Genomic DNA, 119,121 nt, shown 5'->3' on the forward strand with positions numbered 1-119,121 from the left:
GTGGCCCAGTGGAAAGAGCCCGGGCTTTGGAGTCAGAGGTCATGGGTTCGAATTCTGGCTCTGCCACATTAATTCATTCATTCAATCGTATTTATTGAGCGCTGACTGTGTGCAGAGCACTGGACTAAGCGCTTGGGAAGTACAAGTTGGCAACATCTAGAGACGGTCCCTACCCAACAGCGGGCTCACAGTCTAGAAGGGGGAGACAGAGAACAAAACATATTAACAGGATAGAATAAATATGTACAAGTAAAATAAATCAATGAATATTCATTCATTCATTCAATCGTATTTATTGAGCACTGACTGTGTGCAGAGCACTGGACTAAGCGCTTGGGAAGTCCAAGTTGGCAACATCTAGAGACGGTCCCTACCCAACAGCGGGCTCACAGTCTAGAAGGGGGAGACAGAGAACAAAACATATTAACGGGATAAAATAAATAGAATAAATATGTACAAGTAAAATAAATCAATGAATATTCATTCATTCATTCAATCGTATTTATTGAGCGCTGACTGTGTGCAGAGCACTGGACTAAGCACTTGGGAAGTACAAGTTGGCAACATATAGAGACAGTCAGTACCCAACAGTGGGCTCACAGTCTAGAAGGGGGAGACAGAGAACAAAACATACTAACAAAATAAAATAAAATGTCTGCTATGTGACCTTGGGCAAGTCACTTAACTTCTCTGAGCCTCAGTTCCCTCATCTGTAAAATGGGGATTGACTGAGAGCCCCATGTGGGACAACCTGATCATGTTATATCCCCCCCAGCACTTAGAACAGCGCTTTGCACATAGTAAGCGCTTGACAAATGCCATCATTATTATTATAGGTTGCCAACTTGTGCTTCCCAAGCGCTTAGTACAGTGCTCTGCACACAGCAAGCGCTCCATAAATACGATTGAATGAATGAATGAAATGAATATCTACCCCAGCGTTTACAGCAGTGCCTGGCACAGAAGTAAGCGCCTAACAAATACCATCAGACAAAAAGAAACCTGAATACACACACATCTCTCCTTTATTTCAGGACACATTATTCTTGTAGATTATCTAGATTCAGACTGGAGGTTTCTCCTTCCTCTCTCTTATAGGCCCGCAAGTTTTGAGCCAATTCACCGCTCATTAGCACTTCCACTTAAAGGAGGCCCTAATCTGGTCGAGGTTTGGGCCTTTTGTCCCTTTTTAACAGCTAGTAGAAACCTGATTTGATCACAGACAACGTCGGAGACTTAAAAGTTTTACTGTGCAGAAGAAGGAAATGGTAAACCACTTCTGTATTTTTACCGGGAAAACTTTATGGAAAGGACTTTATGAAGTCACAATGAACTGGAAACTCCCTTCAAAGCCCTACTGAGAGCTCACCTCCTCCAGGAGGCCTTCCCAGACTGAGCCCCCTCCTTCCTCTCCCCTTCCTCCTCCTCCCCATCCCCCCGGCCTTACCTCCTTCCCCTCCCCACAGCACCTGTATATATGTATATATGTTTGTACGGATTTATTACTCTATTTATTTTATTTGTACATATTTATTCTATTTATTTTATTTTGTTAATATGTTTTGTTTTGTTCAATCGTGTTTTGTTTTGTTCTCTGTCTCCCCCTTCTAGACTGTGAGCCCGCTGTTGGGGAGGGACCATCTCTATACGTTGCCAACTTGTACATCCCAAGCGTTTAGTCCAGTGCTCTGCACACAATAAGCGCTCAATAAATATGATTGAATGAATGAATGAAAAACCACTCCAAGGCCACAGTCTTACAGCCTCAGAGGAAAAACTCAGCCCAGGGAGCCAGCTGAACCTGGGTTCTAATCCCTGCTCCATCACTTTCATTCATTCATTTATTCAATCGTATTTATTGAGCGCTTACTGTGTGCAGAGCACTGGACTAAGCGCTTGCAAAGCGTTTTGCAAAGGACTTGCCTTAGCCCTCAGAGCAGACATTCAGGAGCTTCCGGAGGCAGGGCTAATAATAATAATGGCATTTATTAAGCACTTACTATGTGCAAAGCACTGTTCTAAGCGCTGGGGAGGTTACCAGGTGATCAGGTTGTCCCACGGGGGGCTCACAGTCTTCATCCCCATTTTACAGATGAGGGAACTGAGGCACAGAGAAGTTGTGACTTGCCCCAAGTCACACAGCTGACAATTGGCAGAGCCAACAATCCCCTTACTCCCCCAGCCCACTGGCTCCAAGGGGACACTCGTGGGTCGCATGGGGGAGACGACATTTTGAGGATTTGGGGGAGTCTCAGAGGGCGGAATGAAGATTTTATTAAATCCTATTTTGCAGGGAAGAGGTGAGACCAGGAGGGAGGAGAGACAAATGGGGGAGGGAGAGGGAAACCTTCCTCAAGGCAGGATGTCAGGGAAAGAGTGGATAATAATAATAATAATAATAATAATAATAATAATAATGGTATTTATTAAGCGCTTACTATGTGCAGAGCACTGTTCTAAGGGCTGGGGAGGTTACAAGGTGATCAGGTGGTCCCACAGGGGGCTCACAGTCTTCATCCCTATTTTATAGATGAGGTAAGTGAGGCACAGAGAAGAATAATAATAAGGATGATGGTATTTGTTACGCGCTTACTATGTGCAAAGCACTGTTCTAAGCGCTGGGAAGATACAAGGTGATCAGGTTGTCCCACTTGGGGCTCACAGTCTTCATCCTCATTTTACAGATGAGGGAACTGAGGCCCAGAGAATAATAATAATGGCATTTATTAAGCGCTTACTATGTGCCAAGCACTGTTCTAAGCGCTGGGGAGGTTACAAGGTGATCAGGTGGTCCCACAGGGGGCTCACAGTCTTCATCCCTATTTTACAGATGAGGTAACTGAGGCACAGAGAAGAAGAATAATAATGATGATGGTATTTGTTACGCGCTTACTATGTGCAAAGCACTGTTCTAAGCGCTGGGAAGATACAAGGTGATCAGGTTGTTCCACTTGGGGCTCACAGTCTTAATCCTCATTTTACAGATGAGGGAACTGAGGCCCAGAGAATAATAATAATGGCATTTATTAAGCGCTTACTATGTGCCAAGCACTGTTCTAAGCGCTGGGGAGATACAAGGTGATCAGGTTGTCCCACTTGGGGCTCACAGTCTTAATCCTCATTTTACAGATGAGGGAACTGAGGCCCAGAGAATAATAATAATGGCATTTATTAAGCGCTTACTATGTGCAAAGCACTGTTCTAAGCGCTGGGAAGATACAAGGTGATCAGGTGGTCCCATGTGGGACTCACAGTCTTAATCCCCATCTTCCAGATGAGGGAACTGAGGCCCAGAGAAGTGAAGTGACTTGCCCAAAGTCACCCAGCTGACAGTTGGCGGAGCCGGGATTTGAACCCACGACCTCTGACTCCAAAGCCCGGGCTCTTTCCACTGAGCCACGCTGCTTCTCCAGAGATAACCGGAGATAGGGTCCACCTAATATCCTAATTTTCCACTGTAGGTCTGTGAGGTCTGACCAAGAAACTTCACCTTTCTAAGGAGATGTAGCCATCCCGAGGATTCCCGCTGATCCAAGAGGGTGAAAGGGCAACCCTGACCACACACCTGGAAAAATATCATCTCCCTATTCAGGATACCAGCACCAGTGAACAGGGCAGAGGGAATTTGTACTTCCCAAGCGCTTAGTACAGTGCCGTGCACACAGTAAGCGCTCAATAAATACGATTGAATGAATGAATGAATGAGGCAGGAAGAGGAGCTCCGTTTGTGTGCACGGAAACTGTACCACAGGGCGACATGGGATTTCATTTAATCGTATTTATCGAGCGCTTAGTACGTGCAGAGCACCGTACTAAGCGCTGAATTTAGGGTCACTCAGAAGCAGCGTGGCTTATTGGAACGAGCCGGGCTTTGGAGTCAGAGGTCGTGGGTTCAAATCCCGGCTCCACCAACTGTCAGCTGGGTGACTTTGGGCAAGTCACTTCACGTCTCTGGGCCTCAGTTACCTCATCTGGAAAATGAGGATTAAAACTGTGAGCCCCCGGGTGGGACAACCTGATTACCTTGTAACCTCTCCAGCGCTTAGAACAGTGCTTTGCACATAGTAAGCGCTTAACAAATATCATTATAATAATAATAATGATATTTGTTAAGCGCTTACTATGTGCCAGGCTCTATACTAAGTGCTGGGGAGGACACCAGCAAATCGGTCCTGGGTTCTAATCCCGGCTCCTCCTCTTGTCTGCTACGTGGCCTTGGGCACATCCCTTCACTTCTCTGTGCCTCACTTAAATAATCTGTAAAATGGGGCTTAAGACTCTGAGCCCCTTGTGACACAGGAACTGCTGATTTGCTTGAATTCACCCCGGCGCTTAATACAGTGCCTTGCATACAGTAAGCACTTAATAACACAATAATAATTATTATTCTCTGGGCCTCAGTTACCTCATCTGTAAAATGGATGTAAAATGTAAAAGACCCATTTTCCCTCCTCAGACTCCAAGCCTCACAAAGTACAGGGATTGGGTCCAACCCGATAATCTTGTATTCATTCATTCATTCAATCGTATTTATTGAGCACTTACTGTGTGCAGAGCACTGTACTAAGCGCTTGGGAAGTACAAGTTGGCAAAATATAGAAACAGTTCCTACCCAACAACGGGCTCACAGTCTAGAAGGGGGAGACAGACAACAAAACAAAACATGCGGACAGGTGTCAAGGCATCAGAATAAATAGAAATAAAGTGCATACAGTAAGCACTTAATACCATAATAATAATTATTATTCTCTGGGCCTCAGTTGCCTCATCTGTAAAATGGATGTAAAATGTAAAAGACCCGTTCTCCCTCCTCAGACTCCGAGCCTCACAAAGTACAGGGATTGGGTCCAACCCGATAATCTTGTATTCATTCATTCATTCATTCATATTTATTGAGCGCTTACTGTGTGCAGAGCACTGTACTAAGCGCTTGGGAAGTACAAGTTGGCAACATAGACGGTTCCTACCCAACAACGGGCTCACAATCTAGAAGGGGGAGACAGACAAAAAAACAAAACATGCGGACAGGTGTCAAGGCATCAGAATAAATAGAAATAAAGTTCGATGCACACCATTAACAAAATAAATAGAATAGTAAATATGTACAAGTAAAATAAATAATCTGTACAAACGTATATACAGGTGCTGTGGGGAGGGGAAGGAGGTAGGGTTAGGGGGATGGGGAGGAGGAGAGGAAAAAGGGGGCTCAGTTTGGCACTACAGTGCCAATTTGTACTTCCCAAGCGCTTAGTACAGTGCTCTGCACATAGTAAGCGCTCAATAAATACGATTGATGATGATGATGAAGATGCTTCCGTGAGGTAATTGCTTAATAGGACGTAGGTGCCACCTCTCCTCAGCCCATTTTGATCCAGTGGAGCAGCGTGGCCTAGTGGAAAGAGCCCGGGCTTGGGAGTCAAGAGGTCATGGGTTCTAATTCCGCTCTACCATTTGTCTGCTGTGTGACCTTGGGTAAGGCACTTCACTTCTCTGGGCCTCAGTTCCCTCATCTGTACAATGGGGATGAAGACTGTGAGCCCCACGTGGGACAACCTGTTGACCTTGTATCTACGCCAGCGCTTAGAACAGGGCTTGGCATCTAGGAAGCGCTTAAGAAATAATAATAATGGCATTTATTAAGCGCTATGTGCAAAGCACTGTTCTAAGCGCTGGGGAGGTTACAAGGTGATAATAAGAATGATGGCATTTATTAAGCGCTTACTATGTGCAAAGCACTGTTCTAAGCGCTGGGGAGGTTACAAGGTGATAATAATAATGATGGCATTTATTAAGCGCTTACTATGTGCGAAGCACTGTTCTAAGCGCTGGGGAGGTTGTCCCCTGGGGGGCCCACAGTCTTCATCCCCATTTTATAGATGAGATAACGGAGGCCCAGAGAAGTGAAGTGACTTGCCCAAAGTCACACAGCTGACAATTGGCGGAGCCGGGATTTGAACCCACGACCTCTGACTCCAAAGCCCGGGCTCTTTCCACTGGGCCACGCTGCTTCTTTTTTTTTTTTAATGGCATTTATTAAGCGCTTACTATGTGCAAAGCACTGTTCTAAGCGCTGGGGAGGTTACAAAGTGATCAGGTTGTCCCACGGGGGGGCTCACAGTCTTCATCCCCATTTTCCAGATGAGGTAACTGAGGCACGGAGAAGTGAAGTGACTTGCCCAAAGTCACACAGCTGACATTTGGCGGAGACAGGATTTGAACCCACGACCTCTGACTCCAAAGCCCGGGCTCTTTCCACTGGGCCACAATGCTTCTCCGTAATTACTTAATACCATACCACAGTGCTTAATTAAAATACCATAATTACCGTTTTACTTTCCATGCGCTTAGTACGGTGCTCTGCCTACAGTAAGCGCTCAATACATAAGACTGAATGATTGTCATCCCCCCATCTTACCTCCTTCCCTTCCCCACAGCACCTGTATATATGTATATATGGTTGTACATATTTATTACTCTATTTATTTATTTGTTTTACTTGTACATTTCTATCCTATTTATTTTATTTTGTTGGTATGTTTGGTTTTGTTCTCTGTCTCCCCCTTTTAGACTGTGAGCCCACTGTTGGGTAGGGACTGTCTCTATGTGTTGCCAATTTGTACTTCCCAAGTGCTTAGCACAGTGCTCTGCACATAGTAAGCGCTCAATAAATACGATTGATGATGATGATGACCCCCACCGTGGCCCGGTTGAGTTCACTAGTGGACTTCCAGTTTCCCCCCTCGAGCCACCTCCCCTTCCTTCCGTCATTTTGGTTTCTTCCATCCCATTCCCTCCTCCCCGGACCGGTCTCTTTGGTCTCATCCGCCCGTCATCCCCCCCCCCCGTAAGCGCTTATTTGGTTTCTTCCTTCAACCCCCCACCTCCGAGCGGGCTGGTTGGTTTCTCCCTCTGAGTCTCCCCGCCCCCCCCCCCCCGCGAGGGTTGGATGGTTTCTCCCTCGGATTCTCCCCGCCCTGATTGGTTGGTTTCTCCCCGTCCCCCCCCCCCGCGTGGGTGGATGGTTTCTCCCTCTGATTCTCCCCCGCCCCCCCGCGTGGGTTGGTTGGTTTCTCCCTCTGATTCTCTCCGCCCAGGTTGGTTTCTCCCTCCGATTCTCTCCATCCCCCCCACGCGTGGGTTGGTTTCTCCCTCTGATTCTCCCCGCCCCCCTGCGCAGATTGGATGGTTTTTCCCTCTGATTCTCCCCACCCCCTTCCCCCGCGAGGATAGGATGGTTTCTCCCTGATTCTCCCCGCCCCCCCGCGTGGGTTGGTTGGTTTCTCCCTCCGATTCTCCCGTCCCCCCCCATGTGGGTTGGATGGTTTCTCCCTCTGATTCTCTCCGCCCCCCGCGTGGGTTGGTTGGTTTCTCCCTATGATTCGCTCTGCCCGGATTGGTTTCTCCCTCCGATTCTCCCTGTCCCCTCCCCTTTGTGCGCTGGTTGGTTTCTCCCTTTGATTCTCCCCGCCTCCGAGCGTGGGTTGGTTTCTCCCTCTGATTCTCCCCACCCTGATTGGTTGGTTTCTCCCCGATTCTCCCCCCCCCCCGCATGGGTTGGTTTCTCCCTATGATTCTTTCTGCCCGGGTTGGTTTCTCCCTCCGATTCTCCCTGTCCCCCCCCCCCCGTGTGGGCTGGTTGGTTTCTCCCTTTGATTTTCCCCGTCTCCGCGCGTGGGTTGGTTTCTCCCTCTGATTCTCCTCGCCCCGATTGGTCGGTTTCTCCCTATGATTCTCTCTGCCCGGGTTGATTTCTCTCTCTGATTCTCACTGGCCCCCCCCTTCGTGCGTTGGTTTCTCCCTTTGATTCTCCCCGCCTCCGCGCGTGGGTTGGTTTCTCCCTCTGATTCTTCCCACCCTGATTGGTTGGTTTCTCCCCGATTCTCCCCTCCGCGTGGGTTGGTTGGTTTCTCCCTATGATTCTCAATGCCCGGATTGGTTTCTCCCTGTCTCCCCCTGCGTGGGCTGGTTGGTTTCTCCCTTTGATTCTCCCCGCCTCCGCGCGTGGGTTGGTTTCTCCCTCTGATTCTCCCCACCTTGATTGGTTGGTTTCTCCCCGATTCTCCCCCACCCGCGTGGGTTGGTTGGTTTCTCCCTATGATTCTCTCTGCCCGGGTTGGTTTCTCCCTCTCTCCCCCTGCGTGGGCTGGTTGGTTTCTCCCTGCCTCCGCGCGTGGGTTGGTTTCGCCCTCTGATTCTCCCCGCCCCGATTGGTTGGTTTCTCCCCGCTTCACCCCCCCCCCCCGCGCGCGGATTGGTTGGTCTCTCGCTGTAATCCCCGCCGCCCGGCCCGGAATCCCCTCAGACGTAATGAACGGAGCCCTGGGGCCCGAAGCCGCCGTTGTCGTCCCAATCCTGGCGGTCGGCGATGCAGTAGCGCAGGGCAAAGGGGAGGAGACCCCCGGGGCAGGCGGAAGGCGAAGTGGTCGCCCTGCGGAGGGGGGGGTGGGGCGGGGACCTCGCGCTCCTCGTTGGCCCTGTCCAGGGCGCATGCGCAGTCGGGGACACCCAGGGCGCCCACCTCGGTGCAATCCAGGAGCACGTGCTAATTCTTCGCCCCCCCCCTTCCCGTTGGTTTCTTCCTCCCCGCGCGAGTTCGTTGATTTCTACTTCAGATTCTTCCTCCCCCACCCCCCGTGCGGGTTGGTTGGTTTCTTCCTCTGAATCTCCCCGGCCCGCCGCGCGGATTGGATGGTTTCTCCCACTGACTCCCCCCGCGGGTTGGATGGTTTCTCCCACTGATTCCCGCCGCGAGTTGGATGGTTTCTTCCTCTGAGTTTCCCCGGCCCTCCCCGCGCGAGTTACTCTATTTTATTATCACATTTGTACATATTTATTCTATTTATTTTACTTTGTTAATACGTTTTGTTCTCTGTCTCCCCGTTCTAGACTGTGAGCCCACTGTTGGGTAGGGACTGTCTCTATATGTTGCCAATTTGTACTTCCCAAGCGCTTAGTACAGCGCTCTGCACAGAGCAAGCGCTCAATAAATATGATTGATGATGATGTTGGGTAGGGACCATCTCTGTATGTTGCCAGCTTGTACTTCCCAAGCGCTTAGTACGGTGCTCTGCACACAGTAAGCGCTCAATAAATACGACTGAATGAATGAATGAGTTGAATGGATTTTCCTTCTAATTCTCCCCGGGCGGGTTGAATGGATTTTCCCTGGTTTCCCCCGCACGGGTTGGATGGTTTCTCCCTGTGATCCCCCCCCCCCGCAGGCGGGTTGGGTGGTTTCTCCCTCTGAGCCTCCCGCCACCCCGCGCGGTTGAATGGATTTTTCCTCTAATTCTCCCTTCCTCAACCCGCGCGGGTTGAGTGGATTTTTGCTGATTCTCCCCGCCACCCCCCCCGCACGGGCTGGATGGTTTCTCCCTCTGATTCCCCCCGCGGGTTGGGTGGTTTCTCCCTCTGAGTCTCCCGCCACCCCGCGCGGTTGAATGGATTTTTCCTCTAATTCTCCCTTCCTCAACCCGCGCGGGTTGAATCAATCAATCAGTCAATCAATCGTATTTATGGAGCGCTTACTATGTGCAGAGCACTGTACTAAGCGCTTGGGAAGTACAAATTGGCAACACATAGACAGTCCCTACCCAACAGTGGGCTCACAGTCTAAAAGGGGGAGACAGAGAACAGAACCAAACATACCAACAAAATAAAATAAATAGGATAGAAATGTACAAGTAAAATAAATAGAGTAATAAATATGTACAACCATATATACATATATATAGGTGCTGTGGGGAAGGGAAGGAGGTAAGATGGGGGGATGGAGAGGAAGGAAGGGGCTCAGTTGAATGGATTTTTGCTGATTCTCCCCGCCACCCCCACCGCACGGGCTGGATGGTTTCTCCCTCTGATTCCCCCCGCGGGTTGAGTGGTTTCTCCCTCTGATTCTCCCCCCCCCCCCCCCCCCCCGCGCGGTTGAATGGATTTTTCCTCTAATTCTCCCTTCCCCAACCCGCCTGGGTTGAATGGATTTTTGCTGATTCTCCCCGCCGCCCCCCCGCGCGGGCTGGATGGTTTCTCCCTCTGATTCCCCCCACGCGTTGGGTGGTTTCTCCCTCTGATTCTCCCCGCCACCCCGCGCGGGTTGAATGGATTTTCGCTGATTCTCCCCGCCCCCCCCTGCACGGGTTGGATGGTTTCTCCCACATATTTATTACTCTACTTATTTATTTATTTGACTTGTACATATCTATTCTATTTATTTTATTTTGTTAGTATGTTTGGTTTTGTTCTCTGTCTCCCCCTTTTAGACTGTGAGCCCACTGTTGGGTAGGGACCGTCTCTAGATGTTGCCAACTGCATTCATTCATTCAATCGTATTTATTGAGCGCTTACTGTGTGCAGAGCACTGGACTAAGCGCTTGGGAAGTACAAGTCGGCAACATATAGATACGGTCCCTACCCAACAATGGGCTCACAGTCTAGAAGGGGAGATGGACAACAAAACAAAACATGTAGACAGGTGTACCTTCACATACCATTTCTTTTTTGAAATTGCGAGTCATTTCACTGAAGCTCTCGCAAGGACTTTAGGATGGAAGTTTGTCCTAGCTTTTCGGTAAGAACTTGGACTTCCCAAGCGCTTAGTACAGTGCTCTGCACACAGTAAGCGCTCAATAAATATGATTGATTGAGTGATTCTCCCCACCCCCCCTCCACACGGGTTGGATGGTTTCTCCCTCTGATTCTCTCCCCCCCCTGCTGGTTGAATGGATTTTTCCTTCTAATTCTCCCCGCTCCAACCCGCGCGGGTTGAATGGTTTTCCCCTGATTCCCCCCTCACGGGTTGGATGGTTTCTCCCTGTGATTCCTTCCCCCCCCCCCCCCCCCCCGCGGGTTGGGTGGTTTCTCCCTCTGATTCTCCCGCCACCCCGCGCGGGTTGAATGGATTTTTCCTCTAATTCTCCCCTCCCCCCCCCCCCCCCCCGCACGGGTTAGATGGTTTCTCCCTCTGATTCTCCCCGTCCCCCCCCGCGGGTTGGATGGTTTCTCCCTCTGATGCTCCCCGCCCCCACGCGCGCCTCCTGCCCGGGAGGGGGCGGGGGGAAATCAATCAATCAATCAATCAATCAATCAATCGTATTTATTGAGCGATTACTGTGTGCGCAGCACTGTACTAAGCGCTTGGGAAGTACAAGCTGGCAACATAGAGAGACAGTCCCTACCCAACAGTGGGAAGAGAGGAAGGATTTGTTTTCATAATAACAATAATAATAATGGCATTTATTAAGCGCTTACTATGTGCAAAACACTGTTCTAAGCGCTGGGGAGGTTATAGGGTGATCAGGTTGTCCCACGGGGGGGCTCACAGTCTTCAGCCCCGTTTTACAGATGAGGGAACTGAGGCCCAGAAAAGTGAAGTAATAATAATGATAATGGCATCCCCGTTTTACAGATGAGGGAACTGAGGCCCAGAAAAGTGAAGTAATAATAACACTAATAATAATAATGGCATCCCGGTTTTACAGGTGAGGGAACTGAGGCCCAGAAAAGTGAAGTAATAATAATAATAATAAACGACATTTATTAAGCACTACAATAATAATAATGGTACTTGTTAAGCGCTTACTATGTGCCAAGCACTGTTCTAAGCGCTGGGGGAGGGATACAAGGTGATCAGGTTGCCCCATGTGGGGCTCCCAGTCTTCATCTCCATTTTACAGAAGAGGTAACTGAGGCCCAGAGAAGTGAAGTGACTTGCCCAAAGTCACACAGCCGACAAGTGGCAGAGCCGGGATTCGAACCCATGACCTCGGACTCCCAAGCCCGGGCTCTTGCCACTGAGCCACAATGTTTTTTTCATTTGCCTGTTCCGTTTTGTTGTCTGTCTCCCCGTTCTAGACTGTGAGCCCGTTGTTGGGTAGAGCCCGTCTCTATCTGTTGCCAATTTGTACTGCCCAAGCGCTTAGTCCACTGCTCTGCACACAGTAAGCGCTCAATAAATACGATTGAATGAATGAATAACTGAATGAGAAGCATTGTTTGTCTCCCCCTTCTAGACTGTGAGTCCGTTGTTGGGTAGGGACTGTCTCCCTATGTTGCCAACTTGTATTTTCCAAGTGCTTAGTACAGTGCTCTGCACACAGTAAGCGCTTAATAAATATGATTGAATGAATGAATGAGAAGCAGCGTGGCTCAGTGGAAAAGAGCCCGGGCTTTGGAGTCAGAGGTTGTGGGTTCAAATCCCAGCTCCGCCAATTGCCAGCTGTGTGACTTTGGGCAAGTCACTTCACTTCTCTGGGCCTCAGTTCCCTCATCTGGAAAATGGAGATGAAGACTGTGAGCCCTCCGTGGGACAACCTGATCACCTTGTATCCCCCCAGCGCTTAGAACAGTGCTTTACACATAGCGCTTAATAAATGCCATTTAAAAAAAAATGAATGGAAGCGGTAGAGCCGGGATTAGAACCCACGACCTCTGACTCCCAAGCCTTTCCACTAAGCTACGCTGCTTCTCTAAGTGAAGTGACTTGCCCAAGGTCACACAGGTAGATGTGTGGCAGAGCCGGGATTAGACCTCTGACTCCCAAGCCCGGGGTCCTTCCCGGGAAGGGCTTGCGGGAGCAGAAGGAATTCGTCTGCCCGCCTCCCATCCAGCTGCCCGGGCATTAAACCAAGGAGGCGCCCCATCGGGCACAAAGGATGTCGGGGGACAAAGTTGAACTCTCGGGAATGGGGGACAAGAGGGGCAGGGCTGGGAAAACTGGTAAGCTTCCAAGGACCGGGATGCGCCTAGAGCCTGGGCCTGGAAATTAGAAGGGCATAGGTTCTAATTCCGACTCTCCACTTGTCTGCCGTGTGACCTTGGATCATCATCATCATCATCAATCGTATTTATTGAGCGCTTACTGTGTGCAGAGCACTGTACTAAGCGCTTGGGAAGTCCAAGTTGGCAACATATAGAGACGGTCCCTACCCAACAATCAATCAATCGTATTTATTGAGCGCTTACTATGTGCAGAGCACTGTACTAAGCGCTTGGGAAGTACAAATTGGCAACATAGAGAGACAGTCCCTACCCAACAGTGGGCTCACGGTCTAAAAGGGGGAGACAGAGAACAAAACCAAGCATACTAACAAAATAAAATAAATAGAATAGATATGTACAAGTAAAATAAATAGAGTAACAAATATGTACAAACATATATATATATGTATACATATACATATATACATATGGATGAGTCACTTCACTTCTGTGGGCTTCAGTGACCTCATCGGTAAAATGGAGATTGAGACTGTGAGCCCCACGTGGGACTGTGTCCATCCTGATTTGCTTGTATCCACCACCAGTGCTTAGTATGGTGCCTGGCACATAGTAAGCGCTTAACAAATACAATTATTATTATTATTATTATTATTATGCACCCAGTTTGGGCGAGTCCCCTCCACCTGACTTCCAGGGATTCCAGCCTCCACCTCCTCCCTCTACCCCTCCAGGACTATGTTGCCAACTTGTACTTCCCAAGCGCTTAGTACAGTGCTCTGCACACAGTAAGCGCTCAATAAATACGATTGATTGATTGATTGACCTTCCCCAGTCTCCTCCCAACCCGTCATTCCCCCACATGCTGTCATTCGTGGAGAAGCAGCGTGGCTCAGTGGAAAGAGGCCGGGCTTTGGAGTCAGAGGCCGTGGGTTCAAATCCTGGCTCCGCCACTTGTCAGCTGTGTGACGTTGGGCAAGTCACTTCACTTCTCTGGGCCTCAGTGCCCTCATCTGGAAAATGGGGATGAAGACTGTGAGCCCCTCGTGGGACAACCTGATTACCTTGTATCTACCCCAGCGCTTCGAACAGTGCTTTGCACATAGTAAGCGCTTAACAAATACCAACAACAACAACAAAAAAAGCAGCGTGGCTCAGTGGAAAGAGGCCGGGCTTTGGAGTCAGAGGTCATGGGTTCAAATCCCAGCTCTGGCAACTGTCAGCTGTGTGACTGGGCAAGTCACTTCACTTCTCTGGGCCTCAGTTATCTGTAAAATGGGGATGAAAACCGTGAGCCCCCCGTGGGACAACCTGATCACCTTGTTACCTGCCCAGCGCTTAGAACAGTGCTTTGCACATAGTAAGCGCTTAACAAATACCATTATTATTAGTCATTCATTCAATCGTATTTATTGAGCGCTTACTGTGTGCAGAGCACTGTACTAAGCGCTTGGGAAGGACAAGTTGGCAACATAGAGAGACGGTCCCTACCCATCAGCGGGGTCACAGTTCCAACAAGATGGAACCTCGGCACCATCCTTATTTCTCGGAGATAGGGCACGGGCCTGGGAGTGAGAAGGACCTGGGTTCTAATTCCCGCTCTGCCACTTGCCTGCTGTGTGACCTTGGGCAAGTCACTTTACAAGTCCCAGTTACTTCAATTGTAAAATAGGGATTAAGACTGTAAGCCTCCTGTGGGACAGGGACCGTGTCCAAACTACTAATCAGGTTGGTAATCAATTGCTTACTAGGGGCCAGGTATTGCGCTAAGTGCTAGGGTAGATCCAGATCAGTCAGTCAGTCGTATTTATTGATTTAGTACAGTGCTAAGCGCTTAGTACAGTGCTGTGCACACAGTAAGGGCTCAATAAATACGATTGAATGAATGAATGAATTTTGACTCCTGTCTACATGTTTTGTTTTGTTGTCTGTCTCCCCCTTCTAGACGTTGTTGGGTAGGGACCGTCTCTATCTGTTGCCAACTTGTACTTCCCAAGCGCTTAGTACAGTGCTCTGCACACAGTAAGCGCTCAATAAATACGATTGAATGAATGTACTGAGCGCTTATGAACTAATCAGGTTGGACACAGCCCGCGGTGAAGCAGCGTGGCTCAGTGGAAAGAGCACGGGCTTGGGAGTCAGAGGTCATGGGTTCTAATCCCAGCTCCCCCACATCTGCTGTGTGACCTTGGGCAAGTCACTTAACTTCTCTGAGCCTCAGTTCCCTCATCTGGAAAATGGGGATTAAGACTGTGAGCCCCACGTGGGACAACATGATCACCCTGTATCCTCCCCAGCGCTTAGAACAGGGCTTCGCACATAGTGCTTAACAAATGCCATCATCATCATCACATGGGGCTCACAGTCTCAATCCCCATTTTACAGATGAGGGAACTGAGGCACAGAGAAGTAGCGTGGCTCAGTGGAAAGAGCCCGGGCTTTGGAGTCAGAGGTCGTGGGTTCAAATCCCGGCTCCGCCACTTGTCAGCTGTGTGACTTTGGGCAAGTCACTTCACTTCTCTGGGCCTCAGTTCCCTCATCTGTAAAATGGGGATGAAGACTGTGAGCCCCACGTGGGACAACCTGATTACCTTGTATCTCCCCCAGCGCTTAGAACAGTGCTTTGCACATAGTAAGCGCTTAACAAATACCAACATTATTATTATTATTATTATTAAGTGAAGTCACTTGCCTAAGGTTACACAGCAGACAGGCGGCGGAGCCGGGATTAGAACCCAGGTCCTTCCGACTCTCAGGCCCGGGCTCTTTCCACTAGGCCACACTGCTTCTAACCTAATTAAAGTGTAGCTACCCCAGTGCTTAATACAGTGCCTGGCGCATAGTAAGCGCATAACGAATACCATTAAACAATGGATTTTCCGGGTCCCCTGGCCGACGCTCCCTGGATCGGCCTCCTAGATCACTTCCGGGGCATCCCCTGGCAGGACCTTTCTGGGGAAACCGTTTGGAAATTACGGGATAAAAGGGGTTGGAAGGATTCAAACGTGGTGGCTTAGCTGCCCACCCAGCAGAAGGCAGGCGGGCTGGTGCAGGAGGAAAGCTGTGGGCCCAGGAGGCCGGCTGCAGGCCGCCTTGGCACCTCCCCAGCCCCTCTGTCTGTCTGTCCCTCTCCAGCACATCCATCCCCCTCCAGCTGGCTCCAAATTGAGTCCAATCCCTCCTCCCTCTCCTTCCTGTCTCCTCCCTCTCCCTGCTCCTCCTTTTCCTCCTCCGCCCCTCAGCCCTGGACGCATCCCTCTGCCCCATCATCACCAGGCGCCGGGCCCTCCTCCCTTCCCTCCTCTCCCCCTCCTCCTCCTCCCTTCTCCCTGTCCCTCCTCCCTCCTCCTCCTCCTGCTGCTGCTCCTGCACCAGGAAGCTGCCTAGATCCAGCCCTGGGAGCGGCCTGACCCGTGAGAGCCGTCAGAGGGGGTGGAGGGGGGGAAGGCAGAGGGAGGAGGAGGAGGAAGAAGAAGAGGACTTGGGGAGGAGGGTTTCTGGGGTGCGGCCTCCTCCCCCCAGGGTTGCCCGATGGGGGCGAGCAGCTATTAGACAGCTGGCAAGGGGGGGTGGGCCCGGGCTCCCTCCTTCCAATATCTGTTCCTTCCCACCCCCTCTCCTCCAGGGTGCAGCTCCGGATTGAGGATGAAAGGCCCCGGGGCGGGGCTGGCATCTGCCAGGGCTGTGTCCTAGGAGAGCCCCCGAATAGGTGAGTGCCACCCTCCGCCCCCCACCCTCTCGATGCTGCCGCCCCACTCCTCCAGGTAACGCCCCCTGCTCCTCCGAGAGCCTGGGGGGCGGGGGCAGGGTCCCACCCCTGCCAAAGCCCCTCCACCGCCCCCCATGCCTGCAGCTCCATCCTCCTCCCACCACCCTCCTCCTCCTCCTCCGCTCAGCCTTCTGGACCCAGGCGGGGGCGGACAGGCATCCTCGTTGGACACGGTGCCCACACCGTTGGCTCCACGGAAAAAGCCAGTTGACCCGTTTGGCCTGGTTCGGGCCTAATCAATCGATCGTATTTAGGGAGCGCTTACTGTGTGCAGAGCACTGTACTAAGCGCTTGGGAAGGACAAGTTGGCAACACATACAGTCCCTACCCAAGAGTGGGCTCACAGTCTAAAAGACTAATGCCAAGTGCCCGGAATTCTCCTCTCCCCTGCCCAGTCCACCCACCCGCAAGCCCTGCCGGCCGGCTCACCCACCGCCCGTCCGGGCCCACCCCGCGTCCCTCCTAACGTCCCTCCACGTCCTCCCCCCCTCCGCTGTCCCGCAGCCCCCCGGATGGCGACCCCGGCACCGGCCTCGGTCTCAGACACCCGGGCCCTGGTGGCGGACTTTGTGGGCTACAAGCTGCGGCAGAAGGGCTTCGCCTGCGGGGCCGGGCCCGGGGAGGGCCCCCCGGCCCAGCCCCTGCACCGGGCCATGCGGGCCGCCGGGGACGAGTTCGAGTCGCGCTTCCGGCGGGCCTTCTCGGACTTGGCGTCCCAGCTCCACGTGACGCCCGGCTCGGCCCAGCAGCGCTTCACCCAGGTGTCGGACGAGCTCTTCCAGGGGGGGCCCAACTGGGGCCGGCTGGTGGCCTTCTTCGTGTTCGGGGCCGCGCTCTGCGCCGAGAGCGTCAACAAGGAGATGGAGCCCCTGGTGGGGCAGGTGCAGGACTGGATGGTGGCCTATCTGGACACCCAGCTGGCCGACTGGATCCGCAGCAGTGGGGGCTGGGTAAGGGCCGCCCTCGCCACCCTGGGGGCGTGGGGAGGGCCCCACCGGGCTCTGGGCGTAGAGGTGGGGGCCATCACCTCCTCGCAATATTAGCATTTAGGGTCATTAATAATAATGACGGCATTTATTAAGCGCTTACTGTGTGCAAAGCACCGTTCTGAGCGCTGGGGAGGTTACAAGGTGATCAGGTTGTCCCACAGGGGGCTCACGGTCTTCATCCCCATTTCCCAGTTGAGGTAACTGAGGCACAGAGAAGTTAAGCGACTTGCCCAAAGTCACCCAGCTGACAATTGGCGGAGCCGGGGTTTGGACCCGTGACCTCTGACTCCAAAACCCGGGCTCTTTCCACTGGGCCACGCTGCTTCTCAAGCCCCAGGCTTCCCTCCACTCACCTGTGAGCCGGTCTCATTCATTCAGTTGTATTTAGGGAGCACTTGCAGCGTGCAGAGCACTGTACTAAGCGCCGGGGAAGGGTAGACTATAACAATAAACAGACACGTTCCCTGCCCACAATGAGCTTACGGTCTAGAGGGGGTGTTCTATGTTCCAGAGACTGTACCTAGCGCTGGGATGGATACAAGCAAACTGGTTTGGACACAGTCCCACGTGGGGTCTCCTCACCCAGCCCAGCTCTCCTGGGTCTGCTGTAAAGCCCCAGTTTGTATCTGCATCAGTGCTTGGCGCTTAACAAATGCCACAATTGTCCCTGTTGTTATCTTTATTATTATTATTATGATTTCCATTTCCATGCCAGCTCCTGAGGAAGACCTGTTGTCGCCTGGAGTACTGCTCCCGTGCCCGGCCCAATTTCCCCCTCCATAAAAGTCTTGGCCCCGCAGTCAAAATCAATCCATCGTATTTATTGGGCGCTTACTGAGGGCACAGCACCGTACTAAGCACTTGGGAGAGTGGAATATAACAGAGTTGGCAGACACATTCCCCGCCCGTAACGAGCTTACAGTCTAGAGGAGCAAAATGAAGCGTTGGGGTCTCTGGAGGGGGGTGGAGATGAGCTGTGGGGCCGAGCCAGGGGGGCGGTCAGTCATTTATTGAACGCTTTCTGGGTGCAGAGCACTGTACCTTAGTACACTTGGGAGAGGGCAATATAACAGACACATTCCCTGCCCACAGCGAGCTTACTGTCTAGAGGGGGAGACAGACAAGCTGGGGAGAGGACAGAACTGGATCTCCTCCTCTTCCTCCTCCTCCTCCTCCTCCCCCCCATCCTTCCTCCCTTCTCTTCCACAGGCGGAGTTCACGGCCCTGTATGGGGACGGGGCCCTGGAGGACGCCCGGCGCCTACGGGAGGGGAACTGGGCCTCCGTGCGGACCGTGCTGACGGGGGCCGTGGCGCTGGGAGCCCTGGTGACCGTCGGGGCCTTCTTCGCGAGCAAGTGAGCGCCCGGCCCGGACGAGGAGTCCGGAGCGGCCTCTGGGCAAGGAGAGCAGGGAGCGGGTGGGGAGAGCCCCCGGGAGATAGGCCAGTGACGGGGGGGATAGGGGTGGACTTGGGAGAGGAAGAGCGCGGGTGGGGTGACAGGGGGGTGGGATAGGGAAAGTGAGGAATGGGAGACGCGAGGGAGCCCGGGGGAGAGAGGAGGTAGAGCCGGAGAGACGGGAGGGACGCACCGGTAGGTCGGGGCAGGGGGGGTGGTGGTATGGGAGGGGGTCGAAGCAGAAGATTCAGTCAGAGCCCTGCACAGGCCGAAAAAAATTTCCCCGTCCGTCCCGGCACAGCCCCGGGCCTCCGCTCGCTGGGTCAGACCCAAGTCCGGGGGTCTGGGCCCATTTCCAGGAGGGGCTGTGCCGCGGGGACACGGGTCCTCGAGGTCATCTCTCCACGGCTTTCCCAGCCGGTCCCGGCTCTAAACGGACATGGGGAGGCCAGGCCCGGGGACCCGAGGGGCAGCCCAGCCCTGCCCATTTGACCCGATTGGTCCTCGAGCCTGGGCCTACGGTCTGGTCCTCCTCCGGCCGTGACTCCGGTTTCGGGGGGGGGGACGCGGCTGGATGTGACGCTCTGAGGCGGGGGCGCGGGTGGACGGAAACGGGCGGGCCGGAGTCACAGCCAGCAGAACCAAGGCTGGGAAGACCAGGGTGTGAGGCCGGGGAAAGAAACGTCTGTCGGGACGGGGAGCAGGCGGTGTACACGGCTCTGGTTCGGGATGGGTGTCGGAGTGTGTGTAGGTAAGGGGGCTGTCCAGCTGGGAACAGCAGGAGTGAGTGTGTCCGGCGGGGGGGGCCGGGCTCTAGCCGAGCCCTCCTCCCTGCATTCTTGCCCGCCGTCCTTGCTGCTGCCCCGTGGGGGCTTTGACCGGACGGCGTGGCTGGGGGTCCTCGGGACCCCCAGCTGCCCTCTCCCCGACTTCCTACTGGAGGCCGGCAGGACCCACCCCCACAAGCCCTCCTACCCGGGAACTCCCCCACCGATGCCGAAACACTACCCGAGGGCAGAAGCGGGCCCTCTAGGAGCAGGGGTCGAGGACACTAGCGCGGACCGGGATTCCCAGACCCGGATTACGGGCCCTGGGGCTCTGTGGGATTGAATCAGCATCCCTCCCGGGGGGATGAGGGGCGAGGGAGGAGGAGGCGGGCTCTAGAACCCAGCCCATACTATGCAGTGGGCGAGGCCGCTGCTAGATTAAGGGCCCTGCGGATGGGTTCTAGAGTGTGCGGCGAGATCGGAAAACGTGGAGGCGAGCCGGGCGGGTAGGTGGGTATCGCTCGACTGTATCCCAGAGGGTGGAGCAGGACCCTTCCCCCCCTAAAAAAAAAAAAAATCCAGAAAATACCTAGAACGGATCCAGGACCCAATTCTCTCTTTGGGAGAAGTAACTTTTCCCTTCGGCTACTTCCCCCAAGCTAGACTTTGCTGCTGCACTTCCCAAGGTGCTAAAATTGCTGCTCAAACGCCGACTCCAAACCACCCTGTACGTACTCCAGAGCCCGGCCTGCGATCTAGAGCGCTGACCGCTCAGCCACAAAAAAAAAAAAAACAACAACAACGAAAGACACAGTCGTCTCTTCTGGGCAGAGACCGTACTTGGTTCCAGAATGTGGCATTTGTTGGGACCAACCTTGGCCTCAGGTGTTTTAATCCAAACTTTTGCTTTTGAGGCCTGCCGGAGGGGAGGGGAGCCTCCTTGCTAAACCACGGGGGCAGGCCGGTCGACCACCCCCCACCCCGCCAGAGCCCTCCGTTGGTTCGCTATCCTGTCAGAGAGGGGCCTGCTGATGGAGAAACCGAGATCAACTAGAGTCTCGTGCTCCTCTCCTCCCCAATCCAGACCTCTGTCCTCCACCTTCCCTCCCACACCCCACATCGACAGCGGCCCAGAGCTCCTCCACCCTCCCCGGCTCCCAGGGACCAGAGATAACGGGGAAAAAAAAACCGACCCGCTGCCAAACTTCTCCCACACCGGGAGGCGGGCTCCAGAGGTTGCCTTTCACAGGAGCCTAGGCTTAGCACCCGGTGGGACTCCCCCCTCCACCCCCGGGGCAGGTTTGTACCCATTTCCCCTTCCCGAATGCAGAGGCAGGGGAAGCCCTCCGGGGCGGTGGGCTCCTGCCAGGGAAAATCTGGCAGTTCAAAGACCAAGAAACCCCAGGGCCTTCCGGCCTGTTCCCTTCAACTCTACCGACTCCCGGGAGACGCAGGCCGGATGTGGCTCCCTGGTTTTTAATCCGTTTCGTAAAAAGGGGAAAAAGACCTACAACCTCCAGGTGCCATTTATTTTTATTTTTATTCTTTTGGGTCAAAAGATGAAACAGCCAGAGAGGCCGGGGCGTCTGTTTCCCGCTTCCCGCTACCTAGAGCTCACGGGGCTTTGCTTGGGCCGCGGGTGAAGCGGGGCGACGGTGACCGAGGGGCGGCTCGGCTCAAGGAGCTCCCGCTCTCTCCCCTCCGCCCCGCTTCCAACCCTCGCCCCCCCCACCAGGACACACTCATTGTTTTTCTTCTTTTTCCAAGTAAAAAGCGGCGCGAGAATGGACTTGGCTAGTTTAAAAGAAAAAGTTATATAAATATAAATATATTCCTGTATTTTTATTTAATAATTTATAAATACCGGGTTCATTTGACTTTTATTTTTGTGTAATATGTACTGGCTGTATTAAAAATGTAAAAGAATAAAACCTACCAGTTTAATGAGACCAACTGAGCAGGGTCTGTGGACTCGAAAACCAGGGCAGAGGGATGTGTGGCGACGGAAACAGATGGTCTGTGAGCCTCCGTCCTGAGATTTCAGGAGCGAGGAACCTGGGCAAGGGAGCGGATTATAATAATAAATGTGGTATTCGTTAAGCGCTTACTATGTGCCAAGCACTGTTCTAAGTGCTGGGTAGATATAAGGTGGGACACAGCCCCATGTCCCATATAAGGCTCCCAGTCATGATCCCTATTTTACAGTTGAGGTAACTGAGGTACAGAGAAGTGAAGCGACTTACCTAAGGTCACACAGCAGACACATGGCAGAGCCAGGATTAGAACCCGGGACCTGTGGACTCTCAGACCCATGGTCTTTCCACTAGGCCACGCTGCTTCTGTGGATTCTGGAATGTGTAGCATCACTTACGCACTCTCACTTGCATTCCAGCTCCACACCTGCCGCGACGAGTTCGACGACAGGTAGGAATGCAACATCACAAAGCGCTGATATAAATGTTGCCAACTTGTACTTCCCAAGCGCTTAGTACAGTGCTCTGCACACAGTAAGCGCTCAATAAATACGATTGATGACAAAGCAGGTGGGTGGCCCGAGCCCACGTTTTTTATTTTTGTTGGCACTGGTCTGACCGAGTAATGGTCAGGTATTTATTTTATTTATTTTATTTTGTTAATATGTTTTGTTATGTGTCTCCCCCTTCTAGACTGTGAGCCCTCTGTTGGGTCGGGACCGTCTCTCTATGTTGCCGACTTGTACTTCCCAAGCGCTTAGTCCAGTGCTGTGCACACAGTAAGCGCTCAGTAAATACGATTGAATGAATGAGTGAATAACGGCAGGGCTCATGTTTTAACTTGACTCTTTCATCGGAGCCAGAGTGGTAACCCTTCTGTACTCCATCCGGAGATTTTAGCCAACTGAAGCTCGGCTTCCTAGCAGGTGGTGGGAAGGTCGGGGGGCGGATTCAATCAATTAATGTGTTTATTGAGCGCTTACCTTGCGCAGAGCCAGAGCTCTGTGCTAAGCGCTTGGGAGATGACAACAGGCACATTCTCCACCTGCAACCAATTTACAGTCTAGAGGGGCCTGGATCCTAAGCAAGCGCTGTACTAAGCTAAGCAAGCCGTTAGTACAGTGCTCTGCACACAGCGCTCAATAAATACGATTGAATGAATGAATGGATCGTGGCTTTCTGTCGGCCACATATACACCGTATCAATGCAGCTTGTTGCTTAGCAGAAATTCCCATCTAAATCCAGCAGTCGCCCTGGAGAAGCCGCAGGGGTGGCACCACTACTTCCAGGTCAGTCCGTCGTATTTATTGAGCGCTTATGGTGTGCAGAGCATTGTACTGAGCGCTTGGGAGAGTGCAGTGTAACAGACGCACTCCCTGCCCACAACGACCTTACAGTCTGGGGGACGAGTTTGCCTTCTAGATGGGCCTCCATCTCAGCTTCGTGTCAGACACCCATCCACAATATCATCATCATCAATCGTATTTATTGAGCGCTTACTATGTGCAGAGCACTGTACTAAGCGCTTGGGAAGTACAAATTGGCAACCTATAGAGACAGTCCCTACCCAACAGTGGGCTCACAGTCTAAAAGGGGGAGACAGAAAACAAAACCAAACATACTAACAAAATAAAATAAATAGGGTAGATATGTACAAGTAAAATAAATAAATAGAGTAATAAATATGTACAACCATATATACATATATACAGGTGCTGTGGGGAAGGGAAGGAGGTAAGATGGGGGGGATGGAGAGCGCAGCTGGTTGCTGAGCGGAAATTCCTGTGTATGAGCTGGGAGTTTATTGCCCATCTAAATCCAGCAGGCCAAGGGCTGGGGAGAGAGTCAGTCAGTGGTATTTATTGAGCGCTTACTGTGTGGAAAGCACTGCACTAAGCGATTGGGACAGTACAGTATAACAAGAAACGTACAAAATAACAAACAAATGTATTTCTAGACTGTGAGCCCGTTGTTGGGTAGGGACCGTCTCTGTACGTTACCGATTTGTACTTCCCAAGCGTTTAGTACAGTGCTGTACACACAGTAAGCGCTCAATAAATACAGTTCAATGAATAAATGAATGAAATATAACAATCAGACAAGGTTGTCCGTAAACTATCTTTGAGCCTTATCAGTCGCTGGGAAAAACTCCACAACCCCCTACCGTAAACTTTCAGTTTTTCATCTCTCAATCATCAGAGGTCGAGTTGGACAAGTACCGCTGTTGCTTAGAATGCATTCCGCTGCTATTGCTTCTTGAACACCAGAAATGTCCTTTCCCCCTTCCTAAAAATCGCTGCAACAACTTTCCATGTCCCTAGCAATCCGTCATTTGGGATAGAGAGTGAGCTTTGAAAGAGGGAAGCAGTCGGGAAAAAGATAGGATCAAAATGGATGCAGTTGAAAAGCTATGGGTTGACAAATCTAGAAAGGGGAGTTGAATCTTGGGGTTGGTGTGAACCCAGGAGGAGTTGCGAGTGAAGTGATAACTCACTCAATTAAACATCTTCACACATTTTAGAGGCCCATAAAAAGTTCCTGTGGCGAGGAGCTTTGAACTTAGTTCCAGCTTTTCTCTTCCTCTGCCACTACAGCAATGGCTCCCATAGAGGACACGGATCCTGCCAGCCCTAGCGAAGAGGTAAGCGATTTAAGAGTCGGGGGTGATTGATGAAGAACCAAAGTAAAAGAAGGGGACTCTTTGGAGTCATGGTGCTAGGATCCGTCTGAGATGTCCTATTCTGGGACCCGAGGGTGACAATACCAAGGCATGGGGGTGGAGCTAGGATATGGGCCTGAAGCTCGATGCCAATGGCCATTCCGTGGAGGACTACCAAGCTTAGCGGAAAGAGCCCGGGCTTGGGAGTCAGAGGTCATGGGTTCTAATCGTGCTCCACCACTTCATTCATTCATTCAATCGTATTTATTGAGCGCTTAGTGTGTGCAGAGCACTGTACTGGGAAGTACAAATTGGCAACATACAGAGATGGTCCCTACCCAACAATGGGCTCACAGCCTAGGAGGGGGAGGCAGGCAACAAAACAAGTAGACACTTCTCAGCTGTGTGACTTTGGGCAAATTGCTTCACTTCTCTGGGCCTCGGTTACCTCATCTGTAAAACGGGCATCAAGACTGTGAGCCCCACGTGGGCCTTGTATCTACCCCAGCGCTTAGAACAGGGCTTGGTACCTAGTAAGCGCTTAATAATAATAATGATAATAACAATGTTAAGCGCTTGCTATGTGCCAAGCACTGTTCTGATTGGAGGGGGGGGGGGGATAGACGGTGATCAGGTTGCCCCAAGTGGGGCTCCCAGTCTTCAACCCCATTTTACAGATGAGGGAACTAAGGCTCAGAGAATGAAGTGACTTGCCCAAAGTCACACAGCTGACAAGTGGCAGAGCCAGGGTTATAACCCGCCAAGCTAACTCTCTTCCACCCTTCAAGGCCCTACTGAGAGCTCACCTCCTCCAGGAGGCCTTCTCACACTGAGCCCCCTCCTCCATCCCTCCCACCTTACCTCCTTCCCCTCCCCACAGCACCTGTATAAATGTACATGTTTATATGTATTTATTGCTCTATTTATTTTATTTGTACATATTTATTCTATTTATTTTATTTTGTTAATATGTTTTGTTTTGTTCTGTCTCCCCCTTCCAGACAGTGAGCCCACTGTCTCTATATGTTGCCAACTTGTACTTCCCAAGCACTTAGTACAGTGCTCTGCACACAGTAATTATGATTGAATGAATGAATGAACCCATGACCTCTGGCTCCCAAGCCCGTGCTCTTTCCACTGAGCCACGCTGAATACCATAATAATAATAATAATAATAATAATGGCATTTATTAAGCGCTTACTATGTGCAAAGCACTGGGGAGGTTACAAGGTGATCAGGTTGTCCCTCGTGGGGCTCACAGTCTTAATCCCCATTTTACAGATGAGGTAACTGAGGCCCAGAGAAGTGAAGTGACTTGCCCAAAGTCACACAGCTGACAATTGGCGGAGCCGGGATTTGAACCTATGACCCCTGACTCCAAAGCCCGTGCTCTTTCCACTGAGCCACGCTGCTTCTCTGTTTCTCTACTTCTCTTTATTACTACTAAATGGGGCAACCCCTTCTCGAATTATCCTTCCTTTCAATTCCCCCTTCCTCCTAGTAGCCCCCCAAAGGAGGGTCACCCTCCAGAAGGCTAAAGTAGGCCATGAGGGCCGGCAAGATGGCGGCGCCTTCGGCCTTCGATCACGTGAGCCGGAGCCCGGGGGCGTCCGTTTGGCCAGGCCGGTCACGTGGGGCGAAGCCTGTCCGGCCGGAGCCAATCGGCAGCCGAGATTCGACGAGGGGCGGGGGCGCGCGCGGCCTCCAGCCAATCACAGCGGGCCTGGGGCCCGCCCTCTGGGGAGGAGGGGATGACACCCCCCCGGCGGGTTGCCTAATGGCGCGTGAGGCGACGCCGATTCATTCATTCAGTCGTATTTACTGAGCGCTTACCGTGTGCAGAGCACTGTACTAAACGCTTGGGAAGTACAAGTTGGCAACATCTAGAGACGGTCCCTACCCAACAATCAATCAATCGTATTTATTGAGCGCTTACCGTGTGCAGAGCACTGTACTAAGCGCTTGGGAAGTACAAGTTGGCAACATACAGAGACAGTCCCTACCCAACAGCGGGCTCACAGTCTAGAAGGGGGAGACAGACAACAAAACAGAACATTAACAAAATAAATAGAATAAATACGTACAAGTAAAATAGAGTAATAAATATGTACAAACATATATACAGCTGCTGTGGGGAGGGGGAATGGAAGGAGGGGGCTCAGTCTGGGAAGGCCTCCTGGAGGAGGTGAGCTCTCAGTAGGGCTTTGAAGGGAGGAATATATTGTGCATCTTTACATATTCTATTTATTTTACTTCGCTAATATGTTTTGTTTTGTTGTCTCCCCCTTCTAGACTGTGAGCCCGCTGTTGGGTAGGGACTGTCTCTAGAGGTTGCCAACTTGTACAGGAGAAGCAGCGTGGCTCAGTGGAAAGAGCCCGGGCTTTGGAGTCAGAGGGCAGGGGTTCAACTGCCAGCTGTGTGACTTTGGGCAAGTCACTTGACTTCTCTGGGCCTCAGTTCCCTCATCTGTAAAATGGGGATTAAGACTGTGAGCCCCACGTGGGACAACCTGATGACCTTGTATCTACCCCAGTGCTTAGAACAGTGCTTTGCACATAGTAAGTGCTTAATAATAATAATAATAATAATAATAATAATAATAATTCTCTGGGCCTCAGTTCCCTCATCTGTAAAATGGGGATGAAGACTGGGAGCTCCACGTGGGACAACCTGATCACCTTGTATCCCCCCAGCGCTTCGAACAGTGCTTTGCACATAGTGAGTGCTTAATAATAATAATAATAATTCTCTGGGCCTCAGTTCCAGATAATAATAATTATCATTATTATTATTATTCTCTGGGCCTCAGTTTCCTCATCTGTAAAATGGGGCTGAAGACTGTGAGCCCCACGTGGGACAACTTGATCACCTTGTATCCCCCCCCAGGGCTTAGAACAGTGCTTTGCACACAGAAAGCGCTTAATAATAATAATAATAATTCTCTGGGCCTCAGTTCCAGATAATAATAATATTTATTATTATTATTATTCTCTGGGCCTCAGTTCCCTCAGCTGTAAAATGGGGCTGAAGACTGTGAGCCCCGTGTGGGACAACCTGATCACCTTGTATCCCCCAGTGCTTAGAACAGTGCTTTGTGCATAGTAAGTGCTTAATAATAATAATAATAATTATTATTATTCTCTGTGCCTCAGTTCCCTCATCTGTAAAATGGGGCTGAAGTAATAATAATAATAACAATTATTATTCTCTGGGCCTCAGTTCCCTCACCTGTAAAATGGGGATGAAGACTGTGAGCCCCACATGGGACAACCTGATCACCTTGTATCCCCCCCAGCACTTAGAACAGTGCTTTGCACATAGTGAGCGCTTAATAATAATAATAATTCTCTGGGCCTCAGTTCCAGATAATAATAATAATAAAAATAAAAATAAATTATTATTATTCTCTGTGCCTCAGTTCCCTCATCTGTAAAATGGTGATGAAGACTGTGAGCCCCACGTGGGACAACCTGATCACCTTGTATCCCCCCAGCGCTTAGAATAGTGCTTTGCGCATGGTGAGCACTTAGTAATAATAATAACAACAATTCTCTGGGCCTCAATTCCAGATAATAATAATAATTATTATTATTATTATTATTCTCTGGGCCTCAATTCCAGATAATAATAATAATAATAATTATTATTATTATTCTCTGGGCCTCAGTTGCCTCAACTGTAAAATGGGGATGAAGACTGTGAGCCCCACGTGGGACAACCTGATCACCTGGTATCCCCCCCAGCGCTTAGAACAGTGCTTTGTGCATAGTGAGTGCTTAATAATGATAATAACTCTTTGGGCCTCAGTTCCAGATAATAATAATAGTAATTATTATTATTATTCCCTGGGCCTCAGTTCCCTCATCTGTAAAATGGGGATGAAGACTGTGAGCCCCATGTGGGACAACCTGATCAACTTGTATCCCCCCCAGCGCTTAGAACAGTGCTTTGCACATAGTGAGTGCTTAATAATGATAATAATAATAATTCTCTGGGCCTCAGTTCCAGATAATAATAATTATAATCATTATAATATATAATATAATATATAATATAATTATATATAATGTATGATATACAATTAGATATAATATATAATATTATATATAATATATTATATATAATAATATATAATAATTATAATTATAAATAATAATAATAATAATTATTATTATTATTCTCTGGGCCTCAGTTCCCTCATCTGTAAAATGGGGATGAAGACTGTGAGCCCCACGTGGGACAACCTGATCACCTGGTATCCCCCCCAGCGCTTAGAACAGTGCTTTGCGCATAGTGAGCGCTTAATAATAATAATAATACTTTGGGCCTCAGTTCCAGATAATAATAATAATAACAACAACAATAATAATAATAATGATCTGTGCCTCAGTTCCCTCATCTGTAAAATGGGGCTGAAGACTGTGTGACCCACGTGGGACCACCTGATCACCTTGTATCCCCCCACCAGCGCTTAGAACGGTGATGGGAACCAACTGGTTCCCACACACCGTAAGCGCTCAAGCGACTGAATAGATTCAGGGCGCTGTGGGGAGGGGAAGGCGGGGAGAAGGCCGCGTCCCCCCGCCCCGGATTGGAGCGCCGGTTTGACGGACGGGCGCCCCAGCCCAATGGGGGCGCGGGCGCGGGGTGACGGACGGGCGCCCGGGCCAATGGGCGCCCGGCGGCGCTGCCCAATGGGCGCGGGGCGGGCGGGCGGCAGTCGGAGCGAGCGGCGATGGCGGCGGCGGCGGCGGGAGCGGCGGGAGGAGCGGGCGGAGCGGCGGCGGCGGCGGGCGGTGCGGGCGGCCGAGGGTCCGGGCCGGGCCGCCGCCGGCGCCATCTTGGGCCCGGGCCCGGCGGAGAGGCCGGTGACGGGGCCCCGCCCGGAGGAGGAGGAGCGGGAGCGGGAGCGGCGGCGGGAGGAAGAAGAGCGGGAGGAGGCCGCCGCCGCGCCGCCGCCGACTACGGCAACGGGCTGGAGGCGGAGGAGCTGGAGCCCGACGAGGACGACGACGACGAGGACGACGACGACGACGACGAGGAGGAGCTGCTGCTCGAGGACGCGCCGGCCCCCGCCCCGCCGGCCCCGGACCCGCCCGGCGCCGTGGCGACCGCAGCCCCCGCCGGCCCCGGCCCCGGCCCCCTGCCCGCGGGGGCCCCCGGACCCTCGGGCTCGGGCCCCGCCTCGGGCCCCGCCGCCGCCGCCGCCGCCGCCTCCGCCGCCCCCCTCGGGCCCCGGGCCCCACGACGACGACGAGGAGCCCGGCCTCGGCGACGGGGACCCCGCCGACGGAGCCATCGAGGACCCGGTCAGGCCGGGAACGGGCCGCGGCTGCCCCTTCCCCCTCACCTACTACTAAGGATAACGACAATAATGGCTAATTTGTTAAGCGCTTACTATGTGCCAAGCACTGTTCTGAGCGCTGGGGAGGTAACAAGGTGAAGAGGTTGTCCCATGGGGGGCTCCCAGTCTTCATCCCCATTTTCCAGATGAGGGAACTGAGGCCCAGTGAAGTGACTTGCCCAAAGTCACACAGCGGACAGAGCCGGGATTCGAACCCATGACCTCCGACTCCAAAGCCCGGGCTCTTTCCTTTGAGCCACGCTGCTTCGCTAATGATAACGACAATAATGGCATTTCTTAAGCGCTTACTATGTGCCAAGCATTGTTCTAAGCGCTGGGGGAGGTTACAAGGTGATCAGGTTGGCCCACCGGGGGCTCGCAGTTATCATCCCCGTTTTACAGATGGGGTAGCTGAGGCCCGGAGAAGGCCCAGAGTCACCCAGCCGACAGTTGGCGGAGCCGGGATTCGAACCCATGACCTCCGACTCCAAAGCCCGGGCTCTTTCCATTGAGCCACGCTGCTTCTCTAATGATGACAGCAATAATGGCATTTCTTAAGCGCTTACTATGTGCCAAGCACTGTTCTAAGCGCTGGGAGAGGTTACAAGGTGATCAGGTTGGCCCACCGGGGGCTCGCAGTTTTCATCCCCGTTTTACAGATGGGGTAGCTGAGGCCCGGAGAAGGCCCAGAGTCACCCAGCCGACAGTTGGCGGAGCCGGGATTCGAACCCATGACCTCCGACTCCAAAGCCCGGGCTCTTTCCATTGAGCCACGCTGCTTCTCTAATGATGACAGCAATGATGGCATTTCTTAAGCGCTTACTATGTGCCAAGCATTGTTCTAAGCGCCGGGGGAGGTTACAAGGTGATCAGGTTGGCCCACCGGGGGCTCGCAGTTTTCATCCCCGTTTTACAGATGGGGTAGCTGAGGCCCGGAGAAGGCCCAGAGTCACCCAGCCGACAGTTGGCGGAGCCGGGATTCGAACCCATGACCTCCGACTCCAAAGCCCGGGCTCTTTCCATTGAGCCACGCTGCTTCTCTAATGATGACAGCAATAATGGCATTTCTTAAGCGCTTACTATGTGCCAAGCACTGTTCTAAGCGCTGGGAGAGGTTACAAGGTGATCAGGTTGGCCCACCGGGGGCTCGCAGTTTTCATCCCCGTTTTACAGATGGGGTAGCTGAGGCCCGGAGAAGGCCCAAAGTCACCCAGCCGACAGTTGGCGCAGCCGGGATTTGAACCCGTGACCTCTGACTCCAAAGCCCGGGCTCTTGCCACGGAGCCACGCTGCTTCTCGTTTATTAAGCGCCTACTATGGTTCTACAGGTGGTGGGGCTCACCGTCTAAAGAGGAGGGAACTGAGGCCCAGAGTTCAGCCCTGTTGATGGTATCTCTGAAGCGCCCGGTATGGGCCAAGTGTTAGAGGTCGAGGCCTTCTGAACTCTAGAATAACAATATTGATGGTATTTGTTCACCATTTTGCAGATGAGGAAACTGAGGCCTAGAGAATAATAATAATGATGATGGCATTAAGCGCTTATTATGTGCCAAGCACTGTTTTAAGTGCTGGGAGGGGTACAAGGTCAACAGGTCCCACGTGGGGCTCCCAGTCTTCACCCCCATGTTGCAGATGAGGGATCTGAGGCCCAGAGAAGTGAAGTGACTTAAAGGTGATCAGGTTGTCCCACGTGGGGCTCACAGTCGTAATTCCCCATTTTGCAGATGAGGGAACTGAGGCCCAGAGTAGTGAAGTGACTTGCCCAAAGTCACACAGGTGACAATTGGTGGAGCCCGGATTTACAGATGAGGCAACTGAGGCCCAGAAATTAAGATTAATAATGGTGGTACTTATTAAGCGCTTACTATGTGCAGAGCACTGTTCTAAGCACTGGCGGGGGAGACAAGGTGATCAGGTTGTCCCACGTGGGGCTCACAGTCTTAATTCCCCATTTTGCAGATGAGGGAACCGAGGCAGAGAGAAGTGAAGTGACTTGCCCAAAGTCACACAGCTGACAACTGGCGGAGCCGGGATTTACAGATGAGGGAACTGAGGCCCAGAGAATAATAATAATGATGATGGCATTTATTAAGCGCTTACTGTGTGCAAAGCACTGTTCTAAGCGCTGGGGGGGATACAAGGGCATCAGGTTGTGGGGCTCACAGTCTTCATTCCCATTTTGCACATGAGGGAACTGAGGCCCAGAGAAGTGAAGTGACTTGCCCATAGTCACACAGCTGACAATTGGCGGAGCCGGGATTTACGGATGAGGGAACTGAGGCCCAGAAAATAATAATAATAATAATAATAATGATGGCATTTCTTAAGCGCTTACTATGTGCAAAGCACTGTTTTAAGCACTGGAGGGATACAAGGTGATCAGGTTGTGGGGCTCACAGTCTTCCCCATTTTACAGATGAGGGAACTGAGGCCCAGAGAATAATAATAATGATGGTATTTATTAAGTGCTTACTATGTGCAAAGCACCGTTTTAAGCGCTGGGGGGCGATACAAGGTCATCAGGTTGTCCCACGTGGGGCTCACAGTCTTAATTCCCTATTTTACAGATGAGGGAACTGAGGCCCAGAGAATAATAATGATGACATTTATTAAGCCCTTACCATGTGCAAAGCACTGTTTTAAGCGCGGGGGGTGGATACAAGGTGATCAGGTTGTCCCACGGAGGGCTCACAGTCTTCTATCCCCATTTTACAGATGAGGGAACTGAGGCCCAGAGAATAATAATGATGGCATTTATTAAGTCCTCACCATGTGCAAAGCACTGTTTTAAGCGCGGGGGGCGGGGGGGGGATACAAGGTGATCAGGTGATCTGGTTCTCATAGAGCCATTTCTCTCTCCTTTTCTACTCCAATGGGAGTGTTTTCTCCAGAATGCCATTTATTAAATGCTTACCGAGTGCTAAGCACCCTCTAGAGTGAGAGCTTGTTGTGGGTAGGGAATGTGTCCCACGGGGGGCTCACAGTCTTCTATCCCCATTTTACAGATGAGGGAACTGAGGCCCAGAGAAGCGAAGTGACTTGTCCAAAGTCACCCAGCTGACAAGTGGCGGAGCCGGGATTGGAACTCGTGATCACTGACTGAATCCCATACTCTTTCCACTGAGCCACGCTGCTTCTCAACCTACCATGGGACAGACTCTGTCCTGAGTGCTACGCCTCCAGGCCTCTTAAACTCTAGGATAAGAATCATAATAGTCATGTATTTAACTGCCTACTGTAGTCCAGGTACTGTGCTAAACGCTAGAGCTCCAGGCCTCCTCAATCTTAGGGTAATATTCATAATAATCATGTATTTAACCGCCTACCATGAGCCAGGTACTGTGCTAAGCGCTAAAGCTTCAGCCCTCCTCAATTTTAGGATAATAATCATAATAATCATGTATTTAACCGCCTACTGTGAGCCAGGCACTGTGCTAAGCACTAAAGGTTTAGGCCTCCTGAACTCTAGAATGATATTGATGCTATTTGTTAAAATCGCTTACTATGGGCCAGGCACTACTTAGCACTAGAGCTCCAGGCCTCCCCAACTCTGTAATAATAATGGTGGTAGTATTTAAGTGCCTGCTATGAGCCAAGCATTGTACTAAGTGCCAGAGCTTAGTACACCTGAACTCTAGAATAATATTGATGGTATTTGTTAAGCGCCTACTATGAGCCAGGCACTGTACTAAGCTGAACTCTGTAGTAATAATAATAATAATAATGATGTGTTTAAGCGCCTGCTATGGGCCAGGCACTGTGCTAAGCGCTGGACTTGAGGCCTCCTGAACTCTAGAATAATATTGATGGTATTTAAGCGCTTACTATGAGCCAGGCACTGTACTAAGCTGAATTCTGTAGTAGTAATAATAATAATGATGTGTTTAAGCACCTGCTATGGGCCAGGCACTGTGCTAAGCGCTGGACTTGAGGCCTCCTGAACTCTAGAATAATATTGATGGTATTTAAGCACTTACTATGAGCCAGGCACTGTACTAAACTGAACTCTGTAGGAATAATAATAATGATGTGTTTAAGTGCCTACTATGGGCACTGTACTAAGCGCTATAGCTTAGCTATAGCTCCAGGCCTCCTGATCTCTAGAATAACATTGATGATATCTCCTAAGCGCCTGGTATGGGCCAAGCATTGTACTAAGTGCCAGAGCTTAGTACTTCTGAACTCTAGAATAATATTGATGGTATTTGTTAAGTGCCTACTATGAGCCAGGCACTGTACTAAGCTGAACTCTGTAGTAATAATAATAATAATAATGATGTGATGGCCAAGTGCTAGAGCTTGAGGCCTTCTGAACTCTAGAATAACAATATTGATGGTATTTGTTAAGCACTTGTTATGTGCCAAGCACTGTTCTAAGTGCTGGGAGGGATACAAGGTCAAGAGGTCCCACGTGGGGCTCCCAGTCTTCACCCCCATTTTCCAGATGAGGGAACTGAGGCACAGAGAAGTGAGTTGCTCAAAGTCACACATTTTCCAGATGAGGGAACCGAGGCAGAGAGAAGTGAAGTGCCTTGCCCAAAGTCACACAGCCGACAAGTGGCAGAGCTGGGATTAGAACCCAAGCCCGCAATCTTTCCACTGAGCCACGCTGTTTCCCTACCCTGTAAACCCCTCATGGGCCCTGGAACATTTCAGTCTCGTAATAATAATGATGGTGGTGTTGGTTAAGCGCTTATTTTGTGCCAAGCACTGTTCGAAGAGCTGGGGTAGATATAAGGTAATCAGGTTGTCCCACGTGGGGCTCCCAGTCTTAACCCCCATTTTACAGATGAGGGAACTTGGTACTTTCCCAAGCGCTCAGTACAGCGCTCGGCACCCTGTAAACCCCTCATGGGCCAGGGATGTGTGTCTCGTCTCACGTTCTCTCAAGCCCACAGTGTTCAGCATCTAATAAGCGCTCAATAAGTACCACTGAGGGACTGGCTCCTTCCTGGCTGTCACCGAGGAGGGCACGGCTGTTTCTAAACTCCCACTCCTCCTCCTCTGATCCCCTGCAGGAGCTGGAGGCGATCAAGGCCCGAGTGCGGGAGATGGAAGAGGAGGCCGAGAAGCTGAAGGAGCTGCAGAATGAAGTGGAGAAACAGATGAACATGAGTCCGCCCCCGGGCAACGGTGAGTGAGCAGCTGCCGTGGGGTGGGGGGTGGGCAGGCACCGCATGCCCCTGACACATGGGGAGAGGGGGAGAGAGTCGGGTGACGGAAATTCCCTGGAACTCCTCTTCCCGGGGCCTGTGGGGTGGGCTACCTTGTGGTTAGGGGAAATGGGGGCTTTTCCTGCCTCAGGGCTTTTCCCTGCCCTACTAGAGCCATTTCACGCCTGGGCTTTCCAGGTGGAGGTCTTGCTACCCTCCAGACTGTAAGCTCGTTCCCTAGACTGCAAGCTTGTTGTGGGCAGAGAATGTCTGTTATATTGTACTTAGAACGGGTCTGCATAGAGTAAGCGCTCAGTAAATATGATTGACAGACTGCCAGTCTTGTTTGCTTGGTGACAGATGGGATCCAGGTTCAGGGTACTCCCCCCCACCTCCTTCCTGTTCCCTTGGTTACTGGGGGAGGGTGGGGGGCTGCCATGGAGCGAAGGGTGACGTCCCCCTCTGACTGTTTTGCTCTGACCCTCAGCTGGCCCGGTAATCATGTCGATTGAGGAGAAGATGGAAGCAGATGCGCGATCCATCTATGTGGGCAATGTGAGTACGGTGGTTCCCAGTGTGCCAGGAGGAGCCTGATGGGGCAGGTTCTGGGCAGTGGCGGTGGGCAGGTGGCCGGGAAGTGAGGTACATCGGCTCCCCGGGCCCCTGGAGCAACACTCCCATGATGCGCTTTCTCTCTCTCCGTCTCCTTCTCCGCACAGGTGGACTATGGCGCGACAGCGGAGGAGCTGGAAGCCCATTTTCACGGCTGCGGCTCGGTCAACCGCGTCACCATCCTCTGCGACAAGTTCAGCGGACATCCCAAGGGGTGAGTGCGGGGGACGGGCGGGAGTCTAGCCTCCCACTGGGTCACGCTCCCTCTAGTCGCCAGAATGCATTTCCTTGTTTGTAAATATCTGCGCCATTTGAGCGGTAGCTCCTTGCGGGCAGGGTGTGTTGTCCTTTCCCAAGCACTTGTTATACCGTAGTCTTTATCATTAATTGTATTTATTGAGCGCTTAAAACAGGGTACCGTATTAAGTGCAAGGGAGGGGACAGTTCAACAGAGCTGGTAGACGTGAGCCCACAGTGAGTTTACAGTCCAAGTATCTATTAGACACTTATCCTGCAGCGCAGGGTACTAAGTGTTTGGAGTAGGATAATAGAGTTAGAAGTAGTTGGAGAAACAGCGTGTCCTGGTGGAAGGAGCACAGGCACAGTGGAAAGAGCATGGGCTTTGGAGTCAGAGTTCATGGATTCGATTCCCGGCTCTACCAATTGTCAGCTGTGTGACTTTGGGCAAGTCACTTAACTCTCTGTACCTCAGTTCCCTCATCTGTAAAATGGGGATTAAGATGGTGAGCCCTCTGTGGGACAACTAGATCACCTTGTAACCTCCCCAGCACTTAGAACAGTGCCTTGCACATAGTAAGCGTTCAATAAATGCCATCATTATCATTATTATTATTATTATTATTATTATTATTATTATTATTATTATTATTATGAGTACCTGGGTTCTAATTCTGGCTCCGCCACTTGTCTGCTGCGTGACATACCTGTTACCTCTTAATAAAATGGGGGTGAAGACTGTGAGTCCCACATGCGACATTGCTGTGTCCAAACTGCTTATTTTGTACCTACCCTAGCGCTCACCCTAGTGCTTGGCACATAGTAAGTGCATAAACACCTTTTTAAAAAAAAAAACACGACAATCTCGTGTTTTAGGTCTAATGCTGAGAGGGTGAACTCAGCGTGAGGTTGCTTCTGTCTGTCCTCTCTGGCCAGGTTCGCGTACATTGAATTTTCAGACAAAGAATCGGTGAGGACGTCCATGGCCTTAGACGAGTCTCTCTTCAGAGGACGACAGATCAAGGTGAGCCCCGGGCCTTCGGTGGCTGTCCTCGGGTCACTGATGGCGGACCGACCGTCCTCCTGACCCCCTCCCGCTTCCCGCCCGCAGGTGATACCGAAACGGACCAACCGGCCGGGGATCAGCACTACAGACCGGGGGTTCCCCCGCGCCCGCTTCCGGGCCCGAGCCGCCAACTACAGCAGCTCCCGTGCCCGCTTCTACAGCGGCTTCAACAGCAGGCCCCGGGGTCGCGTCTACAGGTCAGGATAGATGGGGCTGCTCCCCTCCACGCGCCTCGGGACTCAACCTGGCGCGTGGGCTGCCCCCCCCCCCCCCCCCCCCGCCAGTCTGCCCCTCTGCTCCGGAAAGCCCTCCCTCTCCCGCTTTCCCCCCGACTGTGGGAGGTGAGGGTGGGGGCTGGGAAACCGGTGACCGGGGCGGCTCCCACTGGGCCGCCCCTCCTGCCTGTGCCCTCCATGGGCACCCGTCCTGGGCTCCTTGCCCACCCTCCCTTCCGCTAGGACGGAGTGTGACCAGGCGGGCCTGGTTGGTGGGGCCGGGCCCCGCCCCACCCCCAGCAGGTGCCCATTTCCACTGGCGTCCCGACTGGGCGGCCGAAGCCGGCCCGGTCCCCGAGGACCCTGTGTCCTGGGCTTCTTGGGAGGCTCTGGTGACGGGGAAGGTGTGGGAACTTCCCAGACCACTCGGGAGCAGCGAGGCCACCACAGTAGCTAGGCCTGGGAGGTGTCGGAAAGCGAATTCTCCAGAACCGCGAGGGTGGGATTTGGGGTTGCAGTGCTCCAGGTTGGGGGCTTTAGACCCACGTATCCCGAGGGCACCTTTCCTTCTCCCCCACCCCCCATCCCCTTTTCCTTCTTGGACCCTCCACGGACCGCTCCCCCCTCCTCATTTGGGCTGCTGCAGATGGGCCGCTGGTGCCTGCCCCCATTCTCTACCGAGAACCCTCCCCCCGGCTTCCCCGCACCCTGCTTTGCCATCACCCATTTGGGAGTCCTGTAGGTGACTCTTCCCTTTCCCACCACCTCTGCTTTCCCCCTCATGCCTGGACCTCTACTGGGTTTGAAGGTTTCAGGGGTCTGAAACCCCCCCCCCCCCCCTTCCAGATAACGGGTTGGGAAGCCGACGGAAGCCGTGGCAGAGCCGGAGGAGTCGGGGGGCGGGGGCGGCTGGGGACCCCGGGGGTGCTGAGGAGGGGGCCGGTGGCTGGGTTAACACATGACTCTCCTTCTTTCTTCCAGGGGCCGGGCTAGAGCGACGTCATGGTATTCCCCTTACTAAAAAAAAGTGTGTATTAGGAGGAGAGGAAAAAAAAAAAGAAAGAAGGAAAAAAAAAAGAATTTAAAAAAAAGAGGAAAAAAAGAAGATGACCTTGATGGAAAAAAAAAAATATTTAAAAAAAAAAAGAAAAAGAGAGCGATACTGTGGAAGGGGGGAAATTCCCATAACTAACTCTGCTGAGGAGGGACCTGCTACTGGCGGGGAGTGGGGGGTGCCCGGGGAGTGGGGCAGGGGCGGCTCCCTCTCCGGGGCTTCACCAAGGACGCGTCTCGACTGCAAGCCGCTTCCCGCCCCCTCCGCCTTCCTCCCCCTCTTTTCCTCCCCCGTCCCCGACCCAGCGGGGGCTGCTCAGGGTGGGTGAGGGCAGAGGCCAGGGGGAGGAGGGGGCAGTGCCCCGGGGCTCTGGAAGGACACCAAATTGTTCTGCTTGTTACCCTCCCTCCCCATCTCTTCCTTCTCCCCTCCTCCCCCTTCCCCTCCTTCCTCCTCCTCCTCCTCCTCCTGCCTGCCTGCCTCCCACCCCGCCAAGCCCCCCTCTCGTCTGTTCCACCCGCGGCTCCCCGCCCCACGCCCAAAGATTCCTTGGTGATCGATTTTGTTTCCGTTTTGTGTTTCTGTTTCTGTTTCGAGTGTCTTTCTTTGCAGGTTTCTGTAGCCGGAAGGTCCTCGTTCCGCTCCCAGCGGCTCCAGTGTAAACTCCCCCCCCCCCCTCTGGGGGAGTGCACCGCCTTGTTCGGGGGGTTTGGGTTATTATTATTATTATTTTTCCCCCCCCTCTCTTTCTTTTAACATTTCTTTTCCTTTTTCATTTTGGATTCGGAGAGGGTGGGAGAGGTGGGGCAGGGGCAGGGTGGGGGGTTTGGATTTTGTTTATTTTTTTAGGTATTTCCAGGGGGAGGGAGGATTTTTTTTTTTTTAAAACATGTTATGAATAAAATAAAATGTTTTTTGAAAGTAAACTGTGGGAGGCGTCACTTGAGGATCGCGGGGAGAGGCGGAGTGGAAGGCGGGGTGTAAGATAGGGTCAGGCTGGGCATTTGATAGGGTTGCATGTAAGCAAGAATGGAAAACAGTGACTCACTGCACATGTGATGGACGCTGTTCACCTTGTCCTTGAAACACAACTTGTTCCCTAGGATGCCCCCCTCATCTGCAGGGGCTTCCTGGTTGCCATGGAAACGAGCCTGGCTCACTAGACTACTGGGCCAGCCCTGCTCCTCTGTGGCTAAACCGACATGGCCAAGGTTGGTTCTGGAGCTGGGCCAGACCAGCTGGAAAATACAACAATCCTTGGCCCCCCAGGTGACGATATTTTTTGATGGATGATAGTATTTGCTAAGCGCTTAGTATGTACCAGGCTGTGCTGGGGAAGAGACTGTGAGCCCACTGTTGGGTAGGGACCGTCTCTATACGTTGCCAACTTGTACTTCCCAAGTGCTTAGTACAGTGCCCTCTGCACACAGTAAGCGCTCAATAAATACGATTGAATGAATGAAAGAGACAAGGTTATCAGGTTGGACGCAGTCCCTGTCCCACGTGGGGCTCCCGTCTTCATCCGAGGCACAGAGGAGGATGTGAGCACATCGGGTTGGACGCAGTCCCTTGTCCCATGTGGGGCTCACAGTCTCCAGATGAGGTAACGGCCTCAGAGAAGTGAAGCGACTTGCCCAAGGTCGCCCAGCAGACAAGTGGAGGAGCTGGGATTAGAACCCAGGTCTTCGGCCACCCAGGCTCTTGCTCTTTTCCACTGAGCCAGGCTGATGCTTATTTGTCAGTGCTTACTGTGTGTCCAAGCCAAGTGGTGTAAGGGGCTTTCTGGGTTCTGTTGCGGCTCCTCAATCCCTCCCCGCAGCCTCATCGGAGGAGAGGGGGCACGGCTGGGACTCATTCATTCAATTGTATTTATTGAGCGCTTACTGTGTGCAGAGCACTGTACTAAGCGCTTGGGAAGTACAAGTTGGCAACATAGCCAACGGTATGACGGTCCCTACCCAACAGCGGGCTCACAGTCTAGAAGATGGACTCGTCCATCAGGTTGGGACCGCACCCCACCACGAACTCTGTTGGGGAACCCTTCCTCAGGCCCGCTGGAGCGCAGGGGTAGGAGAGAAGTCATTTTGAGAGAAGTGCTCTTGTCATTTTGTCATTTTTAATAATTGCATTAGAAGTCAGTAACTACCCCGGCTGCAGCTGTTGGGCCCCGGACCACAAAAACGGAGGGCCCATTCTGGAAACCCAGGTCTCCCGCCCAGGCGCTGGGCAGCCCCGGGGTGTCACCCTGCGTTCTCTCCACACGCTTCCTGGGGCCTCCCGTGGGTCCGGCCTCTTCCCTCCTCGGAGCGGGGCCTGCTCCCATCTCTCCTGTCGGTGGTCTCGGTGGGCCCGTCCCGGCCTCCTCCGCCGCCCGGCCCGGGCCGGGGTCCCTTCCGTCTGGTCCCGCGGGTGCCCTCCGCGGCGCTCAGAGGGCGGGGGTGGGCGTAGCGAGCAGCGGGACGTGGTCGCAGCGGCTCGGGGCCTGGGGTCTGAGCAGGGAGGGCCGGCGGCACAGCTCCCCGTCCCGCAGGGCCTCGGGCAGGGCCTTGCGCTTGCTCTCGGGCAGCAGCATGATGCTGACGATGCACAGGAGGGCACAGGCCGCCAGGACCACGTGCTGCAGGAAGGCGCCGTGGCCGGCGTGCAGCCGCTGCAGGGGGGCGCTCAGCCCACCCAGCGCCCCCAGCGCCGCCATCAGCCCCAGCCCCCGCCCTCTGCGGGAGAGAAAGGATGCCCTCAGGACCTCCGCTCTCAATCATGTTGGCATCCCTTTAGACCAGAAGCTCCTCGCGGGCAGGCATAACGTGCTAAGCGTGCACCGTGGGCCCTCCCTCTTGGGGACATGGACATTGACAGATGGGTAAACTGAGGCCCGGGCAAGCTGAGCGACCTGCCCCCAGCAGGCACTCAGTACACACGCTGAGAAGCAGTGTGGCTCGGTGGCAACAGGACGGGCTTTGGAGTCACAGGTCATGGGTTCAAATCCTGGCTCCACCGATTGACAGCTGTGTGACTTTGGGCAAGTCACTTCTCTGGGCCTCAGTTCCCTCATCTGTAAAATGGGGATGAAGACTGTGAGCCCCACGTGGGACTGTCCCTCCCCCCAGCCTCGTTGGAGGAGAGGGGGCGTGGCTGGGATGCATCCATCAGGTTGGGACCGCCCCCCCCCACCAACTCTGTCATCATCATCAATCGTATTTATTGAGTGCTTACTGTGTGCAGAGCACTGTACTAAGCGCTGTCATGTGGGGGAACCCTTCCTCAGGCCCGCTGGAGCGCAGGGGTAGGAGAGAAGTCATTTTGAGAGAAGTGCTCATGTGTCCCATGTGTGTATGTGTATGACAATCTGATCACCTTGTAACCTCCCCAGCGCTTAGAACAGTGCTTTGCACATAGTAAGCGCTTAAGAAATGCCATCATTATCATCATTATTATCCCACCGATCGACACTCCCCACCCCACACCTTTAAAATAATAAAAAGAAGGGTATTTGTTCCCCCTCTCCATCTCCCTCATCTCACCTCCTTCCCTTCCCCACAGCACCTGTATATACGTTTGTACATATTTATTACACTATTTTACTTGTACATATCTATTCTATTTATTTTATTTTGTTAGTGTGTTTGATTTTGTTCTCCCCCTGTTAGACTGTGAGCCCACTGTTGGGTAGGGACTGTCTCTCTATGTTGCCAACTTCCCAAGCGCTTAGTCCAGTGCTCTGCACACAGTAAGCGCTCAATAAATACGATTGATTGATTGATTGAGCGCTTACTCTGTAGCAAGCGCTGGGGTAGCCTCCAAGTAATCAGATTGGACACAGTCCCTGTCCCACTCTTAATCCCCACTTTCCAGATGAGGTAACGGGCCCAGAGACGTGAAGTGACTTGCCCGAGGTCACACGGCGGCCAAGTGGCCCGGACTCCGATTCCCAGGCCCGGGTTCCGTCCCCTAGGCCTCGCGGCTTCTTCCTTGCATCCCCCGCCCGCCCTCGGCCCGGCGCTCACCGGACGCTGGTGGGGATGACCTCCGCGGCGAGGAGGATGCTGAGGACGGCGGCCGCGTGGGAGGCGAAGAGGCCCAGGACGGCGAAGGCGGTGACGGCTGCGTCGTTCAGGTCTGCGGGGGCCAAGAGGGGCCGGTTGGCCTGGCTCCATCCCCGCCACGGCCCGGGGACCGACGTTGACCCCGGGCATGGGGAATGCAAGGAAGAGGCTTGGCCCCATCATTTGTACATATTTACTATACTAATGATGTGCATAGAGCTATAATTTATATTGGGATATATATAGTGGGAAGGGTGGTGGTCTGGCATGTCAGTCCGTCCTTCCATCTGTCCGTCCATTTGTCCATCCATCGTTCTGTCTGTCCGTCTGTTTGTCCGTCTGTCTGTCTGTCTCCATCTGGAGAGATGGATGGACAGACAGTCTCGTGGACCTGGGCCGGGGGCATGCAGGGAGCCTGACTCCCCATCTCAAGCCCCATCCCCATACCACCTTGTATCCCCCCAGCGCTTAGAACAGTGCTTTGCACATAGTAAGCGCTTAATAAATGCCATTATTATTATTATTATAATTCTATTTACTCTGATGGTATTGACATCTATCTACTTGTTTTGTTGTCCCCTTGTAGACTGTATGTCCATTGCTGGGTAGGGACCATCTCTATCTGTTGCCGACTTGTACTTCCCAAGCGCTTAGCACAGTGTTGTGCAGTAAGCGCCCAATAAATACAATTGAATGAATGAATTAGGGCTTGGGTGGCTAAGGGGGTGTGGGAGAGGGGCTGCTAAGAACACAGAAAGCGTGTTCTGAGTCAGGGCTGCTAAGAGGTGTGTGTCCGTGTGTCCGTCCGTCCGTCCCTTGGGCTAGGGCAGAGGAAGGCTGTTTTTGTGTGTATGCAAGTGTCCAGGGGGAGGGGGGTGTCCTAGGCCACAGCAATGTGTGTGGTTTTTTTTGTGTGTGTGCGCCTGCATGGGGAGGGGGAGTTTCCCAAACCGGGGCAGTGACGGCTCTCTGTGTGCGTTTCTGTGTACGCGTCCGAGGGGAGGGGGTGTGTCCCAGGCCAGCGATGGCGTGTTGGTGGGTGTATGCGTGTGAGAAGCAGCGTGGCTCAGTGGAAAGAGCCCGGGCTTGGGAGTCAGAGGTCGTGAGTTCTAATCCCTGCTGTGTGACTTTGGGCAACTCTTCCGTGCCTCGGTTCCTTCATCCGTAAAAGGGGGATTAAGACTGTGAGCCCCACCTGGGGCAACCTGATCACCAGTGCTTGGCACAAGCGCTTAAATACCATCCTTATTGCTATTATGTGTATGTGTGCGCACACATATGGGGGGTAAGAGGGGAGGGGGGCGGGGTGTGCAGTTCCCGGGGGATGCTCACAGTCCTGCAGCCCCAGCAGGATGAGGGAGGCGATGCCGGCGAGGGTCATGGTGAGCAGCAGGACGCCGCGGCGGCCGTAGCGGTCAACGGTCACCCCCAGGAAGACGCAGGCCTGGGCCGCCGTGCCGGCCCCGAGCAGGGAACGCAGGTAAAAGTCCGCCTGGGCCCCTCGACCGGCCGTCCCCGCCGGCTGGTAGCAGTGCCGGAGCCCGTGGGCGATGAACCTGGCGGGGGAGAGGAGGAGGAAGAGGCTGGGGGACGGGACGGGAGGGAGCCCAGTCCCCTGAACCCCGGGCGGGGGGACCCCGGCCCCGGCCCCCAGTCCCTCTCCCCATGGGCTCACGTGGTGAAGCCCAAGATAAGCAGGTTCTTCCAGGTGTTGCGGCAGCTGAGCAACGCGGAGAGGGAGATCTGGGCCGCGGCGGGAAGGGGGCACGTATTTTCCAGGTCTAGGGGGAATAATAATAATAATAATAATGTTGGTATTTGTTAAGCGCTTACTATGCGCAAAGCACGGTTCTAAGCGCTGGGGGGGAACACAAGGCGATGAGGTTGTCCCATGTGGGGCTCACAGTCTTAATCCCCATTTTACAGATGAGGGAACTGAGGCACAGAAGAGGGCCTTTTGGGGGGGGCGGGGCTGTTCACCCCTCTGTGGCAGGGCTCCTTTATAAGGGCACTTTATACCGGGTACAAGTATAAACTTGTACACTTCTATATACTGATACAAGTGACTCGGTCAGACAAAGTTCCCGTCCCACGAGGGGCTCACCGTAAGAGGGAGTAGGATTGAATCCCCATTTTACAGTCGAGGTGATTGAGGCATAGAGAAATGAAGCGACTTGCCCAAATTCACCCAGAAGACGACTGACAGAGCTGAGATTAGAACCCAGGCCCTTCTGATTCCCAGGCCCGAGCTCTATCCACTAGGCCACATCGCTTCTCAGCGTCCGTTCTAATCCCGACTCTGCCACGGGTCTGCTCATCATCATCATCATCAATCGTATTTATTGAGCGCTTACTATGTGCAGAGCACTGTACTAAGCGCTTGGGAAGTACAAATTGGCAACACATAGAGACAGTCCCTACCCAACAGTGGGCTCACAGTCTAAAAGTCTGCTGTGCCTGTTACCCCATCTATAAAATGGGGATTAAGATTGTATCTACCCCATTGTATCACTGTAAGATTGTATCTACCCGCTGCTTCTAGAGAAGCAGCGTATGGAAAGAGCCCGGGCTTTGGAGTCAGAGGTCGCGGGTTCAAATCCGGCTCCGCCAATCGTCAGCTGGGTGACTTTGGGCAAGTCACATCATTTCTCTTTGCCTCAGTTCCCTCATCTGTAAGACTGTGAGCCCCACGTGAGACAACCTGATCACCTCGTATCCCCCCAGCGCTTAGAACAGTGATGTGCACATAGTAAGCGCTTAACAAATACCATCATTATTATTATCCCAGTCCTTAGTTTAGTGCCTGGCACATAGCGCTTAACCAATTCCACTAAAAAAGAAAACAAAACCAAAAAAACCCCCCGGTCCGCTGACTCCCAAGCTCTTTCAGGCACACTGCTTCCCACGCTCCTCTGGCCAAGTTCCCAATGTTAGCCCAGTCCTATCGCCCTCCCGCTGCCCACAGACCAGGAGACAGCCGTGCCCCCACCCTCACAGCCGTCCCCGTTCCCCGGCCGGTGGTCACTAGCCCGCGGGCACTTACCCCTCAGGGCCTCCTCAGCCTCGTCCCCCAAAGCCTCCGCCCTGGGCCTGTTTCGCCGGGCCAGCACCCTGAGTACGGCCTGGGCCTCCGCGGGCCGGCGGGCCACCAGCAGCCATCGCGCAGACTCCAGGAAGACATCCGGCCAGCTGTGAGGGGTGGACCGGACTCCGATCCCCAGCTCTGCGGACCCCCGACCTCCCGCCCCTAGGGACCCCGGGGTTCGGAGAAGGGGGACCCAATCCCCACGTGGGGGGCATGAGGGGGCCGCGGCAGGGCGGGCGTGGGGGTGAGGGGCGGCCCTCACCCGTAGAGCAGGAAGAGGGCACAGGGGGCCGTGATGAGCCGCAGCAGCAGTCGCCATTCTTTACAGGCCAGGGCCAGGCCCAAGATCAGGAACTGCCCCCCGACGCCCACCAGCTCCCCTGCCATGGTTGCCCGCAGCCTTTGGGAGGGCTCACACAGTTCCAGGCCTGGGGAGAAAGCCAGGGTGGGCGTGGGAGAGGGGAAGGATGGGTCTGAGGCCAAGAGAAAGTGACTGGGGGGTGGGTGGGGACTGGGAGGGGCAATCATCATCATCATCAATCGTATTTATTGAGCGCTTACTATGTGCAGAGCACTGTACTAAGCGCTTGGGAAGTACAAATTGGCAACATATAGAGACAGTCCCTACCCAACAGTGGGCTCACAGTCTAAAAAGGGGGGCAATGGTGGGGGTTTGGTCAAGCTGCCTGTCAAGCAGGGGAAGAGGTTATGGGGGAGGTATTTATTGCATTTACTGAGCACTTACTGTGTACTAAGCTTGGGAGAGTACAATATAACACAGTTGGTAGACACCTGCCCTGACTAGACTGTGAGCCCGTTGTTGGGTAGGGCCCGTCTCTATATGTTGCCAACTTGTACTTCCCAAGCGCTTAGTCCAGTGCTCTGCACACAGTAAGCGCTCAATAAATATGAGTGAATGAATGAATGGAGCATGGGGGGAGACAGATATGAATATAAATATATATTGTTATATCACATCTGCTGTATGGCTGAAGGGAGGGGTGAAAGGGGACAAATTCATTCATTCAGTCATATTTACTGAGCGCTTACTGTATGCAGAGCACTGGACTAAGCGCTTGGGAAGTACAAGTTCATTCATTCAATCGTATTGAGTGCTTACTGTGTGCAGAGCACTGTACTAAGCGCTTGGGAAGTCCAAGTTGGCAACATATAGAGACGGTCCCTACCCAACAGCGGGCTTACAGTCTAGAAGGGGGAGACAGACAACAAAACAAAACATATTAAAGTAAAATAAGTAGAATAGTAAATATGTACAAGTAAAATAGAGTAATGAATATGTACAAACATATATATAGGTGCTGTGGGGAGGGGAAGGAGGTAGGGTGGGAGGAGGAAGAGAGGAAGGAGGGGGCTCAGTCTGGGAAGGCCTCCTGGAGGAGGTGAGCTCTCAGTAGGACTTTGACAAATCAAGGTGACGCAGAAGGGAGTGGGAGAAGAGGAAAGGAGGGCTTAGCAGGGGAAGGTTTCTGAGAGGAGGTGGGCCTTCATTGAGGCTTTGAAGGGGGGAAGAGTAAGATAAGGGGCTGGACAGCCCACTATGTTGCCAATTTGTACTTCCCAAGCGCTTAGTACAGTGCTCTGCACATAGTAAGCGCTCAATAAATACAATTGATGATGATGATGATGACAGGTGGGATGGCCAGCCGGGGGGTAACAGTACAGGGAGCAGGGGGCGGGAGCGGAGGAGAGGAGTTTGGAAGCCGCCTTCAGGTACTCACGGATGAGGTAGAGACCAAGATTGGCTCCGGCCAACAGGAAGCCCAGGAGGAAGCGCAGGGCAGTGAGGCCGGCGGGGGAGCCGGCCGCTGCCCCCGCAACCCCACAGGGCCCTGCCAACCCCAGTGCCAGCAACACCACTCCGCGCCGCCCTACGCTGAGGAGAGGAGAGAAGACTGTCACCCCCAGCTGCTCCGGGCTTCCCCGGGAGACGGTGAGTGACTCAGTCTCAGTCTGGGGTCTTCTGGGGGAGACGGACTTAACAAATACCACAATTATTATTCTTCTAGATATATTATGGATATGTATATAAGTGCTGTGTGGCTGAGGGAGGGATGAATGAAGGGAGCGAATCAGGGTGACGCAGAAGGGAGGGGGAGAAGAGGAAAGGAGGGCTCAGCAGGGGCTTCTTGGAGGAGATGGGCTTTTGGGACAGAGGGGGAAACTGGGCCTCAGTTACCTCATCTGGAAAATGGGGATGAAGACTGTGAGCCCCCCGTGGGGCAACCTGATCACCTTGTTACCTCCCCAGCGCTTAGAATAGTGCTTTGCACATAGTAAGCACTTAATAAATGCCATCATTATTATTATTATTGGGGTCCCGATGGGGGAGGCCCAGGGGCTGCACAGTTCCCTATCTTCCACCAGGGGGCATGAGTGCCGTCCCCCTGTCAATCACTATTTAATAATAATAATAATGGCATTTATTAAGAGCTTACAAAGTGCAAAACACTGTTTTTATTGAGCGATGATAATAATAATAACGATGGTATTTGTTAAGCGCTTACTATGTGCCATGCACTGTTCTAAGCACCGGGGAGGTTACAAGGTGATCAGGTTGCCCCACGGGCGGCTCCCAGTCTTCAACCCCATTTTACAGATGAGGGAACTGAGGCCCGGAGAAGTGAAGTGACTTGGCTTTGGAGTCAGAGGTCATGGGTTCAAATCCTGATTCCCTTCCAATCAGGTTGACTGTGGGGCTCACAGTCTTAATCCCCGTTTTACAGATGAGGGAACCGAGGCCCAGAGAGGTTTACCCAAGGTCACCCGGCAGACAAGTGGTGGAGCCGGGATTAGAACCCCTCCTCCCCCTCCCCAACCCCCGCCTTACCTCCTTCCCCTCCCCACGGCACCTATATATATGTATATATGTTTGTACATATTTATTACTCTATTTCACTTGTACATATTTATTCTATTTTGTTTTGTTGTCTGTCTCCCCTTTCTAGACTGTGAGCCCGCTGTTGGGTGGGGACCGTCTCTCTATGTTGCCAACTTGTACTTCCCAAGCGCTTAGTCCAGTGCTCTGCACACAGAAAGTGCTCAATAAATACGATTGAATGAATGAATGTATTAGTACCCACGTCCTCCGACTCCCAAGCCCGTGCTCTTTCCACTAAGTAGCCACGCTGCTTCTCATCAGGGCACTGTACTAAGCGCTTGGGAGAGCCCACTGTTGGGTAGGGACCATCTCTCTATGTTGCCAACTTGTACTTCCCAAGCGCTTAGTCCAGTGCTCTGCACACAGTAAGCGCTCAATAAATACGATTGAATGAATGAATGTATTAGTACCCACGTCCTCCAACTCTCAAGCCCGGGCTCTTTGCACTAAGTAGCCCCACTGCTTCTCATCAGAGCACTGTACTAAGCGCTTGGGAGAGCCCACTGTTGGGTAGGGACCGTCTCTATACGTTGCCAACTTGTACTTCCCAAGCGCTTAGTCCAGTGCTCTGCACACAGTAAGTGCTCAATAAATATGATTGATTAGAACCCACGTTCTCCGACTCCCAAGCCTGTGCTCTTCCCACTAAGCCACACTGCTTCTCATCAGGGCACTGTACTAAGCGCTTGGGAGAGCCCACTGTTGGGTAGGGACCGTCTCTCTATGTTGCCAACTTGTACTTCCCAAGCACTTAGTCCAGTGCTCTGCACACAGTAAGCGCTGACTAAATACGATTGAATGAATGAATGTATTAGTACCCACGTCCTCCAACTCCCAAGCCCGGGCTCTTCCCACTAAGTAGCCACGCTGGTTCTCATCAGGGCTCTGTACTAAGCTCTTGGGAGAGCCCACTGTTGGGTAGGGACCGTCTCTCTACGTTGCCAACTTGTACTTCCCAAACGCTTAGTCCAGTGCTCTGCACACAGTAAGCACTCAATAAATATGTATTAGTACCCACGTCCTCCGACTCCCAAGACCGTGCTCTTCCCACTAAGTAGCCACGCTGCTTCTCATCAGGGCACTGTACTAAGCGCTTGGGAGAGCCCACTGTTGGGTAGGGACCGTCTCTATACGTTGCCAACTTGGACTTCCCAAGCGCTTAGTCCAGTGCTCTGCACACAGTAAGTGCTCAATAAATATGATTGAATGAATGAATGTATTAGTACCCACGTCCTCCAACTCCCAAGCCCGGGCTCTTCCCACTAAGTAGCCACGCTGGTTCTCATCAGGGCACTGGACTAAGCGCTTGGGAGAGCCCGCTTGCCCACCCCCTCTCCACAGCCCCCCACCTCCACACCCACAGACACACAACACACACACACAGACACACACCTGTCCGCAGCCTGGCCCAGGCCCAGGTAGCCGCAGGCAAAGCCCAGGAGGAAGAGGGTCTGCTCGAGGGTGACTTCCCAGGCCCGCTCGCACACCAGATCCCACTGAGGGCAGAAGGGGGGGTCGGCCGGGGGTCGGGGTCGGGGGGGGGCCCGGCCCCCGGCCCCCGGCCCCCCGCCCCCCGCCCCCGGGCGGGCCGGGCCCCACCTCGGTGACCATGTTGCCGTCCAGCGCGGGGAGGCCGCCGTGATCCCAGCCGCGGGGGCAGCGGGTCCCGTTGGGCCGGGCCGGGGAGCAGGCCGCCAGGCTGCCGTTGCCGGGGGGGGCCCAGGGGCTCGACGCGTTGCCGGGGGGAGACCCCGGGCGGCAGCGCAGCGGGGGGGCCAGGGTGACGAGCGGGTCGGATGCCAGGCCCAGGGCCACCAGCAGGACCGGCAAGCAGCTCAGCGCCAGCTGAGCCCACTGGCCCGGCCCCAGGGCCCCCGCCTGCCACAGCAGGGCCTCGAAATTGGGGGCCCCGGCGGGGGGCGGCGGGGCCAGGCTGCCCCCCGGGCCCTCCCCCCCGCCCCCCGGCTCCATCCGGCCGCCGGGTGGGGGCCAGGGACAGCCGGCCGGGGAAGGGAAGGGGAGCGGAGGGGACGGGAGAGTGGGGGGCGCAGCCACTCACCTCTCCAAAGCGGGGGGACCTGCCCGTCCGGGGGATGCTGCTCGAGACCCCTACGGCCCGCTCCCCGCCCCGGTGATTCCCCCTCCTCCCTCCTCCCGTCTCTCCTCCCCTTCCTCCCGTCTCTCCTCCCCTTCCCTTCTCCCTCTCCCGTGGGGTTGGGAAGACAGAGAGAGAGAGACAGAAGGAGGGATCCCGGAGCGCCCAGTCCGGAGAACCGGCCCCCTTCTCCTCCCTCCCCTGGCCCCTCGATGAGCCGCTCAGATTTTGAGATTGGATTTGCGATTGCCACCCCACCCCATCCCACTTCCGGCTGGGGGGAAAGGCCAGGAATTGGCGGGGACGGTGGGGGTCCACGTGTCCCCTCCAAAACTCGGAGCCAGGCACGGAGTCCAGAAAACAGCTTTATTGGAGGGCAGGGAGACCCCCTCCCTCCCCTCTCCCTCGACCCCCCCCAATCCTGTCCATCCTCAGCCTCTTCAGGCCCTCCCCTCTCCCTCGACCCCCCTAATCCTGTCCATCCTCAGCCTCTTCAGGCCCTCGCCCTCCCTTTTTGGGGGGCTGGGCGCAGAGGTTCCATGGACCAAGGGACCCCAAACTTCTCCTGGGAGGGGAACAGGGCCCTCATTGACCCCACAGCTCACAGGATGGGGCTGGGCTTGCTGGGACAGGGAAGGGGAGTCACTCCCCTCCCCCCCTAAAATGGGGTTCGCAGGACCCTCCTCTGGACAACTGGAATAATATTAAATATAAATAATTTATACAAAACGGCTTGTACAAAAGGCTGCTGGCGGGGGACGAAGGGGAGAGCCCCTAAGGAGATGATTGACAGGGAATGAGAAGGGCCCCTCTCCCTCCTTGTAGGGCAGAGAGATGAGGAGGGTTGGGCCCCCAGAGGAGCAGGGGAGCGGTGGTGGTCCAGTGGTGGTCCAGAAGGCGGAGGACAGTCCTCAGCCGGCCAGGCCGCCGAGCAGGCAGGTGAAGTGCCCGGCCCGGTCCGCAAGCTCGGCCACGCACTGGGCCAGCTCCCGGGCGGCGGGGCCAGAGGGGTAGCCCAGGGCCGCCCCCTTGACCGCCAGCACGGTGGCCCTCAGCGCCTGGCCCAGAGCCGCCCCCGCGGCCCCGACCCGGGCCCGCAGAGGGGCCGAGGATGCCAACCGGCCCAGCGTGTCTCCCACGAACACCAGGCGGTGAGCGGCCACCACCACCCGCTTGCCGTGCGGCACGAAGAGGCGCGGGGGCTGGTTGGCCTGGGCGCTGGCCAGCAGGGCCGCCACGGCCGCCCGGAGCGCGGCGTAGTGACCCCGGCACTGCCCGGCGTAGAAATGCAGCAGCTGGAGGTCCCCGGCGGGCAGGGCCAGGGGCTCGCTGGGGGAGAATGCTTCCTGCAGTGGGGAGAAGGCAGGGTCAAAGGAGGGGGCTGCAGTCGCCCCCCACCCCACCCGTCCGGCAGCGGGAGCGTTATTCCTGCCCCCAAGAATGCTGACCCCTTCCCCTAAATTTTTTTTTAATCGTATTTGTTAAGCACTTACTGTGGGCCAGGCACTGGATTAAGCGCTGTGGTTGATACAAGGTAATCAGGAAGGAACCCGGCCCACATCACCCCCCAGGGTTGGAATGCCCTCCCTCTGCCCATCCACCAAGCTAGCTCTCTTCCTCCCTTCAAGGCCCTACTGAGAGCTCACCTCCTCCAGGAGGCCTTCCCAGACTGAGCCCCTTCCTTCCTCTCCCCCTCGTCCCCCTCTCCATCCCCCATCTTACCTCCTTCCCTTCCCCACAGCACCTGTATATATGTTTGTACATATTTATTACTCTATTTATTTATTTATTTTACTTGTACATATCTATTCTATTTATTTTATTCTGTTAGTATGTTTGGTTTTGTTCTCTGTCTCCCCCTTTTAGACTGTGAGCCCACTGTTGGGTAGGGACTGTCTCTATATGTTGCCAACTTCTACTTCCCAAGCGCTTAGTACAGTGCTCTGCACACAGTAAGCGCTCAATAAATAAGATTGATTGATCAGTGTCCGATCAGTCTTAATCCCCATTTTACAGATAAGGTAACTGAGGTACAGAGAAATTAAGTGACTTGCCCAAAGTCACACAGCTGACAAGTGTCCGCTCTAGACCATCGACTCATTACGGGTAGGGAAGGTGTCCACTAATTCTGTTGTATTGGTGTTATTGGTGTTGCACTGCACCGGTGTATTGTTGTATTGCACTCTCCCAAACGCTTAGTACAGTGCTCTGCACATAGTAAGCACTCAAAAAATACCATTGATAATGATGGTATTTGTTAAAGCGCTTACTATGTGCGAAGCACTGTTCTAAGCGCCGGGGGCGGGGGTTGGGAGGAGATACAAGGTGATCAGGTTGTCCCACGTGGGGCTCACAGTCTTAATCCCCATTTTACAGATGAGGGAACTGAGGCCCAGAGAAGTGAAGTGACTTGCCCAAAGTCACACAGCTGACAAGTGGCGGAGCCGGGATTAGAACCCACGATCTCTGACTCCCAAGCCCGGGCTCTTTCCACTGAGTCACGCTGCTTCTCTGTGGAGGAGATAAATACTCCTGATTAACGGGCTGATTAACTGATTGATCTGATTAACGGACAGAGGTGGGATTAAAACCTAGGTTCTCCAACTCCCAGACCCACGCTCTTTCAATTAGGCCGCATTGCTTCGGTAATATTTCTTACCTCGCCCCCTAAAAATTATAATCCCTCCCCTCCCCGCGGGGACCCCAGGTCAGCTCTTTCCAGTCCGGCCCAGGGCCCAGGATTTACCTGCTCCTTCTGCAACAGGCTCTCGGGCAGCAGCAGTTCAGATTCTTCGGGGAGGGAGATTTCCGCAGCAAGCTCAGCCCCTTGATCCTTACTGACTCCCTGCTGGAGAGGAACCAGGGCCCCCTGTGAGGGGCTGGGGGATGGGGAGAACGGTTAAGCCCCTCTCCGGATTCCCCCCACCATCTGACTCACAGGCCCAAAAGCTCCCAGGTTCAAGGGAAACTCCCTGGGGGTCAGGGGCAGAGAGGCTGGGGTCCACAGGCTGGGACCGGGAAGTGGAGTTGGGGTCAGTCCCTGGGGAAAAAGGGCAAGGCTGGGGGTCTGGGTTCTTTTGGGTAGAGCCACAGGTCAGGGGTCAAAGGGCAGCTCACCTTGAGGTGGACATAGTCGTATTCCTCGCCCAGCTGGATGCCCTCGTATTCGTTGGATGCCTCTGCGGCGGCTCCCGCCCCACCCTCCCTCCCCTCCCCGTCTCCATCCGCCTTGGGGCCCCCGTAGGTGGGCAGACGGGGCGGTGGCGGGGGGAGAGGCCGGTCCTGGATGCTCCCCTTACGGCCGGAGGCGGGCGAGGGAGCCGGGGAGGGGGCAGCGGGCTCAGAGACGGGCAGAGCGGGCAGCGGGCGTCGGGACAGGCTCTCGGCAGAGGGCAGCCGGGGCCTGGGCGGTGGGGGCGGACTCCGGGCCAGGAGGAGAGTTAGGGTCTCCAGGTCGCTGGGGGCGGGGGGCGGAGGGAGAGCGGGGGCCGGGGGCTCCTCGGGGCCCAGCACGGGCACGTCGTAGATGCCGTCCTCACTGCCCGTGGCCTCGCCCAGCAGCTCCTCGGGGGCCTCGTAGAGGTTGAGCAGGGCCGATGCCCGCTTCAGGTTGGAGGGGAAGGCGTAGACGGGGGGCCCTGGCTCCCGGCCGCCCTCCAGCTCCAGGTCCGGCTCGGGAGGTGGCTTCAGAGCAGGGGGCACGTCGTAGGGGGCGTCTTCACCCGCAGGGGCCTGGGGGGCCACGCAGGCCAGGGGCCGGGAGAAGGGCGCGGGGGCGTCATAGGGGCCGCTGGCGGGCCCTCGCAGCGCCGACGGAGGGATGTCGTACACCTGGGGGAGGTGGGGAGCGGGGTCGTCCGGGCCCATCTCGGGCCCCCAGCCCCTCCCCGACAGGGGAGACCGACCCTCCCCACCCAGGACCCAAAGGGCTTAATAAGTGCCATCATTATTATTATTATTATTATTAGGACAGCGGGTCAAACTGCCTCCTCGTCCCTCACCTCTAGGGCAGAGTCTCCAGCCGGGTCCCTGGGGACCTTGTAGATGGTTTCGGGGGAGGGCGGGGGCCCCAAAGCGGAGCAGGGCCGGGCGGGTGGGGGAACGACGTACACCTGGGGGGACCAAGAGAGACAAAGCGGGTCAGAGAAGCGGAGGCCGGAGAGGCGGGAAGCTCAGGGAGGAGGACTCAGTCAGCCAGTCATATTTATCGGGCGCTTACTGTGTGCACAGCACTGTAATAAGCGCTTGGGAGAGGGCAATATGATAATACGATAATATGATAGACACATTTCCTGGTTACAGCTGTATGACAGGGAGGAGGGGGATGGATTGGGGATGGTTGAGGGTGTGTGAGGGATGGTGTCAGTCAGTCAATTGTATTTATTGAGCGCTTAATGTGTGCAGAGCACTGTACTAAGCACTTGGGAGAGGACAATATGACAATAAACACACACATTCCCTGCCCACAGTGCGCTTAAAGCTGTGCAGAGGGGAGGTGGGGGATGGATCGGGGATGGCTGAGGGTGTGTGGGGGATGGGGGGAAGTGTCAATCAGTCAATTGTATTTATTGAGTGCTTAATGTGTGCAGAGCACTGTACTAAGCACTTGGGAGAGGACAACATGACAATAAACAGACACATTCCTGGCCCACAGTGAGCTTACAGGTGTATGGCGGGGAGGAGGGGGATGGATCAGGGATGGCTGAGGGTGTGTGGGGTATGGGGGGATGGTGTCAGTCAGTCAGTTGTATTTATTGAGTGCTTAATGTGTGCAGAGCACTGTACTAAGCAGTTGGGAGAGGACAGTATGACAATAAACAAACACAGTCCTTGCCCACAGTGAGCTTACAGCTGTATGGCAGGGAGGAGGGGGATGGATCAGGGATGGTTGAGGGTGTGGGAGGGTGGGGGGGCGGTGTCAGTCAATTGTATTTATTGAGTGCTTAATGTGTGCAGAAGCAGTGTGGCTCAGTGGAAAGAGACCGGGCTTTGGAGTCAGAGGTCATGGGTTCAAATCCGGCTCCGCCACTTGTCAGCTGTGTGACGATGATGATGGCATTTATTAAGCGCTTACTATGTGCAAAGCACTGTTATAAGTGCTGGGGAGTTTACAAGGTGATCAGGTTGTCCCACGGGGGGCTCACAGTCTTAATCCCCATTTTACAGGTGAGGTAACTGAGGCCCAGAGAAGTTAAGTGACTTGCCCGAAGTCACACAGCTGACAAGTGGCAGAGCTGGGATTTGAACCCATGACCTCTGACTCCAAAGCCCGTGCTCTTTCCACTGAGCCACGCTCTGGGCAAGTCACGTAACTTCTCTGGGCCTCAGTTACCTCATCTGGAAAATGGGGATGAAGACTGTGAGCCCCCCGTGGGACAACCTGGTCACCTTGTAACCTCCCCAGCGCTTTAGAACAGCGCTTGGCACATAGTAAGCGCTTAATAAATGCCATCATCATTATTATTAGTACTAAGCACTTGGGAGAGGACAATATGACAATAAACAGCCACAGTCCCTGCCCACAGTGAGCTTACAGCTGTATGGGGGGGAGGAGGAAGATGAATCAGGGATGGTCGGGGTGGGGGTTGTTTGTGTATGTGTGTAGGTGCTCACCTCTTGCTCAGTTTCGCCAGCCCCCGGGCACGGGTTCGAGGGCTCGGGGCGGGCGGGAGGCACCTGGTAGAGGCTGGAATCTGGGGTGGGGCTGGAGGGCAGAAGCCGTACCCTGTTGGCAGGCACGATGCCCCGCTGGCCATGTAGAGAGCAGAGGCACCAGCCTGGCAGCCCGCCGGCACCCTCTCCCTGGAGCACCCGCAGGACGTCCCCCCGGCGGAAGGACAGTTCCTCTGGAGACTCGGCAGTGTTGTCATACAGCGCCCGGGCCAGCTGGACCTGGGGAAGAGACGGTGTTTGGCCTCCAGGGTCTCAGTCACAATAGGAGGGGGTCCTCCTCGACCCTTCGGCCCATTGGACACCGTGGGAAACTGAGGCATTGAGTTTTGAAACGGAGATGAGAATTCGAGGAGCCGCGTGGCCTAGAAAGAGCAAGGCCCGGGAGTCGGAGGCCTGCTTCTAACCCCAAATCTGCCACTTGCCACTGGGGCAAGTCACTTGGGATATCCTAAGTACGCTCGGTCATATTTATTGAGCGCTTGCTGTGTACAGAGCACTGTATTACACGCTTGGGAGAGTACGACAGAACAATCAGTTACCTCCTTTGTAAAACGGGGATTAAATCTGTGAGCCCCATGTGGGACAGAGACTTTGCCCAACCCGTATCTTGTACAGTGCTCAGCACGGTGCCTGGCACGTAGTAAGCACTTTAAAATGGGTTGGGGGGGACTTCCACCCCTTTTTTAGACCTCGGGATGGCAGGTCGGGACCCCCCAAGTGACTCTTCCCCCCCTCCACGGGGCCAAGTGTCCCGAAGTGGCCGGGGTGGGGGGAAAGGCTGGACTCCGACACGTGGCGGTTCCCAAATACCCCCTCCCCGGCCGAGGCCTGGCAGCTGCCTCCTCCCTTTGTCCCCACCTCCTTGCCCCTGCCGAGAGGCCTAACGCCCGGCTGACATCATCCCTTGCTCTCCATATTCCTTTTCTCTCTCCTTCTCCCCTTCCCTCCCCCTGCGAGGGTCCCGGGCCCTGCTTCATCACCTCACCCTTTCCCCTCCTCTGTCTCTCGGGTTGCAGGTCGCCCCCTCCCCTTCCCCGGCCGTTGGCCCCCGACCCAAATCGGCTTCAGGCCTTAAAAACCGCTCTGCTTTTGGCTTTCTCTCGGGCCCCCAGGGGCAGCGGGGCGGGAAGAAAAGTAAAAGAAAGAAAGAAAGAAAGAGAGAAAGAGAGATGGAGGGAGGAAAGTGGAAAGAAATGAAGAACAAAAGTGAAGGGCATTCAGACTGGTTTGGAGACTTTGGGTCCCCTGACAAACTCAACAGGCGCTCCCTTCTCCCCCCCCCGGGGGTGGGGGGTCTTACCGACACGGCCATATTCCTGTCCCTAGGGCTGTGTCGCCCCCCTCACTCCTTCTTCTTTTCTTCCTCCTCCTCCTCCTCCTTGGGACTGGGCTGCGGAGTCCGCAGAAGTTTCAGCACCACGTCTAGGAGATGCCCCTCCAGGGGGGAAGTGGAGGCCTGGAGAAGCCCCTCGGGAGTGGGCAGATGGAGTTGAGGAGGGTGGGGGGTCTTCATCCACGGGACCCCCCGGGGCCCTGGCTCTCCGGCCCGAAGGTTTGGTCCCGAGGTCCCATGTGGACGGGCAGAGGAGGCCGTCGGGCGAAGAGGAGAAAGGCGGCCCCGGGCGCGGGGGCTCTGCGGAGGCCAAGTCGTGCGGGACGGCGGGCTCCGCGGTCTTCGCTGCGACCTCGGGCCTCTTCTTCACCTCTCGAAACCGTCCAAGTGGGCTGGAGCCAAAGGGCTCGAGGCGCAACCAGCTGACCGCTGACTCCACAGGTCCGGCAGGCCTCCCCCAGGCCCCGCGATAGCCACACACTAACTCACACTCAACACACACGCTCTCCTTTCGGCTTCACAACACACACATGACTCTCACGGACGCTTAGCACAACGATCCACCGCTCCCCTCCTCACCCGTTCACTTTCTACTTCTCGCAGTCCCCCACCCACCCACCCACAATCACCTCTTTGCACCCCCCCAGTCGCAGCAAGCTTTCTCCTCCACTCTCCGCTCGGCGCCCTGCAGGCCCCAGATTTCTCCCCAACGAAGTCCCCCTGTCCCCCACTGTCCGGGCCCTCCTTTTTCTCTCCGTCTCGCTGGCTTCTTTCCTCCGGCTTCTTTCCCAGTCACCCTTTTCCTCCTCCTCCTCCTCCGTTCTGGGCTCAGTCCCGAAGTCTGGGAGGGAGGAAAAAGGACAGATCTTTCCAAAGGCGGGTGTTGAGTTACAGCTTGGGATCCCCTCCGGCCGCTGCTGTTGCCCGGCCCCTCCCTCTTTTTCCCCTCCTCCCTCCTTTCTCCCTCCTCCTTTCTTTCCCTCCCTCCCTCCCTTGCCCCGGGGCCTTCGGGTCTTCTAGTCTGAGAAAGGACTTCTCTTATTCCTCTCCTCCCCTGACTCTCTCTTCATTTGCTTTCCCACCTCCCCCCCCATCCACGCTCCAAACACACACGTTTTCCCTTCCCCTCGCTGACAACTGCTTTGTCCAGGGGATTGCCCGGTCTGGGGAGCGATTAGGAAAGAATCTAGCATTTATAATCATTTTTTATTATTACTATACTATGCATTAAATGCTTACTATGTGACAAGCACCGTCCAAATGCAGCATGGCCTAATGGATAGAGCACGGGTTTGGGAGTCGGGAGGACCTGGGTTCTAATCCCGGATCCGCCACTTGTCTGCTGTGTGACCTTTGGCAGGTCTGTGCCTCAATTCCCTCATCTGTAAAATGGGGATTGGGTCCAACCCGATTATCTACCCCAACGCTTAGAACAGTGCCTGGTACATAGTGCTTAACAAATATCATAATAATAATTATTATTAAGCTAAGCGCTGGAGTAGATATGCGTTGATCTGATGAGACACAGTCTCTGTCCCACATGGGACTCACAGTGTAAGCAGAAGGGAAAACAGGTATTGAATCCCCATTTTGATGGGGTATTGAATCACCAGAGAAGCAGCATGGCTCAGTGGAAAGAGCACGGGCTTTGGAGTCAGAGGTCATGGGTTCAAACCCTGGCTCTGCCAATTGTCAGCTGTGTGGCTTTGGGCAAGTCACTTCACTTCTCTGTGCCTCAATTCCCTCATCTGTAAAATGGGGATTAAGACTGTGAGCCTCCCGTGGGACAACCTGATCACCTTGTAAACTCCCCAGCACTTAGAACAGTGCTTTGCACATAGTAAGCATTTAATAAATGCCATCACTATTATTATTATTTTACAGTTGAGGAACCTGAGGCATTGAGAAACTAAGTGACTTGCCCAAGGTCACCCAGCAGACCACCAGGTGGGATTAGAACCCAGAGTCAGGATTAGAACCCAGGTCTTGTGACTTCCAGGTTAACGCTCTTTGCACTAGACCAAGCTGCTCCCCTAGTACAGTGCTCTGCCCACAGCAAGCCCTCAACAAACGTCATTGATTGATTTAATTTTCCCTCCCCCGCCCCCATCTCTTTAATTCATTCATTCAATCGTATTTATTGAGCGCTTACTGTGTGCAAAGCGCAGGGGAGATCTGTTTCACTGTCCGACTCGGGCCGGGACCTCGTCTCTCCCCCCAGGGAACTGATCAGAGGAATGGTGAAAACAAGATTCTGGGACCCCTCTTTGCCCTTGGGATACTAGATACTGGTTTGTGGGGGAGAACGAATCCTTCACAAGTCAACTCCGTGATGAATTCGTTTTTGCCAACCCTCTCTGATGTGGTGGGGAAGGGGGCGGAGGGGAAAGCTGTCAGAGACCCAACTGCAGTGAGCTGGGGAGCGCTCAGCCTCCTGCCTCGAAGTAGCAGGCGGGCTGGTTTTGCAGCTTTTTTAATTCCTGGGCTGGTCCCGGCCTGCCCTTTACCTCCCCTTGTCTCTCCTCGCCCAGTGCCCTCCACGGGCCTGGAGCGGGCACCTTCCTTGCCGGTCGGATGGGTGGCATTTGGGGGCTGGGCATTTGGGGGCTGGCCTGCGAGTCTGGGGGAGGTGGAGACTCGGAATCTAACTCCTAGGTGCCAAATTCCTGAAAGTGATAATAACAATAGTAACAATAATAATGATGGTATTTGTTAAGCGCTTACTATGTTCAAAGCATCATCATCATCATCATCAATCGTATTTATTGAGCGCTTACTATGTGCAGAGCACAGTACTGAGCGCTTGGGAAGTACAAATTGGCAACATATAGAGACAGTCCCTACCCAACAGTGGGCTCACAGTCTAAAAGGGGGAGACAGAGAACAAAACCAAACATACTAACAAAATAAAATAAATAGAATAGATATGTACAAGTAAAATAAATAAATAAATAAATAGAGTAACAAATATGTACAAACATATATACATATATACAGGTACTGTAGGGAAGGGAAGGAGGTAAGAAGGGGGGGATGGAGAGGGGGACGAGGGGGAGAGGAAGGAAGGGGCTGAGTGTGGGAAGGCCTTCTGGAGGAGGTGAGCTCTCAATAGGGCCTTGAAGGGAGGAAGAGAGCTAGCTTGGCGGATGGGCAGAGGGAGGGCATTCCAGGCCCGGGGGAGGACGTGGGCCAGGGGTCGATAGCGGGACATCACTGTTCTAAGCGCTGGGGAGGTTACAAGGTGACCAGGTTGTCCCACGGGGGGCTCACAGTTTTAATCCCCATTTTCCAGATGAGGGAATTCAGGCACAGAGAAGTGAAGTGACTTGCCCCAAGTCACACAGCTTACAGTTGGCAGAGCCTGGATTTGAACCCATGACCTCTGACTCCAAAGCCCAGGCTTTTTCCACTGAACCACGCTGCTTCTCCAATGGGAATGATGCAGCCCGAGCCCCAGGCCTCAAGCGCTTAGTACAGTGCTCTGCATTTCATTCATTCAGTCGTATTTATGGAGCACTTACTATATGCAGAGCACTGTGAGCGTTCCATAAATACGATTAGATGAATGAATGAGTCTCTGACAAATTCTGAGAGCTTCCAAGGCAGACTGGCAAAGACCCCAAAATTAGCTTCCTGGCCTGTCTCTGAAGCCTTTCTCCACCAACAACCATCCTCCTTTATTCATTCAATCGTATTTATTGAGCACTTACAGTCTGCAGAGCACTGTACTAAACACTTAGGAAAGTACAACCCTCAGAACACACATCCCCGTTTGCCCCCCAGGACGAGAAGCAGCGTGGCCTAGTGGATGGAGCATGGGCTTGGAAGTCAGAGGGACCTGGGTTCTAATCCAAATTCAACCATTTGTCTGCTTGTGTGACCTTGGGTAAGTCCCCTAATTTCTCTGTGCCTCAGTTACCTCGTCTGTAAAATAGGGGACTGTGTCCAACCGGATTATCTTGCATCTATCCCAGATCTTAGTACAGTGCCTGACGCATAATAAGCACTTAACAAATACCATTAAAAAAATAAAGTTGGCATCTGTTCCAGCAGAGGAATGCCCCCCCCCCCACCCCGCAAACTCTGACAAAAAATGGGGCTCTGATAGCCCAGTTCCATGATCCCTTCCTCGTCCCCCAATCCCCCGCCCCCCCCAAATTTTTCCCCGCCGGTGTGCCTATCTTCCACCAAAGCCAGTAGGTTCCCCCGGCTATTACAACAGCCCATCCACCGTCCTAAGGAGGAGGCCTGGGCGGGTCATGGGGGCCAAGGAGCCCCAGTTGGGAGAGGTCAGGGATTTCCCCACCTCCTTGGGTTTGCCCAAGGCCACTTAACATAGTGCTCTTTGGGGAGGGGAGCTGGGGTGAGATTTTTTTCAAGGGCTGTTAAATAATAATAATAATAATGATGGCAATTATTAAGCGCTTACTATGTGCAAAGCACTGTTCTAAGTGCTGGGGGGATACAAGGTGATCAGGTTGTCCCACGGGGGGCTCACAGTCAACCCCCATTTTCCAGATGAGGTAACTGAGGCCCAGAGAAGTTAAGTGACTTGCCCAAGGTCACACAGCTGACAATTGGCGGAGCCGGGATTTGAACCCACAACCACTGACTCCAAAGCCCGGGCTCTTTCCACTGAGCCACGCTGCTTCTCTAGATCCAATGCTACACCAGTCACAAAGGAAACCGGATCCCTGCTTCTCTTCAACTTTTCCCCTCTGTTTCTTCCTTGGGTTAGCCCTGGGACCACTTCCCCCCCACCCCAGGGGAAACATCAAGAGAGGCTGGAACTGGGGGCTTTGTCTGGGGGAGAGGCCACTGAGGAAAGCCACGGCCTGACCCCACACAACTCCTCGGGGTGGGTCTCTCCAACCGGGGCAGCTGACCGGGGGGAAACTGAGGCCCAGGCTCTGTGAAAGTCAAGGAAACTCTGCCCCCAGGAAAAACAGGATTGGGCAGGAGGACCTGGGCATTTCAGGGGTCGAACCAGATAGAGCCGTGATCTGAGCATATCGCTCCGGCCAACGAAAAGTCCTAGTGGGTTGTGTGTATATGTATGCCCGATCCCCAGCTCACAAAAAGGATTCTCCAGGCCCAAACTCCATCCCTGGTGAATTGGATCAGACAGGCCAATGGCTCCCTGGTGGCTAATTTGGGCTTATGCGTGCCACCCAAGATGCCCAGTCCTGCCCGCAGGAGCACGGCCGGCCCTAGTCGCCCACTTCCACGGGCTTTGCGACGTTTTCCTGCTCTTTGTTTGGCCCAGGGTTGCGGGCCCAGGTCCCTGCAGCTGGAAGGATTCACAGCGTACAAAGTCCAGCCAGGCCAAATGGTGAAATAAGGACAGGGGGTATCACCCCCAGTGGGATTTAACTGGCTGGGCAGCCATAGATGGGGAAGGGGTATTGTATTATTGCTGCATTGTACTTTCCAAGCGCTCAGTACAGTGCTGTGCACACAGTAAGCGCTCCATAAATACGATTGAATGAATAATAATAATAGCATTTAGTAAGTGCTTACTATGTGCAAAGCACTGTTGAGGTTACAAAGTGATCAGGTTGTCCCACGTGGGGCTCACAGTCTTTATCCCCATTTTACAGATGAGGTAACAGAGGCCCAGAGAAGTGAAGTGACTTGCCCAAAGTCACACAGCTGACAATTGACGGAGCCGGGATTTGAACCCATGACCTCTGACTCCAAAGCCCAGGCTCTTTCCAATGAGCCACGCTGCTTCAATGAATGAATGAATGAATGAAGGTGCCAACCTTTACTCGCCTTAACAAATAATAATAATAATTGGTATTTGTTAAGTACTTACTATGTGCCAGGCACTGTACTAAGCACTGGGGAGGATACAAGCAAACCGGGTTGGACACAGTCCCTGTCCCATGTGGGGCTCACAGTCTCAATCCCCATTTTACAGATGAGGGAAATGAGGCCCAGAGAAGTAAAATGATTTGCCCAGAGTCACACAGCAGAGAAGTGGTGGAGGGGCCTGTGAAGGTAGCTGGAGCAGCGGGGTGCTGAGGATCAGAAAAAATGCAGATTTAACAAATATTATTAAAAAAAAGTGAGTTGCCCAAGGTCACACATCAGACACGAGGCAGAAGTGGGATTAGAACCCAGGTCTTTCTGACTCCTAGGCCTATGCTCAATAATAATAATAATAATAATGATAACTGTATTTGTTAAGGACTAACGTTGTGTCAGTTCTGGGGTGGGTACAATTAAATCGGGTTGGACAGAGTCCCTGTCCCACCTGGGGCTCACAGTCTTAATCCCCATTATACAGATGAGGGGACTGAGGCCCAGAGAAGTGAAGTGACTTGCCCAAGGTCACACAGCAAACAAGTGGCGAGGCTGGGATTAGAACCCAGGTCCTTCTGATTCCCAGGCCCGGGCTTTATCCATTAGGCTCCGCTGCTTCCTCATTCCAGTTGTCCCCACCACCTCCATGAAACGTTCCTCCCTCCTGGTGCGGTTCATACAGCCCAACCCGTGGGTGCCTATCAAGCAGTTATGGATGTGGGGCCGGAACAAGGGAAGCTGGCACAGGTGACTGGTCTGTGGGCGCAGGGTGGGTACAGTGCCAAATATAGCACCCAGGGAAGGTGCCCATCTTCCGGGGAAGGCTGCCAGCCTGATTGGCAGGGTTAGAGGGTGAGGCCCCGCCAGCTGGGCCCGGCAGTCAATCAGTCGATCGTATTTATCAAGCGCCTACTGTGTGCAGAGCACTGTACTAAGCACTTGAGAGAGTACACAGTAACAGCCACATATACATTTTTTCTGATCCTCAGTCTAGAGGGGGAGGCTGACATATTCATTCAGTCATTCGATCGTATTTATTGAGCGCTTACTGTGTGCAGAGATTAATATAAATAAATAAAATGACAGATCTGGACCTGAGTGCCGTGGGGCTGGGAGGGGGGATAATAATAATAATAATAATAATGATAATAATGGCATTTATTAAGCGCTTACTATGTGCAAAGCACTGTCCTAAGCACTGTGGAGGTTACAAGGTGATCAGGTTGTCCCACGGGGGCTCACAGTCTTACTCCCCATTTTACAGATGAGGTAACTGTGGCCCAGAGAAGTGAAGTGACTTGCCCAAAGTCACACAGCTGACAAGTGGCGGAGCCGGGATTTGAACCCATGACTGTTGACTCCAAAGCCCGGGCTCTTTCCACTGAGCCACTGAGTAAAGGGAATAAGTCAGGGTGACGCAGAAGGGAGCGGGAGGAGAGGAAAGGTGGGCTTAGTCAGGGAAGGCCTCTTGGAGGAGGGGGGCCTTCAATAAGGCTTTGAAGAAGGGGAGAGTCGTTGTCCAATATGAAGAGGGATCTAGGAGTGGGGGTCTGGTGCTGGATCTCCTGGGAAAATCGGGGAGCTTTGTGAGAGGGGGTGAGCAGGACCCCCTTCCTGGAAGGCTGGCATCGCCCCTGAGAAAGGAGACCCCTCCCCACCGCAAGAATGGGCCCCGAGTTTAGGGGGGATGGGAGCCCTGAATCAACCAAGCAATCAGTGGTATTTGTTGAGCGCTTACTGCATGCAGAGCACTGCACTAAGCGCTTGGGAGAGTACAATGCTTTGCACATAGTAAGTGCTTAATAAATGCTATCATTATTATTATTATTATTATTGTATTTATTGAGCACTTACTGTGTGCAGACATTAATATAAATAAATAAAATGACAGATCTGGACATGAGTGCTGTGGGGCTGGGAAGGGGGATGAGGAATCAATTACAATATAACAGAGTTGGTAGACACAATCCCTGCTCACATCGAACTTATAGTCTTGTGGATAGAGCACGGCACTAGTAATCAGAAGGACCCGGGTTCTAATCCTGCCTCCGTCACTTGCTCTAGGACCTTGGGCGAATCACTTACCTTCTCTGGGCCTCAGTTCCCTCATCTGTAAAATGGGGATTAAAACTGTGAGCCCCTGTAGGACATGGACTGTGTTGTATCTACCCCAGCGCTTAGAGCAATCCTGGCACATTGATTGATTGATTCATTCATTCAATCGTATTTATTGAGCGCTTACTGTGTGCAGAGCACTGTACTAAGCACTTGGGAAGTCCAAGTCGGCAACATGTAGAGACGGTCCCTACCCAATAGTGGGCTCACAGTCTAGAAGGGGGAGACAGAGAACAAAACGTATTAACAAAATAAAATAAATAGAATAAATATGTACAAGTAAAATAAATAAATAGAGTAATAAATCCGTACAAACATATATACATATATACAGGTGCTGTGGGGAGGGGAAGGAGGTAAGGCGGGGGGATGGGGGAGGGGGAGGAGCGGGCTCAGTCTGGGAAGGCCTCCTGGAGGAGGCACATAATGAGCAGGAAACAAATACCATAAAAATAAAAAAGAGAAGACAGTTCCCTGTCTGTCCTGCTGCCAGGCTTTTCCCGGGATGCCCTTTGCTAAGGGAGTCCCTGGAAGAGGAAGGGTTGCCGATGAGTCAGGAATTCCGGGCCACCCCAAGAGGGGGGGCTTGGTGGGGGGGAATCCTCCTTCCCTACGGGACAAGGGGAGCTCCAGTGTTTATTTACTGTAGTGAACAGACAAACACCTCCCATGCAAATCCGGCCCTGGCAATATTGGGCCCAGGATTTTACTAGAAAACAAAGGTTGTCTTGGTGATCCCTCAGGAGAGAAACCCCTTCCTCCTGAGACACTTACACCCTTACCATTTAACCACTTTCTCCACTACACACCCACTGTTCGTTTCTCTTCTGTACATTCCTTGAGGCGGGAATCCTGTCTTCTAAGTCTTATTGTCTTAATAATAATAATAATAATAATTATGGCATTTGTTAAGCGCTTACTACGTGCATAGCACCGTTCTAAGCACTGGGGAGGATACAAGGTGATCAGGTTGTCCCACGTGGGGCCCACAGTCTTCATCCCCATTTTACAGATGAGGGAACTGAGGCACAGAGAAGTGAAGTGACTTGCCCAAAGTCACACAGCTGACAATTGGCGGAGCCGGGATTTGAACCCATGATCTTTGACTCCCGAGCCCGTGCTCTTTCCCTTGAGCCACGGTGCTTCTCTCAGTCTTCCCCTCAAGTGCTCAGTATAGTGCTCTGCACACAGTAGGTGCTCAATAAATACTACTGATAGATTGATCTTAAGGGTCTCATTCATTCATTCCATCGTATTTATTGAGTGCTGTGTGTAAAACACTGTACTAAGCACTTGGGAGAGTACAGTATAACAACAGATACATTCTTGCCCACAAGGAGCTCACAGTCTAGAGGGGGAGACAGACAATGATACAAATAGATTAAAAAATACACAAATAAATTACAGATATATGCACAGATATAGTTTAGTTGAGAAGCAGTGGCAAGAGGATTCTAATCCCAGCTCTGTCACTTACTTGCTGTGTGATCTAGGGCAAGTCACTTCACTTCTCTGGGCCTCAGTTCCCTCCTCTGTAAAATGGGGATTCAATTGGTGGTCTCCCTCCCCTTCAGACTGCGAACCCCATGCGGGACAGGGACTGTGTTGGATCTGATTGCCTTAAATCTGCTGTGCACATAGTAAGTGCTTAACAAATACCCCAATTATTATTATTATTTTTAGCTGATCGACAGCCTCCAATTATTATTATTATTATTATTATTATTATTATTAGCTGATCGACAGCCTCTTGCCTCCCTGCAGAGGCTGCTCCAGTTCCAATCAAACCTCTTGGGTTAAGTAGGGGCTGGGCTGGGCCAATTCTTCATCATAATTTTGGAATCTGACTGTAAGCTCATTGTAGGCAGGAAACTATCAACTTTGTTATATTGTAGTCTTCAAAGCGTTTACTACAGTGCTCTGCACACAGGAAGTGCTCAGTAAAAAACATTGATTGATTGATTGATAGATGGAACCCCTACCCCCTCTCCTGTCTCCATCATCCTTGCCCCTGGATTTGTACCCTTTGAAACACTTGATGTTTTCCTCATCCTCAGCCCCACCTCAATTTTGGACATATCCGTAATCAATCAATCGATCAATCAATCATATTACAGTCTAGAGGACTGTAGAATAAACCATTAATTTATTATAAGGCCTGTCTAACCCTCTAGGCTGTAAACTCCTTGTGGGCAGGGAACATCTCTACCACCTCTGTTATATTGTCCTCTTCCAAGGGCTTTGTACAGGGCTCTGCACATTCATTCAATCGTATTTATTGAGTGCTTACTGTTTGCAGAGCACTGTACTAAGCACTTGGAAAGTACAAGTTGGCAACATATAGAGACAGTCCCTACTCACATAGTGAGTGCTCGATAAATAAGGATTAATTGATCTATTAAGCAGTTACTACATGCTAAGCACAGGGCGACAAACATCTTGTGTCTACCCCAGTGCTTGGCACATAGTAAATGGTTTTAAATGCCTCAATTATTATTATTATGCGATCGGTCACAATCCCTGTCCCACACAGGATTTGCAATCTATCTTAGACCCATTTCGCAGATGGGAAATCTGAGGCCCAGTATGATGATGTGACTTGCCCCAGGTCCCCGGGGGCAGGCCAATGGCAGGCCAAGAGCTGGGGTCTCCTGAGCTGGGTTGTAACCCCTGCTCTGCCATTTGTCTGCTCTGTGACCTCGGGCCTCAGTTAGTTCATCTGTAAATTGGGGATTCAGACTGTGAGCCCCATGGGGCTGTATCCAACCTGATTAGCTTGTATCCATTCACTCATTCGATCAGTCTAGGGACCTGGCTTCTAACCTCAGTTCCACCACATGTCTGCTGTATGACCTTGGGCAAGTCACTTAGTTTCTCCGGGCCTCAAATTACCTCATCTGTAAAATGGGGATTAGGAGCTCCATGTGGGGCAGGGGCTGTATCCAAGCCGATTAACTTGTATCCACCCCAGTGCTTAGAACAACCAATCAATCGTATTTATTGAGCGCTTACTGTGTGCAGAGCATTGTACTAAGCGCTTGGGAAGTACAAGTTGGCAACATATAGAGACGGACCCTACCCAACAGTGGGCTCACAGTCTAGAACAGTGCTTGGCACATAGTAAGAGCTTTACAAATACCATAATTATTATCATTTTTAGAATCCGGACCCCTGGGTTCAGTGCCGGTTCCCCTGGAGCCTGGCCCTTGAGCCAGGCCCCGTCCCCTCGCCCAATACCTCATTTTTCCCATGGAAAAGGAGAATGAGAAGATTTCCTATTGTCTTCTTTAGCCCACTCGTGTCGTTCTGGACCAGCCCTCCCTTATCAGGAGCTCGGATGTAATCTTGGAATTAATTACCAGCTAATCACAGAACCAGGTTAACAACCCTTCCTTGCATTTCAGGAGATTCCCCGGCCTCCTTCCATTCCCTTCCACATGCCTTTTCCATGACTCCACCCCAAGAAGGATACCCAGATGGGAGGTATCCCAGGGGAGGACAACAGCGTTGGATCCCTGGATGAGAAGGCTGAGGGGAGAAGTAGGAACCTGGCCGGGTCTGAGGTGTGTTGGGGGGGTCCCTTACCTCCGTTCAATCAATCAATCAATCAATCAATCAGTCAGTCACATTTATTGAAAACTTACTGTGTGCAGATCACTGTACTAAGCGCTTGGGAGAGTACGATACAGCAATAAACAGTCACATTCCCTGCCCAGAAGGGGCTTACAGTCTAGAATCAATCAGCCAATACATACCGTTAATTGATTGATTGATTGATTGATTTTAAGGTCATGACCTCTCTTCCCCCTACTTCCAGGTGCTCTACCCCCAGTCAACTGGGGCATTGAGAGGCCACGGCAGAGACAGGCTTTCATGCCGACTTGTACTTCCCAAGCGCTTAGTACAGTGCTCTGCACACAGTAAGCGTTCAACAAATTCGATTGAATGAATGAATGAATGAATGGTGGGGGCGGGGGGGGGCGGGGTGCTGCAAATCACCTTTCTGCCCCAAGACCATTTTCTCCTTGACTACCATGGAAGTTTGGCATTCACTGAATAATCCAGGGTGTTCCTTGCCTTCAATTCTTTTCCTAGGTGTGGATGCTTTTTCTTGGAAAATCAGATTGGTATTTAAATGGCGCACTTAGGCAAATCATGGAGAGCTTAAAGCCAGGGACTCCCGGCTCCCAGGTCCAACCCGCCTTGCTTCCTCCAAGCCGCACCTGCATAGTAGCAGAGGCCGCAAGCATGATTCTGGTGAGTGAGAGACAGCCACTCTGCCCCAAGGTGGATTCTCGGAAATGGAGCCCGTAGGGAACAGAGCTGGGTGTTTCCCCCAACCCCTCTCACCCCGCATCCAGGCTCCGGGGCAGCCTGGGAGGTGGGAAGGACGGGAGACAGCAGTGTTGGAGTGTGGGCTTCGGGTGGGGAGGGGATGAGGCTGGGGGTCCCAGAGCAGAGCAGGGGAACCTCATTCCTCCGTCTCCCCAGATCGCCACGTTCCTGCTCGTGGCTGCGGGGGCTCTCCCCCTGAGAACCCGCCCCTGGCACTGCACCCACCCTCACCACTGCTGTTCGGACAAGGGACGGGGTCCCTACGAGGAGGAGTGGCTGACGTGGAACGGCGTGCCACCCGCTCCCCAGGTCGTCCCCAGCGACCCCGACACCCACCACTGCCAGGCCAGCCAAGACGGGCCCATCAGCAGCAGAGCCATCTCCCCCTGGACCTATATGTGAGTCCGGGGACCTCTCTCCCCTCTCTGTCTTCCTCCTTGTGTCCCCCTCCCTTTGTCCTCCCCACTTCCTCCCTCTCTTCCATCCTCCCTTCTGTCCTGGGTATGAGGAGAGCTGGGAGGTGCCTATTTCTTCCCCCTTTTCCCACAGCCAGTCAATTTTGGCAACTCCAAGGCGAATCTGCCCTAGCCCTGGGCGCATATGAAGGGACAGAGTCTGCTCCAGGTCCCCGGGGGAGAGGGCATCCCTGACCAGGACGATCCTGAAGCTCAGGCTCAATCAATCAATCCTATTGAGGCTCCCTCTGGGTAGGGTTTCCAGAGGAGGGGAGAGTAGTTTGGCCTGAATTGTCCCGATCCTGGACTTTCTTAGACGAGGACTGATAGGTTCGCTGATCCAAACTGTGGATTCGAGCCAGAGCCACGTTGGAAGAGCGAGAGCCAGAATTCTTGGCTTCTCTGTCTTTGTGTCTGCCCATGTCTCTGTCCTCTCTCACTGTGACTTCCCATAATTATTCATTCATTCATTCAATCGTATTTATTGAGCGCTTGCTGTGTGCAGAGCACTGGACTAAGCGCTTGGGAAGTACAAGTTGGCAACATATAGAGCCGGTCCCTACCCAACAGCAGGCTCACAGTCTAGAAGGGGGAGACAGACGACAAAACAAAACATACTAACAAAATAAAATAAATAGAATAAATATGTACAAGTAAAATAGAGTAATAAGTATGTACATATATACAGGTGATATACATATATACAGGTGATATACATATATACAGGTGATATACATATATACACATGCATATATGAGTAATTATACTCTCTACCTGCTCTCGCCTTTATTATTTTGTTGCTACTACTACTACAGTGCTTTGCACATAGTAAGCGCTTAATAAATGCCATTATTATTATTATTATTACTACTACTGCTGCTGCTATTACTACTAATTATAATTGTGGTATTTGTTGAGAGTTTACTCTGTGCCAAGAACTGAGCTAAGCACTGGGGTAGATGGAATAATCAAATCAGACCCAGTGCCTGTCCCACAGGGGGCTTCCAGTCTAAGATGGGGAAACTGAGGCAAGACCTAACTGTGTTTGTTAAGCACTTACTAGGTGCCGGGCATTGTACCAAGTGCTGGGGTAGTTACAAGGTAATTGAGTTGGACGAAGCCCCGGTTCATTCATTCATTCATTCATTCAATCGTATTTATGGAGCGCTTACTGTGTGCAGAGACTGTACTAAGCGCTTGGGAAGTACAGGTTGGTGACATATAGAGAGGGTCCCTACTCAACAACGGGCTCACAGTCTTGAAGACACGGGGCTCACAATCTTAATTCCCATTTTACAGATAACTGAGGCACAGAGAAGTGAAGTGACTTACCCAGGGTCACAAAGTAGACAAGTGGCGAAGCCGGGATTAGAACCCAGGTCCTCTAACTCCCAAGCCCATGCTCTTTCTATTAGGCCACGCTGCTAACCCCGATCCATTTTCCCCATCCCTCCTCCCTCCTGCCCCGGGTCCGACCCCGCCTCTGGCCGGACCCTCACCTGTGACCGTCTCGCAGCAGGCTGGACCGGGACGAGAATAGACTCCCACAGGACCTGTACCAGGCACGCTGCCTGTGCCCGCACTGCGTCAACCTGCGCACGGGCAGCGGCATGAACATGTTGGGCAACTCGGAGCTGCTGTGGCACAACCAGACTGTCTTCTACCGGCGCCCCTGCCGCGACGGGCCGGGCCCGACGGGCCGCTACTACCTGGAGCGCAGCTTCTACCCCGTCTCCTTCGCCTGCGTTTGCGTCCGACCCCGGATGTTGGTGGCCGCCGCGTAGCCCGGCCCCGAGCTCCCGATGGACGACCGTCTCCTCTCCCCGGGCCTCAGTTTCCCCACTGCCTTTGTCCCCATCCCTGCTGACTCGGGGTCCCCTTTGTGGCCAGAAGCTCCTGCCTGTCTAGCCACCTCACTCTCTTTCTGGTGGCGGGCAGGAGACAGGAGGGGGGCCTTTGGGGTCCCTCAGTCCAGGGAAGGGCCTGGTGGGGGCCCCCCCCCTCCCACCAAGCTCACCCTCCCCACCCTCCCATTGGGGTTATTTTTACGCCCGAGCAGCTGTGGAGGAAGAGGTCAGGGGTCACGGAGGAGGTCAGGATGGGACTAGGGAAGAACAGACCAGGCGGACCCCCCTATGACAGGTGCAGGATCCCCTGAGGAGGGTGGTCACTGGGCAGCTGCTCCTTCTTCACACAGGAAACAGACCCTAACCCATTTCAAACCTGGCCCTCCCCGCTTCCTCACTGTGCCCCCTCCCCATCTCCCTCCTGCCTCATAGGGGCCCTAGAATAATAATAATAATGATGGTATTTGTTAAGCACTTACTATGTGTAAAGCACTGTTCTATGTGCTGGGAAGGTTACAAGTTGATCACATTGTCCCACCGGGGGCTCACAGTTTGAATCCCCATTTTCCAGATGAGGGAACTGAGGCACAGAGAAGTGAAGTGACTTGCCCAAAGTCACACAGCTGACAGTTGGCGGAGCCGGAATTTGAACCCATGACCTCTGACTCCAAAGCCCGGGCTCTTTCCACTGAGCCAAGCTAGAGGGGCTTAAGGGGTCAGATAGCAACTCTCTTCATCTTCAAAGCCCCCACTCCCACCTCCAGAAAGTCCTTCCCTGATCCAACTCCACCACTCCAGGACATGTCAAAGCAAGACCCACTGTTAGCATTTATATTTCTACACCTACCTTCAGCCCGTATGTACATATCATTTTAAGTTAATTTCCACTTATTTAGCTATTTATCCTCCCCTCCTCTTGCAGCCAATGGTTATAATCCTGTTCTTTCTCCTGGTCCCACTATTTATAAGTACTTTTTTGTTTGCCTCCCCCATCAGACTGTAAGTTCTTCCAGGGCAGGGCTTGTGTGTTTTACCCTCCCAAGCACAGTGCTCTACACATCGTAGGCTCTCAATAAATACTACCGGATCGCTGATTGACAAACGAGAAGTTTTCCAAATCGCAGAAGGGCTCCAAGGGAATCTAGCCCTGCAAATCAAGCAGGGCAACCCTGAAGGGCTGAGATCAGATCAGCTTAATTTGCAGCAGGGTGGCTCTGGGTCACCTCCCAGGACCCTGGGGAGCCTGGGGAGGCTGAGTCCTGGAGAATTGGCCCCCTCTGCCTTGGGCACCCCAGACCCTGGAGAGGACCCAGGCTGTTCAAATTCCTCTCTGCCACCTTTCCAAGGCCTGCCCAGAGGTCTCTTAGCTCCTAGGGTCCCACATTCCTCAAAAAGTTCTTCCTGTTGTCTAAACTCAGTCCTTCCTGCTGGGCGAGCTCTACACCGTTACACTTTACTATTTTCCCTCTCCCTAATCTATTTTAATGTCTGTTTCCCCCTTTGGACTCTAGGTCCCTCGTGGGCAGGGATTATGACTCCCAATTCTGTTGTATTGGTAGACATGTTCCCTGCCCACCAGGAGTTTAGAGTTTAGAAAGGAAGACAGACACCAAGTTAAATTACAGATTCAGTCCCAAGTGCTTTGGGACTGAGGGTGGGGTGAATATCAAGTGCTTCAAAGGGACAGCGCTAAGTGCATATGTGATGAAGGAGGGAGAGGGAATAGGGGAAATAAAGGGCTTAATCAGGGAAGGCCTCCTGGAGGAAATGGGATTTTAATGAGATTTTCAAGGAGGGGAGAGTGGTGATGTGCCATATAATATTCATTCATTCAATCATATTTATTGAGCGGTTACTGTGTGCAGAGCACTGGACTAAGCGCTTGGGAAGTACAAGTTGGCAACATATTCATTCATTCATTCAATCGTATTTATTGAGCACTTACTGTGTGCAGTACTAAGTGCTTGGGAAGTACAAGTTGGCAACATATAGAGACAGTCCCTACCCAACAGCGGGCTCACAGTCTAGAAGGGGGAGACAGACTACAAAACAAAACATATTAACAAAATACAATAAATAGAATAGTAAATATGAGATGGTCCCTACCCAACAACGGGCTCACAGTCTAGAAGGGGGAGACAGACAACGAAACAAAACATGTGGACAGGTGTCAAGTCGTCAGAACAAATAGAATTAAAGCTAAATGCACATCATTAACAAAATAAATAGAATAGTTTCTGCATCTGTAGAAAGGGGATGCAATACCTATTCTCCCTCTTACTTAGACTGTGAGCCCCACATGGGACAGGGACTGTGTCCAATCTGATTAATATAGCTTTAATTCTATTTGTTCTGATGATTTTGACACCTGTCTCCGTGTTTTGTTTTGTTGCCTGTCTCCCGCTTCTAGACTGTGATCCCGTTGTTGGGTAGGGACCGTCTCTATATGTTGTCGACTTGTACTTCCCAAGCGCTTAGTACAGTGCTCTGCACACAATAAGCGCTCAATAAATATGATCGAATGAATGAATGAATGACATCTACTCCAGAACTCAGTACTTTGCTTGGCCCATAGTAAGCGCTTAAGAAATATCAAAATTGTTATTACTATCTCCTCCCAAATCCCCTTTTCCTGGACGTTCTGTGCATGTAAAACACCCTGTCTGAGGTGTGATCCTTTTACCCTAAGCCCTCAGTATTTTCTGGATTATTCTGAGCGTCTCTCTCAGGGACAAGACCTCAGAGGCAGTGCCTGTCACAAGTCTCCTCTTATTGCTGTTCTATTATGATTCTGAGGAGGTGGGAGACAGTGCTGTGGGGTCAGGGTCAGAATAAATATTTTTGTAGTGAAAGTGGTTTAGATGACCCTCGTGCCCCTTTTCCCTGCTTCCAACTCAGCCCCCTTCTCTCTCTGCCCCCAGCCCCTCTCCCCTGGAGCGATTAATCCACTCCCCTCCTTCTCCGCTCCCTCTTGTCTTGTCCTCCCCCTGGTCTTCCAGCTCCTGTCGTTCAATCAATCAATCATATTTATTGAGCGCTTACTCTGTGCAGAGCACTGTACTAAGCGCTTGGGAGAGCACAACAGAATTAGCGGACACATTCCCTGCCCATAATCCCGGCTCCGCCACGTGTCTGCTGTGTGACTTTGGGTGAGTCATTTCACCTCTCTGTGCCTCAGTTCCCTCATCTGTAAAACGGGGATCAAAACCGTGATCCGCATTCATTCGTTCATTCAATCGTATTTATTGAGTGCTTACTGTGTGCAGAGCACTGTACTGAGCGTTTGGAAAGTACAAGTCGGCAACATATAGAGACGGTCCCTACCCAACAACGCGCTCACAGTCTAGAAGGGGGGACAGGGACTGGGTCCAACTCTATTTGCTTGTATCCGCCCCAGCGCTTAGTACAGTGCCTGGCACATAGTAAGCACTTAACAAACGTCATCATTATTTATCATTCTAACGAACAGAGGGGGGAGCCTAGAGGGGAAGATGGACATTGCTAAGTGGAAATAAGGAATTTATAGCGTATAAAGATGTGTACTTAATTTCTCCTCCCCACCCCTGGTTCCCCTGGGCCCCGTTTCGCTTCCTGCCCCCCTCCACTCTCCCCTCCCCATTCCTCCAGCTTGGGGGTCCGCCCACCCCCTCCCCCGGACCTGCGGGGGTAGAGTCTGTCCAGTGCAGGCCGAGGGACAGAGACAGAGGCTCATTGAGCCAGCAGGCCTCGCTCACAGCTGGCTCCTTGTTCAGCCAGGCTGCCCTCCCCAGCCCCCCAACAATCCCTCTTTGTCCTCTTGCTTGCTCTGGGGGGAGCCTGGGACCCCCCCACCTCCCCACCAAGCCTGGAGCAAGGACAGGGAGGGAAGTTGCAGGGGGAACCTGGAGCTGAAAAGAGAGGGAGAAGTTGGAAGACCCCCCTGTCCCCCCACTGACCACCCCCTCATCATTCTTGGGGATCAGACACAAAGACTTTAGGGCTCCGAACTTTCCTGGGGTCCCCCCACACTGTGTCTCTTTGTGGCTGTGGGGTCTCTGTGCTGTCTCTGGGGTGTCTCTGAGTCTCCAGCTCTGAGCCCGGGGAGGGGTCGCCCCCTGCCACGCACACCCCCAGCAGCTCCCGCCCCTCGGAGCCTGGCAAGGCGGGCACAGCCGAGGGCATCTTGGCGGCAGAGTCCTGGGGGCGGACGGTGCCCGGTAGCCCGGACCCAGAGCAGCCGGGGCCGGCCTGAGCCCCTCCTGGACCCCCGCCCAGTCCTCCTGGCCCCAACCTCATCTCTCCCCTTCGCTTTTCCTCCTTTTTTTCCTCCCTTCCCTTTCCCCCGCTTTCTCCCTCTCTGCCAGGCCTAGATTTCCGTTTCCCTTCCCGGAGTCAGGAGACCCCCCTCAGCCGGGTTGCTCCTCTGGACCCCTGGCCCTGTTCCGGCCCGGTTCGGCCCCGCTCAGCAGTGATGTTTGCCTCCCGGGACAAGCCTCCGGTGGAGGGGGAACCCGAGGGGCTGCGGGGCTTCGCCATCGACAAGACCTTCTTCACCTCCCTCAAAGGCCTCTTGCTGGAGGCCGAGCTGGTAACGCCCCCATCCCTCCCACCCCCACTTCTTTCCACTGTCTCCCTCCCCTTTATCCCTTCTCCTCCTCAGTTTTCCTCCTCTCCCTTCCATCCTCCCACCAACTCTTCCCCACTTCCCACCCACTCTCCAGCTCCTCCATCCCTAACCAGGATCCCCTTGGCTCTATCTCTTTCCCTCTCTTCCTCTCCCACCTCCCCACATTGACACTTGCAGTGATGGGGACTCAGGTTAGACTCAGGATGTATTACCCGATGGTATTTTGAGCGCTTACTGTGTGCGTAAGTGCCTGGGAGAGTACATTACAATGGAGTTGGTAGACAATATCGCTATCCCTGAGCAGCTTAGGCAGTGAGAAGTGGAAAGCAATAGGAATTTGCGCTTTATTGACTGAGTATGAGCAAAGCCCACCTATAAAACTTGTGTTGGGGTCTCTTCAAATGCTCTGCAAGTTTGTATATGAAGAGTTATCTTCATCGTATAGTGGAATCAAACAACTTGTATATATCTACTGTTCAATTTATTTTGTTAATGATGTGCATTTAGCTTTAATTCTGTTTGTTCTGTTGACTTGACACCTGTCCACATGTTTTGTTTTGTTGTCTATTTCCCCCTTCTAGACTGTGAGCCTGTTGTTGGGTAGGGACTGTCTCTATATGTTGCCAACTTGTACTTCCCAAGCGCTTAGTACAGTGCTCTGCACACAGTAAGCGCTCAATAAATACGATCGAATGAAAGAGTGAGATTCAGGAGCAGGAGGTGGAGGAGGGAGTCTGTGGAAACTCTTCACTTCTGAAGGCCTCAGCTTGGTCCCACAGGGGAATGCATTTGCTGACTTTGGTGGACCCTGGCCAGTGGGATGTGGAGGGCGGAGATCTGGAGTTTGGGGGTTCATGGCTGGTTCTCCTGCATGGTGGGAGTCTTGGAGAGGGCCAGGGGAAGAGGAGGTACTGTCTGAGACAGCTGAGATGAAGCTTGCTCCCTTAGGAATGGACAGTGAGGGCCCTCCTGGTGGACCAGAGTGGCTTGTAGGGACCCCTGGAGCAGGGTGATTTTGGGGGTCTCCCCGGTGGAACAGAGTGGCTATATGGAACCCCTGGTGTGGCAGAGTGGGGGGAGAAGGCTCACTGACACCCCCTCCCCAGAGTGCTCAGACTGGCCCTGTCCCTAGGCTCTGACCTTCATCATCTTCATCCTGTTCACGGCGTCCATCTCAGCCTACCTGGTGGCTGCCCTGCTGGAGTTCTTCATCACCCTGGCCTTCCTCTTCCTTTATGCCACTCAGTACTACCAGCGCTTCGAACGCCTCAACTGGCCCTGCCTGGTGAGGAATCTTTGCCACCAACCCCTCTCCTCCTGAAGACTCCGGCTCCCCTCAACCCCCTCTCCCCCAAGTTGGAGGCTGGGGATTCTGGCATGGATTGGGGAGAGCTGTTTTTTGTATTCATTTTTTATGGTATTTGTCAATCACTCACTATGAGCCAGGCACTGTATTAAGTGCTGGGAGCTGTTACTGGCACAAGCCCCTTTCCCATCCTCCTCCCCCTCCCGGTTCCCCGTGCCAGTTTTGACCCTCAGGGGTTCCCGTTTTCCCCCTCCCTCCGACCCCCTCTTTTGGACCAGGATTTCCTCCGCTGTGTCACCGCCATCATCATTTTCCTGGTCGTCTCCTTTGCGGCCATCATGGTCCGGGATGGAGCTGCAATTGCTGCCTTCGTAAGCCCCGCTCTCACGGCCCCACCCTTAGCCCCACCTCTAGCTGGTCCTTCCCCCACCCCCAGCTTCTCTGCACCCCCAGACTCTCTGGGCCCTGCCCCCTGGGGAGGGGGTATCCCCCCCTCCAGCCAATGCCAGGACACTGCCCTGCAAGCTCTAGAATGTAAGCTCATTGTGGGCAAAGAATGTGTCTGTTTATTGTTGTATTGTACTCTCCTCAGTGCTTAGTATAGTGCTCGGCACATAGTAAGTGCTTGGTTAATACGATTGACTGTCCGACTGACCCCAGGGGGCTGAGGAAGGCGCCCTGCTCTCTGCTCACCCGATCTCCATCCCAGGCCCTGCCTTAAACCCAGCCCCTCCTCTGCCCTCTGACCCAAGGTCTTCGGCCTTCTCCTCGTCGCCGTCTTTGCTTACGATGCCTTCAAGATCTACCGGGCGGAGATGGTGCCCGATCCCTCCTACCTGCATGGCTCAGGCTGTGCCCGGGGTGAGTACCTTGTGTTCTGCCCCGTTCCTCTCCCTCACAACTCCCAAGCCGCCCGAGTCTGGGGTCTGGGGCCTGGGTGTCAGGGAAGACCCACCCTGAGGCTGGGTTCGTTTGTTTTTCAGGGACCAATGGGGATTGACTCCAACCTGGGCACCCTCCCCGCCACCCTGAATCCTCACCCACTCCTGGTTCCAGGGAGGTACAGGCCGCAGGGTCCGAGGGGGAGCGAGAGGAGGAGGATGGTTCCCCTGTCTCCTCTGGCTCCAGAACTCTGCTCTCCTGGCTCCTGGACCCCACCCCTGCAGCTCAGCACCCTGCTCCCCTGGTTTCTAGCACCCTGCTTCCCTGGCTCCAGCACCCTGCCCTCCCACCCAGTCCCTCCCAGGGCCTGCAGGAGGATGAGATGGACAATTCAGCCAACTCACTGCTTTCCGGACCCTCCCCCCAACCCCGGGAATATTGGCTCCAGGACCCCGTATTCTGAAGGATGAAGGAGATGGCGAGGGGGACAGGGTGGTGTGGGGAGGGGGAAGGGGTATCCAAGGAATCCTGGGGACAGTCACAACCATTAAAAGAATCGACGTCTAACCATGTGTTTTTTCCCTGTGATGATAAGGCTACCTTGTGGTGCAGTAAAGAGAGTCCAGGTGAAAGTGGATCCATGTAAGGTGTAGGAATCTGTGTGCATACATGTGTGTCCGTGTGCATATCTGTGCCTGAGTGTGTATTTGTGCGCGCACGTGTGCGTGTGTGTGTGTGTGTATAAAACACTCTGTGTGTTAACAGAGACAGGTGAGCGCCCCCTGCAGGCTCAGTGGAGTACAGTGCTCTGCACGCTGTAAGTGCTCAATAAATGCGATTGAATGATTGAATGAATGAATGAATGAATAGTTCCAGTGGCCCAGGAATTTTGAGGGGGGCCCAGGAAGAGAGCCAGTTAGCCCGGCTTTAACCCAGTTTCGGCCCGTCCTCACCCCCCAGTTCATCCCAGTTCATCCCCGCTGAGAAGCAGCGTGGCTCAGTGGAAAGAGCCCGGGCTTTGGAGTCAGAGGTCATGGGTTCAAATCCCGGCTCCACCAACTGTCAGCTGTGTGACTTTGGGCAAATTACTTAACTTCTCTGTGCCTCAGTTACCTCATCTGTAAAATGGGGATGAAGACTGTGAGCCCCACGAGGGACAACCTGATCACCTTGTAACCTCCCCAGCGCTTAGAACAGTGCTTTGCACATAGTAAGCACTTAACAAATACCATTATTATTATTATGAATCCGTTGCAGCCGTTTATTTTGCAGAGTTTGGGGAAGCCGGGGGATGCGGGGCCATTGAGGGGGAGGAAGCAGCGTTGGCTTGGGGGGGACCACTGGGGTCCTTACTCTTCATCATGGAGCTTCTGTGGGAGAAGAAGAAGGGGAAAGGGGGTGTGAGCCCAGGAGAGTCACGGGGTGGGGAGTTGGGGGAGTTGAAACTGGAATGAGCCCTCCTGCCCTGGAGGTCTTTAAGTGTCAGACCAACTTCATTTCCTTTCAAGCGCTCAGTGCAGTGCTCTGCACACAGTAAGTGCTCAATAAATACGATTGAATGAATGAATGAGTTTCCTGGACCCAGGCAGGGTCTGAGGGGCCAGGGGCTTGAGACACTGTGGCTAACTGAAGCAAGAGTGGGGTTTGGGGGGCTTCAGGGGTGCTGGTTGGAGAGGTGGGGCACGGAAGTGGGTGTCTAAGCCCAAGGGAGGCGTCTCCCCCTCTAGACTGTAAACTCCCAGAGGGCAGGGATCATGCCTACTAGCTCTGTTGTACTCTCCCAAAGCACTTTGTACAGTGCTCTGCACACAGTAAGCGCTCAGTTGATTGATGGGGTGAGCCCAGAATTGGTGGAGCGGAGGGAGGTGGGAAAAGGACGAGGGGAAGGGGGTCCTGGTGCCCGGCCTCACCTTGGCACCGATGTCACGGCTCTTGGCCCGCAGCTTGTTGACCTGCGACTCGGCGATGTCTGCCCGCTCCTCGGCCTCGTCCAGTTCGTGCTGGACCTTCCGGAACTTGGACAGGTTGGTGTTGGCCTGCTCCTCCTGGGGAAGGGGGCAGCCCGGGGGTCACCCTCAGCTGCTCCGGAGAGTCGGTCCCGGCTCCCTGCCCCGGGGCAGTCCCTCCAGCCGCGTGCCAGTCCTCCTCGCCCGTCTCCCAGGGCTCCCCCGGCCGGGGGTCCGGCAGCCACTCACCGCCTCCTCCGCCTGCCTCTTGTAGGCCTTGACCTTCAGCTGGAGTTTGTCCACCAGGTCCTGCAGCCGCAGCAGGTTCTTCCGATCCTCCTCCGTCTGCCGGGGGCGGGGAGTGTGCGGGGGTGGGTGTCCGCACTCAAAGAGGGGAACTGTGTCCCCTTTCCCTCCCTCATCCCTCCAGTCTTCCTCCATCGGCCCCCCCGATTTCCAGACCCCGCAGACCAGAGTCAAGGTGAGGAGACCCCGGGACCCGGCTAACTTCCCCTGGGCAGGTTCTGAGTGGGAGGAATCGATCCCAGGGGTCTAGAAGACAATGAGTCATAGAGGTCCTGGAATTCTGGCATGGCTGGCTTTTCCAGGTGGAAAAGACCCCTTTGAGTGTCATCTCTCTGCTTCTTGTGCCACTGATGTACTTCCCAGGTGTCAGTACAGAGCTCTGTGCTCAGTAAACTCCAGCACCATTTCTCTCTCCTCTAATAATACTACTAGTAACTGGGATATTTGTTAAGTGCTTACTAGCACTATACTAAGCACTAGGATAAATACAAGCTAATCAGATCCCACATGGCACTCTCCAAGGCTAAGTAGGAGGGAGAACAGGTATTGAATTCCCACTTTGCGGATGAGGGAACTGAGGCACAGAGAAGTGACTTACTCAAGGTCATACAACAGGTATGGGGTGGAGCCAGGATTAGAACCCAGCACCTCTGACTCTCAGGCCTGAACTCTCTCCACTAGGCCACACTGCTTCTCTAGCCTTCTCAAAGATGCTTTAGATCTACTGAAGCTGTGAACACCCTGGTCTCTGGGATTAGCCTCAGGCTGGGTTGGAATGTTCCGTGGTATTTACTGAAGGCTTACTATGTGCAGAGCACTGTACTAAGCGCTTGGAAAAGTACAATACAACAGAATTGGTAGATGCATTTCCTGCCCACAACAAGCTTCTAGTTAAGAGGTCCTGTCTGGTCTTTCCCTTCAGACCACAATGGCCTGGGATTCAGGAAACCCATGTCCCTCTCTGCCCTGAGTTTGCTATGTGAAACCATCTCTGCCATGGTCCCTGACCCCCTGCCCGCCTCAGCTCTCTCGGGGCCACGGCTTGTGGAAGCGGACGACAATGGTCTCTCCTGTGAATTTGAGCAAGTCACTTCGCTTCTCCATGCCTCAGTTACCTCATCTGTAAAATGGGGATTAAGACTGTGAGCCCCACATGGGACAGGAACTGTGTACAACCCAATTTGCTTGTATCAACCCCAGCGCTTAGTAAGGTTCCTGGCACATAGTAAGCGCTTAACAAATACCACAATTCTGCCCTGCTCTGGGTCCAAGCGCTAGCTCCCTGACCCCTGTCTGCCCACCCAAATGTTCAACCCTCAGCAGCCCCCAGAGAGTGGGTGAGGGCTCAGGAGAGGAACCTTGAGAATGGAGGGGTCACAGGTGTCAACTTATCTTTTGAAGTGTGTCAGGGAAAAGTGAGGGGATTTGGAAAGGAAGACTGGTGGATTTGACAAACCGAGGGGGGAGAAAGACATGATTTTGAGTCCTAGATGATAGAGCATAGTGATGAGAGTCCTGGGGCCTGAATTCTAGTCCCAGCTCTGCTCCTGGCCTTCTGTGTGACCTTGGGTAAGTCTCTCATCTGTAAAATGAGGACATGAAAGCTGCTTTTCCTTTCTCCTAGACTGTTAGCCTTGTGTGGGACAGGGGCTGTGTCTGTTCTGATTAGCTTTGATCTACCCAGAGTTTAGGACAGTGCTTGAATAATAATAATATTGATGGTATTTGTTAAGCACTTATTATATGTCAAGCACTGCTCTAAGTGCTAGGCTAGATAATAACAATAATGGCATTTATTATGTGCAAAGCACTGTTCTAAGCACTGGGGAGGTTACAAGGTGATCAGGTTGTCCCACAGGGGACTCACAGTCTTAATCCCCATTTTACATATGAGGGAACTGAGGCACAGAGAAGTTAAGTGACTTGCCCAAAGTCACCCAGCTGACAATTGGCAGAGCCGGGACTTGAACCCATGACCTCTGCCTCCAAAGCCCATGCTCTTTCCACTGAGCCACGCTGCTTCTCTACTTCACGCTGCTAGATACAAGGAAATCAGGTTGGGCACAGTCCCTGTCCCACATGGGGCTCACAGTCCTAATCCCCATTTTACAGATGAGGTGACTGAGGCCCAGAGAAATTAAGTGACTTGCCCCAGATCACGGAGCTGACAAATGGTAGATCTGGGATTAGAACCCAAGTCCTTCTAACATCCAGGCCACTAGGCCATGCTGCACCAGGAGGATGGTAATGATAAAAAGAGTCTCTGTGAAGGGGGAGAACGTCAGCCCCTCACCTGGTAGGTGAGCTCCTTGATGCGTCGCTCGCACTTCCTCATGCCCTTCACGGACTCGACGTTCCGCTTCTGCTCGGCCTCCAGCTCGTTCTCCAGCTCCCTCACCCGGGCCTCCAGCTTCTGCAGCTGCTTCTTGCCGCCCTTCAGGGCGATCTGCTCGGCCTCATCCAGCCGGTGCTGCAGGTCCTTGATGGTCTGCTCCATGTTCTTCTTCATGCGCTCCAGGTGGGCACTCGTGTCCTGCTCCTTCTTCAGCTCCTCGGCCATCATGGCAGCCTGTTGTTGGAAGGAGGGGAGAGAAGAGGGCAGTGAGGGAGGTTGGGACAGCCAGATCCGACTCCGGCTTGGGGGCCGTCCCCACTCCCTGAATCCCCCTGTCCCCCGGCTTCCGGAGAGGGGCTGGAGGAGGCCGCCGTGGGGGACGAGGCCTCTATAACCCAAGCGCCTCTGCTTCCCGGGCAGAGCGGATCTTCCCCGGAACCCGCAGACCGCCTGGGCGGGACTCACGTCGGTGATGGCTTTCTTGGCCTTCTCCTCGGCGTTCCGGCACTCCTGCACGGCCTCCTCCACCTCCGTCTGAAGCTGGGACAGGTCGACCTCCATCTTCTTCTTCTGGTTGATGAGGCTGGTGTTCTAGATTGGAGAGGAGAGGAACCAGGGAGGGAACTGAGTCTTCCCTAAGTCAGGTTTCAGGCCTCTCGCTGGCCCAAGTGTACCTGCCCTAACCTAAGTCCCAGCACATTCTGGGAGTTGTTTGGCTAAGTTCTAGGCCACGGTGTAGCCATGGCTCAGTTCTGAAGAAGGGATTCAAACCACCTCGTCACCCACTTGGATTCTCAGCTCCTCCAGGCCCAGAAAAAAGGTTTTACAATTTCCACAGACAAAAATCAGTGGGCAGTGAGCTGTATGAAGACCCCCCCAACACACACACACACAGAAATATGAGAGGCAGCATGGCCTAGTGATTAGAGTGCGGGCCTGGGACTCAGAAGAACCTGGGTTCTAATCCTGACTCTGCCACTTTGTCTGCCATATGACCTTGAGCAAGTCACTTAACTTCTCTGTGCCTCAGTTATCTCATCTGTAAAATGGGGATTAAAACTGTGAACCCTACTTGGGACATGGACTGTAAGCAATCCAATTAGCATTTATCTACCCCAGCACATAGTACAGTCGTTGGCACACAGTAACCGCTTTTCAAATACCACAATTATTATTACTATGTTCATGTTATAATCAAATGGACTTGTGGCACAAGTATTCTAGACCAACTAGAAAAATTGCCCAAAGGCCCCTGGTTTTTGGCTCCAGGAAATGAGGCTGTAGAACTCCAATACACATTTGGGTCACTGGAATCTGCTCTCTAGAACTGTTTTAGAACTGTTTCCCTCTTTTAGACTGTGAGCCCACTGTTGGGTAGGGACTGTCTCTATATGTTGCCATCTTGTACTTCCCAAGCGCTTAGTACAGTGCTCTGCACACAGTAAGTGCTCAAGAAATACGATTGATTGATTGATTGATTGATTTTAAGCCATGGTTTAAGAAATAGCGAATGTGGTGGTTTTTCGGCTCAGCAGGATTTGACTTCCATCCTTATTTTGGAGAGTGGGCCTGACCCTGGACAGCATCAGGCTAAAATTGTCCTAGTCCAGGGTTGGGTCCCAAGACTGAGAGGACAGCTCGATCACTGCTTTTCAAGGGCCTTGGGGAACCCACCCTGCCTTGAGCCAAAGAAGCTGGATACCCAGATACCATGGTGTGGAGGGGTCTCCCGTGGCTGATCCATGGGATGTCCTGGACTGTGGTCCTGGTGTCAGGAGGGAAGAGGGTGTTAGGTCTCTGCCGGGCCTCCCTCTGACCCACCAGTGGCCGCAGATTCTGCGCCAATCATGGAAGGTGCCGGCGAAGCACAGCTTTGGGCCCACGTCTCGGGGCCGGTCCTCACCTGGGAGTGGAGCAGTTGGACGCGTTCGCTGGTCTCGATCAGCTCCTGCTCCGCCAGCTTCCGGGCCCTCTCCGTCTGCTCCACCACCGCCCGCAGCTCCTCCAGCTCCGCCTGCAGCAGGGTGTTGCGTCGCTCCGCGATGGCGATGTTCTCCTTCAGGTCGTCGTTGGCACGCACCGCGTCGTCCAGCTGGATCTGCGTGTCCTGGAGGGGAGACAGTCCCAGGGCACAGCTCGAATCCTGACCTGGATCTGAGCCCGGGCTTCCCATCCTGGTTTTAGCAGGGGCTGATGGAGGACAGGTGCTATGGCCTCCTGCATGAAATTGTAAAATTCTTAAGGGCAGGGACTGGGTATATTGACTATTGCATTCTTCCAAGCGCTTAGTGCAGGGCTCCATACACAGTAAATGCTTAAAAGTATGATTGACTGACAGATGGGATGGATGGATGGATGGATGAGTTGATGGATGGGTGAGTTGTCGGGTGAATGGATAGATGGGTAGTTGGATAGGTGAGTGGTTGGGTGGATGAATAATAATTAATAATAATTATGGCATTTGTTAAGCAATTACAAATTAAGCAATTAGAGAAGCAGCGTGGCTAGAGAAGCAGCGTGGCTCAGTGGAAAGAGCACGGGCTTAGAAGTCAGAGGTCGCGGGTTCTAATCCCAGCTCTGCCGCTTGTCAGCTGTGTGACTTTGGGCAAGTCACTTCACTTCTCTGTGCCTCAGTTCCCTCATTGGTAAAATGGGGATTAAGACTGTGAGCCCCACATGGGACCCAACCCCAGTGCTTAGAACAGTGCTTTGCACATAGTAAGCGCTTAACAAATACCAAAATTATTATTATTCTTATTATTCTTAATTACTATATGCCTTCCAGTCAGTGTTCTAAGTGCTGGGATGGGTGGGTGGGTGGATGAGAGTGGGGGTGAATGGATGGGTGGGTGGGTGGACCGGTGAATGTCCCTCCCTCCTGCTGGATTAGGATCTGCTACCTTGAGCTGGGCCTGAGCAATCTTTAGATGCTTCTGGGCCTCAGCTGACGTCCTGTTGGCCTGGCTCAGCTGGATCTCCATCTCATTGAGATCGCCCTCCATCTTCTTCTTCACCCGCAGGGCCTCGTTGCGGCTGCGGGTCTCGGCCTCCAGGGAGGTCTGCAGGGACTCCACCACCCGCAGGTGGTTGCGCTTGGCCTGCTCCATCTCCTCGTCCTTCTCCGCCAGCTTCCGCTCGATCTCCGCCTTGATCTGGTTGAACTCCAGCTGGGCCCGGAGGATCTTCCCTTCCTCGTGCTCCAGGGAAGCCTGGGGGGGCAGGGAGGCACAGTTGGGCTTGAGCGGGGAAAAGGGGGACTCAGGGGGCTCCAGTTGGGGGGAGATAGAAGTAAAAAATATGGGCTGGAGACCAGGAAGGAGGAGAGAGGGGACTGGAAAAGGAAAACATGGAGGATCCAGGAAAATGTAGGCGAGTCACGGAAGATATAAGGAGATGTGAAGGACACAGGGAATCATAGACGACCCAGGGGGACATGGAAGACCCAGGGAGACTTGGGGGACCAAAAAAGGAAAAGGAAAAGATCTACACTTCCCCATTTCTAGTTCCAGGTGGCCATGACCCAGGGGGAGGAAAGAGCTGGAGTCCAAAGGTAAGATGCACTTTCATAACCCAGGGGAGGCAGTGACGGAGTCAGCGTGGGCAGAGCCGGAGCCGGAGGCTCTAGGAGGTCTCACCTCGGCCTCCTCCAGCGCCGACTGCAGCTCCATCTTCTCCACCTCCAGCTGCTTGCGGACTTTCTCCAGCTCGTGGGCATTCTTGCCTCCCTCTCCCAGCTGCTCCGTCAGGTCCGAGATCTCCTCTGAGTGGGGGCAAGGTGAGAGGGAGCATCAGGGATGGGGTCCCAGATCCCAAGGGGCCTTCAGCTTCCCTCCTCCTTCTCCAAACTCCCCATTTTCTCATCTCCAGATTTCTGCCCCAGCGGGGGTCCCACCCCCAGCTCACCCTGGAGATTCTTGTTCTCCCTCTTGAAGGTCTCCAGATGCTCCAGCGACTCCTCGTAGGCGTTCTTCAGCTTGAAGAGCTCCGTGCTGAGGGAGCGTGCCTCCTTCTGGGAGGCCTCCAGTTCCGACTGAGACTCCTCAAACTTCTGCTTCCACTCCGCCAGGATCTGGGGAGGGGAAGGTGGGCTCACCCTCCTGTTCTCTGGGATCTACATCTGTCCGGGACCCCTCTGCACCCCATTCCCAGTCCCTCTACAGGCTCACCCCTCCCAACTGTCACTTTTCCCCCTTTCCGCCTCCCATACCCTTCCTGGCTCCCCTCTCTGGTGGAATCTTTCTCCGATTCCTTCATTCTCCCCTGGTTCTTCTTCACCCATCGTGGCTTCTCTCCCAGTCTTTCCTCCCGCCCCATCTCCAGAATCCCCTCCTCTCCAGATTTCCCTCCTCTCCAGATCCACCCTCCTCCTGCTTTCCCTCGGGCCAGGGTTTCCTGGTCCCTGTGCCCCGCACCTTGTCGAAGTTCCTCTGCTTTTTGTCGAGGGCAGCGGCGGCAGCGTTAGACCGTTCCACGTCCACCATCAGGTCCTCGATCTCGTTCTGCAGCCGGTGTTTGGTCTTCTCCAGCGATGAGCACTTGGCGTTCACGGCCTCCACGGCCTCTTCCGCGTCCTGCAGCCTCTGCGCCAGCTTCTTCCTGCCCAGAGGAGAGGAGTGGAACTGAGAGGTCAGTGGGGGGCCTCTTAAGGGGGCTGGAGAGTGACCTACATCTTTTTCTAAAGCAATCCAGAACGCCTCATAGTGTGGTGGAAGACAGGCACTGCGGACCCGTAGAGTAATCCAGAGCCAAAATGATCCAGAATCCCAGTTCAGATGGATTCTTGGCTGAAGATCCTCCAAATCCTCTTTGGAGGGATTCAGAATCAGGATAAGGACCATCTAACACTGTCACTCGCCAGGAATGGTTTCCAGACCCAACTCCTCCCCAAGACACTTACCTGGGTCGATGGTGGCTCCTCTGACCAACAAGCTTTTTGCTCGTCTTATACGTGAGTATCAGGTATAATCTGGGCCAAAAGCTTGTCTGTCACAGGAAGTGGTCCAGGGCCAGCTGGGGTAGGGGTTGGAGGATAATGGGGGTCAGGGTCCTGGGTAATGCAGTTACAGTGTGGGGGTCCCCCGCTCCCTCTGGTTCCCATCCTGGGTCCCGATGCCTCATCTCAGGGCGACCCCAGCCCTTTCTTCCTGCCAACTCTGAGGCTGGAGTAATCTGGTCTTCCCCCACAGAGCATCTCTCCAGAGGGCCCCACTCTCTCCACTTCCCCAAGAGCTTCGGGCCTGGGACCCCGGCTGAACAGGGAGGAGAAGGAGGGAGAGGAGGAGAAGGAAGAGGAGGAGGAGGAGGAGGTACTCAGGACTCACTTGGCCTCCTCCAGCTCCTCGGTCCTCTGGATGGCGTCCGTCTCGTACTTGGTCCTCCACTGGGCCACCTCAGAGTTGGCTTTGGACAGGACGCGCTGCAGCTCGGCCTTGGCCTCCGTCTCCTCCTCATACTGCTCCCGCAGCAGGTCACAGTCGTGCCGGGCGGACTGCAGCGCGTGGGCCAGAGCGTTCTTCGCCTGCCGGGTGGATGGGGTTGAAAAAAGCGCAAGGTACCAGACTCAGTCTCCATGGACAGCTTCACTCCCATGGCCCTCCTCCAGCCTTCCAGACTTCTCCCACAATCTTTCAGGCTTCACCTTCAGCACCTCCAGCTCTCCAGGCTTCACCCACAGTCCCCAGGTTCTGCCTCCACCCTCCAGGCTCCAATCACATCCCCTCAGACGCCGCCTTCACTTTTCCAAGGTTCCCTTCCGAGCTGGTGAGGCCTCAACCTCACCTTGGCCTCCTCCTCCAGTTGTCTCTTGAGGTCTTCCATCTGCTGAGTGTAGGACAGCTTGCCCCGGGTCAGCTGGGAGATCAGGGCCTCCTTCTCCTCCAGTTGGCGGGATAGTTCACCTGGGTAAGAGCAGGGAGGACCAGGAGGCCCATTGAATTCCCTACAGTCTAGGCCCATTGGATTCCCTACAGGCTAGGCCCATTCATTCATTCATTCATTCATTCAATCATATTTACTGAGCGCTTACTGTGTGCAGAGCACTGGACTAAGCGCTTGGGAAGTACAAGTTGGCAACATATAGAGATGGTCCCTACCCAACAATGGGCTCACAGTCTAGAAATACTAATGGTATTTATTGAGCGCTTACAGTGTGCAGAGCGCTGTACTAAGTGCTAGGGAAAGTACAATAAAATAGTTGGTAGTTGCCCACAAGGAGCTTACTGTCTACAAGTGGCTCAGTGGAAAGAGCACAGGCTTTGGAGTCAGAGGTCATGGGTTCAAATCCCGGCTCCACCAGCTGTCAGCTGTGTGACTTAGCCCGGGGAATCCCAGCCAGGACAACCTATCACTCCTGGCTTTCTGTGATTGGGAAAGTCTGGATCCCTTACAGCAGGCAGGAGATGGGAGGTGACTCTTTCGGGTCAACCAGTCACCCCACATCGGAGCACCTCCTGATTGGCTCCAGGCCAGTAGATGGCTGGTACCCCACCATAATACTAATAAATAATGATGGCATTTATTAAGCGCTTACTATGTGCAAAGCACTGTTCTAAGGGCTGGAGAGGTTACAAAGTGATGAGGTTGTCCCACGGCGGGCTCACAGTCTTAATCCTCATTTTCCAGATGAGGGAACTGGGGCCCAGAGAAGTGAAGTGACTTGCCCAAAGTCACACAGCTGACAACTGGCGGAGCTGGGATTTGAACCCATGACCTCTGACTCCAAAGTCCATGCTCTTTCCACTGAGTCACACTGCTTCTCTAATGTTCTCTCCCCCTAGGGCAAGAGCAGGTTTGGGGGAGGGGACTCGTGACAAAAGATTTAGTGAAAAGAGCACAGGCCTATGAGTCAGAGGACCTGGGCTTTTTCTAATCCCGGCTTTGCCATTTGTCTGCCGTGTGTCCTCGTGCAAGCACTTACCTCCTCTGTGCCTGTTACCTCATCTGTAAAATGGGGATAATAATAATAATAATAATAATAATAATAATAATAATAATGGCATTTGTTAAGATCTTACTATGTGCAAGGCACTGTTCTAAGCACTGGGGAGGTTACAATGTGATCAGGTTGTCCCACGTGGGGCTCACAATCTTCATCCCCATTTTACAAATAAAAGGTAACTGAGGCACAAAGAAGTGAAGTGACTTGCCCAAAGTCACACAGCTGACAAGCAGCGGAGCCAAGATTAGAACTCATGACCTCTGACTCCCAAGCCCGGGCTCTTTCCACTGAGCCACGCTGCTTCCCCTGAAGAAGAGGATGAAGACTGTGATCCCCATTTGGGACGTGGACTGTGTCTACCCCAATACTTAGGACAGTGCCTTTCACATAGTAAGCGCTTAACAAAATGCCATTAAAAAAGAAAAGCGGGGGGTCCCGGAAGGGGGACTGCACCATTTTCAGTCTGCAGCTTGGCCCTCTGTGTAGTAAAGTCATTGAGAGAGCGCTGGGTCTCCTCCAGCTTTATCCGGTACTCATTGGTCTGGTCTTCCAGGGTCCGAGCCATCTTCTCCAAGTTGACCTGGAGGCAGAGAGACAGCTGGAGTGAGGGACAGCCAGGGGGGCCACCAAAGGACTGTGGAGTTGGAGGTGGGGAGAGAGAAGAGAGACACAGAAAAGGGAAGAGATGGTGAGGGTAGAGGGGGAGAGAGTAAAAAGAAGGCTCCTGCTTGCTTGTCACATCTCGAGAAGCACAAAGTGGCACTGGAGATGAAGCACCAAGGTGATTGGGGGATGGGGTAGCTACTATACATAGCTCCATCAGGAAAATTATGACTCTGGTTGGGAAAGAGCCCCCTTTTTCCTCTCCTCAATTAATCAATCAATCGTACTTATTGAGCGCTTACTGTGTGCAGAGCACTGTACTAAGCACTTGGGAAGTACAAGTTGGTAACATAACTCTCCTCCTCCCCATCCCCCCCCGCCCTACCTCCTTCCCCTCCCCACAGCACCTGTATATATGTTTGTACAGATTTATTACTCTATTTGTTTTACTTGTACATATTTACTAGTCTATTTATTTTGTTAATGATGTGCATTTAGCTTTAATTCTATTTGTTCTGATGACTTGACACATGGGACAGGGACTGTGTCCTATTTACTAGTCTATTTATTTTGTTAATGATGTGCATTTAGCTTTAATTCTATTTGTTCTGATGACTTGACACGTGGGACAGGGACTGTGTCCGATCTGATTACTATAGCTTTAATTCTATTTGTTCTGATGATTTTGACACCTGTCTACATGTTTTGTTTTGTCGTCTGTCTCCCCCTTCTAGACCGTGAGCCCGTTGTTGGGTAGGGACCGTCTCTACATGTTGCTGACTTGTACTTCCCAAGTGCTTAGTACAGTGCTCTGCACACAGTAAGCGCTCAATAAATACGATTGAATGAATGAATGAACGAATGAAGAAATTCACTGAGAAGAGATGTGATCAAAGATTTCAAAGTTGAGGAGGGCATGGCCGGAGGGAAAATGGAACTATTATTCTCAGCTTGTGGGCATGGAATGTGTCTGTTTATTGTTGTATTGTACTCTCCCAAGTGCTTATGGTACAGTACAGTGCTCTGCACACAGTAACCACTCACTGTTTTCTGACTGACTGATAAATCCCACAACGCAGGGTGATGGGGCACCTCCTGAAGCTTGAAGCGGGTCGCCTCAAACCAAACTTCTTCACAGTCACTGCCACAGAAAGTTATGTCAGCTGAAAGACAGGGTAGGTTCAAGAGGAGTTTGGAGAAATTCATAGATGAGAGCGGCAAGATGGGTTGCTAGAGGGAAAGTCAGGGATGTTAGATGTTTCATCCCAAAGCCCTACTGAGAGCTCACCTCCTCCAAGAGGCCTTCCCAGACTGAGCCCCCTTTTTCCTCTCCTCCTCCCCATCCCCCCTGCCCTACCTCCTTCCCCTCCCCACGGCACCTGTATATATGTTTGTACAGATTTATTACTCTATTTTACTTGTACATATTTACTAGTCTATTTATTTTTTTAATGTTGTGCCTCTAACAGTGCTCAGCACTTAGAACAGTGCTTTGCACATAGTAAGCGCTTAACAAATGCCATTATTATTATTATTATTATTATTATTATTATTATTATTATTATTATTATTATTTCTGTCAACTTGACACCTGTCCACATGTTTTGTCTTGTTGTCTGTCTCCCCCTTCTAGACTGTGAGCCCATTGTTGGGTAGGGACCATCTCTATATGTTGCCAACTTGTACTTCCCAAGCGCTTATTACAGTGCTCTGCACACAGTAAGAGCTCAATAAATATGACTGAATGAATGAATTCACTATCCTATTTATTTTGTTAATGATGTGCATTTAGCATTAATTCTGTTTGTTCTGACGCCTTAACACCTGTCCACTTGTTTTGTTTTGTTGTCTGTCTCCCCCTTCTAGACTGTGAGCCCATTGTTGGGTAGAGACCATCTCTATATGTTGCCACCTTGTACTTCACAAGCACTTAGTACAGTGTCCTGCACACAGTAAGCGCTCAATAAATACGACTGAATGAATGAAATGAGAAGGAAAACAGCATGGCCTAGTGGAAAGAGCAAGTGCCTGGCAGTCGGAGGACCTGGGCTCTAAAACCATTTCTGCCACTTGTCTGCTGTGTGACCTTGGTCAAGTCACTTCACTTCTCTGTGCCTCGGTTCCTTCATCTGTAAATTGGAGATAAAGATTGTGAGCCCGCGTAGGACATGGACCGCGGCCAACCTGATTATCTTTTATATACCCCAGTGCTTAGTACAGCGCCTGCACATGCAAGTACCAATAAAAATAAAAACACACAAAAAAATGAGGAAGGATGTCAAGGAGGCAAGCGTCACTAGAACTCCCCAAGGATCCTGTTTCTGTGGAGACAGAATCCTGGGCTGGCTGGACAATACTTAGAAATGTAATCCTCTAGTCTGTAAACTTCTTGTGGGCAGCGATCTTGTCTACCAACTGTTATAATTCTATTTTCCCAAGCACTTAATACAGTGTACTGCACACAGTAAGTGCTTAATAAATACCTCTGACTGATGGATTGAAAGATGGATGGAGGAAAATAGCAGAGATGGATGGAAAGAGATGGATGGAATGAAGAGTCAGATTAATTCATTCAACTGTATTTACTGAGCACTCACTGTGTGCAGAGCACTGTACTAAGCACTTGGGAGAGTACAATATAAGAGTAAACAGGCACATTCCCTGCCCACAACGAGTTTACAATCCAGAGGCAGGCGGCAGTGCAAAAAGAGGCGAGGAGGAAAAGAACATCCGTCCACGTGTTTCGTTTGGTTGTCTGTCTCCCCCTTCTAGACCATGAGCCCGTCGTTGGGTGGGGACCGTCTCTATATGTTGCCGACTTGGACTTCCCAAGTGCTTAATACAGTGCTCTGCACACAGTAAGCACTCAATAAATACGATTGAAAGAAAAAGAATGTGGGCAATTATTATATTGTATTTTCCCAAGCGCTTAGTATAGTGCTCTGCACACAATAAGTGCTCAATAAATATGATTGAATGGATGAATGAAAGAAAGGAGGAGGGAGATGGGTGACCGTGGGGAAGCGAGAGGAGGGAGAGTGATCCCACCTTGGCCTTGATGATCTGCTCCATGTTGGAGGTGACGTCGTCCAGTTCCAGCTTGAACTCGCTCTTCTCCTTCTCCAGCTTCTGCTTGACGCGCTGCAGGTTGTCGATCTGCTCGCCCAGCTCGGCCACGCTGTCGGCGTGCTTCTTGCGCAGGGCGGCGGCCGTGGCCTCGTGCTGCAGCGTGGCCTCCTCCAGATCCCGCCGCATCTTCTGGAACTCGGCCTCCCGCTTCTTGTTCATCTCGATCTGCACCGAGGTGGCCCCGCCCGCCTCCTCCAGCCGCTCGCTGATCTCCTCCAGCTCCCGGGACAGGTCCGAGCGCAGCTTCTCCACCTTGGCCCGCGCCGTCCGCTCGGCCTCCAGCTCCTCCTCCAGCTCCTCTATGCGAGCCTGGGAAAGTGCCGGGATCCAGAACCGTAAGACCTCCTGCCTCGATCCAGAACTGTGATTTTAGACCGTTTTTTTAATGGTATTTGTTAAACGCTTACTATGTGCCAGGCACTGTACTAAGGGCTGAGTAGATACAACCTTATCAGGTAGAACACAGTCCCTGCCCGCATGGAGCTCATAGTCTTCATCCTTATTTTACAGGTGGAGATAACAAGGCCCAGAGAAGTTAAGTGACTTCCACAAGGGCACGCAGCTGTCACTGGGATTAGAACCCAGGTCCTTCTCTCTCCCAGGCCTGTACTTATCCACTAGACAAGCGCTTACTGTACTGTACTTTTCCACAAGCGCTTAGTACAGTGCTCTTCACACAGTAAGCACTCAATAAATACGATCGAATGAACTAGACCATGCTGCTTCTCAATGCAGGGATCCAGGACTGCGATTTTTAGGCCATTAGAATGCAGAGACCCAATGTCATTAGACCCAGTGTGTCAAAACGGGGAGAAGGAGCATAATTTAGTAGATAGATCACGGGTTTGGGTGTCACAGGGACCTGGGTTCTAATCCCGCTTTGCCACTTGTCTGCTGGGTGACCTTGGGCAAGTCATTTCACGTCTCTGTGCTTCAGTTACCTACCTCATCTGTAAAATGGGGATTAAGTCTGTGAACCCCATGCGGGACACGGACTGCATCCGACCCGATTAACTTGTATCTAACCCAGCATTTAGTACAGTGCCTGGCACATAGTAAGAGCCTAACAAATACCATAAAAAAAAAATCAGGACTGTGAGTTTCTGGCCGTCAGGCATCAGGGGCTCACAGCCATTAGACCTAGTATCCCAATCCAGAACCGGGAATTCTAGACCAGTGAAACGCAGCAAACTCTGGCTTCTCCATGTGAGGCAAAGAGAAAAGGTCTAGAACATCAACTTATAGAGCACCAAGGACTAGGGTTCATTCTTCAATGCTCCTGGGGGCCAAAATGATCTCTAGGTCACTCGAAAAAGATGCAGTGGTCCTTGGAAGCGTGCAAGGGAAGGAAGACATTCATTCCCTGTCCACAAGGAGCTTACGATCTAATTAAAATGATGGCATTTATCTGGCATTTACTATGTGCCAAGCTCTGGGGTGGGTAGAAATAGGATAATCAGACCACACACTGCTTCTGTCTCACACAGGGCTCACCAGTCTAAGGCTTTGGAAGGACAGATGAGGCCCAGAGAAATGCAATGAAATGAAATGCAACCTGCTGACTGCGAGGTAGCCAGGGCAGAGATGGACAGTCACAACCCCCCCCCCCCCCCGGCTCAGTGGCTGATATTCCACTGTGGGACTCTCCACAGACCTCTCTCTTCCCCTCCCCTAGGCTTCCCAGTCCTCCAGGTCCGGTGGGGAAAAAGGAGCACCTGGTTTTCCTTCAGCTTCTTCTGCAGCTGCAGGGCTAGAGCCTGCTCATCTTCAATCTTGCTGGTCTGCTGGTTTATGTCAAACTCCTTCCTGAAAAAGAAGACACGTCTCCTTGTTCTCTCCCTCTTCAGGTCCAGGGAAGGCTCTGGATCTCTAGAACATAAGCTCCATAAGTTGTGGACTGGAAATGTGTTTGCCTACCCCACTGCATTGTGCTCTCCCAAGCGCTTAGTACAGTGCTCTGCACGGAGTAAGCGCTCAATAAATACCACTGATAAATCAATATCATGGAGAGATCTCCTTGTCCAGCAGTGGTCCCATGAAGGGTCAGACTTCTGGGGATGGGGAGGGGAGAAGGCACCCGCAATAGACTGTCTCTTTTTCCCTCCCACTGCACAAGTTCCTACTTCTTGAGTTTTTCCTCCAGCTGCTGCTTGTCGTTCTCCAGGTCCATGATGCTCTCCTGGGTCATCTTCAGGTCTCCCTCCAGCTTCCGCTTGGCCCGCTCCAGGTCCATCCGGATCTTCTTCTCCTGCTCCAGGGATCCCTCCAGCTGCCCGGGAGTGACAGAGGGAGAGAGTCAGGCTGGGTGAGGGGCAGAGATCCTCACCCCAACAGCCTTCCCTAGGAACCTCGACTACCTGCGGGGTCTCAGATTCCACCAAGGGCTCACTCTGTTGAGGGTCCCCCCATGACCCTGCAGATCTGGGGGCGCACATGTGGGTAGCTACCATGAAGACCCCCAAGATTTAGGCATCCAACTCTGCTGAACTCTTGAAAACTTTAAGTCTTTAAGCCCAGAGAAACCAGAGGTTCAGTTGCCTAAGAAAGCTTTCTATAACAAGAGATTTGGAAATTCAGGATTGGTGATGTCTTTGCCTGCTGATATTTTCTGGAAATAACTGACTGGAGGGAGCGTGGCCTAGTGGAAAGAGTACAGGACTGGGAGAAGCCCCAGGTTATTCCTGCCATGTGACCTTGGAAAGTCACTAAATTTCTCTGGGCCTCACCTGTCCTTCCAAACCCTTGGACTGCGTTCCCTGTGTGAGATAGGGGCAGCGTCTGATCTGATTGTCTTATTTCTACCCACTCCAGAGCTTGGCACATAGTAAATGCCAGATAAATGTCAACATTTTAATTATATCATAAGCTCTCTGTAGACAGGGAATGCATGTTTTCCTTCCCTTGAACTCTCCCAAGCACTTCATTCAATGGCTCTCACTCAGCAGACACTCAGTAAAAATCATCATAATTACAGGGCAAGGTAGGGGACAGAGCCAAGGTCACTCACATCGTCCACTTGCTGCTCCAGCTTGATTTTAGACTTGGCCAGGGTGTTGACCTTGTCCTCCTCAGCCTGGAGGTCATCCAGGGCCTGCTGGTGGGCCTCCTGCAGAGCCTTCTTCTCCTTGGTCAGTTTGGCGATGATCTCGTCCAGCCCAGCCATTTCTTCCGTCAGGTTCTTCACCTGCCGAACGAGAGCCCCAGCCCCGATGGGGTAAGAGGTCAGCGGGCCCCGAGCCCATAGTGGGATCGAGGGGAAACTCAGGTGGAATCCAGATTCCAGGTTCAGTCCATGGGGACCACCACCGTCCTGTCCCTTGGAGCTGACTGAGGGGCAGAGCCCAAAGGGGCTGGGGAGAAAAGCCGGGGGCCCGGAGGGGGAGGAAGTTCCCTGCTCACCTTGTTCTCCGTAGCGTGTTTCTCCTTCTCCACCTTGGCCAGCGTCAGCTCCAGGTCGTCAATGTCCTTCTTGAGCTCCGAGCACTCATCTTCCAGCTTGCGCTTCTTGGCCGTGAGCTCGGCGTTCATCTCCTCCTCGTCCTCCAGCCGCTCCGTCTGCTCCTTCGCCTTGGCCTCCAGCTGGATCTTGTTCTTGATCAGCTGATCGCAGCGCTCCTCCGCGTCTGCCAGGTTGTCTTGCTCCTGGATAAGGAGGATGGAAGGGGAAGGAAGAAAACTGAAGCAAAGAGAGAGGAGGCCGGTGTGGGGAGAAAGGGAGAAAGAGGTTTGATCCAGCAATGGAGTAACAGGGCCAGAGCAATGGGGAGGGACCCCAGGAAGAGGTAGGGTGCTTCCGGGTGGGGTGATGATGGTTGGGGGTGGGGTGGTTTTCTCACCGCCTGGACTTGCAGCTGGAGGTCATTCTTCTCCTGCAGGAGGGACACCATCTTCTCCTCCAGCTCCTTGCGACGGGCCTCTGACTTCTCCAGCGCATCTTTGATCCTCCCAAACTCCTCCTTCATGGTGGCCATCTCCTTCTCCGTCTCCGCGCTCTTCAGCAGCGGCTTGATCTTGAAGTAGAGCTTCATCCAGGGCCAATTCTTGACCCCCATGAAGGCCCGGATGTTCCACTGAATCACCAGGAGAGCGTCTCTGAGACGGGGACGTTAGCAAGGATGAGCAGGTGCCATCTCTCCCGGGCACATCAACCACCCCAAATCCCTCGCCCCCTGCCCCTTCTCACCCACCAATGTGACTCAACCCCAGCAGGACCTGAACTTGGGAAGAATTCTGGAAAACTCTGTGGAAGTCAGGACCACAGGCAGGATATCCTGTGATATTTGGCTTCAAGACCTAAAGCTTCTAAACCTCCATAAATGGGGCCCGGTCGTTGACTGCCATCAACACTTAATGGGGGGTAATGAGGCCAATCCATCACTAGAGCATTTTCCCTGAGTGAGAAAAACCCTCATCAATATCCAGGGCTTTCCCAGTGCCAATGATTGTGCCATCCTTTTATGACTTCTCTACTGTCTATAACTGTTCCTGTGACAATTGCTATCCTGAAACGTATGTTTAACTTAAAACTGTTCCAGGTCTCTGGCTAAACTCATCCCAGTGTTTTCGACTGTTACAGTGGCTATAATTATCCCAGTGACTCTGACTGTTCAAAAAGCCATGACTGCCCCAAAGCCTAGGCCTATCCCAAATCTGATTACTCCAATGAGGCTAAATGCCCCAACACATATGACAGTTCCAGGCTCCAGCATGGTCTAGTGGGTAGAGCACGGGCCTGGGAGTAAGAAGGACCTGGGTTCTAAACCTGGCTCTGGCACTTGTCTGCTGTGTGACCTTGGACAAGTCACTTCACTTCTCTGTGCCTCAGTTACCTCATCTGTAAAATGAGGACTAAGACCGTGAGCCCCGTGTGGGACAGAGACTGGGTCCAACCCGATTTGCTTGTATCTACCCCAGTGCTTAGTACAGTGCCTGGCACATAGTAAGTGCTTAACAAATGCCACCACCACTGACCATAGCTTTCCCATTGGTACTGATTTGAACACCTGAATGTCTAGTGTTGGCCGGTTCCTTCCTCCCTTCTCCAGTCCCTCCTCTCTCTCCCTCTCTCCCATTGTCCTCCCCATCCCTGGGCAGCACCAGGACCCACTCACCTGCGCTCCACGATCTTCTTGAACTCGATGCGCATGAGCTGGCCCCGGCATTGGGCCTGGATTCGGGTGATGATGCGAGACAGCCTCTCGTCCCTCATCTCCTCCAGCAGCCCCAGCAGCCCGGCCTTGAAGAACACCTGGGGAGAGCGGACATCGGGGGTGAGAAAGGGGCACTGCACTTTGAGTTTTCCTTGGGCAGAGAATCAGGCCCAAAGATTTGTTGGGGAGGGGGTGGCCGTAGCCTGAGCAGAGGCAGGGCAGGCTGAGAGGGCTTGGGGAAGACCAGAGGGGGCCAGGGGAGGGAAGGTCCCTTGCTTCCCCTGCCACCCCCCCTCACCAGCCCCTCACCTTGGTGTGGCCAAACTTGTACTGGTTGTGGTCGATGTCCAGGGAGCCCAGCAACTTCTCTGCCCCCTTCCTGCTGTCGATGAACTGGCCCTCAGGGATGGCCGCCGGGTTCAGGATGCGGTACCTGCGAGCAGCGGAGACAGTGACCCCCCAACTCCGCCCGGCCCTCACCCCAATGAAGCTCCCCCGCGGGGCCCATACCCACCTCTGGCGGAAGTCCCCATAGAGGATACGGTTGGGGAAGCCCTTCCTGCAGATGCGGATGCCCTCCAGGACCCCGTTACAGCGCAGCTGATGCATGACCAGCGGGTTGTCCATCACCCCTGTGGGCCGGAGAGGGCAGAGGCCGTGTGAGACCCAGCCTCTGGGCACGTCCCCTCCCCATACCGGCCTCCCCTCCACTCACCAGGGGCCTTCCGCTCATTGGGGATGATACAGCGCACAAAGTGGGGGTGGGTTGTCTTCAGGTTGGCCATGAGTTTATTGAGGTTCTCCTTGGGTGGGGTGAAAGGGCAGAAGATGAAGGATGAATTTGAGGCTCCTTGGGGATCAGAGACCAACCCTCTTCCAATCAGTCAATCGATGGCATGTATTGAGTGCTTACTGCTTGCAGAGCACTGTACTAAGCACGTGGGAGAGTACACTATAACAGAGTTAGTTGGCACGTCTAAGCCCGACACCTAAGGATCTAATTCCTGGCCACTAATTTGCAAATCACGTGCACATCCCCCAGCTCCCTCTAAGTTCCCGCCTTTCCTCTCCAAGTCTCTGAAAGATGTGCGTTGTCAGACCGGGTTAAGCCAGCCTGGAAGAAAGTAGGGTTGGGGGATCCAGGGAGACCACCAGGAGCCTAGCCCCCTCTCACCCGGTGCAGGGCCGACACCGTCTGGAAGGAAGAACCTTTCTTTTTGCCTCCTTTGCCTTTCCCACCATCTCCTGTTGGGTAGAGAAATGAGGAAATTTAACTGAGCCGGAGGCAGCTGGAGCCCCCTCCTCTGAGGGGACCCTTCCCCGTCCACCCGCCATCCCTCCCTCCATCTCCTCCCTCCGCCTCCCCTCGGGCCCACGGTCCTTCATCTTTCTCCTCTTCCCAATCTGACTTTGGAGTTTTCTTCCTCCCCACCTCCGGTCCCTCCCCCGCAACAGGACACACTGATGTCCCCGAGTCACCCACCCCAACCTAACCTGTGTCGGCGGCAGCGTAGGAAGAGAATAGCGTGGCCATGAGCTTGAGGGAGGACTTCTGGTAGAGGCCCACCACGGTCTCATTGAGCGGGTCCTTGTTCTTCTCCAGCCAGCCCAGAATGTTATAGTCCACCGTGCCCGCGTAGTGCACCAGAGAGAAGTGGGCCTCCGGCCTCCCCTTGATGTTGCGTGGCTTCCCGAAGTTGTTGGACTTGCCCAGGTGGTTGTCGTACAGTTTGGCCTTGAAGGTCGTGTCGCTGGCCTTGGGGAACATACACTCCTCCTCCAGGATGGACATGATGCCCATGGGCTGGGGAAAAGGCGGAGGGAGACGTCACTGTTTATGCTCCCAAGGGCTCAGAGAATCACAGTGAGGTCAACTAGTCCATCCCCCTGCCTCCAAGCCCTGGACCCACTGCAGACAGGTTTCCATGTCCTCCGGGGATACTGAATAGGTGTACATTGCTGAGTAACCCTTTCAATGTTCTATCACAATCCTGAGAGGCTAGAAAGTCTACCCTACTAACACCGCTACTCTACTGTTACTATTATTATTGTTATAAGTAGTAGTAATAATAACAATAGTGATGATAGTATTATTATTCCTTTACTTTTTCCCATATCCCTATTCTATTTTAGTGTCTGTCTCCCCCTGAAGACTGTAAGTTCCTTGTGGACATGGATCAAGTCTACCAGCTCTGTTGTATCTTACTTTTCCAAGCGCTTAGTACACTGTTCTGCACACAGTTGGTGCTCAATAATATCATTGATTGAATTTTTTAATGGCATTTGTTAAGTATTTACCATGCACCAGGGACTCTACTGAGCACTAGGGTAGATACAAGATAGTCGGGTTGGACACAGTCCATGACTCACAGTCTTAATCCCCATTTTACAGATGAGGTTGCTGAGGCACAAAGAAGTTAAGTGATGTGCCCAAGGTCACACAGCAGACAAGTAGCAGAGTCAGGATTAGAACCCAGGTCCTCCGGCTCCTAGGCCCATGCTGTTTCCACTAGGCCATGCTGCCTCTCTCGTTGATTGACTGAATTAATCAGCTGGCCAAACCACTTATGGGGGTGACCTTGCCGAAGATTGAAGGCAGAGATTAGCTTCCCCTTCAGCCTTCTCTTCAGGCTGAATCCTATCGACCCCATCCCCCCTCCTAAAGTTGTAACTCCTTGAGAGTAGGGAACACATCTCTTTTTTGTTTTATACTTCCCAAGCGCCTAGTGCAAAACTTCCCGAGTTCTGAGTGCAGTGCTTGACACTGAGTGGGTGTTCATAAACATGAACATGACTACGCCAAGATCTGATTTTTCAGTTTGTTCAGTTGCTTATCTCTGGTCCTCATCTGTACCATCGATAGATAAATCAATTAATGCAACGTCAGCAGTGTTGCTGCGCTCTTACGGATGTGAGGAGGCCCCCTCTCTGAGGTTTTCTGGGGCGATCCCTTTCTGCTCCCCAGACTAGCTACAGGGGACCAATCAGTTGACTAATCAATAGCAACTATTGAAAGCCTACAGGGACGAGGACTGTTCCAAGCCCACGGGAGAGTACAAGAGAGTTAATAGATGTGACCCCTGATTTCAGGGAGCTTCTGTCCAGGGAGAGGGATCCTTGTCTTCCTCCTTCTCCCGGGGCAGATTTTACCTGTCCTTTTTAAGAAGGGCCCTCACTAGGATGGGAGGGGGCTGCAGGGAAGGGGCGGAGGCCGGGCACCTTCTCGATGAGGTCGATGCAGGCCTGCAGGTCCATGCCGAAGTCAATGAACTCCCACTCGATGCCCTCCTTCTTGTACTCCTCCTGCTCCAGCACGAACATGTGGTGGTTGAAGAACTGCTGCAGCTTCTCGTTGGTGAAGTTAATGCACAGCTGCTCGAAGCTGTTGAACTGGAGGGGAGGGGGCCGTCAAGGCCGGGGGCAGGACCACTGGAAGGGGCCCGTCCCCAGCCCAGCGCTCGGGGCCCGGTGTGAGTCCCGGGACTCCCAGCGGCAGGGTCCGACCCCGGGGAGGGACCACGGTGGCCGACTCCCCCCGGCCTCCGGCGACCAGGCCGCCCCGACTCACATCGAAGATCTCAAAGCCAGCGATGTCCAGGACACCGATGAAGTACTGACGCGGCTGCTTGGTCTCCAGGGTGGCGTTGATGCGTGTCACCATCCAGTTGAACATCTTCTCATACACGGACTTGGCCAGGGCCCCGATGGAGTAATACACCTGCTGGACGCTTTGCCCCTTGGTGACGTACTCATTGCCGACCTTCACCCGCGGGTGGCACAGCCCCTTCAGCAGGTCGGCCGAATTCAGCCCCATGAGGTAGGCCGATTTGTCAGCCTCTGGAGGAGAGGAGCGGGTGAAGAAAAGAGTGCTCTATTTCTTCTTTCCATCCCTCTGGATCCTGGTTTTTTTATGGTGTTTGTTCAGCGCTTACTTTGTGCTAGACACTGGACTAATCAATCAATCGTATTTATTGAGCGCTTACTCTGTGCAGAGCACTGTACTAAGCGCTTGGGAAGTACAAGTTGGCAACATATAGAGACCGTCCCTACCCAACAGTGGGCTCACAGTCTAGAAGGGGCTCATAGTCTAGAAGACTAATCACTGGGGTAGATACAAGATAGTCAAGCTGGACACAGTCCAGGTCTCAATCCACGTTTTGCAGATGAGGTAACTGAGGTACAGAGAAGTGAAGTGACTTGTTCAAGGTCACAGAGCAGACCTTGTGGCAGAGCCAGGATTAAAATCCAGGTCCTCTGACTCCCAGGTCTGGGAGGGTCTAGGGGGGAAGACTGTAAGCAGCCTGCAGGCCTCCTCAGCTTCTCCCTTACCTTCGGTCCCGTCGGGCTCGGCCTGTTCTTCCCGCTGCTTCTGTTTGAACTTCATGTTCCCGTAATGCATGATGGCTCCTGTCAGCTTGTACACCCCAGCCTTCTCCTCCGGAGTGAAGCCCAGCACGTCGAAAGCGCTCTACAGACGGACAGGCGGATAGACAGCGGATGCTTCTGGTCTGGATCCCTATGCATGGGATCTCAAGGGCCTCCTCCCTGCCCTCATTCTCCCACCTCCGGTTGGGCCACCCCCAACTCACATCGGTGGCCATGAGCTCCTCAGAGTCGTCGATGGAGGCCACGATCACCTCCCCCTGGGACACGAAGGAGTAGTCGTAGGGGTTGTTGGTGATCAGCAGCATATCTGTTCCGGGCGGGGAAGAGGGTGGGAGGGGGCGTCGGAAGGGAGGAAAGGGAGAGGGGAAGAGCCGGGGACAGAAAGGCAGGGAGGCCAAGGAACGGGGCGAGAAGACGAGAGAGACACGGAGCGAGAGGAGAGGTGGAGAGGAAGTGGGGAGGGAGAGAGGGAAGAGAAAGGGGGAATGAGGGAAAGAAAGACACAGATAAAGGAAGAGAGATGAGGGAGACACGGGAAGGGGAGAGGGACACAGAAGGAAATGGGGGAACAGGTAGGATGGGGGAGGGAGGGGACAGGTTTAGAATTGAAGGTTGTGGGAGTTGAGAGAAGACAAAGGAGGAAAAGAGTGGGTGGAGGAGTGTGAAGGTGGAGACGCCAGAGGAAAAGACCAGGGAAGGGAAAAAGTAGGAATAAGGGACAGGTCCAGGATAAGAAAAAAGGGAGTAAAAAAATAGAGGGGAGAGAAGGAAAGAAGGAACAGTGTGAGAAGAGAAAGAATTAATCAGTGGAGAGCAACAGGTAGAGGGAGATGATGAAAGAGAAGGAGAAATAGGGGAGAGGAAGGGAAGGGAAGAGTGGGGCGGGAAAGAGGAGGAAAGAAAAGTTGTTGAGTGATTTGGGGACAGGACAGAGTTGGGGTGAGGAGAGAGGGGAGCGTAGCTTCTGGAGGAATTGGGGCTCCGTTTACAAACTCACCCAGCAGCTCTGGCTTCTTGTTGGATATGATCTGGTAGAAGATGTGGTAGTTCCTCTCCGACTTCAGCTGGCAGATAACGCGCGACTTCTCTAAGAGATCTGACGGGGTCAGGGGTTAGAGTTAGGGAGAGGGCATGGAGGTCGGGAGAGACTGAGACACGGAGATTGAGTGGAGCGGGCACAGCAGAGAAGGTGAGAGACAGGGACAAAGACACGGAAACGCCGAGAGGCAGAAGTGGAACCGGAGAGGTGAGGACAGAGACAGAGATCAAGATGGAGGGGAAGATGGCTGAGAGAGAAAGAGACAGTGAGAGTTCCAGACACACACAAAGGCAGGGAGTAGCCCAGACAGAGACAAAGACAGGTGAGAGACAGAGACAGGGAGAGATCCAGAGAGAAACAAAGATGGTTGAGAAATTGAGATAGGGAAAGATTGAGACAGAGACAAAGATGGTTGAGAAATGGAGGCAGAGAGAGTTCACAACAGAGATGGAGACAGCTGAGAGGCAGGGAACAAGGAGCGGTGCAGGCAGAGGCAGACAGTTGAGAGACAGAGATAAGGAGAGATCCAGAGATCAAGATGGCTGAGAGACAGAGAGAGTGAGAAATCAAGTCAGAGACAAAGATAGCTGAGAGATGGAGACAGGGAGAGAAACAGAGACAGGGAGAGAACAAGAGCCTGAGAGACAGAGACAGTGAGAGACTTAAACTTCTCTCTATGCTGCAAATTCTTTGTGGGCAGGGAACATGTCTACCAGCTTTGGTATATTGTACTCTTTCAAGTGGTTAGTACAGTACTCTGCACACAGTAAGCGCTTTATAAATACGATCGCCTGATTGACTGAGAGATCCAGACAGAGATGAAGATTACCGAGACACAGAGCCTGGGAGAGATCCAAAAAAAGACAAAGAGAGTTGAGAGACAGAGACAGAGAGACAGCGAGAGACCCCACTGGGAGGGACTGAGGGCAGATGGGGGGAAAGCAGGATGGAGTTCAGGCTGAGCCAGACACCTGTGTCACTCACAGGTCTCAATGTCGGCGGATGCCAGCTTCCCCGTCGCTCCAAAGTGGATGCGGATGAATTTCCCCTGGGAGACGGAGGGCGGGGTGTTAACTAAGATGGAAGGAGGGGAGCCCACCCAGAAAATCCCTCTCCCCAGATTCAGCACTATCGTGTTCTAGTCCACACTGTCAATGCACTGGGATCTGTGCCCTTTGGCCATCTGGTGTCCATCCCACCCTCAGCCCCACCGCACTTACGTTCGCATCCATAAATTATCCATTTATATTAATGCCTGTCTCCCGCTCTAGAATGTAAGCTCGTGGTGGGCAGGGAACATACTGCACTCTCTTGAGAGCTTGGTACGGTGCTCTGCACGCAGCAAGCACTCAATAAATACCATCGGTTGGTGGATTGAGGGAACTGAAGGGAACTCACAAAGCGGGAGGAGTTGTCATTGCGCACGGTCTTGGCGTTGCCGAAGGCCTCCAGGGCGGGGTTGGCCTGGATGATCTGGTCCTCCAGGGTCCCCTGTGGGTGGGTGGGGTTGTGTACACACACACAAACACACACAAAAACACACACACACATGTCAGGAACCAGACTCACGTGGCTCAGCCACGAGGGAAGGGGCAGTGAGGGATAATAACTCTTCTAAAGCCTTATTGAAGGCCCACCTCCTCCAAGAGGCCTTCCCTGACTAAACCCTCTTTTCCTCTTCTCCCACTCCCTTCTGCATCGGCCTGACTTGCTCCCTTTGTTCATCCCCCCCTCCCAGCTCCACAGCACTTGTGTACATAGCTGTAATTTATTTGTTTCTATTCATGTCTGCCTCCCCCCTCTGGACTGTAAACTCTCTGTGGGCAGGGAAAGTGTCTGCTTATTGTTAGAGTGTACTCTCCCAAGCGCTTACTACAGTGCTCTGGACACAGTAAGTGCTCAATAAATACAATTGAATGAATAAATGAATGAATAAATGGACAGCCCAGACGCAAGGGTGGCCGGGGGCTCCTTGAGGCGAGACCTGGGGGTGGGGCAGGGCCAAGGGTGGGTTAGGACTCCGAGTTCTCTCTTGGTCTGGTTGCAGCCTGTCCCTGTAGGGCAGTTTTCTTGGTAGGGATCGTCCATCCCCCAAGTCACAGGCCCTGAGCCACGGGAGGTTTTTGGAGGGATGGGGGGGTGGGTAGCCCAGGTTCGGCCCCTTGCTCCCGCGGGCACCTTGTTGGCATTGGCACCCTCCTTCTTCCCACGGTCTCCGATGGCAGCGATGCTGGCGAAGTACTGGATGACACGTTTCGTGTTCACCGTCTTCCCTGCTCCGGATTCTCCGCTGGGGACCCAGAGGCCAATTGGAACTTGGCATCCCCCCACACATCCCCAGTCAGCGCTCAGCACCTATCCATTCCTCCAATTGGAGTCCCTCCACCCACCTCCAGTCAGGGCTCGGTGCTCACAGGCTCCTTCAGAGGGACCACCATTCTTCCTAGGCCCATCGCCCCCTTCCCTCCCTCAACTGGATTAGAAGTGGGAGCCGAGTTAGAGCTGCGGGAGAGCTGTGAGGGAACTGGGGGTGGGGAGTTGGAGGGGAGTTGAGGGTGAACTGTTGGGGGGGCTTTGAGGAAGCTAAGGAGAGGCTGTGGGGGAGTTGAGGGGAGTCTGGGACTTGACTCCTGTCCACATGTTTTATTATGTTGTCTGTCACCCACTTCTAGACTGTGAGCCCGTTGTTGGGTAGGGATCGTCTCTATATGTTGCCAACTTGTACTTCCCAAGAGCTTAGTACAGTGCTCTGCACACAGTAAGCGCTCAATAAATGCGATTGAATGAATGAATGAATGACTGTGGGTGAACTGAGGGGGAAGCTTGGGGGGAACTGTGAGAAAATTAAAGAGGGGCTGGGGGAGAGTTCTGGGGGAGCTGAAGGGGAGCTGTGGAGGAGCGGAAAGCGTGCTGTGAGAGAGCTGTGGGGAAAGCTGGGAGGGAACTGGGGAGGCTGTGGGAAAGCTAAGGAGGGTCTATGGGAAAGCTGAAGGGGAGCTGAGGGAGAGCTGTAGAGGAGCGGAGGGGTGCGGGGGAGAGGAGAGAGACTTACGTGATAAGGATAGACTGATTCTCTCGGTCTGGAAGAGAGGAGGAGAGCACAGATTACCAAAGAGCCCCCTGCTCCCGCCATGACTCTGGGGCAGGTGAAGTCTCTTTTTCTGGCACAGGCACCAGGCCGGAGGAGGGGAAGGGGAGAGTCTCACCCGTCAGCATGTATTGATAAGCGTTGTCCGAGATGGAAAAAATGTGGGGCGGAGCCTCGCTCCTCTTCTTGCCCCTGTAGGCATTCACCACCTCAGCGTTATATACCGGCAGCCATTTGTAGGGATTGACGGTGACGCAGAACAGGCCCGAGTAGGTCTGGAGCCAAGGGATGGGGAGAGACGCGGGCAGGTGGAGAGAGATGTCGAGAGATACAGAGAGAGAGGGCATGAGCGGCCAGAGGAGGGGAGAAATTGACAAGGAGACAAGTTAAGTGCTGTGAAGAGGATAGGATCACAGCTGTGCCTCGTCCACCGTTTCTTGGCCTCCCTAATAATAATAATAATGATAGTTATAATAATTACAGCATCTGTTAGGAACTTACTATGTGTCAAGCAGTGTTCTAATAGCTGATGGTAATAGCAATGGTATTTATGGAGCATACACTGGATACCTCGGATTGTACTAATCCCTGCCTATGAGAAGCAGCGTGGCTCAGTGGAAAGAGCCCGGGCTTGGGAGTCAGAGGTCATGGGTTCAAATCCCAGCTCTGCCAACTGTCAGCTGTGTGGCTTTGGGCAAGTCACTTAATTTCTCTGTGCCTCAGTTACCTCCTCTGTAAAATGGGGATTAAGACTGTGAGCCCCCTGTGGGACAACCTGATTCATTCATTCATTCAATCGTATTTATTGAGCGCTTACTGTGTGCAGAGCACTGGACTAAGCGCTTGGGAAGTCCAAGTTGGCAACATATAGAGACGGTCCCTACCCAACAGCGGGTTCACAGTCTAGACGGGGGAGACAGACTACCTTGTAACCTCCCCAGTGCTTAGAACAGTGCTTTGCACATAGTAAGTGCTTAATAAATGCCATTATTATTCTTATTATTACAAGGAGCTTTCACTCTAATGGGAAGGGGGCAGACATAAACATGCTTAATCAGCCAACCAATTAATCCTATTTATTGACAGCTTACTGGTTTCAGAGGACTGTATTAAGCCCTCAGGAGAGTACAATAAAACAGAGTTAGTAGACACATTCCCTGCCCATGAGGATCTGACAGTCTAGAGGGGGAGAAAGTCAGGGATATAAATGAATAAATTACGGATATGGACAAGTGCTGTGGGGGCTGAGGGTGAAAAAAGAGAGAAAATCCAGGTGCAAGGGCGAAGCGGAAGGGAGTGGGAGACTAGAGAATGAGAATGAGTCAGGGATGGCCTCTTGGAGGAGATGTGCCTTCAGTAAGGCTTTGAAGGTGGTCATTGTCTACAGATTTACAAGCAGAATTCATTCATTCTTTCAATCATATTTATTGAGCGCTTACTGTGTGCAGAGCACTGTACTAAGCGCTTGAGAATGAACGAGGGGGATCCTTCAGGGAACTGTCACTGACCCCACTTAGCCTGGGGGTGGGGCCTAGGGTCCCTCCTTCCGGTTCTACCACTTGTCTGCTGTGTGACCATGGACAAGTCACTTAATTTCTCTGTGCCTCAGCTCCCTCATCTGTAAAATGGGGATTAAGACTGCGAGCCCTATGTGGGACAGGGACTGTAAGCAGCGGGGCTCAGTGGAAAGAGTCCGGGCTTTGGAGTCAGAAGTCACGGGTTCAAACCCCGGCTCCACCAATTGTCAGCTGTGTGACTTGGGACACTTCACTTCTCTGCGCCTCTATTACCTCATCTGTAAAATGGGGATGAAGACTGTGAGCCCCCCGTGGGACAACCTGATCAACTTGTAACCTCCCCAGCCTTTAGAACAGTCCTTTGCACATAGTAAGTGCTTAATAAATGCCATTATTATTATTATTATTATTATTACTTTGTATCTACCCCAGTGCTTTGAACAGAGCCCTGCACAAGGTAAGCACTTAACACTTCTAGACTGTGAGCCCACTGTTGGGTAGGGACCGTCTCTATATAATAATAATAATAATAATAATGGCATTTATTAAGCGCTTACTATGTGCAAAGCACTGTTCTAAGCTCTGGGATAGAGACAAGGTAATCAAGTTGTCCCACGTGGGGCTCACAGACTTAATCCCCATTTTCCAGATGAGGTTACTGAGGCACAGAGAAGTTAAGTGACTTGCCCAAAGTCACACAGCTGACAAGTGGCGGAGCTGGGATTTGAACCCATGACCTCTGACTCCAAAGCCCGGGCTCTTTCCACTGAGCCCCGCTGCTTCTCTATATGTTGCCAACTTGTACTTTCCAAGTGCTTAGTCCAGTGTTCTGCACACAGTAAGCGCTCAATAAATGCGATTGAATGAATGAATGAATGAATGAACAAATGTCGCAGTTATTACTGTTATTATTATTATGATTATTGTGTAGGAGCCAAGCTAATCCTCCCCTCTCCACCCCTTCAGATTTCCCCACCTTTCCTTAGTGTTGGTCACCCGACAGGGAGCCCCCCCATAATTCTTCAGACCCTTCAGGTCTTTAGAGACATTTAGAGACACACTTTGGAGACGTTTCTGATGTGTCCACCTCTTGGACACCCTGTCATGGGCTGCTATAATGCAAATTGTGTTATATCCCACCCTGGGCTGGGTGATCATCTATAATAACTGGGGTGGGGGGCGTTGGGGAGGGGTCCCCCTAATGACTCACGTAAATCATCCAGGCAGCGTAGCGCTCCTTGAGATTGTAGAGCACGGCGGGCTCGTGCAAGAAGGTCAGCATGGCCATGTCTTCGATCTTGTCGAACTTGGGCGGGTTCTGCTGGTGTACATCAGCTTCTTTGACAGTCACGGTCTGGAGGGAGAGAGGGAGGGGTATCCTTCAACCCATCAACTAATGCTATTTATTGACCGCCTCCCGATGCAGAGACCTGTGCCAATGCAAAACACTGTGCCAAGTGGAAAGAGCCCCAGCCCGGGAGCCAGAGGACCAGGATTCTAGGGAATATGTCTGTCTATTGCTGTATTGGCCTCTCCCAAGTTCTTAGTACAGTGCTCTGCACACAGTAAGCGTTCAATAAATACAGTCGACTGGCTGACTGATTAATCCTGGCTCTGCCACTTGTCTGTTGTGTGACCTTGAGCAAATCACTTGACTTCTCTGTGCCTCAGCTCCTTCATCTGCAAAATGGAGATTCAATTCCTGTTCTCCCTCCTACTTAGACTGTGAGCCCCATGTGGGACTTGATGATTTTGTATCTACCCCAGCGCGTAGTACAGTGCTTGGCACATAGTAAGCACTTAACAAAAACCACAATTATTATCATTATTATTAGTAGTAGTAGTTAGCGTGGCTCAGTGGAAAAAGCACGGGCTGCGGAGCCAGAGGTCGTGAGTTCAAATCCCGGCTCCGCCACTTGTCAGCTGTGTGACCTTGGGCAAGTCACTTAACTTCTCTGGGCCTCAGTTCCCTCATCTGTAAAATGGGGATGAAGACTGTGAGCCCCACGTGCGATAACCTGATTACCTTGTAGAGCTTAGAACAGTGCTTGGCACATAGTAAGCACTTAACAAATACCAACATTATTATTATTATTATTATTAGTAAGTGCATGGTAGAGTCCAGTAGAGTTAGAAGTCACGATCCCTGCCCTTGAGGAGGTTTCAGTCTGGACATCACAAGAGACCCTTCCTCATCTCACCCTATCCACTCTTCCTCCCTGGCAGGCTCCCTCCACTGACAACAGCGGACGCTGCTGGAAAGTGGCAAAGCAGAGCCGTCCTCAGAGATGGGCCACTTGCCTGCTGTGTGACCTTGGGTAAGTCACTTAACTTCTCTGCACCTGTTTCCTCAATTGAAAATAGGGATTCAATACCCATTCTCCCTTCTACCTGACTGGGAACCCCGTGTGGGGCAGGGATTAACGTAACAAATATAAAAAAAGTTGGGCTAAGCAAATTATCAATGGTCCCATGTCTTCCTTGGATACCAGCTCTCTATGCCTGCAGTGACCCTGGGGGTGGCTTTTCAGGGGACCCCCTCAGAGGCTGGATCACTGACCTCTAGGGACCCTGAAGTCCTTGCAGCCTAATTCTTCTGATCTTTGACCTTCAGCCAGCATTCTGCCCCTGACTAATAAATATCTATTTAAAAAAAAATTTTTATGGTATTTGTTGATCGCTTACTATACGCAGGGCATATTGTATTGTAATCCTTGAGACTTTAAGCTCTTCTTTTTAAAATGGTATCTGTTAAGTGCTTACTATGTGCTTAACTGCAGTAAGCACTGGGGTCGATAGAAGATAATCAGGCTGGACACAGTCCATGTTCCACATGAGGCTCACAGTCTTAATCCCGTTTTATGGATGAGGTACCTGAGGCACAGAGAAGTGAAGTGGATAGGTAGAATTTCTTTATATTAATGTCTGTCTTCCCCTCTAGATCTTCCCCTCTAGACTGTGAGCTCGTTTTGGGCTGCCATCACCCACCTTGCCGTTCTCTGTCTCAGCGGTGACCTTGGCCCCGTCCCGGGATATGATCTTGGCCTTGACGAACTCCTCCTTGTCATCGGGCACGAAGACTTGAGTTCGGATGTCGAAGGCCCGGGTCTGGGCCTCCAGACGCTCCTTGTCTGACTTGCGCAGGAAGGGAGCGGCCGCCCCAAACTCCGCCATTGCCGAATCTCCCATCCTTACGGCAAGCTAGTAGAGTGGAGAGCGGACACGCTGACCTCTGAGGGCCCGGGAAGCCGGTGGGCCAGTGTGGGGGGCGTGGACACAGATGGGGCTGGGCAGTGGGGGGCAGGGAGGACGATCCCTTCGGGGGGGACCCCCAACCTTGCCATTGACGCCAACCCCTGTACCCCTCTGGTGTTACCCTACTTTCCATTCACCTAGGAAAATAGTCATAAAATAACAATAGTAGCAATTGGGATATTTCTTCAGCACTGTACTAACTGCTGGGATAAAATATAGGGTATTCAGGTAGGGCACATCCCTTGTTCCCTGTTCGCAGTGTAAGAAGGAGGGAAAATGGGTACTGAATTCCCCTTTTTCCAAATGAGGAAACTGAGGTCCAGAGACGTTAAGTGACTTGGCCAAGGTCACACGGCAGACAAATGGTTGAGCCGGCATTAGAACCCGGATCTCTGACTCCCAGCTCCAGGCTCTTTCCACTAGGTTATGCTTCTTCTCTAGGGCACCCTGCCTCTGGCCGGAATCTCCTTCCTTTTCATTTCCCAAAGACAGTTACCATTAATTAATTACAGACCTTTGAAGCTTTATTGAAGGCTCATCTCTCCTAGAGGCCTTCCCTGACTAAGCCCTCATTTCCTCTTCTCTCACTCCCTTCTGCTTTGCCCTGATTTGCTCCCTTTATTCACCACTCTCTCAGCCCCATAGCACTTATGTCCATATCTATAATCTATTTTTTTATATTAATGTCTGCCTCCCCCTCTAGACCGTCAGCTCACTGTGGGCAGGACTGTTAAATTACTCTATTGTAAGCGTTTAATACAGTGCTCTGCACACGGTAAGAGCTCAATAAATACGATTGATTGATTGGTTGAGAGGACTGCCCCCCTAACCTCAGTGCACCCCACCGATCCCTGATTCTGGGGGTGAACGAGGGAACCAGGTTGCGGTGACTCAGAGTGGGAAGGAACAAAAGGGGATTGATGGGAGGTGGTGGGGAGATTGAGGAGGGGAAGGGGAACAAAGAGAGAGGTGATTTTACCTGGTTGATTCTTCACACAAGTGTGAAAGGGTCTTATGCTGGGGAGAACAGGAGGAAAAGAAAGAGAGAGGGAGAGAGAGAGAGAGAGAGAGCACCACAGAATAGCCACGGAGGGACATGCAGAGACCAAAGGGGATGAAAGGGAGATGGAGAGGCGATTTTACCTGGTTGATTCTTCACACAAGTCTGAAAGGGTCCTGTGCTGGGGAGAACAGGAGGGAAAGAAAGAGAAGGGAGAGGGAGAGAGAGAGCACCACAGAATAGCCACAGAGGGACATGCAGAGAACAAGGGGGATGAAAGGGAGATGGAGATGAAAGCGATGGAGAGAAACAGAGGAAGAGAAAAGACCGAGACAGAAACAAGCGAGAGATGGAGAGGTGGAAAGAGAGGGGAAACAGAAATTCCAGTCAGAGAGGCAGTGAGAGATAGGGAGACAGAAAAATTAATGGCCGAAAAGTGGGGCCAGAGATAGGGTCAGAGAGAAGAGGAGACAAGGAGACAGAGTGAGAGAAATAAAAGAAAAAAAAACAGCAGGAGGGAAAGTGAGCAACGTGATGCGGAGATGGAGGAGGAGCAGGAGAGATACAAGGATGAGAAGAGACAAGGATGGAGAAAGGCAAACGGAGAGACGTTAAAGGAGAAAATACATTTGTTTCCATGATTCTTTAACCTTTTCCCCCCAAATAAGACACACTCATCATCCCTCCTCAGCCATCTGCCAACCCTCAGGGCGTTGGTGGATCTTGCAGGGTGGAGCGGGAGGAGTCCTGGGAAGGGCTGGAGCCTTTATGGGGATAACTGTGGTACTTGTTAAGCACTCACTATGTGCCAGGCACTGTACTAAGCGCTGGGGTGGATACAAACAAATTGGGATGGACGCGGTCCCTGTTCCCACATGGGGCTCACAGTCTTAATCCCCATTTTAAACATGAGGTAACTGAGGCTCAGAGAAGCAAAATGATCTGCCCAAGGTCACACAGCAGATAAGTGGTGGAACTGGGATTAGACCCCCTTCCCTGAGCACTGAGCCCCATCACCTCCATCCCTGGAGCTCTCTTCCTTGCCCCAACCAGCCTGAGTCCCTATGTCCCAGATGCCCAGCTCTTCCACAGGGCCCGGGTGGCCTGCTGGCATCTAGTTGGTGTCCTCTGGTGCCCTCCCTACCGTGCCACCCTCCAGCCCCTTACCTAGATTCAGGGGAGGTGAGCCCGCAGCAGATCAAGTCTTCCCTGGAAAGTTCCCCGGGGGTCTTTATATTCCAGCTGCTCTCTGTCCAAATTAGGAGCCCAGCTCCCTTCTCGGCACCCCCCTTCCCTGCTCCCCCCTGCCCTTCAGGCTCCTCCCTCTCTCCCTTCAGGCCCTCGAGGTGATGGCAGGAGTGGGGGGCCCCAGATTTGCCCATGAAAGGTGCCCAGCCCCAGCCCCCTTGACACTGGAGCCTTTTTTTAGGCCTTGGGTGCATTCCTCCCCTCCAAGGGGCCGATGAAATGATAGTAGAAGACAGCGGCCGTCTCTCAACACCCCCCCCCCCCAACTGCCCACTGCCCCTTCCCCCCAACCCCTGGTTATTTTTAACCCAAAGAGTGAATGGAGCACAATCAGAGGGTGTAGCCTTCTTCTGCGGCTCAGTCTCCCCTAATCCTTCCCCCAAGGCCCCCCCAGACCTCCCTTCACAGCTCTGGCTTTGGGGTGAGGGTAGCCAGTGACCCCACCTCTGTCTTGGTATAGGATGGGGGCCTGGAGTCAGGATCCTTTGTTAAGAGGGGTCCCTGTTTTGTTTCTGTGCCTCAGTTTCCCCTATCCTCTCTGTCACCTGAAACTTTCTGCCTGGGGCTTCAGGGTTGGGGGGAAGGGAGGGGGAACCCTTCATTAGAGGAGACTCTGGTGGCACCCCCGGGACTGAGGGAGGTGAATTTTGGGGTTAGCGCTGACCCATCATTCTGGACCTGAGAGAACTAGGGTTTGCAGGAAGAGGATCAAATACAACAAGACAATACTCTTCCCCGCCCCTGCCCCTGAAATTGATTATCACATACAATCACACACACACACGCATGCACAGTGTTACACACACAGGTGCACCCACTGATTCACTCCCATAGAGAGATGGACATACATACATACAATATTTCACACACACACTGTCTTGCACAGACCCCCCCCCCCACCATACATATGCTCACAGGTACACCAACTGATCCCCTCCCATAGGGAGACATGTATATACACTTGGTTTTTCACAGATACACACACTCATTCACGCTATGTTAAACACACGTTCACAGGCACACCCATTGATCCATTCCCATAGGAAGAAACACACACTCCCAGCTTTTCACACACACACACGTACAGTGTTACACACACTCAGAGACACACCACCCGATTCAGTCCCAGCCGGTTGTTGGGTAGGGATTGTCTCTATCTGTTGCTGAATTGTACTTTCCAAGCGCTTAGTACAGTGTTCTGCACATAGTAAGCTCTCAATAAATATGATTGAATGCGTGAATGAATGAGACACACACGCACACAGTGTTTCACACACTGTTACACACACGCTCAGAGACACACTCCCTGATTCACTCCCATAGGGAGACCCACATATACACCCAGTGTTCACACGCACCATACACACACGCACACAGTGCTACACCCACTCACAGGCATGCCCCCAATTCACTCCCACAGAGAGATAATAATAATAGTAATAATGATGGCATCTATTAAGCGCTTATTAAGTGCAAAGCACTGTTCTTAGCACTGGGGAGGTTACAAGGTGATCCAGTTGTCCCATGGGGGGCTCACAGTCTTCACCCCCATTTTCCAGTTGAGGGAACTGAGGCCCAGAGAAGTGACTTCTTCTAGTGACTTCTAGACTGTGAGCCCACTGTTGGGTAGGAACCGTCTCTATATGTTGCCAACTTGTACTTCCCAAGCGCTTAGTACAGTGCTCTGCACACAGTAAGCGCTCAATAAATATGATTGATTGATTGATTGAAGTGACTTGCCCAAAGTCACCCAGTTGACAATTGGCAGAGCTGGGATTTGAACCCATGACCTCTGACTCCAAAGCCCGGGCTCTTTCCGCTGAACCACACACCCACGTTCACAGTCACACACCCCCTGATTCACTCCCATAGGGAGATCCAAACACACACACACACACCCACAGTGTTCCAGTGTTTCTCACACACACACACGCACATACACACTACTATACCCACTCACAGGCATACCCCCTGATTCACTCCCATACGGACACACACACACACACACACACACACACACACACACACACACAACACATGCTCACAGGCCCGCACCCTATTTCACTCCCACAGGGAGACACTCCTTCACCCAACAGTTTACCCACACAAGCACAGACACCACAAAGCGCTCAGACCCAGCCCCTCGGCTGCGAGGGAGGAAGAATTCGGGGTGGTGGGACATGGGGGTGGGGGGCCTCTCTCGACTCCCAGCTGGCGGGTACAGGTGTTGGCAGGGCCCGGAGGGATTGAGGATTAGCACCCTGTAGCAACCCGGGTAGGGCCATGCTCTCTGCATTCCCGGGCGGTTGAGGGTCCGGAGGTGGGGAGGGGGCTCTATCCCGGGGTGGGGGGACCTTTGGTGCCTCCTACGCTTACCCCAATGCATGGAAGATTTTGCCTCCCCCCCCCGGGGAATGTGGCGCCTCGCCGGGGGGACGCAGGTGTTGGCCTCTGTTGTGACTAAGTGGACATTGTGTCCAGGGAACAAAGCCAGGCATCCCCTCCTCCCCCACCCCTCTCTCTTCTTACAGCCTGGAGATGGGGGGCGAGGGACAGCCCCCTGAGTTGGGGGTGCTGTCATACAGACGGCTCCTCATCCTCCAGGATTCCCCTTTCTTGGACCCTCCTTTTTGGGGGGGCAGCTGACCCCCTTTTCCAGATGCCCTGGGCCTCTGTGATAGGGGTCGAGGGTCGGGGGCTGGATGGGCGCCAAGTGCGTCACTGCTTCCCCGGGCCATGGCCTTCCAGGGTCTGGTGGGGCCCAGTCCTTCAAAGTCAGGCCGGGACAGCCTGGGTCAGCCCAGGAGGCCCCTACTGGGAGTCACTCAGTTGCATTTATTGAGCGCTTACTGGGGGCAGAGCACTGTACTAAGCGCTTGGGAGAGTACAATATGACAATAAACAGACACATTCCCTGCCCACAGTGAGCTTACAGCTGTACGGCGGGGAGGAGGGGCATGGTCGGGGGCATGTGGAATGTGTGTATATGTGTGTGTGGTGTGTGATTTGGGGGGAAGGGGGGAGGATTAGAAGGGGTTAATCCTACCGAGAAGCCCCCTTCCCCCACCAGTCTGCTTCCCTTCGGCTCCCCTCAGCCCTTTTCCACGTCCACTCCAGATGGAGGGAGTCATCCCCAGGACGCTGGCCAAGGGAAGGGAGATGATCTTTTTCTCTCTCCGGCTCCTCGCCCTTGTCTCCCCATCTCTCTTTGGCGGTTCGTCTCTGCCTTTCCTGCCCTCTGTCCTGGCTGACCCGGGGCATCAACCACCAGTGTCCCCCAGCAAGGACCAGCCCAGATCACATCCGGACCCCATCCCCACTCTCCTTTCCTTCCCGCCTTTCTCCCCCACTCCCACCCTCTTTCCTTCCTCTCTCCCCATTCCCCTCCCACACTGTCTGCATTCCTGCACCTGACCCTCCTTCTCCCATGAATTTTCCTTCACTTTTATCAACTGACCCTCCGGATCCTGCCTCTCCTCCATCCTCCTCTCTCCTCTTCTCCTCTGAATCCCTTTCATTCATCCGTTCCCAGTCCGACACCCCTAGGTCCCTCTCTTACCACCTCCCCTCTTCCTCCATCTCTTCCTCTCTGTCTCTGTCCCTCTGCCTCCTCACCCCATCTGTCTTGCTCTGTGTCTCTCTCTCTTCTTCCATCCCTCTATTTTTCTCTCCCTAAAGACAGTCAGGACCAGGCTCGGGGAGATGATGATGCTGTCTGAGAAGAGAGACAGTCCAGGTGAGAGAATCTGGGAAGCGGGGGACAGAAGAAGAGACCCAGGTAGGAAAAGTGAGAAGCCACCGGATGAGGGGAGATTGGGGAGGGATCTCTCTTCATAGCTACCGCTGCGGTTCGGAAACGTTACTGTTTTAGGTGGGTAGGGAGTGAGGGCAGAATCACGAGAGGCGAGGGCTGAGCCCACCTTATAATATTTGTTCTGACAATTTTGACACCTGTCCACATGTTTTGTTTTGTTGTCTGTCTCCCCGTTCTAGACTGTGAGCCTGTTGTTGGGACCGTCTCTATATGTTGCCGACTTGTACTTCCCAAGTGCTTAGTACAGTACTCTGCACTCAATAAATACAACTGATTGAATGAATGAATAGTAGTAATTGTGGTATTTGTTGTTGATGATGATGATGGCATTTATTAAGTGCTTACTATGTGCAAAGCATCATCATCATCAATCGTATTTATTGAGAGCTTACTATGTGCAGAGCACTGTTCTAAGCTCTGGGGAGGTTACAAGGTGATCAGGTTATTCAAGGGGGTGCTCACAGTCTTAATCCTCATTTTACAGATGAGGTAACTGAGGCACGGAGAAGTTAAGTGACTTGCCCAAAGTCACACAACTGACAATTGGAGGAGCTGGGATTTGAACCCATGACCTCGGACTCCAAAGCCCGGACTCTTTCCACTGAGCCACGCTGCTTCTCTCTGAAGGACCCCGAGACTGTGATCTGAGGAACCCCTTAGCCTCCCGTCTTCCAGTCATTCTCAATCCCCTTCCAAGTTGCCACAAATTCCCGTTCTCCCTACCGAGAAGCAGCACAGCACAGTGGCTAGAGCATGGGCCCGGGAATCAAAAGGCCATGGGTTCTAATCCCGGCTCTGGGACAAGTCTTTTAAATTCTCTGTGTCTTAAGAGTTTCCTCATCTGTAAAATGGGGATTGTGACTGTAAGTAAGCCCCTCGTGGGACAGGGACTGTGTCCAACCTTATTATCTTCTATCTACCCCAGCGCTTAGAA

The 119,121-nt window shown here is 52.9% G+C and overlaps 6 protein-coding genes across 9 annotated transcripts; 3 read left to right on the forward strand and 3 right to left on the reverse strand.

Moving 5' to 3' along the window:
• Window positions 1-15,944: 15,944 nt before the first annotated feature.
• LOC119920902 (polyadenylate-binding protein 2) lies at window positions 15,945-38,724 on the forward strand. 3 transcript variants are annotated; one of them, XM_038741130.1, is made up of 11 exons: window positions 16,026-16,127; window positions 16,340-16,423; window positions 16,988-17,442; window positions 17,670-17,688; window positions 32,434-32,449; window positions 34,585-34,748; window positions 35,256-35,323; window positions 35,488-35,594; window positions 36,554-36,641; window positions 36,729-36,880; window positions 37,880-38,724. In XM_038741130.1, exons 3-11 carry the CDS (start codon window positions 16,996-16,998, stop codon window positions 37,917-37,919), a joined length of 1,101 nt encoding a protein of 366 aa, XP_038597058.1. In that variant the 5' UTR covers window positions 16,026-16,127; window positions 16,340-16,423; window positions 16,988-16,995; the 3' UTR covers window positions 37,920-38,724. The 3 variants fall into 3 exon arrangements, with proteins under 3 accessions (XP_038597056.1, XP_038597058.1, XP_038597057.1); XM_038741129.1 differs by lacking the exons at window positions 16,026-16,127; window positions 16,340-16,423; window positions 16,988-17,442; window positions 17,670-17,688; window positions 32,434-32,449 and adding an exon at window positions 29,475-29,580 and having other exon boundaries at window positions 34,634-34,748; window positions 37,880-38,721; XM_038741128.1 differs by lacking the exons at window positions 17,670-17,688; window positions 32,434-32,449; window positions 34,585-34,748; ... (3 more) ...; window positions 36,729-36,880; window positions 37,880-38,724 and adding an exon at window positions 18,682-18,923 and having other exon boundaries at window positions 15,945-16,127; window positions 16,988-17,433.
• Window positions 38,725-40,056: 1,332 nt separating this feature from the next.
• SLC22A17 (solute carrier family 22 member 17) lies at window positions 40,057-50,663 on the reverse strand. Its single transcript, XM_038741064.1, has 10 exons — window positions 50,580-50,663; window positions 49,579-49,872; window positions 49,372-49,475; window positions 46,820-46,974; window positions 45,343-45,508; window positions 45,039-45,184; window positions 43,671-43,776; window positions 43,328-43,551; window positions 41,957-42,068; window positions 40,057-40,666 (listed from the first exon to the last, which is right to left on the reverse strand). The coding sequence occupies exons 1-10, from the start codon at window positions 50,661-50,663 to the stop codon at window positions 40,378-40,380; spliced, it is 1,680 nt and encodes a 559-aa protein (XP_038596992.1). The 3' UTR covers window positions 40,057-40,377.
• On the reverse strand, window positions 50,533-57,618 carry EFS (embryonal Fyn-associated substrate). 2 transcript variants are annotated; one of them, XM_038741389.1, is made up of 6 exons: window positions 57,048-57,618; window positions 55,688-55,966; window positions 54,076-54,186; window positions 53,192-53,905; window positions 52,821-52,919; window positions 50,533-51,420 (listed from the first exon to the last, which is right to left on the reverse strand). In XM_038741389.1, the coding sequence occupies exons 1-6, from the start codon at window positions 57,057-57,059 to the stop codon at window positions 50,986-50,988; spliced, it is 1,650 nt and encodes a 549-aa protein (XP_038597317.1). In that variant the 5' UTR covers window positions 57,060-57,618; the 3' UTR covers window positions 50,533-50,985. The 2 variants fall into 2 exon arrangements, with proteins under 2 accessions (XP_038597317.1, XP_038597316.1); XM_038741388.1 differs by having other exon boundaries at window positions 52,821-52,922.
• Window positions 57,619-61,339: 3,721 nt separating this feature from the next.
• Window positions 61,340-71,577, forward strand: IL25 (interleukin 25). The gene is given in 8 exon segments (XM_038741066.1): window positions 61,340-61,369; window positions 62,347-62,412; window positions 63,571-63,635; window positions 68,468-68,566; window positions 69,099-69,109; window positions 69,112-69,260; window positions 69,495-69,736; window positions 71,313-71,577. Coding segments are annotated over 8 exon segments (927 nt in total).
• Window positions 71,578-75,502: 3,925 nt separating this feature from the next.
• Window positions 75,503-78,984, forward strand: CMTM5 (CKLF like MARVEL transmembrane domain containing 5). The gene is made up of 5 exons (XM_038741408.1): window positions 75,503-76,207; window positions 77,379-77,531; window positions 77,831-77,923; window positions 78,305-78,413; window positions 78,536-78,984. Exons 1-5 carry the CDS (start codon window positions 76,091-76,093, stop codon window positions 78,550-78,552), a joined length of 489 nt encoding a protein of 162 aa, XP_038597336.1. The 5' UTR covers window positions 75,503-76,090; the 3' UTR covers window positions 78,553-78,984.
• A 702-nt stretch (window positions 78,985-79,686) lies between these two features.
• MYH6 (myosin heavy chain 6) lies at window positions 79,687-112,071 on the reverse strand. Its single transcript, XM_038740952.1, has 37 exons — window positions 111,859-112,071; window positions 110,081-110,224; window positions 107,472-107,628; window positions 107,318-107,345; window positions 106,444-106,555; window positions 105,664-105,756; window positions 105,250-105,313; window positions 104,224-104,322; window positions 103,430-103,533; window positions 103,170-103,308; window positions 102,409-102,677; window positions 102,060-102,230; window positions 100,335-100,644; window positions 100,015-100,085; window positions 99,556-99,643; window positions 99,355-99,472; window positions 99,150-99,273; window positions 98,802-98,938; window positions 97,527-97,782; window positions 97,090-97,332; window positions 96,698-96,874; window positions 95,814-95,959; window positions 95,406-95,496; window positions 93,610-93,999; window positions 90,412-90,538; window positions 88,800-88,918; window positions 88,343-88,539; window positions 87,434-87,617; window positions 86,925-87,090; window positions 86,657-86,781; window positions 85,922-86,230; window positions 84,925-85,128; window positions 83,487-83,612; window positions 82,980-83,255; window positions 80,630-80,725; window positions 80,345-80,479; window positions 79,687-79,804 (listed from the first exon to the last, which is right to left on the reverse strand). The coding sequence occupies exons 1-37, from the start codon at window positions 112,057-112,059 to the stop codon at window positions 79,784-79,786; spliced, it is 5,817 nt and encodes a 1,938-aa protein (XP_038596880.1). The 5' UTR covers window positions 112,060-112,071; the 3' UTR covers window positions 79,687-79,783.
• Window positions 112,072-119,121: the final 7,050 nt, after the last annotated feature.

This window comes from Tachyglossus aculeatus, assembly GCF_015852505.1.
Source record: "Tachyglossus aculeatus isolate mTacAcu1 chromosome 12 unlocalized genomic scaffold, mTacAcu1.pri SUPER_6_unloc_1, whole genome shotgun sequence".
Lineage (NCBI taxonomy): Eukaryota > Metazoa > Chordata > Mammalia > Monotremata > Tachyglossidae > Tachyglossus > Tachyglossus aculeatus.

Bases quoted from the DNA above. Each gene is read 5' to 3' on its own strand.
- CMTM5 (XM_038741408.1), top strand. From the start codon at position 76,091: ATGTTTGCCTCCCGGGACAAGCCTCCGGTGGAGGGGGAACCCGAGGGG. The intron at 76,208-77,378 runs GTAACGCCCCCA...CCCTGTCCCTAG, and splicing joins TCTTGCTGGAGGCCGAGCTG to GCTCTGACCTTCATCATCTT. The intron at 77,532-77,830 runs GTGAGGAATCTT...CTTTTGGACCAG, and splicing joins GCCTCAACTGGCCCTGCCTG to GATTTCCTCCGCTGTGTCAC.
- SLC22A17 (XM_038741064.1), bottom strand. From the start codon at position 50,663: ATGAGGGCCCTGTTCCCCTCCCAGGAGAAGTTTGGGGTCCCTTGGTCC. The intron at 49,873-50,579 runs GCGAGGGCCTGA...CCCAATTTCGAG, and splicing joins CAGCCCCCCAAAAAGGGAGG to GCCCTGCTGTGGCAGGCGGG. The intron at 45,185-45,342 runs GTGAGGGCCGCC...CACCCCTCACAG, and splicing joins GCCCTCTTCCTGCTCTACGG to CTGGCCGGATGTCTTCCTGG.
- EFS (XM_038741388.1), bottom strand. The intron at 53,906-54,075 runs GTGAGGGACGAG...CACCTCCCCCAG, and splicing joins CTGGAGACTCTGCCCTAGAG to GTGTACGACATCCCTCCGTC. The intron at 52,923-53,191 runs GTGAGCTGCCCT...GTTCCTCTCCAG, and splicing joins ACGACTATGTCCACCTCAAG to CAGGGAGTCAGTAAGGATCA.
- LOC119920902 (XM_038741130.1), top strand. From the start codon at position 16,996: ATGGCGACCCCGGCACCGGCCTCGGTCTCAGACACCCGGGCCCTGGTG. The intron at 34,749-35,255 runs GTGAGTGAGCAG...TCTGACCCTCAG, and splicing joins GAGTCCGCCCCCGGGCAACG to CTGGCCCGGTAATCATGTCG. The intron at 35,324-35,487 runs GTGAGTACGGTG...TTCTCCGCACAG, and splicing joins GATCCATCTATGTGGGCAAT to GTGGACTATGGCGCGACAGC.
- MYH6 (XM_038740952.1), bottom strand. From the start codon at position 112,059: ATGGGAGATTCGGCAATGGCGGAGTTTGGGGCGGCCGCTCCCTTCCTG. The intron at 102,231-102,408 runs GTGAGTCGGGGC...CCTCCCCTCCAG, and splicing joins CTGGCTTTGAGATCTTCGAT to TTCAACAGCTTCGAGCAGCT. The intron at 95,497-95,813 runs GTAGGAACTTGT...CTTCTTTTTCAG, and splicing joins CTGGAGGAAAAACTCAAGAA to GAAGGAGTTTGACATAAACC.